General features: G+C 47.1%; 3 protein-coding genes across 5 annotated transcripts; 2 read left to right on the top strand and 1 right to left on the bottom strand.

Annotated features, from left to right (window-relative positions):
• Positions 1-30068: 30068 nt before the first annotated feature.
• On the top strand, positions 30069-40268 carry CHI3L1 (chitinase 3 like 1). 2 transcript variants are annotated; one of them, XM_055420117.2, is made up of 10 exons: positions 30069-30167; positions 30395-30424; positions 31339-31540; positions 32048-32104; positions 32851-33001; positions 34931-35052; positions 37827-37950; positions 38512-38694; positions 39328-39444; positions 39641-40268. In XM_055420117.2, the coding sequence occupies exons 1-10, from the start codon at positions 30119-30121 to the stop codon at positions 39779-39781; spliced, it is 1176 nt and encodes a 391-aa protein (XP_055276092.1). In that variant the 5' UTR covers positions 30069-30118; the 3' UTR covers positions 39782-40268. The 2 variants fall into 2 exon arrangements, with proteins under 2 accessions (XP_055276092.1, XP_055276091.1); XM_055420116.1 differs by having other exon boundaries at positions 39566-40268.
• A 2955-nt stretch (positions 40269-43223) lies between these two features.
• On the top strand, positions 43224-51572 carry MYBPH (myosin binding protein H). 2 transcript variants are annotated; one of them, XM_055420114.2, is made up of 11 exons: positions 43224-43549; positions 43659-43793; positions 44526-44693; positions 47112-47200; positions 47557-47752; positions 47909-48048; positions 48621-48780; positions 49981-50117; positions 50227-50413; positions 50736-50786; positions 51313-51572. In XM_055420114.2, exons 1-10 carry the CDS (start codon positions 43303-43305, stop codon positions 50750-50752), a joined length of 1476 nt encoding a protein of 491 aa, XP_055276089.1. In that variant the 5' UTR covers positions 43224-43302; the 3' UTR covers positions 50753-50786; positions 51313-51572. The 2 variants fall into 2 exon arrangements, with proteins under 2 accessions (XP_055276089.1, XP_055276090.1); XM_055420115.2 differs by having other exon boundaries at positions 51255-51572.
• A 1210-nt stretch (positions 51573-52782) lies between these two features.
• Positions 52783-94097, bottom strand: ADORA1 (adenosine A1 receptor). The gene is made up of 3 exons (XM_088845100.1): positions 93979-94097; positions 93235-93632; positions 52783-53932 (listed from the first exon to the last, which is right to left on the bottom strand). Exons 2-3 carry the CDS (start codon positions 93573-93575, stop codon positions 53293-53295), a joined length of 981 nt encoding a protein of 326 aa, XP_088701226.1. The 5' UTR covers positions 93576-93632; positions 93979-94097; the 3' UTR covers positions 52783-53292.
• Between the last annotated feature and the right edge of the window lie 15000 nt (positions 94098-109097).

Genomic DNA, 109097 nt, shown 5'->3' with positions numbered 1-109097 from the left:
CATGGCCCTGGATCTGACCCGTTATTCACTGGCTCAGAAGCCTTTGCAGAGAACTTTTCCTGGTAACCTCCACTCAAGTGTTATTCCCAAGATGCACACTAGATGGCAGCAGAAAAGAGCTTTTCCCTGCCTTAAAAGCTCTGCTCACGGAGAAGGCGATGGCACCCCACTCAGGTACTCTTGCCTGGAAAATCCCATGGACTGAAGAGCCTGGTAGGCTGCAGTCCATGGGGTCGCCAAGAGTCGGACACGACTGAGCGACTTCACTTTCACTCATTGGAGAAGGAAATGGCAACCCACTCCAGTGTTCTTGCCTGGAAAACCCCGGGGACGGGCGAGCCTGGTGGGCTGCAGTCTATGGGGTCGCACAGAGTTGGACACGATGGAAGCGATTTAGCGGCAGCAGCAGCAGCAGCAGCACGGTCTCCTTGCTTTAGAATGAGAATCCAGGCCCCCTGCTACTAAGCTCTTTTGCCAGATGTGTGCTCTCAGTCATGTCTGACTCTTTCTACCCTTTGGATTGTAGCCCGCCAGGCTTCTTGTTTATAGGATTTTTCAGGCAAGAATACTGGAGTGGGTTGTCATTTCCTCCCTCAGGTGATCTTCCCAACTCAGGGATCATAACCTTGTCTCCTGAGTCTCCTGCTTTGAAGGCACATTTTTTTTTTAATGCTGAGAGACTGGGAAAGTCCTAGTTGCCAGATGAGTCTGGGTCAATTGTTACCCTCGTTTTACAGATATTTAAACTGAAGACTTATTGTAACCCATGTCTGGGACCAGAACAAAGGCTTAAATTGACCAATATGGGACAGAAGGGCATGCACACACAATATGCTGAACAAATGTGTGTGCTTAGTTACTCCATGAGATTCAGTTTAGTTGTTCATTTGTGTCCGACTCTTTGTGACCCCATGGACTGCAGCACGCCAGGCTTCCCTGTCCAACATCAATTCCCATCAAGCTTGCTCAAACTCATATCCATCGAGTTGGTGATGCCACCCAACCATCTCATTCTCTGTTGTCCCCTTTTCCTTCGGCCTTCAATCTTTCCCAGGATCAGGGTCTTTTCCAGTGAATTAATTCTTTGCATCACGTGGCCAAAGTATTGGAGTTTCAACTTCAGCATCAGCCCTTCCAATGAATATTCAGGACTGATTTCCTTTAGTATTGACTGGTTGAATCTTCTTAAAGTCCAAGAAACTCTCAAGAGTGTTCTCCAACTCCACAGTTCAAAAGCATCAGTTCTTCGGTGGTCAGCTTTTTTTATAGTCCAACTCTCACGTCCATACATGGCTATTGGAAAAACCATAGCTTGACTAGATGGATATTGTTGGCAAAGTAATGTCTCTGCTTTTTAATATGCTGTCTATATTGGTCATTAACTTTTCCTCTGAGGAACAAGTGTCTTAATTTCACAGCTGTAGTTACCATCTGCAGTGAATTTGGAGCCCGCCAAAATAAAGTCTGTCACTGTTTCCATTGTTTTCCCATCTATTTGCAAGAACTGATATGACCGGATGGCATGATTTTAGTTTTCTGAATGTTGAGTTTTAAGCCACCCTTTTCACTCTCCTCTTTCACTTTCATCAAGAGGCTCTTTAGTTCTTCTTCACTTTCTGCCATAAGGGTGGTGGCATCTGCATATCTGAGGTTATTGATATTTCTCCCGCAATCTTGATTCCAGCTTGTATTTCATCCAGCCTGGTGTTTCTCATGATGTACTCTGCATATAAGTTAAATAAGCAGAGTGACAATATACAGCCTTGGCATACTCGTTTCCCAATTTGGAACCAGTCTGTTGTTCCATGTCCGGTTCTTACTGTTGTTTCTTGACCTGCATACAGGTTTCTCAGGAGGCGGGTCAGGTGGTCTGGAGTTCCCATCTATTTAATAATTTTCCACAGTTTGATGTGATCCACACAGTCAAAGGTTTGGCATGGTCAATAAAGAAGAAGTAGATGTGTTTCTGGAACTCTCTCGCTTTTTTGATAATCCAGCGAATGTTGGCAACTTGGTCTCTGGTTTCTCTGCCTTTTCTAAATCCAGGTTGAACATCTGCAAGTTCATGGTTCACATACTGTTGAAGCCTAACTTGGAGAATTTTGAGCATTACTGTGCTAAAGTGTGCTGCTGCTGCTGCTAAGTTACTTCCATCATGTCCGACTCTTAGCGACCCCATGGACTGCAGCCTACCAGGCTCCTCCACCCATGGATTTTCCAGGCAAGAGTACTGGAGTGGGTTGCCATTACCTTCTCCGGTGCTAGAGTGTGAAATGAGTGCAATTGTGTGGTAGTTTTAACATTCTTTGGCACTGCCTTTCTTAGGGATTGGAATGAAATCTGAGCTTTTCCAGTCCTGTGGCCTCTGCTGAGTTTTCCAAATTTGCTGGCATAGTGAGTGTAGCACTTTCACAGCATCATCTTTTAGGATTTGGAAAAGCTCAACTGGAATTTCATCACCTCCACTAGCTTTGTTTGTACTGATGCTTCCTAAGGCCCACTTGACTTCACATTCCAGGATGTCCGGCTCTAGGTGAGTGATCACACCATTGTTATTATCTGGGTCATGAAGATCTTTTTTTTTTTTTTTTTTTTATAGATCTTCCATATAGTCTTGCCACTTTTTCTTAATATCTTCAGCTCCTGTTAGGTCCATACCATTTCTGTCCTTTATTGAGCCCATCTTAGAATGAAATATTCCCTTGGTATCTCTAATTTTCTTGAAGAGATTTCTAGTCTTTCCCATTCTATTGTCTTCCTCTATTTCTTTGCATTAATCAGTGAAGAAGGCTTTCTTATCTCTCCTTGCTATTCTTTGAAACTCTGCATTCAGATGGGTATATCTTTCTTTTTCTCCTTTGCCTTTAGCTTCTCTTCTTTTCTCAGCTATTTGTAAAGCCTCCTCAGACAATCATTTCATATTTTTTTCCCCTTGGGGATGGTCTTGATCACTGCCTCCTGTACAATGTCATGAATCTCTGTCCATAGTTGTTCAGTACCCAGTCTATCAGATCTAACCCCTTGAATCTATTTCTCACTTCCACTGTATAATCATAAGGGTTTTGATTTAGGTCATACCTGAATGGTCTAGTGGTTTTCCCTACTTTCTTCAATTTCAGTCTGAGTTTTACAGTAAGTAGTTCATGATCTGAGCCACAGTACCTCCGGTCTTGTTTTTGCTGACTGTAGAGAGCTTCTCCATCTTCGGATGCAAAGAATATAATCAATCTGATTTCGATATTGACCATCTGGTGATGTCCATGCGTACAGTCCTCTCTTGGGTTGTTGGAAGATGGTGTTTGCTATCACCAGTGCATTCTCTTGGCAAAACTCTGTTAGCCTTTGCCCTACTTTAGTTTGTATTCCAAGGCCAAATTTGCCTGTTACTCTAGGTATCTCTTGACTTCCTATTTTTGCACTCCAGTCCCCTATGATGAAAAGGACATCTTTTTGGGTGTTAGTTCTACAAGGTCTTGTAGATCTTCATAGAGCCATTCAACTTCAGCTTCTTTGGTATTAGTGGTTGGGGCATAGACCTGGATTACTGTGATATTGAATGGTTTGCCTTGAAAATGAACAGAGATCATTCTATCATTTCTGAGATTGCATCCAAGTACTGCATTTTTGACTCTTGTTGACTATGATGGCTACTCCATTTCTTCTATGGGATTCTTGTCCACAGAGGTAGATTTAATGGCCATCTGAATAAAATTAGCCCTTTCCGGTACATTTTAGTTCATTGATTTCTAAAATGTTGATGTTCACTCTTGCCATCTCCTGTTTCAGTTCAGTTCAATTCAGTCGCTCAGTCGTGTCCGACTCTTTGCAACCCCATGAATCACAGAATGCCAGGCCTCCCTGTCCATCACCAACTCCCGGAGTTCACTCAAACTCATGTCCATAACCACTGCTAATTTACCTTGATATATGGACCAATTACCTAACATTCCAGATACCTATGCAATATTGTTCTTTATAACATCGTACTTTACTTCCATCACCAGGCACATCTACACCTGGGTGTTGTTTTTGCTTTGGCTCCATCTCTTCATTCTTTCTAGAGTTATTTCTCCATTCTTCTCCATTAGCAAACTGGGCACCAATCAGTTGTTCAGTCATGTCCAACTGAATGCCTAAGCATACGTTTTTGTCCAGGGTACTAATCCTTGAAGCTAGTTCTTGAAGCTTTGGGTTAAATCTGGGTCATTCTATTTGAATAAGATCTGCATAATCCACTTAACCTAATGGTCCATTCTGTCATGCCCTCACCCAAGGCTGTTTTGGGGGCAGGACTCAGGGAGGCAGTTAAGGATGGAGACAGGCAGGGAGAGAGGTGAGCTGACTTTTTGCACGGGTACAAGTGGCACCGGATCCCTTGAGCAGTGACTTCCCCTCTATTCTCTGCCTGTGTGCAGGACTTCTGAAATCTGCTCTTGTTCAGTCCAGAGCACAGGTCTGCTTTTGCCCATGTTCCTTCCTCTGAGGTCTCAACTGAGACTTAACTACCTGCTCAGAATGGAGTCTAGAATGGAAGTCTCCTTATGGCAGGGGAGCGCCTGGCAGAAGCAGAGCCGACTTCCTGCCCCACCACCCACTAGTCGTGTGAGTTTAGGCGAGGAAATGGGAGCTCAGTGTCCTAGTCCGTCCTCCTGTCAGGGTGGGTGAGCATTAAGTACACATTAGCTAGATCAACGTGATCAGCACCGCCTCCCACCAGTCTTCTCACTGGGCTCTCTGCTTCTTGTACCTCTCTCAGCCAGTCCAACCTCCTCACTGTGACTAGCTTGATCTTTCTAAATTAGGAATCTAATCCTGTCATCTCCCATGCCCAAGAACTACCAACAACTTCTTCCTGTCTAAAGAATAAAGTCTCTGTCAAGTGCCAAGACCTTTCATCAGGCCCTAGTCTCTTCTCCTGCTCTCACAACTATCTTCCCACTCCAGTTTGGTTGCCAGGTACCCCAGTGGTCAGTGATAACCTCAGACTTGTCAGCTTCTCATATAGGATCCCCAGATGTCTACCATCGTATGTCTATGTCTTCCTATAATCTGAGCCCCTGCTCCATAGCAAATATTGTTTTAAACATGACTGTCTCCATTGATCCACCAGTCTGCCCCACCCATCCACCCTTAATTTTATAAACTAGGTGATGCACCCTTGAGTGGAGCAGGCCTTTGAAGTCAGGTGCAAATGCTGCCTGAAATGTTAGAATTTCTTGTTTTTGAGCAACACAGTTTATATAAGAGGGAATTTGGGGTCATTTATGCTTTAGTGGCTTAGCCCATGAATTGCTGTTGGACCACTCTTGCTAACAGCAGTGACCACTCAACCCCCTAGAGGAGTTCCTCTGGTCTTCTCTGAGCACACTCTGAGCATTCACCACCATGTCTAATATGCCTGCTGGAACAGGTAAACCTTCAACCCCTACCCAACCCGGGACCCAGCTCTGGTTGGCCCACAGTATTGCCCCAACTTCATCCACTTCTGAATGTACCACACCTTACCTGGGACCATGGAAACTGAAGCACTATTGTCTTTATTTTGTTTCAATTATGAAATCTATCACATGAGCAAAAGGGTGTTTAAAATCTGAATGCTCAGTGTCTTCCAGAAATCAATCACAGGAGGTAAGGAAACAACATCACCAGGAACTTTGAAGCTGCTCATGTGCCCCTCTTTAGTACCACACTCTTCCAGCAGACATCAGTTAGTCATTCCTTCTTTTTTGTTACAGCTTTACCAACTGTGTGTGTGTTCCTAAACAAGATACTGTTTAGTCTAGCCATTTTTGAACTTTAAATAAATAGAAACCTACGTGTAGTACCTTCTATGGCCCACTGCTTATGCTTCCCAGAGCTGGAACCCAATCTTCTTCACTGCTGTGCAGTATTCCCTCACATGACTATACCACAACTTTTACATACTGCTATCAATTGACATTTTGGGTTGCTTCCAGCTTTTGGCCAGTGTGGACAATACTGGTAAGAACACTCTTGAGCATGGCTTGTGATGAGTGTGTATAGGTTGTGTCCAGGATTTGATGACAGCTTCCCTGGTGGCTCAGAGGTTAAAACGTCTGCCTCCAATGCGGGAGACCCGGGTTTGATCCCTGGGTCGGGAAGATCCCCTGGAGAAGGAGATGGTAACCCACTCCAGTATGCTTGCCTGGAGAATCCCATGGACGGAGAAGCCTGGTAGTCTACAGTCCACGGGGTTGCAGAGTCGGACACGACTGAGCGACTGAACGGAATGGAACGGAGGCATGTTGAGCATGACTTCTGATGAGTGTGTGTAGTGTGTGTCCAGGACTTCCTAGGACCTGAGGCATGCACAAGTTCATTTTTACTGGGTGCTGATGAATGTTTTTCCAATGTGATTATACAAGTTTTTCCTCCCATTGCAAAGTTTACACTGCCTTCCGTCCTTTCTACCAATCCAAGAGGTGCAAGCAGGTATCTCACTATGGTTTAAATTTGCATTTTCATGACTACTCATTATTTTACCATAGTTTCCTGTGGTTTAAGCTATTTGTGTTTGTTGTTTTGTGAATAGAGTGAGTGTCTGTTGCCCGTTTTTCTGTTGGGTTGTTTGTCTCTTTCTTATTAATTGTATGAGTTCTTTATGTATTCTGAACACAGATCCTTAAATCTTTACAAATTCGACTATATTTTCTCCCAGTTTGAGGCTTGGCTTTTCATTCTTCTTGTGTGTGCTGGTTGCTCAGTTATCCAACTCTTTTGACCCCATGGACTATATGAAACTAGTCTCTTTTGTCCACGGATTTCTCCAGGCAAGGACTGGAGTGGGTTGCCACTCCCTTCTCCAGGGTATCTTCCTGACTCAGGGGCTGAACCTGGGTCTCTTGCAGTGCACGCAGATTTTTTTAGGATCTGAGCCACCATGGAAGCTCCATATCTTGGTCCCCCATCTTGGTAGATGGGACAGTAAATCCTGTTTTCTGTTTCAAGAATGTCTTGGCTATTCTTAACTCTTTCCATGTACATATTAGAATCATTTTGCCAAATTTCATTAAAAATTCTGTTTAGGTTTTAATATGAACTACATCCACTCCAGTATTCTTGCCTGGAGAATCCCAGGGATGGGGGAGACTGGTGGGCTATCGTTTATGGGGTTGCACAGAGTCGGACATGACTGAAGGGACTTAGCAGCAGCAGCAGCAGCACATTGAATTTATGACTTGATGGACAAGAGTTTGAGTGAACTCTGGGATTTGGTGATGGACAGGGAGGCCTGGCATGCTGTGATTCATGGGGTCGCAAAGAGTCAGACACGACTGAGTGACTGAACTGAACTGAACTGAGGGAGAATTGGTATTTTTATTGTTTCCTATTCTAAAGACATGGTATACCCTTTTATTTAATCTTCTAAAATGTAGTTCAATAAAATTTTGTAATTTTCTTCATAAAAATCTTATACATTTCTTATGATACTTATTCCTAGGTTTTTAATTTTTGATAAATTTTATCCTTTTTAAAAATTAAATTTTTTTCATTAATTTTAGTGTATGATAATGTAGTGTATAAATGTCAGTGATGTTTGGATATAGATGTTGTGCTCAGATACTTTTCCAATCTTCTTGTTAATTTCAGTGATTATACTGCAGAAAGTTCTATGTAGACAATCATATGGTCTTCATGAATGTTTTGTATATTCTGAACGTTATGACCTTTGCTTAATTTTCTTTTTGTCTGCACCTCCAATACAGTGGTGAATAAAAACAGTGACAGTGGCATCTTTATTTTGTTTCTGGCTGAATAGGAGATGTTTGCAACAGTCAATATTAAGTATGCTATTTATTGTAGGGTTCTTGTAGATCCCTTTAATAAGACAAAGGGAGTTTCTTTCTATTCCTAGTTTGCCGAGAGTTTTCATAAGAAGGGCTGTGATGCAAAATAAATGAGTCACCAGTATTAAATGTACAGCGTCAATAACAACGCTGTATCTTTGTATGGTGACAAATAATAACTAGACTTATTATATGATCATTTGAAATATATGGAAACATCAAATCACTATGTAACTTAATGGGAACTAAATTAGTGTTTCAGGTCAATTATACTTGAAAAACACCCAAACAAACTCCCAGAAAAAGAGTTCAGATTTGTGGTGTGGTTTTCAGGGGCAGGGCCTTGACAAGATGGTGGAATAGAAGGTGCGCTCATCTTCTCCCGTAAGAACTCCAAAGTTACGACGCACTGCTGAATAACTATCAACAAGAGAATGTTGGATCCCACCAAAAAAGATACTCCACATCCAAGGGCAAAGGAGAAGCCCCAGCAAGATGGCATAAGGGGCAAAATCAAGTTGAGAATCAAACCTCATACCCATCAGAGATGCTCAGAGGGCTCAAACAAAACCTTGTGCTCACCAGGACCCCACAGAGACTGAGCCAGACCTGCCTTTGGTGTTTGAAAGTCTCCCGCAGAGGTACAGGTCAGCAGTGGCCTGCCACATGGGCAGGGGCTCTGGGTGTAGCAGACCTGTATCACACAGCATGTTGCACAAGCCCTCTTCAAGGAGGTCACCATTAACCCCACCATAGAGCTGCCAAGCAGACAACCCACAAACTGCAGAACAACTGTCCCAAATAAATTCTGGCACTGTTAAGAAAGTTTTAGGACACACAGCTGATTTCCCAACCTGGAGATCTGGCAAAAGGACTGAAAATCCCCAGGGAATTTGATATTGGAGGCTGGTGGGATTTGATTACAGAACTTACACAGGACTAGGGAAACAGGCTTTTGGAGGGCACAAACAAAACCTTGTGTGCACACCAGGACCCAGGAGAAAGGAGCAGTGAGCTCACAAGAGACTGACCCAGGCTTGCCTGTGAGTTTCTAGGAGTCTCCGGCAGAGACATGGGTCAGTGGTGGCCTGCTGCCAGGTCGAGGGCACTGAGTGCAGCAGTGGGTGTGTGGGACCTTTGGAAAGAGGTCACCATTATCTTCATTACCTCCACCATGGTTTGGTCTCAGGTCAAACAACAGGGAGGGAACACAGCCCCACCCATCAACAGAAAATTGGATTAAAAATTTACGGAGCATGGCCTTGTCCATCAGAACAAGACCCAGTTTTCCCCACAGTCAGTCTTTCCCATCAGGAAGCTTCCATCAGCCTCTTATTCTGATCAGAGGGTGGAGAGAATGAAAACCACAATCACAGGAAACTAATCAAACTGATCACATGGACCACAGCCTTGTCTATCTCAGTGAAATGATGAGCCATTCTGTGTAGGGCCACCCAAGACAGATGGATCATGGTGGAGAGTTCTGACAACACATGGTCCACTGAAGAAGGGAATGGTAAACTACTTCATTATTCTTGCCTTGAGAACCCCATGAAAAGGCAAAAAGATAAGACACAGAAAGATGAACTCCCCAGGTCAGTAAGTGCCCAGTATGCTACTGGAGAAGAGTGGAGATATAACTCCAGAAAGAATGAAGAGACAGGACCAAAGCAAAAAAAAAAAAAACAACTTTGTGAATGTGACTGGTGATGGAAGCAAAGTCCAATGCTGTAAAGAACAGTACTGTATGGGAACCTGGAGTGTTAGGTCTATGAATCAAGGTAAATTGGAAGTGACCAAACAAGAGATGGCAAGAGTGAACACCAACATTTTAGGAATCAGTGAGCTAACATCAACTGGAATGGGCAAATTTAATTCAGATGATCATTATACCTACTACTGTGGGCAAGAATCCCTTAGAATATGGAGTGGCCCTCATAGTCAACAAAAGAGCCCCCAAAAATGCAGTACTTGGGTGCAGTTTCAAAAATGATAGAATGGTTTCTGTTCATTTTAAAGGCAATATCACAATAATCCAAGTCTATGCCCCAACCACTAATGCCAAAGAAGCTGAAGTTGAATGGTTCTATGAAGATCTACAAGACCTTCTAGAACTAACACCCAAAAAAGATGTCCTTTTCATTATAGGACACTGGAATGCAACAGTAGGAGGTCAAGAGATACCTGGAGTAACAGGCAAATTTGGCCTTGGAGTATAAAATGAAGCAGGGCAAAGGCTAACAGAGTTTTGCAAGAGACCCCACTGATCATAGCAAATACCCGCTTCCAACAACACAAGAGAAGACTACATATGGACATAACCAGATGGTCAATACTGAAATCAGACTGATAATATTCTTTGCAGTTGAAGATGGAGAAGCTCTATACAGGCAACAAAAACAAGACCAGGAGCTGACTATGGCTTAGATCATGAACTCCATATTGTAAAATTCAGACTTAAATTGAAGAAAGTAGGGAAAACCACTAGACCACTGAGTTATAACCTAAATCAAATCCCTTATGATTATACAGTGGAAGTGAGAAATAGATTCAAGGGATTATATTTGATAGGTAGAGTGCCTGAAGAACTATGGACAGAGGTTCATGACTTTATAAAAGAGGCAGTGATTAAGACCATCCCCAGGAAAAAAATGCCAAAAGGCAAAATGGTTGTCTGAGGAGACCTTACAAATATCTGAGAAAAGAAGAGACCCTAAAGGCAAAGGAGAAAAGGAAAGATATACCCATCTGAATGCAGAGTTCCAAAGAATAGCAAGGAGAGATAAGAAAGCCTTCCTCAGTGATAAATTCTAGGAAATGTAGGAAAACTATAAAATGGGGAAGACTAGAGATCTCTTCAAGAAATTTAGAGATATCAAGGGAATATTTCATGCAAAGATGGGCACAATGAAGGACAGAAATGGTATGGACCTAACAGAAGCTGAAGATATTAAGAAAAGGTGGCAAGAATATATGGAAGATCTATACAAAAAAGATCTTCACAACCCAGATAATCACAATGGTGTGATCACTCACCTAGAGCCAGACATCCTGGAATGCAAAGTCAAGTGGGCCTTAGGAAGCATCAGTACCAACAAAGCCAGTGGAGGCGATGGAATTCCAGTTGAGCTATTTCAAATCCTAAAAGATGATGCTGTGAAATTGCTGTGCTCACTATGCCAGCAAGTTTGGAAAACTCAGCAGAGCCCACAGGACTGGAAATGGTCGGTTTTCATTCCAATCCCAAAGAAAGGCAATGCCAAAGAATGCTCAAACTACCACACAATTGCAGTCATTTTACACTCTAGCACAGTAATGCTCAAAATTCTCCAAGCCAGGGTTCAACAGTACATGAACTGTGAACTTCCAGATGTTCAAGCTGGATTTCGAAAAGGCAGAGGAACCAGAGATCAAATTACCAACGTCTGTTGGATCACCAAAAAAGCAAGAGAGTTCCAGAAAAACATCTACTTCTGCTTTATTGACTATGCCAAAGCCTTGACTGTGTGGATCACAGCAAACTGCGGAAAATTCTTAAAGAGATGGGAATCCCACACCATCTTACCTGCTTCCTGATAAATCTGTATGCAGGTCAAGAAGCAACGGTTAGAATTGGACATAGAACAACACACTGGTTCCCAATAGGGAAAAGAGTACATCAAGGCTGTATATTGTCACCCTGTTTATTTAACTTATATGCAGAGTGTATCATGGGAAATGTTCGGCTGGGTGAAGTGGGAGCTGGAATCAAAATTGCCCGGAAAAATGTCAATAACCTCAGATATGTTGATGACACCACCCTTGTGGCAGAAAGTGAAGAACTAAAGAGCCTCTTGATGAAAGTGAAAAAGTTGGCATAAAATTCAACATTCAGAAAACTAAGATCATGGCATCTGGTCCCATCACTTCTTGGCAAATAGATGGGGAAATAATACAAACAGTGACAGACTATTTTGGGGGGGGTTCCTAAATCACTTCAGATGGTGACTGAAGCCATGAAATTTAAAAACACTTGCTCCTTAGAGGAAAAATTAATGACCAACCTAGACAGCATAATAAAAAGCAGAGACATTACTTTGCTGACAAAGGTTTGTCTAGTCAAAGCTATGGTTTTTCTAGTAGTTATGTATGGATGTGAGAGCTGGACCATAAAGAAAGCTGAGTGCTGAAGAATGGATGCTTTTGAAATGTGGTGTTGGAGAAGACTCTTGAGAATCCTTTGTACTGCAAGGAGATAAAACCAGTCAATCCAAAAGGAAATCAATCCTGAATATTCATTGAAAGGATTGATGCTGAAGCTGAAACTCCAATACCTTGGCCTCCTCATGTGAAGAACTAATTCACTGGAAAAGACCCTGATGCTGGGAATGATTAAAGGCAGAAGGAGAAGGGGATGACAGAGGCTGAGTTGGTTGGATGGCATCACTGACTCGATGGGCATGAGTTTGAGTAAGCTCCGGGAATTGGTGATGGACGGTGCAGCCTAGTTGCTGCAGTCCATGGGGTCACAAAGAGTCAGACATGATGAGCGACTGAACTGAACTGAGTGAGGCAGGGATGGGGGAAGAGGGAATTAGATGAAGACAGTCTAAAAATATAAACTTCCATTTATAAGGTAAATCAGTACTGGGGATATAATGTACAACATGATAAATATATATAACACTGTTGAATGTTATATATGAAAGTTTAGAGAATAAATCCTGAGTTTATCACAAGGAAAATATTTTTTTCTGTTTCTTTAGTTTTGCACCTATATGAAGTGATATTCACTAAATTTTTGTGATAATTATTTCATAGTGTTGGTCATATCATTATGTTGTACACTTGTATACAATGCTGTATATCAATTATATCTCAAATCTCTAAGAAAAAAATCTAAGGAATAAAGCTGAAACATTGTAATATTCTAGAAAATAAGTAGAAGGGCTGTGAATTTTATCATATGGTTTTCATTTATAACAGTTTTTGCTTTTATTCTCTTAACATAGTAAATTACAGTCCTCGGTTTTCCCTATTAATTTCATCTTGCATTCCTAGGGCAAATCTGAGTATTGATAGATTACAGTTTTTGTATATTGCTGGATATGGTTAACATTGTGTCTCATGTTTATGCACTTATTTATTAATGAATAAGATGGGCCTGCACATTTTCTTTCTTACATTCTAGGATGTCCTTGCCATTTCTTGCTACCTTCTAGGCTTATAATAAACTGAATTCTGCTAAACTTATAAAATGAGTTGGGGAGGTTCTATGTTTCCACTCTCTGAGTTTTATTGAAGGACTCATCTGTTTCTTGAATGCTGGCCCCATACTTTCACAGAGGATGATTTGTAACTGCTAAGTAAATGTCTCTTTGCGTTTACAGGACTGTTGAATTTTCTAGCTTTCCTTGAGTAGATTGATGGCTGAAACTCTATTATTCTCTGGGCCGAAGTTCTTCCCTTCCTCCTCAGTGAATCTAAGGGTTGTATCTGGTGGCACTAGAGCCTGTTTCTATTTACTCAGAGTTCAGTGTCCTTGTGCTCCTGGTACAGTCTTCATTTGAGATAAAGTTGGGGAGGTTACTGGTTCTCTCTTCTTCCCATCTGTCCCTTCCAAGGGACAGCCTTGGAGAGGATTGGGTCAGGTTGCACACCCATAATCTCAGAAGTCAGTGGGGTGGACTCAGATTGTTGAAGGTCCCATGGACAGCTACAAGCCTCCTGGAAAGGCAGTTCATCTAGAGGCACCATCCTTACCTCCTCCCACTAAAGAGTTCTCAGATACCCCTAGGGATCTCCAGGGGGTTCAGGCTCAAAGAATTAGCTTCCTCTATGCCTCTCTGCCTCCTTCCTTTGCCCTGACCCCAACCCTCACCCACAAGGCAAAAGCCTCTAGATGCCTCTCTCCCTACAGTGTAAGACTCTCATCCGGGAAACACTTGCAGTTCCCTTGACCCTAGGGCCTGCTATTGCTGAGTTTGGGGATAACTGGAAGGGATTGTGGCTAAGGGATCAGCAGCATGAGAGTTATAAATGGAGAGGTATGGAAAGGCATTTTAGATAGAGCTGCCTCTAAGAGGCTAGTGGAGGGCATATCAGGAGTTGAGGGCTGCTAAAGGACCCCTGGGCACCCCTGCTATGTCATGCTGCCTGGGAATCTATTAATACAGTACTTTTGCTAAGCATCTTCACTGGATTCCACCACACAGGTCAGTGTGGAATCCCTTCTAACAAGCACTCCTGGAGTTCAGTCCACCTTTCTCTGTTGTTAAGAAAACCCATTTCCTCATCTTCAGATCTTGGTGCAAAGTGAAAATAGTCAGTCATATATTAATTAAGCCAATAATTAACTCAGTCATTCAGACAAAAAAGTGTTTTTTAAATACATTTCAAGTAGAAAAGCATAGCTTCTGAAAGCTGACTGTTCAAATTCTCTTGGGCCTTGCCTCATTTTATGTAGCACTGGGAATAGGGAGAAGAAAACATACAGACTTTCCTGGCACTCCCCCTCTCCTCCTTGGCCCCCACAATACAGCATGTGGGATCTTGTGAGTTTAGGATGGACCCAACATCATCCACTTCAGAGTGTCTTTGCTATGTCCAGCTGTTGCCCCAGCCAATAGCAGACTGACAGCTCAAAGCGGCTGGGAGCCCAGGCTCAGCTGAGGATGTCCTCCCAGTCCTCCCATCCTCTCAGCCCCTTCATTTCCTGGAGACCACACTCCAAGAAAGGACACTGAAGGGGCAACCTCAGAAGGAGAGGTGCCTGGACGAAAAGGACAGAAAGACTCAGTGCCCACAACTTCCATCGTTACTATGACTTGCCCTTGGCTTTCCTCTGAGACAAAACAGCTGTGGGACTGAGGAGCCAGACCAGTTTAAACAAGCCCAGACCACAGGCCTTGGGTCTTGTTTTCCTTAAGATCCTTCCTTGCACTAAATATGAGAGCCTGGAGCTATAGCAATAATTCATGTGACCTTATTTGGACCTCTGTAGGTCTGGAAACCTTCACCCTATTGATTTTTAAAGTAAGCCCTCAATTTGCACATGTGGCTTCTCTGTGTCCATGTGTGAGTCTTGGGCTCCCTTCCAGTGTACAACCCAAGGCTCCTTCACTCACCCTTGCCCCACTGAAAGGCAGACTTCAAATATGAGGAGCTCAGACTGTGTAACACGAGCCAGGGCAGGATTTGAAGCCAGACGTCTGGAACCCCTAAAGTCAGAGTATGGAGAGATTGTCACCCCATCTTGTTCCCACCACTGTCACCCAGACTGAAAAGTGACTTGATAAGGAAGAAAGTATACTAAGCTTTACCTCGGCCTCCCTGTGTGGCCTTGGGTAAGTCACTTCTGATCCTGAGTCATTAGCGTCTTGCTGTACAGTGGGTGGGTGAGACTTACTGGCCACAACCAGCCAGCACCACCCATTGAACACCTCTTCCCAGGAAACGGCGTGGGGAGGCCAGAACCTCCTTTTGGCTTAAATACTTTCCCCTCACCTTGTTCTCCCAACTGAAAGGCTACTTTTGATATTAGTCTTGAGCTGAATGTTGGGGACGTGCTCTGCAAATTTCTCCTACACACACACACACACACACACACACACACACACACACACACACGTGCATAGGAGATTTGTGCTTCCTTGGCCAAGGAAAGGAGCTGCAACACTAGGATGGGGATTTTCCATTACCATTCATGCCAGAATCTGTCTTAACATATTTCTCAGGGTCTCCATCTCCACTAGCAGACTTCAACCAGGCCTTCCTTGCCCTTGCCTCTGCCCTGTTCCACATCTGCAGGGGCAGCCTTAGAGCCAAAGCCAGCCAACAGCTGAGCATAATGTTCTGGCTGTGTTCCAGAGCATCCTTGGAGTGATTCTGAGGTCACTGGCCTCTGGGGGACATCCAGACCTCCACTCCCCAGTAGTGGAGAGATCTCTCAGCACACCAGTCCTCAAATGCCTTGAAACAATCTCTCTCCAAGCCTTTAATCCAGTAGGTTGGACCATTTTCTATTAAGAGACAGTGACCTCAGTGGAAGAAACAAAACATCCATGGGTCATATAATCATATAAAATTGCTTAAGTTAGGTGTGGATGCTGCTGCTGCTCCTTTTTAGCTTAAAGAGATGTATAAGCATTAAACACACCTAATTTTAAAAGGTAAACAAAGCTATACTAAATAATTAATATTTTAAAATATGTCTTTAATCCAAAGTTTGGTCAGTTGACATGATATGACTTGAAATAATGTGAAGGAAAGCACAAATAAGAAATTTGTGATGGAAGAAAAGAAAGAAAAATAAAGGGTAAGGAACAAGGTGAAGGAGTGGGAAAAGTCAGTGAGGAGGAGGGAGACGGAATTAGGAGAGAGCAGGGAAGACTTATTAGGACAACTGCTAACATGTTACCTTCTGAGCTTCATGTTCCTGGTCATCCCTAACCTTATTAAGCTTGTTTCTAAGTTACTACCTGGATTATAATTTACCATTTGTAAAGAGTCGACATGGTAGATGCTTATTTCTATCATATCATTTAATTTCACAAAAGCTCTAAAAGTGAGATCTTTTACAAATGAGGAAATTAAGACCCAGAAAATCTGTCCAAGTTCACACACCACTAATGATTAGAATAAGGACTCAGATTCATCCTTTGTTTTACAGCTCTGTATACTGCGCCGTCTTTTAGGGGCTGTCTCGCTGTCGCCTCCCTAGTGAACACTTGTTTCCCGTGACCCATCACTCTGCCCTCCCTCTGTCCTCACAGCCTTTAAACTCACTCCGTCTCTCTCCCACCTCCCTCAGTCTCGAAGCTGTGCGTCCCCTTCACGGACTGCTCTCGCTCAGCCTTTCTGTGGCCACTCGTGCTCACCCTTCAGGTCTTTCCTTAAGACCCACTTCTTCAGAGAGCCCTGTCACTCATTTCCCACTCACACTATCACATCATTCCGACTTATTTTTTATCATGGCACTTCCCACTAAGTGATATTTTCCTTGCTTATCACCTGTTTCCCTGGGTTAGAACAGAATCTGTACCTGAGTAAGAACTTACCAGTCTTATGACTCTATCTCCAGCATCTAACATTATTTCTGGCACATGGCAGATGCTTAATAATTGTTTGTTGACTGAATGGATGGGTGAATGAATGAATGGATGGGCGTTATCCCTTTATATACTGCTTTTAGCAGAGAGATGAATTTTCCCCAGAGAACCAATAAATTTAAGTCGTAGGCTGCATTTCCCACATCATTTCAAGTTTCCCCCTGCTACTTTACTCAAAACTCATCCATTCCACAAACTTTACAGGATCTCTTCTGAGACTGTGGATGGAGATAAATGAGATTTGGACCCCAGACCCAAGGCTTGATCTCCTGGAGTTTATAGAGTCTAGAAGGGGCAACACACATCCCTGAAGCATTATACTTCAAGATTAAAATGCCATAAAGAATGAAAGAGGAACAAACTAAACGTGTTCAAAGGAAAGAGAAATTTTCTTTGGTTGGGTGGTGGATGAGGGCTTTAACAGAGGTGTCGGCACTGAGACTGAGCCTTGGATGTGGGCTCAGGTCCTCCTCCGTCTCAGAGGCAAGGACTGAGTGCCAGGACCCCCAGGGCGTGGCCAGACTGACTGGGCCTGGCACACACGAAGTGGGCACACACAAGACAATGATGGAAGTGGAGACTGGGGCCAGACTGTGCAAGCTCGTGGACTGAACCTAGCCAAGGGAGAGTGAGCCACAGGGCGCCTTGACCTAGAAGCAAAGCGAGCAAGTGCAGCCAGGCTCCCTTCCCCCAGCAGTGGACAGGTAGGGAGGAGGAGGGAGGGCACAGGAGGGTCTTCCCCTGCAGTCAGGCGAGGGCTGAACTGGCTTCTCTCTGAGAGTTCTCTTTTCTTCAAGCAGTGTGAAAAACAAGCTGGCCAACACACATGATTTCTCAACAGTAGGAAATTAAGCAACAGTTTTTGAGACAACATCCTGCCTTGAGAGAGGGCAAGGCGCCAGAGTAATTTTGCTCTGTAGTCAATCCTGTTTTTGAAAGCAGTTTTCTTTGTAAGGGTGCTAGCTTGTCTGGGAAGGGGTGGAGACCTAGGGGCTGGAAACAGGGGTGGAAACTAAGAGTGATCTGTATGGAGTTGGCATGGACAGTGGGTATACTGGTGGAAGAAGACTAGGGTGTGGAGGGAAGGGGAGAGGTGAAGTTGAAGGCGAAGTTGAAGTTCAAGGAGACTTGGGAAGTCTCATGGGAGATCCACCAGATCAGGAATAATTCCAAGCCTGTGCATCCTTTCTCTTCATCTTCCAGAGGCTCACGGCCCCTCCCATAGACTCAACCATACTCCCAGTTTCAGAGACCAACAGACATTTTCAGCTCCTTCTCCTGGGTCCATCTCCGTAACTACTTCACCACATTGTACTGTAACTGCAGGCTCATACACATGCTCACACACACTGTAAGCTCCTGAGGGCAGGGGCCATGTTCTCCTGCTTTGGTGTCTCTAGCATCTGTGCAGCGAAGCCTGCAGCCTGGATAAAGTGTTTGGCTGAATGAAGCAGCTCCAGCTGCACCTTCTGGGTGCCACCATCCCTACCTGATCTCTAACCGTCATGGGGCTTGGACGGGGCTTGCTGCCTTTCCATCACCGGAAGATCTCATCCATTCTCACGGCTTTAAATAGCGTGCTTATGCTAATGACTCCCACACTTCTACACCTCTAGTCCAAGGCTCCCCTCTGAGCTCCAGACATGTACATCCATAAGCCTTCTTGTTATTTCCACTCGGAGGAAGTGTAAACAGCTCATCTTTGCCATGTCTGAAACAGAACTCTTTACTCTAAAACCCATCCTCACCCCAAGTATTCCTCACTTTAGAAAATTACCACAATCCTCTCCAAGTTGCTAGAAGTCCAAGGTGGTTCCTGATTCCTTCTTTTCCATCATCCATTTGCATGCGACTCACCGGTAAGCTTGTTAATTCCCCTCCAATAGACGTCAAGAATCTGCGTGCTTATCTGCGTTTCCCTCTCTACCATCCTGGTGCAGGCCGTGGCATCTCTCGCTTGGACCCTCTAATAGCTATTTATGTTCTTACCTCTTTCCCCTCTATGTCTATTCTTTACAGAGCAACGAGAGTGGCTTTTAAAACACAAATCCTACCCACACCTCCTTGCTTAAACATTCAGTGTCATCTGATTGCACACAGAGTAAAATCCCCCCACGGGTTACAAGGTCCCCCTGACCCAGAGTTTCCTCTCTCTCTCCACTGGGCCTCCTGCCTCTCTGCCTTTTGGCTCAGTCTACCATAGCCACGATGACTGTCTCTTTCTCTTACTTTAAAAAAAATTCCAAAGCTGTTTCTCACCCCTGGGACTTTGCATATGGTATTATTTACCTAGCTCACTTTCCCATTTCTTGGCATGGCTAATTTCCTATCCCTTAGATTTAAGCTTAAGCTCACCTCTCCAGAGAGACCTCCCTGGCCATGCACGCACTCATCACTCCTACCCACACTGCTTAGCCCAGGATTCAGCACCTAATAGGGCTCAGTAACTACTTCCTAAAAGGATGGTGGGTGCAGCCCTGGGTCCCATCTCCTGTGAGTTCTTTTCTTCCTCCTTCCATACCACCAGTGATTCAGCACTCTCCCCACATTTTTACAGTTTCTCAAACCTGCCCACACAAGCACCATATTGTAGGATTTCTTTCTCCTCCAAAATTAGCTGCAAAATTGGACAAACACTCCTTTGCTATCTGCTTCCTGGCCGTCACCTTCAGTTTCAGGTTTAAAAGCTAGTCACTGCAGGGGAACAGTGGGGAGAATGGAAAATCACCAACAGGAAGAAGTGGCTGAGTCCAGAGCCCAATGCAGTTCCCGGAGACATGCTTCTGCTCTATAGTTAGCTCCTGACTGCCTTTCTTGGCAAGATCCCGCCAGTTTTCTGGGACGGCCCTGATTTCCACCATTCTGTTCTAGTGTTTGACTATGTACCATGAGTCTTCCTACCATATGGTCATTCCAACCTTCTCTATCTGCTCTTCACCTAGACAGCAGGCTTTCTTAAACCACCCCAACTCTCAGTAGTTGAAAGGTCACAGTCTGGTCCAAGCCCTTGTTCTGCCACATAAAATCTGTGTGACTTTGGGGAAATTACTTATCCTCTTCATGTCTCAGTTTGCCCATTTGCAAAATAAGGATAAGAACAATACCTCCATTCCAGGAAATGCCAAAGCGGTGACTGGCATAATAAGTGTTGAGTATTTGGAACCCAGAAAAAAGTGCCCCCATTTCTCTCAGAATGGATAAATGGTATGACAGAATCCTAGGCTCCAGTGAACAATTTAGTGCTTTAACCAGTGTACACATGAAACTGATATGGCATTGGATGACCGGTACATTCCTGTGGGCTGGATTGTGAGCCAGGTCACGTCTATAGGGCAGGAGCTCGCTCTCCCTGAGGAGAGGAAGAAAGTGTGGGGCCTTTTTCTTCTAGGGACTCAGGTTTGCACTTTAGTGGGGAAAGGGCAAATCTTTATTAGAAATCAGAGCTCCTAAGACTGGTCTTAGGCTGACAGTAGAGGATCTCCAGTCTTTTGGGCCTGGTTCTCTTAACCCCAGCTCAGGAACAGGGGTGCGTCCCTGAAAAGTGGTTGTGAGAGGGCACCCTTCCTGCAGCATCAGCAGGAGACCATAGCTGGAAGGTCTGCCTCCTCTGGAATCCATCGTTTAGAGCGCACTTCCCTTTGACACCCGGGAGCCGCCCCTAACGTCTTAGTTGAATGCAGTGGTTCAGACCCAACTCTGCAGAGGGGAGGTGTGCCACCTCCTGGGCTAGAGTATTCATTGAGGAACAACCAGTGTCCCAAGGCCACTTTGGTGATAGCCTCTCAAGGTGGGATCACGTGGTCCATTTGCCCTTCCTGTGTATGAATTCTTCCAGCAGCAACTCAGGCAGCCCTGCCTGAACTTTGTTTTTATTAAGGGAGCTACAGTGGCCCCTTCAACATTCCAGGGGCATTCATTTCACACCATGTAGGTTTTACCTCCCAAGTCTTTGCAGGAGAACCCTCACTTTCAGGCATGGCCTCATAGTCCCTGAGCTCAGGTCTGCTTTAGGCTGTGCTTGTTGGAACAAAACTGAAGTCTGGGCTCTAGGGCAGGCCCTGTCACAGCGGATGAATGACCTGGGAATTCACCTATTCTCAGTTTCCTTGTTACTAGTTGGAGAAAACAACCTCTGTGTTAGTTTCCTACTGCTTCTGTAACAAATTACCACAAACTTTAGTGGTTTAAGGTAACACATATTTATTCTCTTACAGTTCTAGAGGTAAATTTTGTGGAGCTAAAATCAAGGTGTCAGCAAGACTGTATTCCTTCTAGAGGCTTTGGGGTAGAATCTATTTTCTTGCCTTTTTACAGTCAAGAAGCCCCTGCATTCCTGGGTCTGCAGCCCCTTCCTCCATCTTCAGAGCTGATCATTCCAACCTCTGCTTCCATCTTCACATCCCCTTCTCTGTGTTTGAAGGATTATCATGATTATATCAGGCCCACCCAGATAATCCAGAGTAATTTCCCCATTGCAAGATTCTTGACTTTGACACATCTTCAAAGCTCTTTTTGTTATGTAAGGTGCTGTATTCCCAGGTTCAAGAATCAAGACGTGGGTATCTTTGGGGAACCCATATTCTGTCTACTGCAATTGTCTTAGTGTATAAGCTATTCTTTTCAAACTTCATCTATTTCCCAGGCTCCAAAAGAGACTTTGTTATCTCAGTGTGCCTGGCTTAAGATTCTAAGAATGGAGGATCTATAGAGGTTTCTAGTTGCCTGTTTTAGTGTTGAAAGCCCTTAAAGGAACCATCTTCTGGCTATGGTATAAGAGATCCATGTAGCTCTGCATTCACTCTCTCACACAAATGGATTGAATATTATACTTGGATAAAAAAGGCTCTACAATCCTACCCCATCTTTTGATTAACCAGAACCATGTAATCTTATCATTACAGATGATAGTTTATTAATCATAATTACAAATTAGTTTTCCTTGCATCTACTAAAGGCCCCTGCTATAAGCTGAAAAATCAGAAATTCAGTCTTCTGAAAGAAATAACTAACAAAGGAACACCAATTAAAAAAAAAAACAACCTGCATCTGGTACTCTTGACTTGAACACCATAGGATATACACTCACAGGTACAGACCTCCCTAAACAAATGGACGTCCTTACCATGGACCTATCAGACTGAACCAAGTCACTCTCTAGAGTGACTTTGGTTTAGGTTTGGTCTAGGTTTGGTCTAGGGTCAGCAAACTATGACCCTCAGGACAAATCCAACTAGCTGTCTGTCTTTGTAAATAATGCTTCTTTGGAACACAGTCACTCACATTGAGGGATTTTCCTGGTAGGTCAGTGTTAAAAAAAAAAATCCCCCTACCATGCAGGAGTTACAGGAGATGCAGGTTCCATTTCTGGGTAGGGAAGATCCCCTGGAGGAGATGGCAATCCACTCCAGTATTCTTGCCTGGAAAAATCCCATGGACAGAGCAGCCTGGCAGGCTACAGTCCATGGGGTTGCAGAAGAGTCAGATAGGACTTAGTGACAAAGCAACAACATGCTCGTTGAGTCAACTATTATCTATGGCTCACTTCCCACAACAGCAGAATTCAGTGGTTACGTACAAGGTACACAACTCACCTAAAAGTATAAAACTTTGTAGAAATAGACTGCTGCTTGGGGCTAAGTCACTCAGCAGTAACCAACTCTTTGCAATCCTATGGACTGTAGCCAATGAGGGGTCCATGGGATTCTCCAGGGAAGAAAACGAGAATGGGTTGCCATTTCCTTCTCTAGAAATAGACTACCTAACCCGAGATCAATAAAATTAAAATGAATTACCTACAGTTAAATAGAATTAGTGGACTGATCACATATGATTAATGTTTATATTATTTGGAGTAAGGATAAAACCTTTCTTTTTAATCTATTTATTACCCTCAACTTAGAATATACTTAATTTTTAAAATAATATATCTTATTTAACCTTATTTAATCCATAATATTAACATTCCAACATATAATCAATGCAAACAATATTACAGATAGCTTATATTTTAAATTCTCTGTCTTCAGTTTTATTTTAAATCTAGTGTTTATTTTTATACTTTAGAGCCTACTGAATCATATTTTGAATGTCATTTTGTCCCAATTGAACTTCCAGATTTCAGAAGGAAAAAAATAATTCCTGAGTGATCTTAAAATATATTATAAGCTGATATATCATTCAGTTCAGTTCCATTCAGTTGCTCAGTCATGTCCGACTCTTTGCAACCCCATGAATTGCAGCACGCCAGGCCTCCCTGTCCATCACCAACTCCCAGAGTTCTCTCAAACTCGTGTCCATCGAGTCGGTGATGCCATCCAGTCATCTCATTCTCTGTTGTCCCCTTTTCTTCCTGCCCCCAATCCCTCCCAGCATCAGAGTCTTTTCCAGTGAGTCAACTCTTCGCGTGAGGTGGCCAAATTATTGGAGTTTCAGCTTTTTTCAGTTTCAGTCCTTCCAATGAACACCCAGGATTGATCTCCTTTAGAATGGACTGGTTGGATATCCTTGCAGTCCAAGGGACTCTCAAGAGTCTTCTCCAGCACCACAGTTCAAAAGCATCAATTCTTCAGCAATTAGCTTTCTTCACAGTCCAACTCTCACATCCATACGTAACCACTGGAAAACCATAGCCTTGAGTAGATGGACCTTTGTTGGCAAATTTAATATGCTATCTAGGTTGGTCATAACTTTCCTTCCAAGGTGTAAGCGTCTTTTAATTTCATGGCTGCAATCACCATCTGCAGTGATTTTGGAGCCCCCCAAAATAAAATCTGCCACTGTTTCCACTGTTTCTCCATCTATTTGCCATGAAGTGATGGGACCAGATGCCATGATCTTCGTTTTCTGAATGTTGAGCTTTAAGCCAACTTTTTCACTCTCCTCTTTCACTTTCATCAAGTGCTTCTTCACTTTCTGCCATAAGGGTGGTGTCATCTGCACATCTGAGGTTATTGGTATTTCTCCCGGAAATCTTGATTCCAGCTTGTGCTTCTTCCAGCCCAGCATCTCTAATGATGTACTCTGCATATAAGTTAAATAAGCAGGGTGACAATATACAACCTTGACTTATGCCTTTTCCTATTTGGAACCAGTCTGTCGTTCCATGTCCAGTTCTAACTGTTGCTTCCTGACCTGCATATAGGTTTCTCAAGAGGCAAGTCAGGTCTGGTATTTCCATCTCTTTCAGAATTTTCCACTGTTTATTGTGATCCACACAGTCAAAGGCTTTGGCATACTCAATAAATCAGAAATAGATGTTTTTCTGGAACTCTCTTGCTTTTTCGATGATCCAGCGGATGTTGGCAATTTGATCTGTGGTTCCTCTGCCTTTTTAAAACCAGCTTGAACATCTGGAAGTTCACAGTTCATGTATTGCTGAAGCCTGGCTTGGAGAATTTTGAGCATGACTTTACTAGCATGTGAGATGAGTGCAATTGTGCAGTAATTTGAACATTCTTTGCCATTGCCTTACTTTGGGATTGGAATGAAAACTGACCTTTTCCAGTCCTGTGGCCACTGCTGAGTTTTCCAAGTTTGCTGGCATATTGAGTGCAGCACTTTCACAGCATCATCTTTTAAGATTTGAAATAACTCAGCTGGAATTCCATCACCTCCACTAGCTTTGTTCATTAGCACAATTTAAAAAGAACAATTTTGTAAATTGTAATGACACGTATTGATTGGGCTTGTCTACAGAACAACGATAACACAGGTTAAATAGTATGGAAAGTGCCTTTACTGATTTCCTATATTTTTCATGGCCAGATTCCATATTTTATAAGTTTGAGGCAATGTAACCAAACTGATATAGCTTATTTACCTTTAGAGAGTAAATACTACTTGTGATCATGTAGATTATTTATATAGAATAAGAATCTATCCAATCTATCCATTTTTCCTACCAGAATATAACTGAATATTGACTATGCCAAAAATTCCACTTCATTAGGTGTGATAAGCCCTTTTTAAAGGAACAAAGATTACATTTTACATGTAAGGATGACATCTATGAAGTCTTCTCAGGAAAACTTTTCTGGAACAGCTTTATGATTTGTGAAATTCCAAAATTTCATTTACTGGCAGACATATTAACAAAGATGGGAATTTAAGATAAAATAGTGCCAATAAGGATGGTAAAATTTCTCTGACACATAAAAGTAATTCCCAGCCTAGGAGTTTCACAAGCCTCCAGACAGAAGTTCATAATATGGAGATAAATCAAAAACAACAGGCTATTCTGACTGGTTTCAGACTCCAAAATAATAAATTCTGACTATTTCTCATAAATATGGACTTTTGGACAAAAACTATTTTCTCTTTGATTTTTACATGCTAACAAGTGAAGATAAACTGAATACGATGGACGTGTGAGAACGCTGCTGATTTTTCCTATGAACATGGGAGCCTTAGTCATCTTTTTTCACTTTTTAAATACTTGTTGCAATTTGTATTTAACAAAGCTTTCTTTCTGAAGCTACTTTTGTAATTGTTTATTGTCCAAATGTTTCTGTCTCTGAGTCTTTGACAGCATTTACTATGTGCTGACACTAACACCGTTCTGGAGCTGAGGATTTGGAAATGCATTTGAGGAAGAGGCCTGCCTGTGAATAAAGAACTTCCCCTCAGATATTTGATAGGATGTTAACATCAACTTCATTTGTTCTGACGCTCCATGCAAAAGGAAAGGATCCTCAAAACAGTTATGCCTGAGAGGCTATCCCTGGGATCCAGAAAGTTGTCCTCTGACATGGTTCTGTCTGCCCACAGCCTCCTGATCCAGCCTTATCTGTGCCTCCCTTGCCCTATTTTGTTCTTCAAAGTGAAAGAACGAAAGTGAAAGCTGTTCAGTAGTGTCCTACCCTTTGTGACCTCATGGACTGTAGCCTGCCAGGCTCCTCTGTCCCTGGAATTCTCTGGGCAAGAATACTGGAGTTGCTATGTTAGCCAACACTTTCTCCATGGGGTCTTTCTGTCCCAGGGATCAAACCTAGTTCTCCTGCGTTGCAGGCAGATTTTTTACTGTCTGGGCCACCAAGGTGCCTCCCTTACCCTACTTCGTGCTTCAACCTATTAAATCCATCCAGGTCCTGGAACATAGCAGCCTCTTCCCACCATGGGCTTTTTCTGTTTCTCCTGCCTCATATGTTTTTGCCAGGTTAGCACCTGTTCTTCCCCTTTCGACTGAAACATCATTTCCCAAGGAACACTTTCCTGACCAACCACAGCACTTATAAACTCTCCTAACCCTCAGAAGTACTTTGTTGAACTTGTCACAGTTGTAACAAACTACTGATTTATATGAGCCGTTGTTTAATGCCCATATTCTTTGCCAGACCACATACGTCATGAGGACAGGCACTGGTTCTCTGTTTTCACTGTTTTCTGCCTCCACCGCCTCCTCCAGTACAAGGCAACTGTAAGTGTTCAATCAGCACTGGCTGAATGAGTAAATGCATGATAAGAGCAGACGGTTAGGACGATTGGATCAGGGGAAGACTGTCAGGGTGCTTTCTTTGGGTTTTCATTGTACCTCCCGAGTTGGTTATTCACAAGGCGATATAACCATTGAAAAAGATGAAATTTCTAGCACCTCAGGTTTCAAACTCAAAGCAGAAGAGTTTGGAGTTTTATACCATCCTGAGATCATTTTTTCATTTATTCAGTCACTTAGTAAATACTTTATTAAGCATCTACTATGTGTCAGGCACTAGTGATGAACACAAAGGTGAATAGAACAGGACCCCGTCTTTGCCTTTACTGAGTTTATAGACTAGTGAGGGAGGCAGACATTAATGACATCCACACTCACACACAAGATGTAAAGTTTCAACAGAGTCATGTGCTAGGAAGAGAGGTACAAAGTGCTCTGATAACCCCATAGGGATCTTCCGAGTGGAGTCTGCCTTTTCTGAAGATGCTCGCTGAGTTGCAGTATGAAGGATGGATAAGTGTGTTAAGTTGAGAATATGCAAGTTATTACCTGCGGACTGAAGAGGCACAAGCCATACACACAGGGTGGGCTCCTTCACTATCAGCTTCAACTTTGGGGAAATGAAAACCCTGGGGCTGTTTTGATTGAAGGCACAGTTTCAATACACAAAGAAAGTGAAGTGGCAGGATTACTTATAGATTCCAGAAACAGAGGAGGGAGGCGTGCAATGACCTGGGGGTAGGAACTGTGTTCTGTCCTAGGTCACAAGCCAGCAGGAGACAGAGAGTAAGAACCTTTTACTTATAAGGTGGTTGAGGAACACCACTTACTTTTCGAGGGCTCAACGTTAAAATTTTATTTTAAAAGGTGCCTGGGGAAATGCAAAGCAGGACCTTGTGGCTGTAATCCTAAACTCAGGTTCTTATCTAAATTGCCAGATTCTGGGTGTGAGTAGAGTTGTCATACTGTAAAATGCTTAGGCATCCACTCAAAATAGCTGCCTCATCACCAGAAACAATGCAAACATGAAGTTCATGCTGCTTGTTGTGACATGAAAAGTCCTTTGTCTCTGCCCTAAGGTTCTGTGTCTTCTGCTGGAATCCATGAGACTGTGGCTGTCTATCTCAATAGCTTGAAGTAGTATAAAATCTCAGGCCCTTCATAGTTACTGACAGGCAAGTAGATGGCATATACAAAAGCCGTGTGGTGGAAGAAAGCAGAGCAAATATAAAAAAATGCAAGAAAGAAGGCGTTAGGACTTCCCTGGCCATCCAGTGGTGAAAATTCTGTGCTTCCACTGGTTTCAAACCCTGGTTGGGGAACTAAGAGCCCACACACCATATGGTGCAGACAAAAAGTAAAAAAGAGAGATGGAACGAATGGGTGGGTTACGGGGGTGCAGGGGGCAGGACATGAGATGAGGTTGGGAGGTGCCCTCAGTCAGTCAGGCTAGGGCAGCCCCAGGGAATGTCTTGGCCACTTTTTACAATGGCCACTTTCATGCAGGACATGTGGAACTAATGAACTGGGTTTAGGGGAGCACAGGATAAAGCTTGGGCCAATCTAAGCCTATGAAATAATTTTTAACAAAGGAAGAGGGTGAAAGTAGGTGTTTTCTTAACATCCTGCACCCTGTTATGAAAAATTTTAAATACCTGCCACTGTAATATTTCTATTAGACATTCAGTTCAGTTCAGTTCAGTCACTCAGTCTTGTCCGACTCTTCGCGACCTCATGAACCACAGCACGCCAGGCCTCCCTGTCCATCACCAACTCCAGGAGTTCACTCAAACTCATGTCCACAGAGTCGGTGATGCCATCCAGCCATCTCATTCTCTGTCATCCCCGTCTCCTCCTACCCCCAATCCCTCCCAGCATCAGACTCTTTTCCAGTGAGTCAACGCGTTGCATGAGGTGGCCAAAGTACTGGAGTTTCAGCTTTAGCATAAGTCCTTCCAATGAACATCCAGGATTGATCTCCTCTAGAATGGACTGGTTGGATCTCCTTGCAGTCCAAGGGATTCTCAAGAGTCTTCTCCAGCACCACAGTTCAAAAGCATCAATTCTTCGGCGATCAGCTTTCTTCACAGTCCAACTCTCACATCCATACATGACCACGGGAAAAACCATAGCCTTGACTAGACGGACCTTGGTTGGCAAAGTAATGTCTCTGCTTTTTAATATGCTATCTAGGCTGGTCCTAACTTTCCTTCCAAGGAGTAAGCGTCTTTTAATTTCATGGCTGCAATCAGCATCTGCAGTGATTTTGGAGCCCAAAAAAATGAAGTCTGACACTGTGTCCACTGTTTCCCCATCTATTTCCCATGACATTCAGTCAGTTCAGTTCAGTTCAGTCGCTCAGTCGTGTCCGACTCTCCGCGACCCCATGAATCACAGCACGCCAGCTAGAAGAAGTCTATTTCCCAGTGCCCCAAACAAAGAAAGGTTATTATGAACTATCATTTCTGTCAATTGTCTAGGGTACAAAAGAAGACTACTTGCTTTAAAAAGGTGAAGCAATGACCCTTTAGTATTCATGAGTATGACTCTGGACAAACTGCTCTCTGACCGTTTCTTTCAGTGAAGAGTTGTTTCAGTTTTACATGGAGAGGAAGGACGAGAAGGGCACAGAGGGATAGACCTCGCCAAGAGAGGGCTGTGAAACCAGTGTGGCTAACATCGGATTAGTACATAAAGTTAGTGTAAAAGTAAAGGTATCTATTGAGAAGCACTGTGACCTATTCCAGCAACTGGAGTTCTGAATTTTTCACTCCCTGACAATTAATTTATAGCCTATGAAGAATGGAGTTGTCCAGGATCTTTGGCTCAAAATGCATCCACAAATAGGACACATCATGCAGAGCCTTGTTAAGAAGTTTTGTTCTTATCTGAAGAGTGATCCCCCGCAAAAAAAGAGTCACGAAGGGATCTAGATAGGGGTGGTATCATTACATTTGGGTTTCAAAAGAGAGGAGCTGAGGGAATGGAGGTAATTGATCTTCTGAGATTATCTGCTCCTGGGGGAAATGGAGTTGTCTGCATTTTTACTTCTTGGTACTTCACCAAAGCCCCAGACTTGCCAAATTCTTTCTCATCCATTGTAACTGGCATTTCAAAAGGAAGGAAAGCAGCAGCAGATATCAGAGTGCCACTCAGCAACTTCCCACTCCTCTCTAGCTTTTCTTGTTAAACAATCAGCAAGTCAGTTGCTGATAGACTCTCTGGTCCTCACCTTGACCTTCAGGCTGCTATGGGAAACAGGCTGGGAGAGGAGGAGAGGAGGTCAGGAAGTGTGATGCTGGGGTCAGGGAGAGAAGAAATGACAGCCTTGTTTGGAGGTGCTGCGGGTTGCAGAATTCAATTGTGCCCAGTTTCAGCCTGGCCAAAGGCCTGGACAGAGGGCTGGAGAGGCAAAGGTAGGGGTTGCCAGAAAAGCTGGGGAACTGCTGACTTTTGGGAGTGAGTGGGAGGCTGAGTCACTGGCCCCAGGAGCCCCCAGATAATCCCTCTAATGGCTGTTCTACTGGCAGATGCCTCAGGAAGACCTGGCCCAAGTTTTCAAGACTCTCCAGGGTTTCCCAATCCGCCTCCAGTGGCCCACAGTGCTCCTCCCCCGCCACTTCACAGTCTGCCAGTTCCTTCACTGACACACAGCTCGGTTCCTGTAAAGGGAGGATTGCGGTGCAGGGGAGTGGAGAAGAGGAGGTATAAGAGGAAGCTGGAGGCTCAGGAATCGTCCTGCTCAGGTAGCTGGGCGCCGGGAACCTGAAGGCAGAGGAAGAGGCTGCGCCATGTCCTCCTCTGCTGCAGCCAGGATGGGGCTGAGGGCGGCTCGGACAGGTCTCTGGGTCAGCCGCAGAGATACTGCCTGCAGAGGCTGGCCTCTTACCTGCTGTGGGGAGAGGCAGTGGGTGGGAGAAGGGGCGGAGCAGAGCCAGGGGAGAGAGAGGAGGTGCCTGGTGTGAGGAGGCCCTGGATTCCGTGGCGGTGGCGGCAGGGCGGGCACAGGGAGCAGAAGGGAGGGCCAGAGGTGCTTGCAGGGGGTCTCATCCTGGATTTCCCTCCAGGTTTTGTGGTCCTGGTGCTGCTCCAGAGCTGTAAGTAACCACCTTTTAAGTCATGGGAGGTGGGGGTGTGGTGAGGGCTGTGTGGAAGGGACCTTGGCACTTTTTCCCAGTTTCTTCTGTGATTCAAATGGCTCAGAAATATTAGCATTTGCTAAACCAAGGTGATAATATATAGATGTTTATTATACTGCTCTTTACTTTTCTGTATATTTAAAATTTTTCAAAATTAAAAACTTCCAAAGACTCAGGTTCAGTGAAGGCTTCAACCAATAGCCTAGAGGGACCCACTAACAGGAACACAGGAACAGTGTGGATGAGTGATGCCCACTCTTCTTCCCCCACAATCAAGAAGGCAGAAAAGGCCTGCTCTGCAGCAGCAGAAATTAGAAAGAGAAGAGAGTGGGAAATTTCTGGTCCACTGGGTTATTGTGTCCTGGCTAGGGGGATGGACTGAGGGGCCCAGAGATGGCCATTCTGGGTGGGTTACAAGTCAGGGGTACCTCCCCCATGAAGGCAGAGAAGAGACAGGCCAGAGCCTCTCAGATCAAGGACTCCTGAAAGCAAAGGTCTTCTAACACTGGCTGTTTGGTGCTAGGCCACTCCTCTCCTTCAAAGCCTCCAGGAAACCTTCCTTACTTGCAACAAGTCCCATCTCATCTTTATTCATCAGAGCCCCCTCACTCCACACAGTGTTCTGTTCATAGTCTGCAGTATATTTATCTACCATGTTTGGTCTTTCCTAAGCATTTTCAAACTAGGTTTTATTTTCACCAGGCAGAGAACTCCCTTGAGCCAGTTCCTTTCACTGAGAATTTTAACTTTGCTCACAATTCTACCCATCCATCCCGCCCCTCCCCAAAACCCCACTGGTGCTCAGCTCGGGGCTCAGTCAGAGGGTCCCTGGCTCAACCGTGGCCCAGGGCCCACCCTAACCTTCTGCTCAGGTGCTGCATACAAGCTGATCTGCTACTACACCAGCTGGTCCCAGTACCGGGAGCTGGATGGGAGCTGCTTCCCAGATGCCATCGACCCCTTCCTGTGCAGCCACGTCATCTACAGCTTTGCCAACATAAGCAACAATGAGATCGACACCTGGGAGTGGAATGACGTGACGCTCTATGACACACTGAACACACTCAAGAACAGGTTGGACCGCTGACTAGCTAGGGCAGGAGAAAGATGGAGGGTTAGGAGAGCTGGTTTCAGGGTAAAGTATGCCTGCTCAAGGGGATGGTCAAGGTCCCTGGGACTCACTTCTGGGTGGGGAATTGGAAGGCCTTGGCTCAAATGGGAGGAAGTGATGAGGGCAGAGGTCAGGGTATAGAAGATTCTGCAGAAAAGTCATAGCTGAACTCCCCTGGGAGAAGGAATTTTCTCTGTCCCCTGAAGGTGCCTCTCCACAGAGAAAATGTTCATGGTTCTACTTTGCCATATTGTGGCTTCCCCTCTGGAGGGGAAACACATCTCAGAATAAGTGCCACAAATACTTAGAAAATCTTAGAATAGTGAATTTCAAGGTTGGAAGGGCCTTGGAGGCCTGATTCAGCCTTTACCCAAAGCTAGAAGCCTACTACAGCTTCCTAAACATGGGGCCACCCCATGTCACAGCAACTTCACTCAACCCCAGCCTTCCTGCCTCTCTGTGCCCCACAGGAACCCCAAACTGAAGACCCTCCTATCTGTTGGAGGATGGAACTTCGGTCCTCAAAGGTAGGATGCATTCCCCAGAGGATGATGGGATAAGAGGAAGTATAGGTTTCTCTACACCCATGGGATGAAGGTCACAGGGATCCCAGAATGTCAGGCACAGGGACGTGAATGGTTGTCAGGAGTTTGCATCATGTGCAATCATGAAACCAGAGCCCAGAAAGGGGAAGGAATTTGCCAAGAGACACATAGCAAAATGGCAGTCAAAGTTCTGATTTCTTGCCAATGCTCTTTTTTACTACTTCTCAGACATGAAAACAAAGACATTTGAAGGGATACTGTCCTAAGGGTTGGAAGGAGCAAGATGGAATGAATGGGAATTTGGGAGTGGAGACCCTGGGTTGGAGCAGCTTTAAAAAGAGTTAAGGTAATGGCTATAACAACTCTCATTTATTGAGTGGTTACTATGTGTCAGGCATCCTGTCCAACTACTATCACATGTAATCCTCATAATAGCACTGTGAGATATTACATTTATGCCTGTTTAACAGAGGAGGAGACTGAGGCTCAGGTTATAATCTGCTCAAACTGGCTTGGCTACTAGGTGGTAGAGCCAGGGATATCTGATTATAATGCACATGTTCTTTCTATTAATAAGATGATTAGAAGTGGATCCTGTCCCAACCATGCCTTCCTATAGCTGTGTGGGTTCAGGCTCCCAGCTGCACATGCCCCAGAGACCCCTCCAAAGGGCCAAGGCACCCAGCATTTTGGTGCTGAGCACTCTACTGTGGTGATTTTGGTTCTAGATTTTCCAAAACAGCTTCCAAGACCCAGAGTCGCAGGACTTTCATCAAGTCAGTGCCACCATTTCTGCGGACCCATGGCTTTGATGGACTGGACATAGCATGGCTCTACCCCGGGTGGAGAGACAAGCGACATCTCACCGCTCTGGTCAAGGTGCTGGTCGGGTTGGGGAAAGGGCCAGGGAGCACCAAGGAGTGGGGAGGGCAGAAGCTATCTTCGGGCATGTTCTTCTGAGGCAGGCAAAGGGAGACTAAAGCCTCCTTGCTGCAGAGTCCTGCGATCTGGACCAAAGGTAAGACAGACAGGCCTGTGTCCTGAGGTCTGACACAGCAGGGAAGACATCCTCTGAAAACAGTGGGAGGTGCTGGGGTTCTAAGAGGCAGCATTCACTAACCAGAGCACCTGCTCCTCACTGCACGTAGTCGAGCATCACTGTCCTCTATTCATTCTCAAACTGACTCTGCGCACTCCCAAGCATGCACTAAGTCAGGGATACTCAACTCCATCTGGGGGCAGCCCGAGCATCTCTAGTTACCTTATGGGCAGAGCAATCAAACAGATTGTTCACAGTATCACTAACATTCGCTGGATCATAGAGAAAGCAAGGGAATTCCAGAAAAACATCTACTTCTTTTTCATTGACTACAATAAAGCCTTCCACTGTGTGAATCATAACAAACTGTGGAAAACTCTTAAAGAGATGGGAATACCAGACCATCTTACCTGTCTCTTGAGAAACTATGTGGGTCAATAAGCAACAGTTAGAATCTGAACAACTGACTGGTACAAAATTGAGAAATGAGTATGACAAGGCTGTATATCACCCTGTTTGTTTCACTTATATGCAGAGCACATCATGCAAAATGCTGGGCTGGGTGAATTACAAACTGGAATCAAGATTGCCGGGAGAAATATCAACAACCTCAGATACGCAGATGATACCACTCTAATGGCAGTAAGCAAAGAGGAACCAAAGAGCCTCTCGATGAGGGTGAAAGAGGAGAGTGAAAAAGCTGGCTTAAAACTCAGTATTAAAAAAACTACGATCAGAGCATCCAGCCCCGTCACTTAATGGCAAATAGAAGGTGAAAAGGTGGAAGCGGTGAAAGATTTCCTCTTCCTGAGCTCTAAAATCACTGTGGATGGTGACTGCAGCTATGAGATTAGAAGATGGTTGCTTCTTGGGAGGAAAGCTATGACAAACCTAGACAGTGTATTAAAAAGCAAAGACATCACTTTGCCGACAAAGGTGCATATAATTAAAATTTTGGTCTTTCCAGTAGTCATGTACAAATGTGAGAGTTGGACCAGAAAGAGGGCAGAGCACTGAAGAATTGATGCTTCAAACTGTGGTGCTGGAGAAGACTCTTGAGAGTCCCTTGGCTGCAAGGAGATCAAACCAGTCCATCCTAAAGGATATTGATCCTAAATATTCATTAGACTTACTGACACTGAAGCTGAAGCTCCAATACTTTGGCCACCTGATGTGAAGAGCCGACTCATTGGAAAAGACCCTATGCTGGGAAAGATTGAAGCAGAAGGAGAAGGGGGTGACAGGGGATGAGATGGATGGATGGCATCACTGATTCAATAGACATGAACTTGGGCAAACTCCAAGAGATGGTGGGGGACAGAGAAGCCTGGCGTGCAGCAGTCCATGGGGTCGCAAACAGTCAGACACAACTTGGCGACTGAACAGAGCAGAACAACAGATCGAACAACAATCAGTATAAATCACTTTAATTTCGTGTCCTCATTTACTAGCTTAAACAAAGCACAGACCAACAGGCAAATGTCTTCCAGCTCTATCTGTGGACTAAGTGGGATCACTCTTTATTCTCATGGTCCCTCCAGGATAAAGAAAAATTGAATACTGATGAGTATGCATGGGGTGTAGGGATGAGATCGGCCCAAATTTTTTTTTAGGAAGAGGATGGGTGAGCCTGTGGATGGGACCACTTTATCATTCCCACTAAACTCCAGTCTGGTTGGAGATTACAGCAGACAGGGAAGGCCAATGACATGCTCAAAGATCTTTCTCCACAAGGCTTGCTGTCACTCACCTGCTTCTCTCCCAACCAGGAAATGAAGGCTGAGTTTGTAAGGGAAGCCCAAGCAGGCACAGAGCGGCTCCTGCTCAGCGCAGCAGTGCCTGCAGGGAAGACTGCTATTGACAGAGGCTATGACATCGCCCAGATATCCCAGTGAGTCTCCTGACCTACTCTGCCTTAGCAGTCTATGTACAATCAGAAGACTGGGCTTTTGGTCCAAATTTCTCCAGAGATGTGTGACTTTGAGCAAGTCATATCACCTTTCTGTGCCTCAGCCTTCCCATCTGTCAGAAGGGGTGTAATAATCCCTATCTTTCCTTTTCACTTGGGATATTGTGCTGACCAATTGAGAAAATTGTTATGAAAGTATGTTTGTGGGAAAAGAAGTAGAGAAAGTTAAACAAATGAGTCAGTCACTAGTCTCTGGAAGGGCACAGCAGCAGTTCATAATGCCTTTCGTTTCTAGGCCGCTGGAGAGTCCTCAAGGGACTCTGTCTTTCAGAGACTCCCCTTTCTTCTCTACCTGTCCCTTTTCCTCAGCTTGCCTCCTCATGCATGTGGCGATGAGCAATCTCCAGCCAAGCATCTTGATGTCTTGGTGGAACAAGACATGGATCTTAGGAAACCCAAGAGTAAGAAACAAAGACTCTTCACTCTGACTAGAATCTTCTTTAGGATCTCAGGCACATGTAGGCTCATTGCTTTAATTGACCACTTCAGTTCGGTTGCTCAGTCATGTCTGACTTTTTGCAACCCCATTGACTGCAGCATGCCAGGCTTCCCTGTCCATTACCGAACTCAGGTCCATCAAGTCAGTGATGCCACACAACCATCTTATCTTCTGTCATCCCCTTTTCCTCCTGACTTCAATTATTCCCAGCATCAGGGTCTTTTCAGATGAGTCAGTTCTTCCCATCAGGTGGCCAAAGTATTGGAGCTTCAGCTTCAGCATCAGTCCTTCCAATGAATATTCAGGACTGATTCCCTTTAGTATGGACTGATTGGAACTCCTTGTAGTCCAAGGGACTCTCAAGAGTCTTCTCCAACACCACAGTTCAAAAGCATCAATACTTCAGCACTCAGCTTTCCTTATAGTCCAACTCTGACATCCATACATGACTACTGGAAAAAAACATAGCTTTGACTAGATGGACCTTTGTTGGCAAAGTAATGTCTCTGCTTTTTAATATGCTATCCAGGATTGGTGATAGCTTTACTTCCAAGGAGCAAGTATCTTTTAATTTCATGACTGCAGTCACCATCTGTGGTGATTTTGTAGCCCAAAATATAGTCTCTCACTGTTTCCATTGTTTCCCCATCTATTAGCCATGAAGTGATGGGACTGGATGCTATGATCTTAGTTTTTTGAATTTTGAGTTTTAAGCCAACTTTTTCACTCTCCTCTTTCACTTTCATCAAGAAGTTCCTTATTCCTTCTTCACGGGTGGTGTCATCTACATATCTGAGGTTGTTGATATTTCTCAGTGCAGTCTTGATTCCAGCTTGTGCTTCATCCAGCCCAGCATTTCATGTGATGTATTCTGCATATAAGTTAAATAAGCAGGGTGACAATATAGAACCTGACATACTCCTTTCCCTATTTGGAACCAGTCTGTTATTTCATGTCTGGTTCTATTACTTCTTGACCTGCATATAGATTTCTCAGGAATCAGGTAAGGTGGTTTGGTATTCCCACCTCTTTAAGTATTTTCCATTTTGTTGTGATCCACACAGTCAAAGGCTTTGGCATAGTCAATAAAGCAGAAATAGATGTGTTTCTGGAACTCGCTTGTTTTTTAATGATCTAACAGATGTTGGCAATTTGATCTCTGGTTCCTCTGCCTTGTCTAAATCCAGCTTGAACATCTGGAAGTTCACAGTTCATGTACTGTTGAAGTCTGGCTTGGAGAATTTTGAGCATTACTGTGTTAGCGTGTGGAATGAGTGCAATTGTGCAGTAGTTTGAGCATTCTTTGGCATTGCCTTTCTTTGGGATTGGAATGAAAACTGACCTTTTCCAGTCCTGTGGCCACTCCTGAGTTTTCCAAATTTGCTGGCATATTGAGTGCAGCACTTTCACAGTATCATCTTTTAGGATTTGACATAGCTCAACTGGAATTCCATCACCTCCACTAGCTTTGTTCATAGTGATGCTTCCTAAGGCCCACTTGACTTTGCACTCCAGGATGTCTGTCTCTATGTGAGTGATCACACCATTGTGGTTATCTGGGTCATGGAGATCTTTTTTGTATAGATCTTCTGTGTATTCTTGCCACCTCTTCTTAATATCTTCAACTTCTATTAGGTCCATACAATTTCTGTCCTTTATTGTGCCCATCTTTGCATGAAATGTTCCCTTGGTATCTCTAATTTTCTTGAAGAGATCTCTAGTCCTTCCCATTCTATTGTTTTCCTCTATTTCTTTGCATTGATCACAGGGTGGTCAAGTGATCATTGATCACTTAGAGGGTGGGAATGAGGCAGCTCTCAATCATTTGCCCCAAATACCTAAAGCTCATATTCATGCAATCCACCTGGAGACTCCTAATCTGTGTGTGTAGAAACCTTACTCCCTATGCCAAGGAAACATAGTTTCAGGCCATCCTTTGGTCCTGCTCTTTCCCCACAAGGCTAGTTACTGATGATATTAATCTGCTTTCTCAAAGATGAATGTGGTTGGAGACTAGGGATTGAGATGTGCTGGAGGGCAGCTCCCAGTTGTGTCCTGGGAGCAGATAGGAAGAGCCCTGTTCTTACTTTGAATGCTCCTGTGGGACCCTGAGCGGGAGCCTAGGTCCAGCAGCCTAGTCTGGTCACTGGGTTCTATCGGATTTTGGATTAACGGCTGCCTGTTTTTCTTGCTCACATCCTGTTGGGGTGGTGTGCTTTTAAACTTTTCTTTTTGCCCTGCATCCACCCTTCTATAGACACTTGGACTTCATCAGCCTTTTGACCTATGACTTTCATGGAGCCTGGCGCCAGACAGTAGGACATCACAGCCCCCTGTTTCGAGGCCAGGAAGATGCAAGTTCTGACAGATTCAGTAACGCTGTGAGTGTCCCAAAGGAGGGAAGGCTGAGAGGGGGTCACAAAGACCTGCTGCCTGCAGGAGCTCACACGCTGACCTCTCCACTCCTTGGTAATCCTGTGAGGGAGGGGCTCGGGGACCACTTCACAGATGAGGAATCTGAGGCGCAAAGTTCATGCATTCTCCACGGCTCTGGGAACTGAGGAGGTGATACTTACATAAAGAATCAAGATATCTCCTGACGGGCCTATAGGGTGAAGGCACAGAGCAGATGGGAAAGAGCAAAAGAGGGCTGGGGGCTGAGAAGCCAAGAGTCTAGTCTAGCCCTGCCACTTGTGCTGTGAAACCTGAGCCAGTCACCTGATTTCTGCAACCACCAAACAGCATCTCTTCCTATACCTAAGAGGATTTCTTTGAGATGGACACTGTACAGTGTTTTTTAGACTGACATTATAAGTTCCCAGAAGGAAGGGAATTCCAGATGCATCTAGATCTGGAACGCCTTTCAAGGCAGCAGTGGGAATTGCACGACCTTTTCCCTCCTAGACTAACTGCTGAAACTGTTCTGCTCTTCCCACACCCAGGACTACGCTGTGAGCTACATGCTGAGGCTGGGGGCTCCAGCCAATAAGCTGGTGATGGGTATCCCCACTTTTGGGAGGAGCTTCACTCTGGCATCTTCCAAGACAGATGTGGGAGCCCCCATCTCAGGGCCGGGAATACCAGGCCAGTTCACCAAGGAGAAAGGGATCCTTGCCTATTATGAGGTATGAGCTAGGAAGAAGGTAAGATTTCCCACAGCATCAGCATCCCTGGGGAAGGTGACCCTCCAAATCACCACCACTTTACTCCTTTGAAAATTAAAAAAAAAAAAAAAAATTCCAGCAGACCTAGCACTGTGGAGAAGGGGGAGGAGAAGGGCAGGCACATCACGTCTTCATCGCCTCTGGCCACCAAGTTGGGGCCTTCCTTTTAGTCCAGGAAAAAGCAACCGCCAAGAGGTAGGTTCTTTTGTTTTGACCCAACCTCTGTTGCTCTGAGTTGCCTTGGCCAGTCCTCAGTGTCATTGCAGAGCAGCCACAGAACCCCGGGATATTTGCATCTGTTTTAAGTAAAGTTCCCTGAAACCTGCAGGCAATGGCAACCCACTCTAGTACTCTTGCCTGGAGAATCCCAGGGACAGAGGAGCCTGTTGGGCTGCCATCTATGGGGCTGCACAGAGTCGGACACGACTGATGCGACTTAGCAGCAGCAGCCTGAAACCTGCAGGTTCTAGGGGCAGGTACAACTTGCAGGATGAAGCAAGGGGCTGCAATAGATTTGGGGGGTAGCATTCCCCCCAGTGACTGGCAACGTCTCAGCACAGCTCCCCAGCCATCCCTGCCCTGTTCTCTGCTCAGATCTGTGACTTCCTCCACGGAGCCACCGCCCATAGACTCCGTGACCAGCAGGTCCCCTATGCCACCAAGGGCAACCAGTGGGTGGCGTATGACGACCAGGAAAGCGTCAAAAACAAGGTATGTTCACAAGTCCACACCCCCCAGATGAAAAGCCAGAGGGACGCCCCCTGCACTGAGGGTGGGGCTTGGGTGCAGGGGCGTTTCAGTCCAGTGTCTGCTTTTCTCTCCCCTGCGGAAGCTTCTAGATAGCATGCCCCCATGTGCACCCTGGCACAGGGAACCCAGCCACGCCCGCCTTGGGTCTCCCCACCAGGCACGGTACCTGAGGAACAGGCAGCTGGCTGGCGCCATGGTGTGGGCCCTGGACTTGGATGACTTCCGGGGCACCTTCTGTGGGCAGAACCTGCCCTTTCCTCTCACGAGTGCCGTCAAGGATGTGCTTGCTGGGGTGTAGCCTACTGCCCTTGGGCTCACAGTAGGGCAGAGATGCCGCTCACCCTTGGCCCTGACTGACCAGAAGCCTGATCTCCTGTCCTGCTGGGGACCTGCTGAGCCTCAGCCTCCCTTCCTTGGGCCCATGTGAGGGCCACAGCTCTGCAGCCTGAGCTCAGCTCTGGTTGGGGGGCAGGCCGGGGTGGGGCTGCGGGGCGAGCACAGCGCACGGCTCAGGGTCAGCACATACCTGCTGACAATCGAGAATGCTCAGCAGCGCAAAGCCCGACACCAGGAGATTTCTTCCCCTTGCTTACTCCCGGGGTCTGACGCCTAAGGACGCCATTTTGGCAAGCTCTGCTGCCACACAGCCTTACAAGAAGCAGCAACCACACTAATTACACCATCTGCAAAGCCTAGCTTGAAACCTTTTCCCGGGAACATAACGGCGTCCCCGTCCCACTTCCCCTTGCTGGTTCTGCACCTGCTCAATAAAGCACCAGGGCTCACCCGTTGTTGTCGCTTGCTTCAGTATCTGTGGCCCCACTGGGCTCACCTTCCGCCTCTCTTTTGGATTCCTTTCTCTCAGACTTGGGAGCCCTGAGGTGCAGAAAGTGAGACCACCCTGTCCTCTGCTGCCTCCAGGGCATCCCCCAAAGCGGCAGGCATCACCAGATCCATCGGTTGTGGACTTAACCCAAGAGTGCTGGAAGCCTACTAGATCTTAAAGTCATTGTTATCCAGACTTCTCTATACGGTTCTTTGTTGAAAGAAGCCTTTTCTGTTTCCAGGGACTAGCAGGCACTAGGAAGGAAACCCTTTAATCCTAGCCCTTCATCTCTTCTCACCCTGGGGAGGGGTAGGAGCCAATACAGGGCCAAGTTAGAGAAAGTCCTGACCCTGGACTCAGAGTTAGAAGGAGACACCAATGTTACCTCACATATTGTTCCCACAATCCCAGGTCTAGAGTCTGCAGACCTTGAGAGCTGGCCTTCCAAGTTCCCCTAACACTCTCAGTGACCAGTTGCTCATCACCTTAGAAGAGCCGTTTTCATTGCTGGGCTGAAATTGGTCAGATGTCATAGGGCTGTAGCCTAGCCCTCTGTCTCTCCCCTCTCAGGACACACTCAGTCCTCAGCCCATGCAGAAATCAAGGCTCCTTGGCCCAGCCTGGGACACAAGGTGGGGGCCAGATGAGACAGTGTGGGTCACACAGGACGAGCTCAGAAGGTCAGCCAGGCTTCCAGCCTTCATGAAGCAGAGATGTTCTTAACAGTTCCTGCACACTCCAAGAGCCTCAGACAAGCTTTTTCTCCAAAGAGAGTTCATCTGCATGCTCCAAAATCAAAGAGAATTTATTTGTGGATTCCCGGATGTTTGAATTATCTGTGACTTGACCCAGTGGTTTGTGGCACTAGTTTGAGGTGTGGGGAAAGGAAATATTTATCGGCCTCCCTGAAATCTGAACTAGCTGGAGCAGGGCAGAAGCAACTAATCCCAAGGTCACTGCCAAGCTAAAGGCAAAGAGAGTGAGAACTTGGCCAGAGCTTCAAGGTTGCCTGGCATTTCACTGCTGGCCAGTGGGCCCAGCATTCCCAATCCGTGCCCATGGCCCTCCCACCACACGGGGGTCTTTAAAATCCCAGGAGCTGTGAGTTCTCCAGTGCAACTAACCCACTCCTCACCTCCCCCAGCCACCCTTCCCCCATCCTGGGACAGGCTCTGCAGGGCTGACTCAGGGTCCCGCAGAGTTAGTCACATTCACTTATAGCTGCAGAGTCAGAGGCCAGGGATGGGGATCGGGTCTCCAGGACATGCATCCTGCCCGGCAGGACTCTGACTCACCCAGCAGAGGGCCTGGGCACCCAAGCAGGGCAGGATTGAGAGGCTCCTGAGGCCCTCCACTGCCCTTCCCAAAAAGGACAGTCACCGTGGGACGTGGCCACACTCCTGTGCCCCCAGCCCTGGGGAAGGGGCAGAGTGTGAACGTGACTGATGGCTTGAAATAAATTACACGGGCATTGATTTTAAAATGGTAGGATATATCATACATGCTGAAGAGCGCACAATATATATATATATATATATATTAGGAATTACTATATAGTGAAAGCCTATATAACTACTACCCAGGACAGGAAACAAGACCTCATTCGTGCCTCTGAAACTCCATATCTCTGTCCCTCCACCCAGAGGCAAGCATTATCCTAATCTTCTTTGCCTTCTTTTGTGGTCTTGTCACCTAAAGATGCCCCTTGAAGAAGAGAGCCGGTGCTGCCCGTGTCTGAATGGGGTATGATTGGGGTCGCATCACTCCCTGTGCCCAGCTTCTTTCGCTCCCTGTTATGTCTGTCAGATCAACCGTGGAGCTGAAGTTTGCTCATTTTTTTCCATTTTTGGTTTATAGGTGCACATACACGCCACTTGTTTATGCATTCCTCTGTTGAGGCAGAGCTGTGTTCTCCAAGTTCAGTGTTATAAACAATGCTGCTGTGAATGTTTACATGCCTGTTTCCGGGACTGTAACTGCTGGCTCACACATTTTCAATTTGACTAGATACCATCTTACTTTTTTCAAAGAGATTGCTCCCATCTACACTCCCACCAGCAACACACCTTAATGTTTTATTGGATGAATGACTCAGTGACTAGAAATTTGTCCATAACTGCCTCATTTCCCCCATGGCACGCAAATGTCCATGCCATGTTGCGCTTCGAGGCCTCTAGAAGTCTCTGAGTGCTGTCCTCCTCCAAGATCTCTTCCAGATCTGTCTTACGACTTGATTTCACCCCAAGGGCTAGGGCACTGTCATAATGCCCTCTGTAACAGACGGGAAACTGAGGTCCAGAACAGGAATTTGAGAGGCTGGGAAACCTGGGGCCTTGGACTCCCTTCCTGGGGTCCCATTGTTAGAAGACTCCCTGCAATGCAGCCCACTTTGGGCATCTCAGTTCCCTCCCTCTCTAGGCCCTCAGCCTCATACAGCCCAAGTGAAAATTTCCAGAGAACGTGAGGACTAGGGGAGTGTGGGACCCCAGGAACAAATTTGGGAGTGCTCTAAGAGAAGACTGCTTCAGGTTGTGTGCACCTAAGCTGAGAAGCCCTGAGCACAAGTGGCCCCACAGAGGCCAAACACACAGAGCCTGACCTGAGTTCATTATCCAGAAGGAAGCTCTTGTTCCCAATGCCCTGACCCCTGGCACAGGCTCCTGGCAACGTCCCATCTCACTGATCTGTGCCCTCCTCCCATCTGGGCACAAGAACCCTGTCTCTAAGATTCAATCGGGATGATGGAGGAGGTTGTGCGCTCCTCAAGGGACCCTTGCAGTTCCTCCCCGAGAGCTATTCCTGGCCTAGGCGCCTCCCTCTCCCTTCAGTCCCCCTGCCTGACCTGACCCCACAGCTGGGAACATTTGCTTGGGGGTGGGGCAGCCCCCTGACTATATAAGACTGGACCTAGGTAGTCCCAGGCACCCTGGAAGCACAGCTCCTCCAGTGCTAATCCCTGCACCCTCCAGCTTGACCCTCCAGCAGGCACTGCAATGACAGAAAAAGCCACCTCAGAGGCCCCTGCCTGTGGTCTGGAGGAGACCGCCTCTGAGTCTGCACATGTGCCCCCTACAGAGCCTTCTGGAGACACGGCAGCTCCGCAGGCTCCTGGGGGGGAGCAGGCTCCCGGGGGACAGCAGGCTTCCGAGCCACAGGAGTCTTCCCATCAGCCTCCTGATCCCGCAGCCTCTGCAGCCCCCGCAGCCCCTGCAGCCACTGACCCTGCACTTCCACGTGAAGGTGATGAGAGCTGGGGCGGGCGGAGCGGGGAGGCAGTCATGGCAGGGAGCGGTGGGGTGGGCGAGGTCTCGGCTGCAAACCCCTTCACCGCCCCCTGCTTCTCCCTCAGATGTTCCCAGTGCCCCGCTGCTGCTGGCCGTGGAGGATGTGAGTGACAGCTCGGTGACTGTGAGCTGGGAGCCTCCAGAGAGGCTGGGGAGGCTGGGGCTCCAGGGCTATGTGCTGGAACTCCGTCGAGAGGGAGGTGAGCTCCGGGTTAAGCCCTCATATACGGAGGGGAGGTGGGCCTGGGCGGGCAGCAGGGATAAGCCCCCAGACTCTGCAGTTGAGTCAGTCCAGAGGGAGACGCAGAGAGGGAGTGGAGGCAGTCTGCTTAAGCCTCACGGACTGTGTCTTGCTCACCTACACAGCTCTGAAAGCAGGAGGGTATCCAAAGGACCTCAGCAGGTGCCTTGGCCTCCAGCTCCAGGAAGCCTCTGAGTAACAAGGATAAAAGTGTGGGTGACACTGGGGTTCTCCTCTGTAAGAATTAAGGAGGTGCTGAGATTCAGCGGGCCCTGCTTGTAGAGATGCTGATGGAGAGGCCTAAGTTAGAACAAGAGACGGTGAGGAGAAACAGCGGGCCTGTGGCCAACGCCTCAGGCTGCCATCTTGTCCGCCATCTTGTCCACCTCCGCTGCGGCCGAGTTCAGTCTGGCGCCTGCCCTTGCCCCTACCTTGCTGTGTGGCTTGCCGAGCGTGTCCAAGCCGCTCTGGGCTTCAGCAATCCCATCTCTGGCCACCCTCAAGAGTTCTGACACAAGGTGGCTTTGATGCCATTTTACACATGAGAAGTCAGGGAGGGAGAGCAAAAGGAAAATAAGGCCCGGAAAGGAAGGCCAGCTTCCTCAGACCATCAGTGAGAAGGGGAGCCCCACTGAGAAAGGGTGCCCGGGGCCATGGGGTCAGGGCCTTGTACTGTCTTCATTTCTCTCAGCCTTGGACTGGGTGCCTGTGAATGCCCGGCCCATGATGGTGACCCAGCAGACCGTGCGGAACCTGGCTGTAGGTGACAAGTTCTTCGTGCGTGTGGCTGCAGTGAGCTCTGCAGGGGCTGGCCCACCAGCGGTGCTGGAGCAGCTCGTCCACATCCAGGAGACCATCGGTAAAGCCCATCCCTGCTCCCCAGCCCTTCCCAGGCACCTTAGCTAATGGACGGAGAAAAGGAGGCCAATGGGTAGAGTTGCTTCCCCACACTCACGTGCACAAGCCACCTGCTAGCACCATCTTAAGAAAGTTCCAGGTTCCTCAGCAGCAAGGAGTCTCTGGAGGTCAAAGAGGCCAATTTTCTGGGTGGTCCGGCTCGGAAGCATTGGAGGAAGGGCTTCCCTTCCCCCAGAAACGAAAGCTCATGCTGCCCCAGTCACCTGCCTCCGAGTCCCAAGCTTAGAGTCATTTCATTCTTCCTATCTAATCATAATCCTTTCAGCAGCCATAGAAGCTCATTTTCTGCTCATTTCATATGACCTGGGTTCCAGATTCTCCCAAAGGTTTTGGAACAGAGAAAACTCTTTGTTTGCCTCTTACTGTATCACATCCCTAGTGGAAAGAAGACGAACACCCTGCAAAAGACCTGTGAAAGTTTCTCCATCCCCAGAAGCCAGTGCTGAACTGGAAACCTGGGAGGCCAGCTGCTGTCTCCTTGCTAAGATTTCTATTTGTAGGGTGCATTAGCCTCAAGCCTACCCTTGCTCCCCTCCCAAGGCTGATCGGGTTTCAGTCTGTTAATGGCAGTGAGTCATTTGGTCTGATCCAAGGTCTCTGGGGACAGCCCAGAGCCCCAGAGTGACAAGAGACATGGGCCAGCAGGTGGCCCGAGGCCTCCTCCACCTTCCTGCTTGTCCTCCCCTCCTCTCTCCCAGAGGCAGAGGGGCACCCTGCAGTTCCAGACAAGGCCTCCAGAAAGAGGGGGCTTCATGGCCACAGAAGGGAGTCAAGTTTGGATTCAAGGAAATACTTTTCAACTTTAAGGCCTGAGAGATGTGGGAACCACAGGGCTAGGCAATATAGAATTATAGACTGTTGTGGCTGGTCCATCCAAGCCAAGGCACCCCAGGACTCTGTTGAGGTCACCCAGACTATTAGTGGAAGTTCCAGAACTGACTCCCACACAGGACCATTCCTGTCCCACCAGGTGGCAAGCAATCTTTTCTGGTGAATTTCAGAATGAGAGGACATGTCCATCCTTTGAGTCTGGGTGAGACATGGTCCCACCTGGCAGCTCAGTATGATTCTAGCCTGGAAGTGGCAGGGAGCCCTCCTGATTGGGAAGGGGACATTGGACCCTCCCTGATGTCACAGAGAACTCGGACTCTGAGAGCCTGTGGGGGCCAGGACCCTCGACCTCAAGGCCTAACATTGGAGGAGTCAGCTAGACTCAGCACCCACTACTCCATTAAAATTCCTCTGGCAGAAAAGAAGGGGATTTCCTGGAGAGAAGAGGGCAGGAGGAGGTCTTGAATAAACAGGGAGTATCCAGGCCCTTCTCAGGGGCAGGGCAGGGTGGGGACCCTGTCTAGAGTCCTCAGCTGCTCAGCTGTCCCTCTTCAGCCACCTGGAGCTGCCAAGCATTCCTGGCCCCCTGCAGCTGCCTCTGGAACATTCCACCCCTGGTGCTCCCAGGGCCAAATGCCTGCACAGCTAATCCTCAGAGACACCGTGTTCCTTCTCACTGTCTCCTCCCTCTCCACCCTGCACGGCACTAACCAACTGCTGCCACCTGTTTGCCACTGAGGGGCCTCAACCACCCCCACCCCAACCCCGACTAGGCAGAGAGTTGCCAGGGTGTTACAGCTTCCTGTGGAACGCCCAACAGCTTCAGTGGTTGCACCCGATGAGGTGATGGTCAGGAAGGTTGTTCTCCACCAGAGCACGGGTCGGAAGTAAGGTGTCAGGAAGGACCTCCCAACCGCAGACTGAAAGGTAGTGGGAGGGAAAAGAGAAGGAAGGGGGTATGCCTGCTCTGGCTCCCTTTAGGGGGCAAAGACCCCAGTCCTCTCACCTGGCTTGGGGACAGAGCAATGCGCAAATGGATCTCACAGGGGCGTCTCTGAAGGCCTGCGCTGGTGCAAGGCAGAAGGGCAGAGGCCTTAGAAAGGAGACAGAGTTGGCCTCCCTTCCTGGGAACTCAGGCAACAGGTGCACTCGCAGTCCCCACTAGGGGGAGCCAGGGAGCCAGCAGGGCCCATCTGGAGTCCAGGAATGCCAGGGCTGCAGGGCAAATCCCAGCCTGGCAGGGTTGGGGCACCAAGGGCGTGCCTAGGATGCCTACCAGTTCACACCGTGGAGGCCCTGCCCTCCTGGAACCTCCTGTCTCTCAACTCCCCAAGGGCCTCAGGGGATTCTGGCCCCTGGATCTGGGGAGTGAGCTTTGCCCTGCCCACAAGGAGGCAGTCTCAGAGCATCCCAGGAGCCCTCCTGCGGGGCGCAGCCTCACTGTTTGTCCCGTCCCCTGCCACAGAAGCCTCTCAGCTGCCCCCCTGCTGTGCTAAGCCTAGACTCTGGTTCTACTGTTCTAATGCAGAGGTCCCCAAGATCCGTGTTCCCCGCCACCTTCGTCAGACCTACATTCGCCAGGTGGGAGAGTCGATTAACCTGCAAATCCCCTTCCAGGTGGGTATGCCTCCCTCCCAGGGTAGGAGCTTGGGTGGAAATACAGGGCCCCACCTGAGGTGTATTGGAGGAGCCCAGAAAATGTCAGGGTTCCTTTGGAGGTCTGCTGAGACCCACCCATCAAGATGTACATGACTCAGTTAATTCTCCAGCCGGTGAATAGGACAGGTGGCCCCGGGGTCAGCTGGACAACCGGACGATGAGGCTCTATGAAGCACCTGTGGCTCTAGCCGCTGCTGCCCTTCCTAGGCAAGGCTAGTGCGTCCAGCTTCCTTGAGCACAGCTCCAGAGAACCCTGAACCGGTGGTGGGGGCCTGGCACCTTCTGCTCCCACTCAAAGAGTTCCTCCCTCCCAGGGGAACCCCAAGCCTCAGGTTTTGTGGACCCACAACGGTCATGCCCTGGACAGCCAGCGGGTGAGCGTGCGCACTGGGGACCAGGACTCCATCCTCTTCATCCGCTCAGCCCAGCGCGCCGACTCAGGCTGCTATGAGCTCACTGTGCAACTGAAAGGCCTGGAGGCCAAGGCAGCCATCAACATCCTGGTGATTGGTATGGGACCAGGGGAGGCAAGGGCTGAGGGTCCTCCCGCCCCAGGACTGATGATCGGGGGGGGGGTCAGGCCAAGAGAGAGCGATAGGAGCCCAATCATGTTGGGGGTGGGGTTGATGCGAGCCCAGCCCTGCTCCTTACTCTCTGGTCCTGCAGAGAAACCTGGACCCCCCAGCAGCATCAGACTGCTGGATGTCTGGAACTGCAACGCTGCCCTCGAGTGGACACCGCCCCAAGACACAGGCAACACAGAGCTCCTGGGCTACACAGTGCAGAAAGCAGACAAAAAGACAGGGGTGAGGCCTGCTTGACAAGGGTGGCGGGGGGAGGAGAGTCTGACTAGAGGTTGGTCTGGGAGGTGGTGGGGAAGGCCTGTCCACAGAGAGTACAGGGACCGAGGACTTCTGGTCTGCCCACTGCCAACCTGACTCACTGTGTGAGTTTTGGCAAGTCTCTTTTATCTCTGGACTTCAGTTTCCTTCTGAAGACTGCAAGGACGATTCTCTGGGGCCCTTCAAGCTCTAAAGCAGTGCTTCTGAAAATGTAATGTACATGTGAATTACCTGGGAATTTTGCTAAAATGCAGGTCTTAATTCAGTGGGTCTGAGGTGGTGACTGAGATCCTGCACTTCTCTGGAGGTCCCAGGTGATTCTTAACTTTGCAGGTCATCTGGCCTCACTTGGACCAGTAAGGTTCTAGAATTCTCTGAGGTCCCCAGAGAGGTCGTCTTCTCCCAGGAGTTACTTCTCCGCATTCCAAGTCCCAGGGATGGGACATGGAGCAAGCCCCTCAGAGGAGGAGGCCCCAGGGGGTGCCAGGAGGATGAGAGTATGGGGAGGTGAGGATGACAGGGCCGGGCTCTTGCAGCAATGGTTCACAGTGCTGGAGCGCTACCACCCGACCACCTGCACTGTCTCCGACCTCATCGTGGGCAACTCGTACTCCTTCCGAGTTTTCTCAGAAAACCTGTGTGGACTCAGCGCCTCAGCAGCTGTCACCAAAGAGCTCGCCCACATCATAAAGACAGGTGGGTCTGGGTCCAAGACCAGAAACCAAGCCAGGCATCGCCATGCTGACACTTAAATCTGTCTCCTTCTTTCCCTTGGAGTGTCAGCACCCCTCCCTGTGTACGTCTCACAGGAGTCCACTTGCCAGAACTTTTGCTGCTTCTCCGCACCCAGGCCGCCGCTACGTGCACACACACATTCACAGAGTGACTGTAAAAGATGGACGTGCTTGATTGGTCGCAACAAACACATCAGAGTAAACCACGCAAATGAGCAGCACCCCTTGGGAGACTGCACTTAATACCAAAGACGCCACGTGGCTGCCAGCATCATAGCAGTCACTGGGTCTCATGCACAGCGTCCCAAGAGAACCATTCTGAAGGACAGTGTGTGTGGTTAGGTAGACTGGTGAGCTTGCTAAAAGCAAACTCGCAACCCTAATATAGCACCACATAGATGGACAACAGAGATACGGGTATTTGCTGTTTCTACACAGACACACGGTCCTCTTGCGTCAACTGTGAAAGTCCCAGTCCTTTCTCCCTGTCACCTTGTGTGCCATTTGGACGTTGGGCCTAAGGGCCCCACATAGTCCAGGTGGGCCACAGAAAGCACACTCTTTTAAACACCAACCCAAGCTGCACAGAATTAGGAAAAAGTTTTTGTTTAAAAATAGAAAGCCAGTAAAGTCTCCAAAGAAAAAGAGAAATAAACTGTGGGCTCGCTGGGCTTTTAGTCTTCCCCCTCCCTGCCTCCCTGTGACTCACCCAGCCATGGTTTTGGCTTTCCTCTGCCTCTCTGAGATACTCTAAGCTCCTGCATGTTGGCTGTGCCCGGCTTCCCAAAGATCTCAGGAGCCTGGGGTCCTGCCATGGGGCTCTAGAGGTGGGGGCAGGGATGAAGTGGTTGTCCCCCGCCCTCAATCTTCCTCCAGACCACCAGCTCTCTGCTCAAAGAACCATGATCATCATGTGACCTTCCACTTCTTAAGCCACAATCTCACTATGTGAGATTGGCAAGTCCCTCATCCATGAAGGGTTTTAGTTTTCCATCTGTTCGCTGGGGTGTTAAACGTACCCATCCAAAGGAATGCTGTGTAGATTAAATGGGATACCTAGCTGTAAGCTATAGTGATTATTTCAGGAAAACAGATGAGGTCAGTCTTAAAAGGTCTCCTCTTGTAACCTCAAATTCATCCCCTCTTTCTCCCCTGAAACCAGATATTGTTGCCAAACCTAAAAGCTTTGTTGAACGAGACTTCTCAGAAGCCCCCTCGTTCACTCAGCCCCTGGCTGACCACACCTCCACCCCCGGCTACAGCACACAGCTCTCCTGCAGTGTCCGAGCTTCACCCAAGGTGAGGTGAAGAATCTTTCCAGACAACTCTGCCTAAGCCTGAGGGTGGCCTTCGAGGGCTTCATCCTGGCCCACACCCTTCCCAGCTCTCTCTGACCTTGCTCCCCCAGCCCAAGATCATCTGGATGAAAAACAAGATGGACATTCAGGGTGATCCCAAATACCGAGCTCTCTCCGAGCAAGGTGTCTGCACCCTAGAGATCCGGAAACCCAGCCCCTTTGACTCCGGAGTTTACACCTGCAAGGCCATCAATGTGCTGGGGGAGGCGTCTGTGGACTGCCGGCTGGAGGTGAAGGGTGAGGACTGAGAGAGGTTGCTGTTTAGGAACCTTCTGATGCTGGGAGGCCAGGAGAAGCCATTGTTTCTCCTGTTGGACTAGATGAGACTGAGCGCTGAAAATCAAGGCAAAACGAAGGTAGTAAAGATAGAGGGCAGGCTCTCAGGAGGACTTTCCAAGAGGGAGGGTGGTCCAGTGAGGGAAAAGGAGGGCTGGAGTCTGCCTCGAAGACACATAGCTCACTGGGTGAAGGCGTGAGACTCACTACCTCCCACCCTGCACTTGGGTCCCCAGCAGACACCTACCCCCTCCCTGAGCTCTAACTTTCAGGTCTCTCCCAGCCTCAGCCACACACTGAGGAGCCTCTGGTGGAAGCTGTGAAGAGGAGAAAGGTAAGTCACTGCATGCACCCTCTGTCCTGCTTCTGGGGGTGGAGGCCGGAGCAGGGGTGTGTTTAAGAATGGAGGGTGGCAGTCAGCTCTGAGTATAAATCTGCAGCCACAGGCAAGGTACCCGCGCAGTCCCGGTGGTGCTCCGGAGACCCAGCATGGTAGGGTGATGCTGGCAAGGCCTGGAAGGCGTGGGCATCCAGGGGACAGGCACAGGATAGAGTCTAGTCCCAACTGGATGACCTTAGGCTAAGGCATCCCCATGGGATAATTTCCTCAGCCAGAAAAGTAGCAGAAACAACCGTGTCCTGACTGCCCTTCCCAGGTGGATCTGAGGTTCTGGATGGGTGAGGGTGTATCCTAGAGCTGCTGGGGGGGTGGGGGAGAGAGCTGGAGCCCAGGCTGTGGGTGTAGGGCCTGAGGGGAGGGGGGCTGGGAAGGGAGGCCTTCTCCCCCATATCACCTCTTCAGCAGGTGCACGTCACCCAGCTCTGCCTACCAGTGGGGCTCGTGAAATGTTCTCTGCCAGGTGCCGCAGGCCCGAGGGGTCAGGGCCTCCAGGCCCAGAATCAAGCGCCTCAGAGGCCCGAGGTCTTCACCCCGTAGCGACAGCTGATGGCTTTGCTCCTTGGTACCTGTCTCACCTCGGTCCCTCCTCTGGAAGCGGGCCTAGCAGCCCCTTGGTCAGGCTTCCTAGACACCAGGAGCCCTGGAAGGTGCAAAGATCGGCGCCCTCCCGCAGAGTCGTATGCTGGGCGGGAAGCACTTGAATAAAGGTGTTTGGTGTTACGCTGCGGCGCCTCTGTGACAGTGCACGGCAGTGTGGTGGGCACTGTGTCTCCAGGAGGGTGGGCTGAATGTGTCCCCATGACGGAGGCTCCACCTCTGACACCAAGAGGAAGGTCCAGTGGGAGGGGACTCGTGATCTCATGGGGGTTTTCCAGATGTGAGATCTTTTAGGAACTTGTTTCACATTCAGAGTTTGCTGCCCTTAAGGAATAACGACAGGAACAGACACACCCTTCTCTGGAACCCTCCCTGCTCCAAACGCCTCCATGCCCTCCCCATTCCTTTCATTTCTCCCCAGACACCACCACTGATTTCTGTCTGTTGCACACAGAGTCGGACACGACTGAAGTGACTTAGCAGCAGCAGCAGCAGCCCTCAGTGGTGGAGTGCATTCTCCATGAGGGTTGACAATCTTTTATTAGTCAAGTGACCCTCCCTGGGAGCCAGGAGACATTCCACCTGAGAGAGGGAAGGGCCTGGAATCAGCCCTGGAGTTGCTGTTCACACTTAGAACCTGGCCCCTCACTCCTCTGTATCAGGAGCTCTGGTTTGGGCCAGGAGTAGACAATTCCTGAACGGTCTAGTCTAAAGGCCTAGACTCTGCAAGAGCCTCAAAGCCCATGAATATAGTTCTAAGTGCCAGGGGTGCTGAGGGTACTTAAAATCCGGTAAGACCTTCCTGTCCACACATTCCGGAGGGGCGTCTCCTCTGGCCTGAGCAGCCTGTCACACTCATCCCATGGTGCCCATGGCAGCCCACTTTCCCTTGTTCGCCTCCTCCCCAGGCAGGCAGCATGTCCCCAAGAGTTGACAGGGCTGGAGTTCCCCTCTCTATTTGGCCCAAAAGCAGCAAAGAGGGCTGTCACCTAGGAGGGTGCCCAGCACAGAGGACTGGTGGAGCTGGTAGAGTTGGTGGCCCAGATGACAAGCCGTCACACTTCATTCTCTTACTTGGGATGCTCAGGGCAAGAATCAGGGCTCAATGCTTCTGCCTTGTGGTTGTTTGAGGCCCACACCTCCCATTCCACACTAGTTCCAGGGAGCATGGAGCGCCCACTCAGGGCCCAAGGGCTAGTGGAAAATAAAGCAAATACTGGAAATTATTTCTGGATCCGTTCTTTCTGCCTCTCGCAAGTATAACCTTGGAATCCCTGGGGCGAGGAGAGCAGGCACCCTGGCAAGCATCATGGCCAGGAACACAGGGTTGTGAGAGGTGGGGACTAAACGCTCCTTGATTCCTGCCTGTCAGTGGCTCTGCTCACCTTCTCCTGCAGAACAGGAGAGAAAACAAGGCCAGGACATCCACTTTCTCTCCTTCTCTCTGTCTTGGCGGGGAGCTTCTCTCCTTAAGCTGGGTCCCAGGGCTGCAACCCCAGCACCTAAGTCAGACAAGCTGCTGTCCTGCCTGCTGTGGGAGCTGAGCTTGCTCTTCTGGCCTATGTGGTCCCACGGCAGTCTCAGGCCCACTCAGGCTGCAGCACTGGGCTGCCTTGGGTTGATCAGGCAGATGGGGAGGCCCAAGCCACTTTCCTCTTTCCCTCGGTTACCTGGTTCTCTCCCCGTGGACTGACCTCCCAACCCTCCCCCAGGACCGTGAGGCGCGGGTCACAGCCACAGCCCATAGCAGGGAGAGACAAGGGAGACGAGTAGGATAGCGGGGAGGGGAGCCCCGGGCTGAGATGCCCCAGATATGGGCAAAGTGGGGGGCGGGAGGCAGAGTCTAGTCATCGGGCCTCTCTGCTGGGGGATCTTCATCAACGGGGGGCGCGGGCTGGCAGCGGAAGTGGTCATTCCAGATCTTAAGGAAGGTCACTCGAAACTTCTGGATGCGGAAGGCGTAGACGATGGGGTTCATGGCCGAGTTGCCGTGCGAGAGGAAGATGGCGATGTATATGAAGATCCTGGGCATGCGGCAGGAAGGGCAGAAGAGGGTGACACAGTTGAGGATGTGCAAGGGCAGCCAGCTGAGGGCAAAGAGGAAGAGGATGAGGGCCAGAGACTTGGCGATCTTCAGCTCCTTCCCGTAGTACTTCTGCGGGTCTCCGGAGGAGGCCGACACCTTCTTGTTGAGCTGCTTGCGGATCAGATAGAAGACCTCCATGTAGATGAGGACCATGAGCAGCAGCGGGGGCAGCACCCACACGAAGAAGTTGAAGTAGACCATGTACTCCATGCTGATGACCTTCTCGAACTGGCACTCAATCACAGGCTCGCCCACGCTGCCGTTGGCCAGCCAGTCCCGCTCCACCGCGCTCAGGTTGTTCCAGCCGAACATGGGCGTCAGGCCCACCACAAAGGAGAGAATCCAGCAGCCAGCGATGGCCACCACAGCCCTTCGAGGAGTCACCACTGTCTTGTACCTGAGGGAGAGGAGGGCAGAGTGTGAGGGCTCCTCCTCGGTTTACCCAGCCCCGGGGGTCTCTAAGAGGAGCTCCTTGCTCAGCCAGGGCCCAGTAAGTGGGGAGGTGCCTGTCTTTGGCTAGAGGGCAATGTCTTTGGGATCTAAAATTTAGGCCAGAATTTGTAATGCACTGTCTCATGTCACCTGCTGAGGGTGGGAAAAATCTAGAAGAAAATAACAGATGAACTCCTTTAGGAGTTTTACTAAAATTACCAAAGTAAAAATTGTTCATATGCACTTGGCACACCCCCACTGGTGACCTTATCATTGCTTCATGACAGTCCCCATGTGGTAGAAAAGCACCATCAGAATGAGGGCCCATTTGACAGCTGAGAAGACTGACGTTCAAGGTAGTCAAGTGTTCTTCCAGAGGCCACATGGAGGGTGCAGGCTATCCTGTGCTTCCCAGCTGACCACACAACAGAATGATTAACAAACAAACCACCCCTCCCTGTGGGCCAGCTGACTCACTGTCATACAAAGCTCCCCCACGCCCGCCTCCCGGGGCTCCGTCCCGTCTCCCCACCTCCATCTGTACCTCCCCTCCATTTTCAGTCATTGTCCAATGCTTATCTCCTGAAGGGCTCATCTCAAGAACCAGCTCTCCTCCCCCAAACTAATTGGGAATTATTCTCAAGAAAAAACTGACGGTCACTGAGGACTACATGCAAGGCACTCCAATTTAGGCATGCATGCCTGGGTGCTTTCATTCGTTTTTTGAGTGCTTTCTGTGCTAGGCATTGGTCTCTGTGCTGGGAGTAAGATAAAGAATCCCTTCCTCTACACAGCTCACATAGTGACGAAATAGAAAACATAAAAGTGAGAAATAAATAATACAGCTACAGGTTGTGATGTGTCCTTTGAAGAAAATAAACAGGACCATGTTAAGGGGCAGAGCCCCCAACCCTTTTCAGGCCATAACACACACAGATATGAAACCATTAGGAGGGCACAGAGATGGACGACACCTCTGCCTGTGGGCCACACCTCTCTCTGCCGCTGTCCCCAGGGTTGAGGAGATGCAGTCTAGAGGGGCTCCCCGCTTCCCTTTAAACCAATTCAGCCAGCAGCCGGCATGTCCTTGGCCCGCGCACTGGCCTTGGAATGAGTGCCAAGGGCCAGGGCCTGCCTGGCTCTGGGCCAGCAGCTTGCCCAGTTATTTTCCGATGCAGCTTCTGAGCATGTAAACAGCTACTGAGGCCCACGGGTGTGAAGGCAGAGGCCTCCTTCTAGCTCTGTTTTCTTCTGTCCTGTGCCTGGAGAATCTGCAGCTTTCTCCTCCACAGCAGTATTTACTTTACTGGAGTGGAAAGGGGAATGATTTGGGGGATGAGAAGCTGGACCCACTCCCACCCCATCTAAAAACTGAGCTCTAGAAGGGACCTTGGGAAACTCATTTCCAATCTCATCATTCCAGTGGGGAAACTGAGGCCCTTAGAAGACTCCAACACCACAGCGTGATACCCCTCACTTACTCTGTAACCTTGTGTCCCCAGAGCTCCAAGGACTCTTGAAAGCTGCCCAGATTGCTTGTGCCTATCTGAAGCTATGGTTTTTCCAGTAGTCATATATGGATATGAGAAAGGACTTGGACTAGAAAGAAACCTGAGCACCGAAGAATTGATGCTTTTGAACTGTGGTGTTGGAGAAGACTCTTGAGAGTCCCTTGGACTGCAAGGAGATCCTACCAGTCCATCCTAAAGGAAATCAGTTCTGAATATTCACTGGAAGGACTGACACTGAGGCTGAAACTCCAATACTTTGTGGCCACCTGATGGGAAGAACGACTCATTTGAAAAGACCCTGATGCCGGGAAGGATTGAAGGTGGGAGGGGAAGGGGACGACAGAGGATGAGATAGCTGGATGGCATCAGAGACTCAATGGACACGAGTTTGAGCAAGCTCCCGGAGTTGGTGATGGACAGGGAAGCCTGGAGTGCTGCAGTCCATGGGGTCAAAAAGAGTCGGACACGACTGAGCAACCGAACTGAATTGAATCCTTGCATTCTTGATGTAACTAAAGCCTATTTCTGCCTCTTGAATCCCCAGCAGAATAGCAAGCCTGGTGCATACTTGGGAGTCAGAGATCCATATCTGAGTCCCAGGTCTGCAACCTACTAGGTCAATTCTTCCTCTGTAAAATGAGTCTATGGGACCTACTTCAGATGAGTTAATATATGTGAAATGCTCTGTAAGCACCCCACCAACATCCCTGTGCCTGAGCTCCTACCCCTCCAAAGCCCCTGAAAACACACACAGCTGGGAAACCCTCTGTCTCTAGATGTCCAGCAAACGTAGCCCAGTGTGTCTGCAGTCATCTGGCTCAGGATTTGTTTCTGACAAGCTCCGGTTGCTTTCCCATGTGTCCCACGGAGAAAGAAGTTCTAGGAGAGTCTAGGGGGTGTGACTAAAGGAGTGCAGATCACTCTACAAAAGAGAAAGGCACTCTGTCACAGCTGTCACAAGCAGAGGGCAGGGCCCTGGGGTGAGACTCAGCAGGGCCAAACGGGGCTGCAGCTGCAGAAGGAAGGAAGGAGGCAGGCACCCCCTGTCACAGTCTGTGTTCACATCATGTGAATCCTTTATAAAGTGCTTTCACATTCATGTCTCAGGTTATCCCCACAACCCCTCTGCAGGCTGACTGTGGGTTGTTTAGTTGTGGATGATAAGCAGATTCGGAATATTCCTTTCTGACAAGCTTTAAAACGGGAATGCCTACACCCTGTCCACAGGCGGTCCTACCCGGAGAAAAAAGGGTAGACGTTGAGCTCTGGTATTGCCACCCAGCCTGAGGACTGGAGGAGGCGGGGCCTCGCCCAGGACTCGCATCTGGCCGATGCTGACCCACCGAGAGAGGAGGTGCATTCTGACAGTGTCCCAGCTGGGAGGCAAGGAGGAGGCAGCTTCTGGCTAAACAGGTGCCCCCCTTGTTTCCTCCCCGCACCCTTCTCAACTGCCTGGAGCCCTGAGGTTAAAGCTTTCCTGGGGCTCCTCCAGGACCAGGTCCCAGCAGACCCTTCAGCTTAGGGTATCAGTTCTCATCTGTTTTTCTTGCTATTTTTTCCATAGTGGGAAAGGGTTAGACTCAGAACCTTGGTGGGGCAGGGGCAGGCACTCACAGGAAGGGCTACCTCATAGGGCTGGGAGAAAAACTCACCTCTCCTTACATGTGGGAAAGAGCAGCAGAGGCTGCAAGTTCTGGGGAGCACATGGGGTGGGGCATGTTCTATAGGACAACTGCTTGTCTCCCCAAGTCATGGTCTGAGGTCTCATCACTGCTGGGGCTGTGCCGAGACGTCGTCAGAGAGATGACTGACCCAGACAAATGGGAAGCAATGGTATGGAGGCACCAAAACAACATGAGGAGCCCTGCCGCAGGCAAGCGGGGCAGGCAGCCCTTCAAAGATGTCACTGAAAGAACCAGGGAGAGCCCTGCCCACCTCTGGAGCCGGGTGAGGGCAAGGCACAGGGCAGGGCAGTCAGAACTGTGGTCTGGGGCGGCCCCCTGGGCTGGGCAGGTCACATGAAAGATTTCAAGGCTTTGTTCTTGTGCAGGGAAAGCCGTTGTAAGCAAAGGAGGAATATAATGCAATTTCTGTTTTTAAAAGATACCTCGGGTTGTGGTGTGGAGTGCGCTTTGTGCAGGGGGGAAAGCAAGAACACCACAGGGAGCCTATTTCAGCTGTCCAGGCAAGAGGCAGGGATTCCCTGTTCCGCGGTGGCTCAGTGGTAAAGAACTCACCTGCCAATGTAGGCGACACAAGAGACATGGTTTCAATCCCTGGGTCAGGAAGATCCCTTAGAGGGCATGGAACCTACTCCAGTATTCTTGACTGGAGAACCCCATGGACAGAGGAGCCTGGCGGGCTACAGTCCATGGGGTCACAAAGAGTCAGACACGACTGAAGTGACCTATATGCACGAAGGCAAGAGGCGAGGTGGTGACCTCGGGTGGGTGGCAGTGGGGGCTGGGGAGGAGCTCCCGGCTGTCAGAGGTGTTGGGAGCAGAGCCCACAGGACCTGCTGCTGCGTTTGGATGTCCAAGTGGGAGAGAGCACCGCCAGGCTGAGGCTCAGTTTCTGATCCCAACCACTGAGGGGACAGTGGCACCCTCCTTGAGCCTGACCCCTCTCTCACCAGAGGCCCTTCTCCTCTCCCAATCCCTCAACATGAATATATACACGTAAAAATGGACACATGAATCCATATATCCATTTATTCAATATTCGTGATTGATGCAATGGCAACCACATTTTATTCAGCGATAAATAAAAACGACTTATTTGACCATTCATGATTGATTGAGGACGAGGGCCTCTTCTGAGCGTTATGAGTGAGTGCCACCAGGCCACTGGCCAGGCTCCAACGTGCACACAGCAGCCCTGCTCCCAACACACAGTGAGGCCAGCAGAGGATTCCCCAGCCAGAACCAGTCTCCCCAGGGTCTCCCAGAGCAGAAGCATTTCCATCTCAAGCTAAACCCCTGCAGGAGCTATGAGAATGCCTGAGCTCTGCATTGGCCTTTTGCATTATGAATATGCCCTCTTCATGGGTTGGAGACCTGAATACAGAGCGGGCTGGCCTCTGCCTGCCTACAGCGTCATGGGACGGTTCTTCAGGGATACCGCTGTGGACTTATTTTTAGGCGGACTCTGAGACCATAAACAATAAGCTCCTTAGAACAGGAAAAGCTCAGAATGCCACCAGGTGATAAAGAGACCCGGGGACCTAGGCAGGAAAGATGCACTGGACAAACAAAAGAGAAGGGAGGGAAACAGATCCTCAAAAACTCTTTGGTGGACAAGGAACTGGCCAACAGAGCAAGGTGCTCAGAGAAGCTGATCCATCCCTGCACAGATAAGACTGGGGTGTGCTGGTCCTCAAGCTGGACACCCTACCAGCCCGCCCTCCACCCTGCCCTGCTCTGAGTCACAGGGGATGGGAGCTAACTCCCGTAGCCTGCATCTCCCGAGGTCCTGGGTCACTGGGTTCGTGGAAGGCTGCTGGAGGGAGGAGACGGAAGGATGTTTCCACCCACCTCTCTGTCACAGGCGGGTCTCAGGCAGTGGTTAAATCTCTTCCTTGGCTCTACCTCCCACTAGCAGGCCCACTGTCATTCCAGTTTCCACTAACCACCCGCAGTCCCTGGGTTTTGGGACCACCTCCTTCTTTTGTCCTTCAGCCTAGGGGTAGCTTCTTGTTGTTGCTATTGTCTGAGTTACCTCACTATCCCCTCTTTGACTTTTCAGATGCTTCATGACCTATGCTACCAGTTCCTAATGAGGGCATTAAAAGCCCTCAGTTGTAAACACCTAATAATTTCTGTGTTCCGGGCTAGATCCCAATGGTTCAGGAGTGAAGCTGGAGCAGGACCAATTGAGTGTAGTTATCACAAAGAACTCCCTGCTAGAGAGATGAGAGACCTGACCAGACTTTTAATAAATATGTGTTAACTCAAAAGAAGAGAGATAACCCAAAGAATGAGTGTGGAAAAGGCTACACATGGTTCTGTTTGGAGGCAGGGGTGACGAAGTGTCCTGTGAAATGCTGAGACCAGGGCAGGGTCCGCAGGCCTGGCCACACCTGTTCACTGCCACCTGCTTCTCACCGAGGCCCTGGGCATGCAGACTGAGTAGGGGACTGGAAGGGGTCCGCACCTTTCTGCAACATGCAGTTTGGATAGTCTGAGACTGAGTCCTCCATCTTCCCTTCCTTTTCTTGCCGTCTGAGAAGGAGTGATATTCCATAGCTCGGGTTACCTCCTTCCTTGCCTCCCTTCTTATCATAGATCTCAGCTACTTATAAATGGAAACTTGGATCTCAAGATCAAGGATGTAAGACTTTCAGACTATTAAACTACTTCCTGCAGAGAAATTCTCCCTTTCAAAGGAAACAGGAAACTGTATACAATCGAAAGCACACTCCAGAGGCAAAATATTTAATAGTAACATTCCCCATGGGAGTCTGGATCAGAAGCTCTGTGGAAGGACCAGGATGTCTCGGTCCTAATTATCCTGCCTTGAATATTGCTTGCTTCAGGCCCTGTGGCATTACCCACCACCTCTGAATATCAGTGTCACCAATCCCCAAAAGGAAAATCCATCTGATACTCTCAGGGCTACTTTGCAGAGCTACAGACAGTGGGGGAAGACACTAAACTCCTTGGAAGAACAGAGCTGGATAAATTAATTATGCTAGTAGTGTAATGGACCTTGGAAATAGCTCCTGGTCATGTTCTGAGGACAAACAATTCAACAGACTGGTAGGAAAAACAATTATATCTATGTATGTGACCCAGTAACGTCCTCTATTCTGAAACAACTTCCTCCACTCTCTCTGCTTCAGATTCAGAGCTTCCCTGAATCTGGGAATGAGTGGAAGACACGTGCTATTCTCTGCCCCAAGGGAACTCCCTTCTGACAGGGGAGGTATAGCTCCTGAGTCTCTGATGGAAGAGCAGTCCAGGCTAAATGAAACATACAAGGCCAAAGTTCCTGGCCTCAACCCCAGACTCAAAAGTAGTCCAGGTAACTGACATCACCAGCTCCTCTGGAGGCCTATGAGCCTGTGACAAAGCCCCTCGCCTCTCTGGCTGTGTCCTCTCATCCTTACGAAGGGGGTTGGGATTTGTTCAGAGCATCTGATGCGGAGGATGCTGCAGGGGGTAGGATGTAGGCAGGGAGGTTCGCAGATGCAGGGAAGGCATGATCTCAAAGTATGAAAGTGTTAGTCACTAAGTCGTATCCTACTCTTTGCGATCCCACGAACTGTTGCCCGCCAGGCTCCTCTCCACGGGATTCTCCAGGCAAGAATACTGGAGTGGGTTGCCATTCTCTTCTCCAGGGGAATCTTCCTGACACAGGGATTGAACCTGGGTCTCCTGCAGTGCAGGCAGATTCTCTACTGTCTGAGCCCCCAGGGAAGCCCCAACCTTGCCTACATCCCCAACCCTTTCCTGCAGTCCCAGGCATATCAGAACGTCCCCACACAGACAACAGGAGACCCGGGACTGTGCTCTGACACAGTCCCCTGGGTGACTTGGAGATGCCGTCACTTCCTCCCCAGCCCAGCACTCTGACTCCTGAGACCAGTGAAGCCCCGCATCCCAGGAACAGGGTGGTCTTCAGGGAGGAGAATATCTCACCTGAACTGCAAACTCAGGAAAACAGGACCCAGACCTCTGCATTCCTGGTCATTTTCTGCTCTCAGATTTGATTCTCTCCAGTTCTTGGGGTAAGGCCAGGATGGTGAAAACACCAAGGCCAAATAACCCCACCTGCTGTGGGAGACTTTCTGACTCATTCGGTGGCATGGAAAAAACAAAAAACAAAACATCCTGTCTGCATATAGATTTAATGACCTATGAGTGGTTGGCACAGTGAGGCCTTCCTGGTTTGACCACGGTGGTAAAAGGTGTCAAATTCCTTTCCAACAGAGTGGAAAGACCTGACGTTATAGGAAAACGGAGCTGAGTTCTGGTCCAGGCTTTGCAGGAGAGAGTGAGCTTGAGTGAAACTCTTCTCCAATGAATGTAGACTGCTATGGAGTCAGATCTGAGTTTAAGCTTTGGCTCTACCAGTTAACAGTCTGTGCCCTTGGCAAAGTAACAATTCCTTGAGCCTTGCTTTGTCCTCCGCTCATTGGCACGAGAGGACCTACTTGGCAAGCTCACTGTGACCACAAGGCCCCTCTGTGAATAGTAGCAACTGGTGCCTCCTGTTATCACCACCCTTCTCCCAAGGACAACCCTGGCTCCACCAGAAAACACAGTCAGCTCCTGAAGAGAAACAAAACAGGTTGCAGCAACTCAGAGAAACAAAAAGTTACTTGTTTCACTTCAGCTCCCCTCCTGAATTCAGCCTTGGTACAGAACTAGTCTGTGTCCCCTGATCTGACTAGTGTCTGAGTCTTTGGGTGGGGAGCGGACTGGCATGGGGAGCTTGCTGAGCCCAGCACTACACCCCACACAGGGCCCTGGAGAAACCTTACTTCCTGGCTAAGTCCAGTAAAGCTCTTGTGAGTAAGTGGCCAGAGTGGAGATGGGGAGACAGTCTCGGGGGGCTCTGGAGCTGTCTCCCACCCCCCTCTGCTCATCTTCTAGTCTGTCTGGAACTGTAGAGTACTCAACATCTGCCCGAACGCCTGTTTCCCTCAAGGGGCCATGACCCACTTTGGGTAGAGAGACTGTGAGCAGAGTCCAGAGCAGCCTGAAGGCCGCAGCCCACTAAGACCAGAGCATGAGTCACAGGGGCACCCCCAGGCCTCCCCTGGCCTGGGGGTGGTGCTCGCCCTGCCGAGGCCACTGTTCCCAGAGGACTCGGGTCCTTACTCTGCTTTAGCCGCCTGGGCCTCGTTGGTGTTGTTTAGTTGTTTAGTCATTAAGTCTTGTCCAGCTCTTTTGCGACCCCATGGACTGTAGCCCACTAGGATCCTCTGTTCATGGGATTTCCTGGGCAAAAATACTGGAGTGGGTTGCCATTTCCTTCTCCAGAGGATCTTGCCGACCCAGGGACCGAACTCAAGTCTCCTGCAGTGCAGGCGATTCTTTACCAGTGAACCACAAAGAAAGCCTCTTGGGCTTTCAGGTTTCCCTAAAGTCACAGCATCAGCCCTCTACTCTAGAAAAGATGCAACAGACGTGGGAGGAGGACAGGAAAAGAGGGAGACCCCTCCTCTGTGGAAATCTTCCAAAGAGAGGGCCCATCTCACCTGCAGGCCTCTATTCCATAGCTGGTACTTTTACACCAGAAAGTCCTACCCAGGGTCTATCTTCAGTCCCTCCTGCTGTATCCCAAACCAAGGAAGTACTGCTCTCGGGACCTGGAAGAAGCTGCAGTCGTATTTTCCCAGGTCCTGTCCTTGCTCCCACCTCACGTTCAGGTTGGTGGAAATTTGGAGCCCAGTTACAGTGGTAAGAATTCCAGCAGCGCGCAGCTTCCCATAGTCCCTCCTTCGTGCCTCTTCATGCTTCCTTTGTCTGGAGTCCCACTACAGGCCTACTCACTGGTCCCCACAGTGTGCAGGACATTCACACGAAGCTGCAGGCCAGGCTCAGTCCAGGAGCCAGTGTCTCCACCCAGGCAGCAGCACACGGAAACGTTCAGCAGGGGCTGTGAGCCCTGAGCCCCGCCTCACACTGCCCTTCTGACTGCTGGGATTTGAGGCTTTTCTCCTCTTTTCTGCAGTACCTCCGGAGATGGGCTGGGGAGAAGGAGGGTCCTGATGCAGTGAGAGATGGGGAAGCACCCAGCACTGCCCAGGTAGGTGCAAGTTAAACATAGAGTCCCCTTCCCAGGCCTTCTCGCAGCCGGCTCACCTGGATCAAGGTGGAGGCTGATACCCTCCTCTCCCTGCACTGGACAATCAGTAAAACTACGCTTTCCTCCCTGAGCATACAACTTCAAGTTCCCCAATGACGGGAGTCAGGTCTGGCTCAATGTTGTATTCCTAGCACCTGCCATGATACCTGGTACACAGTAGGCACACAATAAGATGTTTAGAAAAGAAAATAGAGTCACATAAAATGCTCAGTTAAAACCAGAGAAGTCAGAAAAAGAGAAGGTGGGAGAGAAAAAACAAATCCAATGAATAGAAAATGGTCACTAACATGGTAGATGGTCAGTGATATCACTGACCATTTTGAATGGGAATAAAGCAGGACGGAGAGGAAGAGGAAGATGCTCTGAGGCTTTCTGCTTCTCACCACAACATCCCTCCTGGAAGGAGAAGAAGAGAACATGCACCCAGCCCACCAGTTGAGGAACCTCCCATAGACTCCTTGAGATTTCCATTCCTAAGTTTCTGCCCCAGTTACCCAGCCCACTTTCCATTCTAAGTCATCCAGCTTAATTAAGCTACCCCACTCCAGTACTCTTGCCTGGAAAATCCCATGGACAGAGAAGCCTGGTAGGCTGCAGTCCATGGGGTTGCTAAGAGTTGGACACAACTAAGCAACTTCACTTTTACTTTTCACTTTCAGGCATTGGAGCAGGAAATGGCAACCCACTCCAGTGTTCTTGCCTGGAGAATCCCAGGGACAGGGAAGCCTGGTGGGCTTCCGTCTATGGGGTCGCACAGAGTCGGACACGACTGAAGCAACTTAGCAGCAGCAGCAGCCTATTTAGAGTCTAACTACACTTCCTCCTGCTGTAAGACTAGACTTTCTCCTCACAGCTGCTCCTGGGTGGAAGTAGGGGACAGTCTGTTCTCAGCGAGCTGGCCTACATCCCTGTGACTTGCATCAGGATAACGGAGCAGCATGGAGCCACTGGCAGCATCCCAGAGCAGGGACCTGGTGAGGCAGTTTCTCAGAGCCTTCATCAATGACCTCATTTTCAGTCACTCTGCCGCTTCTGCAAAGCCTAATAATTCACTCACATCTGCCGCAACCCTGGATGAGGGAATCTCACATTATGATGCATGTGGGAGAGGAGGAAGCTTATTAAAAATCAAAGCCCTTTTTCCCATTTACCATTCACAAAAACTTCAAAGTGCTTTGCTCAGAGCCGCAAAATGTAAAGGCAGATTGTGGGCAATAATGCACCCTGGGGATACAACCAGGCAAGAATTAGGTAGGAAAGGCATACCAGGCACGTGGTGGCAACATCAGAGTGGCTTTCCTCTCCCAGCTGATATTAATATCAACAATCTGGGCCATTTGGAAGGTCCAACTCAAGCGCCCCCAAATTTCAAATCCCACAAAGGGATCTGACCACCCACCACTCCCCCTCTCCTGGGGGAGCCGGTACCAGTATCTGCAACAGAGTCACACCAGTTGGCCAGGGAAGCAAGAAGCTCAAGATAACAAAGCACTGGAAGGCATGTGACAGGCATCAGAGGGCCTGGGTTCGAATCAGACTCAAACTTGCTGTGTTAGCAGATTGCATCACCTCTCAGAATCTTAGCGAGGCAGCTATCAAACGGAGCTCCGTTTGATAGCTGCCTCGCCCACCTTTCAGTGTTTCCATAGTAACCACTTGGCACTGAGCCTTCCGTGCAGTCTCTCCTTTCCTCTTTTCACAATCCTTCTGGGAAGAAGAAGGCAGCGTCTCCGCAGATGAGACTGGGTAACTCTCTCAGAGTCATACAGCTGGTGGTCAGAACTGGGATTTCAACTCAGGTCAGCTCCCTCAAAAGACCAGGGTTTGTTGTTTCACACAGTAATATCCCCGTGAGGCAGTGTGGACCCTGAGAGCAGGGACTGTAGCCTTACGTCCCCAATGTCCCTCACTGTCTAAGCTTCTCAGACTTCAGTGTGTGTTGAAGGAGCAAGGCCCAGTGGCATTCAGCCAAATGATTGGCACAAAAGTAACCCTTCCTACCTTTGTTTGCGCAAAAGCCTGTCTGAGGAGCCCAGGAAAAAGAAAGGCATTGTCTTGGATCCTGTAGAAAACAGGAACTCAAATCCATGCCAAGTCCCCTGCAAACCGCCTGTGTGACTCGCTTCTCTTTATGGAGAGCCACCTCCACCATATGGAGGAAGGAAAGGCAGGGAGCCAGAATGGGAGAAAGAAGGGCAAGAGGCTTCCACCTCAGCGAAGTGACAGTGGGCAGGAACCTTTCTCCTCACAAAGCACTTCCAACCAAGGATCCTCCCCGTTGCACACATTATCTTGCCTGACAGAAAGGACAGCTTTTGTTGTTGACATTTCATAGGTAGGGAAACTGAGGCCTAAGAGGGTTCAGCCATACAAGGCTGGTGTAAACATCATTTCAACAAATAAAGACTTAACCAGGTTCCTCTGACTGTGGCCCAGTGCTCTTCGCAGGGTGTCTGCTACTAGCGGGTGGCAGAGAAAGTCTCCCAGAATCTCTCACAACACTAAGCCCTAGGACCAAGCCCAGCATCTGCAGGGCTGCCTCTTTAGCCCATCTCCTCCATTATCACTTCCACAGACCTCACTGGACAATTTCTACTGCCATGAGGCTAGCAACACCCCCTGATTTAGCTTCCTTGACTTGTGATTGAAGTAGCTGTGCAGATGAGTGCATGCAGGCTCTGGAAACTGAGAGAAGCAGACAGGGACTAAAGGAAACCAGATGGCGGGTCAGACCAGGCCTGTGCCCACTGCTAGCAGCCCCTGTCCCAGAAGTCTCAGCCCTCTGAGCCAGTTTCTCTTATCTGAAAAATCTTGTGTGTTCTAGCTCCGTCTCAGCCTAGAAGCTCTCTGACGACAGGGACTGCGATTCCCCTGGAAATCCCTGAGGACAGTGGCTGGGTGAGTAGGTGTATCACAAACAGCATTCACTTTGGTGTCTGGCAGGCAGGTGCTCAAGCTCCACTTTTGCTAATTACTGGTTGGATAACAAGTTTCAGGTTCCTTTACCTCCTTGGTTCTCTATGTTTTATTTGTGAAATGATGTTTATACCAGCTTTGCGCAGCTAAATAAAATTAAATATGCTGCCAAAGGAGTCACTCCGTGCTGTTCCTGACATTGGGGAGACACTTAGCACACAGCTGCCTCCACTCCCCTCAAGACCACATGCAGCCTTCCTCAGGACCCTTTGTCAGACAGCCTTGGGGCTCATGCAGGAGCTTAAGGCAGAGGGAGGAGCCCCGGGCACTGTACCTGGGACAGTGACAGAGAGCCACCTCACACTCAGCGCGCCTCCCAGCCTGCCGCAGCCACCTCCCCAAGGCAAACACGGCAAGCTTGTGACGGAGCCCTCAAGACACAGTGGTGTAGGTGTCTGTTAACTGTCCACCCCGTTTGCAACAGAGACAGACAGACAGACACACACACATACATGCTGCTATTCATCTATTCTCCTCCCTTCCATGAAACAGCAGAAAAAGGGAAGAACAAGCCCTGTGGTACCAGAGAAAGATGGTGGGTTTACATTATTTTCACGTGTAATCCTCTCAACTCAATGGACTTGAGTTTGAGTGAACTCTGGGAGTTGGTGATGGACAGGGAGGCCTGGTGTGCTGTGATTCTTGGGGTCGCAAAAAGTCGGACATGACTGAGTGACTGAACTGAACTGAATCCTCTCAATAGTTCAGTGAGGTAGATATCCTTATGTTCATTTTTCAGATGTAGGAACTGAGGCTCAGAGAGTTCTGCCAAGATCCCAGAACAAGTGAGCCACAGAGTCAGGATGGGGTAACCAGCCCTGCCAGCCTGACTCCTGAGACACGCAGTTTGAGCCCCTCAGACTGTCTCCCTTCTTCAGACTCAGCACACGCGCTGCCCCCTGAATCCCTGCAGCCACTCTGAGAGGTCGGTAGGGGCTGCGAGTCCCTGCTCCGGGTGGGGATGTGGGGCCAGAGAAGAGGGGTGGCTTGTCCAGATGGTGCAGTCTGATGGTGCAATCTGATGGTGCAGTCTGATGATGGGTGCTGTCTGATGGTGCAGTCTGATGGGTACAGTCTGGTGGTGCAGTCTAATGGTGCAGTCTGATGGGTGCTGTCTGATGGTGCAGTCTGATGGTGGGTGCAGTCTGATGATGGGTGCTGTCTGATGGGTGCAGTCTGAGTTCCAGCCTCAGGGCTGCTGGCTCCCAGCCTCTCTCTGCTCTGGGAAAATGAGGGGATCAAGTCTCCTTGGTTGGGAAGGGGTTCCTCTGTTCTTGATTCTCCTCCCAAGTGTTTCCCTTCTTTTCTTCAAATCAGCAGTAGATTGAGCTCAGACTCAGGCCATGTTCTGACCAGAAGACAGGGGCCTAAAAAGTGTCCCCTTCTTGCCTTTGTGGACGTCAGCAGTGGGAGGTGACAGCCACTCCTGTGCAGAGCCTTGAGGCCCTAGAGCTGCTCAACACTGAGGACTTCAAGCTCAACGCTAGCCTGCATGTCCAGTGACTGAGTTCCCCCCACCAGCCCCCAGGGGCCCGCTGACCTCGTGTGGTCAGGGAGTTGTTGGTGTGGAGTCCACCGTGCTGGAGGTGTATGGCCCTCTCCCAGCAGCCAGAATCTGTGTCCGCTCTAGGGAGGGGGAGACAGCACGGCAGGACACCTGAGAGGGAAGAGATGATTTTTCTGAACGTTGGCTCCAGAGACACGCGAGGCCTCAGGCTGGCGCGCGGTGGTACCCGCCTCCTGCCTTCTCGCCTCCCAGCGGCAGTGCATCAGCTTCGCGCATTCCTGTCCCCTCGCACAGCCATTGCCCTGCCGCCAGCGTTAGCTCCTCTGCCCCTTCTGTGCGCCCGGCCGCCCAGCTCGCGGGTCTTCCTCTACGCTGCAGCCAGAGGACAGGTGGGGTGGAGCACTGGGGGTCCTGCCTCCCCCAGACACACCCAGAGCCAGCTGACCCTTGAGCAAGGAGCCTTGTCCTCTTCTGAGAGCACCGTCTTACAGACAGCTCTCTGCAGTATGGTTAGCAATTGTTGCACCCATTCTATAAATGTTGGAACTGAAACCCAAAGAGGTAAGTGGTTTATCCAAAGCCACCCAGCACTAAAGGTGGGGTCAAGGCTCAAAGACAAGTCTTTTCATTCATCTGTTCAGTTGCTCATTCAACAACCCCAGATACACTTTGCTGCTGTGCGACTAATATCAAGCTGCTTAACCTCTCTGAGCCTCAGCTTCCTCAGAAAATGAGGAAAAGAGCAACATATTATAACTATTACTATAAAATACTATTAGCTCCTTGTCATAAAATTGTGTAAGGATTTAAATAAGAGAATCCATACAAAGCATTTAGCACAGGGCCTAGCAAATATTAGATGTTCAAGAGTCACTTGCTACTATTCAGTTCAGTTCAGTTCAGTTCAGTCGCTCAGTCGTGTACGACTCTTTGCAACCCCATGAATCACAGCACGCCAGGCCTCCCTGTCCATCACCAACTCCCGGAGTTCACTCAAACTCATGTCCACAGAGTTGGTGATGCCATCCAGCCATCTCATTCTCTGTCGTCCCCTTCTCCTCCCGCCCCCGACCTTTCCCAGCATCAGTCTTTTCCAGTGAGTCAACTCGTCGCATGAGGTGGCCAAAGTACTGCAGTTTCAGCTTTAGCATCAGTCCTTCCAATGAACACCCAGGATTGAGCTCCTTAGAATGGACTGGTTGGATCTTCTTGCAGTACAAGGGACTCTCAAGAGTCTTCTCCAAAACCACAGTTCAAAAGCATCAATTCTTCAGCGATCAGCTTTCTTCACAGTCCAACTCTCACATCCATACATGACCATGGGAAAAACCATAGCCTTGACTAGATGGACCTTTGTTGGCAAAGTAATGTCTCTGCTTTTTAATATATTATCAAGGTTGGTCATAACCTTCCTTCCAAGGAGTAAGCGTCTTTTAATTTCATGGCTGCAATCAGCATCTGCAGTGATTTTGGAGCCCCCAAAAATAAAGTCTGACACTGTTTCCACTGTTTTCCCATCTATTTCCCATGAAGTGATGGGACCAGATGGCAAGATCTTTGTTTTCTGAATGTTGAGCTTCAAGCCAACTTTTTCACTCTCCTCTTTCACTTTCATCAAGAGGCTTTTGAGTTCCTCTTCACTTTCTGCCATAAGGTAGTGTCATCTGCATATCTCAGGTTATTGATATTTCTCCCATCAATCTTGATTCCATCTTGTGCTTCTTCCAGCCCAGCATTCCTCATGATGTACTCTGCATATAAGTTAAATAAGCAAGGTGACAATATACAGCCTTGACGTACTCCTTTACCTATTTGAAACCAGTCTGTTGTTCCATGTCCAGTTCTGACTGACAGTTTATTGTGATCCACACAGTCAAAGGCTTTGGCATAGTCAATGAAGCAGAAATAGATGTTTTTCTGGAACTCTCTTGCTTTTTCCATGATCCAGCAGATGTTGGCAGTTTGATCTCTGCTGCCTCTGCCTTTTCTAAAACCTGCTTGAACATCTGGGTGTTCACGGTTCACATATTGCTGAAGCCTGGCTTGGAGAATTTTGAGAATGACTTTACTAGTGTGTGAGATGAGTGCAATTATGCGGTAGTTTGAGCATTCTTTGGCATTGCCTTTCTTTGGGATTGGAATGAAGACTGACCTTTTCCAGTCCTGTGGCCACTGCTGAGTTCCATTCATTTATTGATCAGGCACTGGATACCAAAAATGGGCAGAAACTATGCTGGACACTGTGAAGGAGAGATGAATAGGCTTGGACTCCACCCTCACATTGCTCACTGGCCAATTAAGGAGGTTACCTCAGTGCAATCTGACAAGAACTGTGTAACAGGGGAGCATGGGGAGCTGTAAACATGACAAAACAAGGAAGGCTTCCTGGAGGAGGTGTCATCTGAAGTGACTATTAAGGAATGAGCAGGAATTAGAAAAGAGAAGGGAATAGTTTTCTGAGGGGTGTGTGTATTTGTTTAAGACATGTTCTAATATGTTAAAAACCCATTTATATTTCTCCTCAACTCCAAGGCTTGGACAGATTAAGCTGTAACTGGCTAGGAGGCAAAGAAAGTGAGTTTTGAGCATAGGTAAAAAGAGGAATGGGGCTGGGTGTCCTTGGCTGGGGGAGTGACCTTGGCCCTGTGTGCGTGTGTGAACCAGTCTGCTCAGGCCTCCTGGTGTGTGCAACTAGTAAGCTGCCAGTCTCACCCATGTGCCCTTGAGGGCAGGACTTGTGTTGTCAGAAAACATTTCTTGACTTGAACACATTGTATTTCCACATCAGGAAGGTGGGGGTGAGGCATGAGGGTTGGGTGGGGGCACAAACAGGAAAGAGATTAGCTTGCTGGACCTCTTCCCTAGGCCTTGAATGAAGGACTGGAATCGGAAGGAGCAGGGGTGAACAAGGAGAATTGAATGAAAAGGCTGCAAATCCAGAATATAATTTCTTGACCTCAAAAAATAAAAAGCTATAGCTCCCTACACACACACACACACTCACAAACACATCACTAAGAGCCTAAAACCACCGGGGCCTCCTGTCATGACTAATGGTGATGATGGCAGGGGTGTCATGCCTTCACACCCCTCGCTGGCGTGCTGGCTGCTCCCAGACTGTCAGCCCCGGGGCCTGAGTGGTGACTGCATCTCTCCCCATCTCCTGCTGGACCATCCACATCGAGGCGGCACCAGCAGCCCGTAACATGGGGTGCAGGGTTGTATTTACTTCGCAAAGGATAGGGAGCCACATCAGGTGCATCTGCTGAGCACAGTGGGCCTCTAACATACTGAATGTTTTCCTCCCCAGAGAGGACTTATGGACCTGCCAGCCTCCAGGGGAGCCCTCGCTGCAGCTCCCACAGAGGCCAGCCCTCCAGAAAGGGAAGGGTGAGGCCGTGGGAAGGTAAATGGAGCTCAGGAGGGACTCTTCACATGCTTTCCTCATAGAAACAGGAGCACGGAGACCAGCGCAAGCTGAGCTGGGGGTCAGGAGGCCAGAGTACCCCCCCAACTTGCCAGATGAGCTTAATGAGACCCTTTACTCCTCTGATCTCCTGGGGATGTTCTAATAAAATAGCACTTCACTCTCTAGTACTTGTATTTGCACTCTGCAGGTGAATATAAAATATCCAACTGACTTCAAAATCTAGCTACTCAGTCCGCCCCACTAACGCTTCCTTCCCCCACCAAACACTGATTCAGCCACCTACTAAGTGCCGGTCAGGCATGCGTTGTTAGGTCTTGTTAGGTCCTGAAATAGTTAGTGAGGCAGGTGAAGAGAACCACATCCTTCTCTCACAGAGCAGGCAACATGTCTCAGCAAGAGCTTCCTCCCTGTGGGACCACAGTGGCCACAGAAGAGCAAGTGGTAAGTGAAACCAAGTTTGGGTTATTCGACAATAGTAACAGCCACCATTGATCAGAAAGGTTGAGTAGTTAACCTTAATTAACCTTAAAGTTAAGAAACCTGAATCAGACAGGTTAAGTGGCTACTCCAGGATGACTAGTTTTAAGTACCTGAACTATCTGTCTGGGGATACTGCTCTTGCCCCGCATTCTACTCGTGTACCTCCATAAAGCAGAACCAGAGAGATGCTTCTCTGAAAAGGTGATCATCAAAAATATCTGGGATAGAAGCTGTGGTACATATGTACAATGGCATAGTACTCAGCCATAAAAGGAATGCATTTGAGTCCATTCTGAGGTAGATGAACCTGGAGCCTATTACACAGAGTGAAGTCAGAAAGAGGAAAACAAATGTCATAAATTAACGTGCACATATGGAATCTAGAAGGACGGTGCCGATGAACCTATTTGCAGGGAAGCAGTGGAGATGCAGACATGGAGAACAGACTTATGGACATGTGGCGGGCAGGGGAGGGGAGTGGGACGAGTGGAGAGAGAAACATGGAAACACACACACTTCCATCCATAAAATAGCCAGTGGGAGTTTGCTATCTGACTTAAGGGACTCAACCCGGGGCTCTGTAACAACCTAGAGGTGCGGGATGGGGCGGGAGGCAGGAGGGAGATTCAAGAGGGAGGGGATACACGTATACTTACAGCTGACTCATGTTTCTATATGGCAGAAACCAACACTATTGTAAAACAATCATCCTCCAATTAAAAATAAATAAAATTTAAAACAACACAATATTATAAAGCAATTATCCTTCAATTAAAAATAAACAAAAATTTTAAATATCTGGGGTAAAATAAGTCATGGGAATGTAATATACAACATCAATAATAGTGTAATAATTTTTTATGGTAAAAAATCAACTAGACTTATCCTGGTGATTGTTTTATAATGTATAAAAATATCAAATACTATGCTGTACACCTGAAACTAATATAATATTGTAAATCAATTATACTTCAATAAAAAATGAAATATATCTGGGCTAAGAGACTCTTTTCCAAGAGACCTTTCCCTCTGGTGCCCCCAAGAGAATCAAGGCCTGATACTTTCCCATTCTAACTGGGTGGGTATGCATCAGAGCACTTGGTTCCACTGGGCTAGAAAAACAAGGACTAAGAAGTAACTCTGGCCCTCCTGTAGTCTTTGTCCCTGCTTTCCCAGGGGTGGGAGGCAGAGAACCGGAAGCCTGTGGACTCTAAGAACAAGTGCATGGTGCCCTCAGGGCTGGCAGCAACCCCACAAACTGTACTGCAAAGCTTTCTCTGCTACACAAGGCTAAAGGAGATTGTTTCTGCATAGAAGAATTGACAGTGCTCCACCAAGCAGTCCATGGTGACAGAGACCCTGCCCCTGTGTGACCTATGCCAGCCTTGGGGTTTCCCCAGCCCTTCTGCTCTGCCCATCAGGGCTAGTCAGGAGCTGATAACTGCCTCCTTACTGGTTGACCATCTTCTTTACTGCGTTAGCTAAAACCAGGCCCCCAGTACCCAATATAGCAGCTGTGAGAGGACCCTGCTGTGGAGTAGGAGAGGAACAACCGTTGTGCAGAGCATTAACACAATACACAGTGCCAGACCTGGAGAATAAAATGGAAACCCACTCCAGTATGCTTGCCTAGAGAATCCCATGAACAGAGGAGCCTGGTGGGCTACAGTCCACGGGGTCGAAAAGAGTTGGACACGACTGAAGTGACTGAGCAGCAGCAGCACAGTGCCAGGTCACTGGCGGGTTCCAGCGATGAGGGTGGGAAATGAGGCCTTGCAGGCACACAGTATCCACAGAGAGCGCCCGCCTGACTGAGGATGGATAGAGACTCGAGGTGGCCTTCGCTGTCACAGAAGCCACTGTGCCTCATTCTAAATAAAGCCTGGCAAGAAGGACAAACCCCCAACTCTGCCGTCTCCTTCTGGAAGCTTTAGGGAGTCCAAAGTTGCATGTCCTTATTTCTGGGGTTTCAGCCTAAGAAAGCCAATCTCCCCCTGAGAAGTGAGGTGGGAGCAATAGATGCAGCAGCTGGAGGTGCCCAGGAAGCTTGCCCGATGTTTGAGGGACTCCTTGAAGAAGGCTGTTTGAGGCCAAAAGGCTGTTTGTTGGACCACATGAAAAGGACAGAAGTTGGTGAATCAGCAAGAGAGAGACCACCGATAGACCTGCCATTGCATCAATTCCACTTGAATACCTACTAGGATCTGAATCGCCCCCTCCCCAATTCCTCCCTTCCTCACCATCCCCTGTCTCCAGAAATGGCACCACCATCCACCCCGTGGCTTCAGCCTTCATCTTGGGGAGTCACACTAGATCCTTCTCCCACTTTGCACATCCAGTTCTTTACCAGTTGGTTCTAACGCTAGCATGGCTGCAGTCTCTGCAGTTCTCTCCATCGCCACTGCCTCCTTGGCTACCTGCCTGCCCCAACCCCCGCCTGAGCCATATTCTCTTACTGTCTCCTCTTATCCGCTCTAAGCCGTCCTCTACACACCAGGCAGAGTGACCCTACATTAATGTGGTAAAGATATTCATTTTTGTCAGATGTTAAACCATACCTACATACTTGGGATAAAACCTGTTTGGTTGTGATATATTACCCTTTTTATGTATCACTGGATTTGATTTGCTTCTCTTTTGTTAAGGACTTGACATTGTAAAAATGTAATCTGGATTATGTCATTCCCTGCCCAAAGCACTCAAAGGCTTCACTGTGTACCTAGAATCCAAAACAAACTCTTGACCATGAACCACCTGGAGCCTACAAGATCCTGCCGTAGTCCTTGGGCCCCAAGCGAGCTGGACGGACACAAAGTCTGCAGAAGCCTAAGTCAAGTGCCAGCTACAGTGAATTCCAGGATGGTTTCCTTCCTCAAATTCTTTTCAAGTTGCAATTGTAGCTACCTTCTTGGTTTTGCTTTTTAAATTTTTTATTGGTGTATAATTGCTTTACAATGTTGTATTAGTTTCTGCTGTACAACAAAGTGAATCAGCTGTGCAAGTGCAAGTCGCTCAGGCATGTCCAACTCTTTGTGACCCCATGGACTATACAGTCCATGGAATCCTCCAGGCCAGAATACTGGGGTGGGTAGCCTTTCCCTTCTCCAGGGGGTCTTCCCAACCCAGGGATCGAACCCAGGTCTCCCGCATTGCAGGCGGATTCTTTACCAGCTGAGCCACAAGGGAAGCCCCAAAATACTGGAGTGGGTAGCCTATCCCTTCTCCAGAGGATCTTCCCAACCCGGGAATCGAACCAGGGTCTTCTGCATTGCAGGTGGATTCATTACCAACTTAGCTACCAGGAAAGCCGAATCAGCTATATGTATACATATATCCGCCCTTGGATCTTCCTCTCACCCGACCCCTCTAGTCCGTCATGGAGCACCGCGCTGAGCTTCCTGTGTCATACCGCAGCTTCCCACTAGCTATCTAGTTTACACATGGTGGTATATATATGTCAATGCTCCTCCTCATTCATCCCACCCTCTCCTTCCCCCACCCACACCCCGTGTCCACAAGTCTGTTCTATACATCTGTGTCTCTATTCCTGCCCTGCAAATAGGTTCATCTGTACCATTTTTCTAGATTCAATATATAGGCATTAATACTATCTGGGTTTTGGTTCACTCCTACTAGTCTCTAAATTCCACAAGGGCAGGGATCAGGGCTGATGTCTTGGCCATTGTAAGATACACAATGCCCGGCAAGGAATCTAGCACTTCTGATTAAGTGAAAGAATGAATTATTCGCCTGCTCTATGCCTTTACCCATTCAGCTGAACACTCAAATTGATCACCATGAACTTCAGGTGGTCCCTTAACGCTGCCTCAAGTTGTACTAGACTTTCTGAATATAGCCATTTTCCCATTTCCTGAAGAATTATTTCACACTTTCTACTCTCTCCATCACCTCCTCCCTCTCAGCTGATAACTTTTCTTCCCACTGCACTAAGAAAACCGAAACACTCAGAAGATAACTTCACCTACCAGCACCCACACACTGCCTTCCTGCCTGTTAGATGACCTCCATGCTCCTCTAAAGCCAACGCCTCTGAGTTTACCCAGGTCCCAGCTCTGCTCGCCTAAACAACATCAATCCAGAAATTCTCTTCTTTGTCCTATTGTTAGTTTTGCACTCTCTACTAAATTGTCTCAGTAAGTACACAGACATACCAATGCCCCTCCTTAGCAAAAACAGAGCAAAACGCCTCACTCCCATTTCCCCTGGCAGCTCCTGCCTCCTACCTTTGTGCTCTGCAACAAAATTCCTCAAAGGAGTAATCTATGCCAGCTGCCTTCGATTCCGTTCGTCTTCTCTCCTGAGTCCTCTTCGACTAGAAAATTTTCTCCCACCGTCTATTAACACTGCTCCTGCTAATGGTAATTCTCAGTCTTTGCCTCCCTTGCCACAATGGCAGCATGTGGCAGCCAGCCTCCTGGTCCCCCTTCACCTGCTGTCTCCAGGTGGCCTTTGGGACACCACGCTAGGGACTCGGGGTTTCTTCCTATATCTGTGGTTCTCCTTTTTTAGTCTCTGTTGCTGGTGTCTCATCTCCCCAACCTCTTAATGCTCAGTCCTTGGTCCTTTCCTCTTCTTTTTTAAATTAAAAAATATATATATTTATACAATTTTGAAAGGTTGCTTTCTATTTACAGTTATTACAAAATATTGGCTATATTTCCCATGCTGTGGAATACACCTTTAAGCCTATCTTATACCCAATAGTTTGTACATCCCACTGCCCCACCCTTATGTTGCCCTCACCCCTCCTGCTTCCCACACTAGAAACCACTAGTTTGTTTCCTGTATCTATGAGTCTGCTTCTTTTTTGTCATATTCACTAGTTTGTTGTATTTTTTAGATTCCACATATAAGTGATATACAGTATTTGACTTTCTCTGTCTGATTTATTTCACTTAGCATAATGCCTTCCAAATCCATCTATGTTGCTGCAAATGGCAAAGTTTTGTTTCTCTTTTATGCTTCAGTAGTAGTCTATTGGGTTTCCCTGGTGGCTCAGACAAAAGAATCTGCCTGTGATGCAGGAGACCCAGGTTTGATCCCTGAGTCAGGAGGTTGCCCTAGAGAAGTAAATGGCAACCCACTCCAGTATTCTTCTCTGGAGAATTCCATGGACAGAGGAGCCTGTTGGGCTACAGTCCATGGGGTCACAAAGAGTCAGACATAACACTTTCACTTTCAGTATTCCATTATATATATATATACACACACACACATTACATCTTTATCCATATCTGTTAATGGACAATTAGGTTATTTCCATATCTTGGCAATTATAAATAATTCTTCTATGAACATTGGGATGCATGTATCTTTTTGAATTAGTGTTTTTGTTTTTTTCAGATATATACTCAGTAGTAAAATTGCTGGTTCAAATGGTAGTTCTATTTTTAGTTTTTTAAGAAACCTCCATATTGTTTTCCACAGTGGTTTCACCAACTTACCTTCCTACCAAAATGTAGGAGGATTCTCTTTTCTTCACATCCTTTCCAACATGTGAAAATCCAACATCAACAATGGCTTTTTTGATGAAATCCATTCTTACAGGGAGGCTTGGTATGCTGTGATTCATGGGGTTGCAAAGAGTCGGACATGACTGAGCGACTGAACTGAACTAAACTGAACTGATTCTTACAGGCAAACGAGTCAACATCACAGTAATCCAAGTCTATGCTCCAAGCACTAATGCCAAAGAAGCTGAAGTTGAATGGTTCTATGAAGACCTACAAGACCTTCTAGAACTAATACCAAAAAAGATATCCTTCTCATTATAGGGGACTAAAATGTAAAATTAGGAAGTCCAGACATATCTGGAATAACAGGAAAGTTTGGCCTTGGAGTACAAAATGAAGCAGGACAAAGCTAACAGAGTTTGCCAAGAGAATGCACTAATCATAGCAAACGTGCTCTTCCAACAACAAAAGAGATGACTCTACATTTGGACATCACCAGACAGTCAATACCAAAATCAGATTGATTATAGTCTTTGCAGCCAAAGATGCAACCTGACTGGCTCAGATTATCCACTCCTTATTGGAAAATTCAGGTTTAAAATGAAAAAAGTAGTGAAAACCATAAAATCATTCAGGTATGACCTAAATCAAATCCCTTATGATGATACAGTGGAGGTGATGAATAGACTGAAGGGATTAGAAATGGTAGACAGAGAGCCTGAAGAACTATGGATGAAGGTTTGTAACACTGTACAAGAGGTGGTGACCAAAACCATCCCTAAGAAAAAGAAATGGAAGAAGGCAAAATGGTTGTCTGAGGAGGCCTTACAAATAGTTGAGAAAAGAAGAGAAACCAAAGGCAAAGGAGAAAAGGAAAGATATATCCATTTGAATGCAGAGTTCCAGAGAATAGCAAGGAGAGATAAGAAAGCCTTTGTCACTGATCAATGCAAAGAAATAGAGGAAAACAAGAGAGTGGGAAAGACTAGAGAGCACTTCAAGAAAATTAGAGATACCAAGGGAACATTTCATGCAACTATGGGCTTAGTAAGGATATAAATGCTATGGACCTGACAGCAGCAGAAGATATTAAGAAAAGGTGACAAGAATACATAGAATAACTGTACAAAAAAGATCTTCATGACCCAGATAATCACAATGGTGTGATCACTCACCTAGAGCCAGACGTCCTGGAATATGATGTCAAGTGGGCAACTTCAAATCCTAAAAGGTGATGCTGTGAAAGTGCTGCACTCAATCTGCCAGCAAATTTGGAAAACCCAGCAGTGGCTACAGGACTGGAAAAGGTCTGTTTTCATTCCAATCCCAAAGAAAGGCAATGCCAAAGAATGTTCAAATTACTGCACAACTGCGATCATTTCACATGGTGGCAAACTCAAAATACTTCAAGCTAGGCTTCAACAGTACATGAACAGAGAACTTCCAGATGTACAAGATGCATTTAGAAAAGGCAGAGGAAACAAAGATAAAATTGCCAACATCCACTGGATCATAGAAAAAGCAAGGGAATTCTATAAAAATATTTACTTCTCCTTCATTGACTACATTAAAGCCTTTGACTGTGTGGATCACAGCAAACTGTATATAATTCTTAAAGAGACTGGGAATACCAGACCACCTTACCTGTTTCCTGAAAAACCTGTATGCAGGGCAAGAAGCAACATTTAGAACCAGACTTGGAAAAATGTACTGGTTCAAAATTGGGAAAGGAATACAACAAGCTGTATATTGTCACCCTGTTTATTTAACTAATATGCAGAGTACATCATGTGAAATATCAGTCTGGATGAATCACAAGCTGGAATCAAGACTGCTGGGAGAAATATTAACCACCTCAGATATGCAGGTGATACCACTCTAATGGCAGAAGATGAAGAGGAACTAAAGAGCCTCTTGATGAGGGTGAAACAGGAGAGTGAAAAAGTTGGCTTAAAACTCAACATTCAAAAAACGAAGATCATGGCCTCCAGTTCCATCACTTCATGGAAAATAGATGTGGAAAAAGTGAAAACAGTAACTCATTTTATTTTCTTAGGCTCCAAAATCACTGTGGAAGGTGACTGAAGCCACAAAATTAAAAGACACTTGCTCCTTGGAAGTAAAGATATGACAAACCTAGACAGCATATTAAAAAGCAGATACATCACTTTGCTGACAAAGGTCTGTATAGTCAAAGCTATGGTTTTTCCAGTAGTCATGTATGGATGTGACAGCGGTACCATAAAGAAGGCTGAGCAGCAAAGAATTGATGCTTTTAAATTGCTGTGCTGGAGAAGACTCTTGAGAGTCTCTTGGACAACTGGAGATTAAAACCAGTCAATCCTAGAAAATCAACCCTGAATATCCATTGGAGGGACTAATGCTGAAGCTGAAACTCCAATACTTTGGCTATCTGTTGCAAAGAGCTGACTCATTGGAAAAGACCCTGCTGCTGCGAGAGCCTGAAGCCAGGAGGAGAATGAGCAACAGATGATGGGGTGGTTGGACGGCATCACTGACTCAGTGGACATGAATTTAAACAAATTCCAGGCAACAGTGAAGGACAAGGAAACCTGGCCCGCTGCAGGACATGGGGTCGCAAAGAGTCAGACTTGACTTAGCAACTGAAAAACAACAACAACATTCTGACAGGTGTGAGTTGCTGTGTCATTGTGGTTTTGATTTGCACTTCTGATAATTAGTGATGTTGAGCATCTTTTTATGTGCCTTTTGGGCATCTGCATTTCCTCTCTGGAAAAATGTGTATTCAGTTCTTCTGCCAACTTTTTAACCTTTTTTTTTAACGTTGAGTTGTGTGAGCTGTTTATATATGTGGAATATTAATCCCATATTGTTTATAAATATTTTCTCCCATTCAGTAGGTTGCTTTTTCATTTTGTCTATGGTTTCCTTTACTGTGCAAAAGACTTTAAGTTTAATTAGGTCCCACTTGTTGTTTTTATTTTTATTTCCATTACGCTAGGAGATGGATCCAAAAAAATATTGCTGCGATTTATGTCAAAGAGTGTTCTGCCTGTTTTTCATCTAGCAGTTTCATAGTATCCAGTCTTACATTTAGGTTTTTAATCCATTTTGACTTTATTTTTGTATGCAGTATTAGAGAATGTTGTAATTTCAGTCTTTAACATGGAATTGTCCAGTTTTCCCAGCACCACTTGTGAAAAGATCATCTTTTCTCCATTGTGTACTCTTGCCTACTTTGTCACAGATAAACTGACCATACATGCATGGGTTTATTTCTCAGATCTCTGTCTTGTTCCGTGGATCCGTGTGTCTGTTTTTGTGCGAGTACCAAAATGTTTTGATTACATAAGGTAAGGAATGTTATTCCTCTAGCTCTGTTCTTCTTTCTCAAGATTGTGTCAAGATTATGTTCTGTGTCTTTTGTCTTTCCATACAAATGTGAAAAGTGACATTGGTATTTTGACAGGGATTGCACTGAATTTGTAGATTGCCTTGGGTAGTATAGTCATTTAAACAATATCAATTCTTCTAATCCAAGAACATGGTGTATCTTTCCATCTGTTTGTGTCATCTTCAGTTTCTTTCATAGATGTCTTATAGTTTTCAGACTACAGCTCTTTTGTCTTTTAGGTAGGTTTATCCCCAGGTATTGTATTCTTTTGGGTGCAATGGTAAATGAGATTGTTTTCTTAATTTCTCTTTTTCTGTATATTAATTTTGTATGTTACAACTTTACCAAGTTCATTGATGAACTCTGGTAGTTTTCTGATGGTGTCTTTAGAATTTTCTATGCATAGTGTCATATCATCTGCATCCTCTTCTTTATTTCCACTTTCTCTCTTGGTGATCTCATCTAGCCTTATGGATTTAAACACTATCCACATGTCAATGGCTCTCACATTTGCATCCCCAGTCCAGACCTCTATCCTGAACTCCATCCTTGTATATGCATCCAGCTGTCTGCTCAACATTCCACTGAGGTATTTAATAGATACAGACAATTCAACATGTCTAAATTTGAACTCCTTTTATTGCTCCCACAACTTGTATCACCTATAGCTTTTCCCACCTTGGATAATGCACATTCCATACTTCCAGTTGCTTAGAACTAAAATCTTGGTCATTCGCGACTCTTCTTTCTCTCACACTCCACATTCAATGTATAAACAAATTTTTCTTTCTTCTAAATATATCCAGAATTTAAACAGATCATGGCATATTCATTCAATGGAATTCTAATAACAATGGGAAAAAAAAACAAGCAAAACCTACTACTTCATTCAATAGTACAGATAAATGTCAGACATAATTTTAAGCTTCAGAAGCCAGACAGAAAGGAGGATATAGTACTCAATTCCGTTTATGAAAGTTCAAGAACAGGCAACATCAATCTATGGGGATAAAAGTCAGAACAGTGATTATCTTTTGGAAAGTACCTTTAGGGTGCTGAAATTGTTCCAGATATTGATCTGGGTGGTAGTTACATAGATACATCCATATGTGAAAAAGTTTATTGAGCTGTACACGTAAGACTATGTACTTTATTGTGTGGATATTTTATCCCAATATAAAGGATGTGCTTAGTTGCTCAGTCATGTCTGACTCTGCGACTGTATGGACTGCAGCCCACCAGGCTCCTCTGTCCATAGGGATTCTCTAGACAAGAGTACTGAAGTGGATTGCCATGCCCTCCTCCAGGAGATCTTCCCAACCCAGGACTTGAACCCAGGTCTCCCCCATTGCAGGCAGATTCTTTACCATCTCAGCCAACCAGGGAAGAATACAGTAAAAACAATATAAAAAGTTAAAATTTGAAAGTGCACACCCAGAATTAATCACTTCTTACCATCTCCTCTGCTTGCTATTTTATCATTCTGATTCAAGTCACTTCCCTCTTCTCTTGCCTGAATTTCCGCTTTCCACTCTATTTCCATGCATCAGTCAGAGTGAGCGTTGAAAACCTAGTCATTAATATCATGTCACTTCCTTGTTCTAAACCTGCAATGGCTTCCCATTTCCCTCAGAGTAAAAGCCAATGTCCTAGTGGCTTCCAAGCCAGCAGTTTAGAAACTTTTCAGCCTTATCTTCAACCACTCTCTCTTTTTATCTCAGCTGCACAGACTTCCTTGCTACCACTTTGGGTACATTTCTTCCCCAGAAACTTTGCTCTAATTATTTCCTCAACATGGATTATTCTCCCAATATCGGCATGGCAGAGTTCCTCATCCCCAAGTTTGTGCTCAAATAGCACCTTCTCAAGAAAGCCTCAATTATCATTCCATTTATAATTGCAAAACTAACACCCCCCCATGCCCCGCCTCCGCCACCGACTCCTATCCTGGCATTTCCAGTTCCATTTGCCCTGCTCAATCCCCGCCCCCGCCGCCCCCTACCCTGGCATTTCCAGTTCCATTTGCCTGCTCTTTTTTTCTTTTTTAATTGGAGGAACATTGCTTTACAGTGTTGCGTTGGTTTCTGCTGCACAGCAGTGCGAGTCAGCCATAATTCTAGACACACCCCCTCCCTCTTGAGCCTCCCTCTCTCACCCCATCCCACCCCTCTATGTTGTGACAGAGTGCCAGGCTGGACTCCCTGGGGTTTACTTTCTAACACTCTACATATTAGGTTTTTGTTTATTATTTAGCTTCTGTCCACCAACCCAACTAGCCTGCAAGCGCCATGAAAATCTTTGTTCTCTTAATGAATGTATTTCAAGTGTCCATAACAATGCCTGGCAGATAGGATGCCTCCGATGAATGAATGAACAGATATCTGTAAATTAGGGTCCTGTGTGGAGACAAATTAGGGTTAGACAAATCAGTTACCCTCCTCTCCCAAAGAACAGAGTTCTGAAAGCAGGTGGTAGGAAGATAGTTACAAAGGCCATCTCTACCATGACCAGGGCTGCGGAGAGTGGATGTGGAGTCAGGGCCAGACACAAAGCCCAAGCACTGCAAGGGGTCAGGGTGGATTCCAGCTCTCCAGCCACCCCTGCTCCGACCACAGACAGGTTGGGGTTTTCTACTTGGCCACCTTGGTGTATAGGAATCCACAGCTTCAGTAGTGTCTGAGCACCCCAGACAGAGATAGAGACCAAACTAACCTGCCCATCTCTGTGTCCCCAGGGCCCACAGTACCCAATAAATGGTCAGTGCAAAAAAGTATGTTTATGAAATAGATAAATGGATATAACCAGCTCCCTAACTGAACAGTTCCCTGAGATCCTGCTAAAGAAAAAAATTCCAAGGTGAAGAATATTGCAAGATAAGATGTCTGATCTCCTTTTTGGGGGGAAGGGGTCAGGGAACCCATTGCCAGCTTCCCCACTCTCTCTTCCCCCTCCCAGGCCAGTATTTCCAAGGAGATATGAATACCAAGGCCCACCTACCTGTCTCTCCTCTGTATCCCACCCCTCCTTCAGCTGTTAGCCTTTTCTTCCTTCTGCAGCAGCTGGTAGCCTCCTCTGGGCTTGAGGTAAGAGACTGAGGCTGAAGAGGTGATTCATGCAGTTCATGGAGTCAGGTATCCTTCTTCCTCTCTGTCCTGTGCCCACCCTGCCAGATGAGGCCAACCAGGAAGTACCATACTCCAAGCCCCTCTACTCTAGGGGTTGCTCTCCTCTCACCAAGACACAGAGAAACAGAATGCCCAGGCCTCAGGGAATAGAGGACTAGGCAATGTGGACTAGACTTGGGGCCTAGTCATTCCTGCCCTACCTAGCCCAGAAGGGCAAATGAGCAGAGAAATGCCAGATGAAGCTATGGAAATTTGCGGTTTTCATGAAACTGGGCAGGAGGAGCAGGGAGAGTAGGAGGACAAGGACCTGGGGGATATTTAAACTTGTAAAAACTCTTACAGATAGAAGCTGTGCCATTTACTGGGAGGCACAATCCAGAGTTCTAGGCTTGGCCCTGATCCTACAAACAATGTGAACTGTGGCTATCACTGCAGTGTCATTTGTAAAAATTTAAAAATCAGTAATAATCTAAAGAGTCAAAATTATAAGAATGAATCAGTAAAATGTGATAACAATTTATTAAAAAATGTTTACAGCATGTCTACTCCATGCCAGGCATGGGATAGACATCAGCATGTGAGCATATGTGTTCCTGCCCTTTTGGTGCTTACTAATGTCACTAACCTCCGTCCAGAGTTCATCAGGCACTCTATCAATCAGATCTAGTCCCTTAAATCTATTTCTCACTTCCACTGTATAATCATAAGGGATTTGATTGAGGTCATATCTGAATGGTCTAGTGGTTTTCCCTACTTTCTTCAATTTAAGTCTGAATTTCGCAATAAGGAGTTCATGATCTGAGCCACAGTCAGCTCCTGGTCTTGTTTTCGCTAACTGTATACAGCTTCTCCATCTTTGGTTGCAAAGAATATAATCAATCTGATTTCGGTGTTGACCATCGGGTGATGTCCATGTGTAGAGTCTTCTCTTGTGTTGTTGGAAGAGGGTGTTTGCTATGACCAGTGCATTCTCTTGGCAAAACTCTATTAGCCTTTGCCCTGCTTCATTACGTGCTCCAAGGCCAAATTTGCCTGTTACTCCAGGTGTTTCTTGACTTCCTACTTTTGCATTCCAGTCCCCTATAATGAAAAGGACATCTTTTTTGGGTGTTAGTTCTAAAAGGTCTTGTAGGTCTTCATGGAAGTGAGAAATAGATTTAAGGGACTAGATCTGATTGATAGAGTGCCTGATGAACTCTGGACGGAGGTTCATGACATTGTACAGGAGACAGGGACCAAGACCATCCCCATGGAAAAGAAATGCAGAAGAGCGAAATGGCTGTCTGAGGAGGCCTTACAAATAGCTGTGAAAAGAAGAGAGGCGAAAAGCAAAGGAGGAAAGGAAAGATATAAGCATCTGAATGCAGAGTTCCAAAGAATAGCAAGGAGAGATAAGAAAGACTTCCTCAGTGATCAATGCAAAGAAATAGAGGAAAACAACAGAATAGGAAAAACAAGAGACCTCTTCAAGAAAATTAGAGATTCCAAGGGAACATTTCATGCAAAGATGGGCTCGATAAAGGACAGAAATGGTATGGACCTAACAGAAGCAGAAGATATTAAGAAGAGGTGGCAGGAATACACAGAAGAACTGTACAAAAAAGATCTTCACGACCAAGACAGTCACGATAACATGATCACTGACCTAGAGCCAGACATCTTGGAATGTGAAGTCAAGTGGGCCTTAGAAAGCATCACTACGAACAAAGCTAGTGGAGGTGATGGAATTCCAGTGGAGCTATTTCAAGTCTTGAAAGATGATGCTGTGAAAGTGCTGCACTCAATATGCCAGGAGATTTGGAAAACTCAGCAGTGGCCACAGGACTGGAAGAGGTCAGTCTTCATTCCAATCCCAAAGAAAGGCAATGCCAAAGAATGCTCAAACTACCGCACAATTGCACTCATCTCACACGCTAGTAAAGTCATGTTCAAAATTCTCCAAGCCAGGCTTCAGCAGTATGTAAACCGTGAACTCCCAGATGTTCAAGCAGGTTTTAGAAAAGGCAGAGGCACCAGAGATCAAATTGCCAACATCTGCTGGATCATGGAGAAAGCAAGAGGGTTTCAGAAAAACATCTATTTCTGCTTCATTGACTATGCCAAAGCCTTTGACTGTGTGGATCACAATAAACTGTGGAACATTCTGAAAGAGATGGGAATCCCAGACCACCTGACCTGCCTCTTGAGAAACCTGTATGCAGGTCAGGAAGCAAGAGTCAGAACTGGACATGGAACAACAGACTGGTTCCAAATAGGAAAAGGTGTACGTCAAGGTTGTATATTGTCACCTTGCTTATTTAACTTATATGCAGAGTACATCATGAGGAACGCTGGGCTGGAAGAAGCACAAGCTGGAATCAAGATTGCTGGGAGAAATATCAATAACCTCAGATATGCAGATGACACTACCCTTATGGCAGAAAGTGAAGAGGAACTCAAAAGCCTCTTGATGAAAGTGAAAGAGGAGAGTGAAAAGGTTGGCTTGAAGCTCAACATTCAGAAAACAAAGATCATGGCATCTGGTCCCATCACTTCATGGGAAATAGATGGAAAAACAGTGGAAACAGTGTCAGACTTTATTTTTTTGGGCTCCAAAATCACTGCAGATACTGATTGCAGCCATGAAATTAAAAGACGCTTGCTCCTTGGAAGGAAAGTTATGACCAACCTTAATAGTATATTAAAAAGCAGAGACATTACTTTGCCAACAAAGGTCCGTCTAGTCAAGGCAATGGTTTTTCCCGTGGTCATGTATGGATGTGAGAGTTGGACTGTAAAGAAAGCTGATCGCCAAAGAATCGATGCTTTTGAACTATGGTGTTGGAGAAGACTCTTGAGAGTCCCTTATACTGCAAGGAGATCCAACCAGTCTATTCTAAAGGAGATCAATCCTGGATGTTCATTGGAAGGACTGATGCTAAAGCTGAAACTGCAATACTTTGGCCACCTCATGCGACGAGTTGACTCACTGGAAAAGACTCTGATGCTGGGAAAGGTTGGGGGCAGGAGGAGAAGGGGTCGACGGAGAATGAGATGGCTGGATGGCATCACCGACTCTGTGGACATGAGTTTGAGTGAACTCCGAGAGTTGGTGATGGACAGGGAGGCCTGGCGTGCTGTGATTCATGGGGTCGCAGAGAGTCGGACACGACTGAGAGACTGAACTGAACTGAACTGAACTGAAGTCCAGAAAGAACTACCTGGGCAAGGAGAGATGGGAAGGAGAAATATATCCAACCTGAGTAAATAGCAAAGGAAATGAAACTGGTTTAGCTGAGGAGGGGGTCAGAGAAGTCCTCTCTATGAAGGTGCTGTTTTAGCTAAGACCTAAAAGATGAATAAAAAGCCAATTCAATATTATATCATTGTAAAAATCCTTAGAAAATATTTTTATTGATGGGGAAATGCTTATAACATTAAGTGAATAAAATAAGATATAAAAATCACTGATGTAGTCAACTACATACAAATAATTACCTATCTATCCATCTATCATCTACCTGAGAAAATTTTCTGGAACACCAGAAAGTTAACAGTAGTGATGTTCAGGTGGCAGAATTACTGGTGATTTTGGAGACCCAAGTGGCTCAGATGGTAAAGAATCTGTCCACAATGTGGGAGACCCAGGTTTGATCCTTGGGTTAGGAAGATCCCCTGGAGGAGGGAATGGTTACGCACTCCAGTATCTTTGCCCGGAGAACTCCATGGACAGGGAGCCTGGTGGGCTACAGTCACAGAGTCAGACATGACTGAGCTACTCACACTTTATCATCTCTATTCTTTTCTATATTTCTCAACATTTTTACAATAAATATGGATTGCTTTTATGCTTGGAAATAAATATAAAATGTCAGGGCACAGCCTCTAAAACTCTACCCCATGATCTCTGGGTAGAGGGGTTCTCCAGAAGGCATCTTGGCTGTTCCCTTGGTTCCAAACAGCACTTCCCCCAGGGTATCTTGCTCCTGAAGCACTTGGAGGCTTCCTAGATGCCGTTCCAATGCCAGCTAGCGGACGCTTTCACCACTGAATCTAATCCAGGGTGCTTAGCAAGCTCTTGAACATAACCCATCTGAAGGCTATCCCTAGTTCAAACAGAGAAACTACTTTTTAATCACAAAGCTCACATCTCTCCATCACTTTTCCCTTCTAGACCCACCATTAATTTGCTGACAAGCTGTAGAGGCTGAATTTCTCTGTTCTATTCCTTTATAGGATGATTGCCTTTTACATCAGAGGCTGGGGAGCAACAGTCAGAATTAGGAGGAGAAAAGAGCCTGTGGATGAGTGACCTTGAAAACGCTGGAATTCTGTGCTTCTGTTGCCTCTTCTTCAAATGTGAGGGAGTTGGGCTTCAGGGCTTGCTATCACTCCTCTTCTGTCTCAGACACTCTAAGCCAAGGACTAATCTATGCTTAGACAGAGGAGCTAGAGGTGACCTACGTCTACTGAAAGTAGATGGCACCACTAAAGAGCAATTATTCTGGGACCCTGAGGCCACAGATGAGTGCCTGCTGGTACAAAACAGGAGGCACTTAACCTGCCCAGAAAAGCCCAGGGTAGCTGGAGAGTTGGGGTTGCCTAAATTGATGCCTAAGAGCAAACATACCTTACTCTATCAAATTTCTTTCCCTGTCAGAGCTCTGGTCCGGTAATCTAGCCTCACCCACACTCTGCTGTACTTCCCTGGTCAGAGCCCAGTTGGGCAGGCCTCCAGCTTGAACAGAGGCAGGGCTGCCAGGGGCTCAACTGCCCACTGGAGAGAAGGTGAGGAGGGAGAGGGAGGCATCAAGCATGGGCTGGAGCAGAGTGTAGAGTCCATAGCGAAAATGAGAAAAATCACCCCACTGACAGCCTTGAGGCAACTCCTCCATAAATCCTACAGCTTCTTGAGGCTGATTCAAAATACACATGGGCTCATTAGTTAAGGGATTCCCCGGTAGTGCTAGTGGTAAAGAATTGGCCTGCTAATGAAGGAGATATAACAGACAAAAGTTGGATCGCTGGGTCAGGAAGATCCCCTAGAGGAGGAAATGGCAAGACACTCCAGTATTCTTGCCTGGAGAATCCCATGGACAGAGGAGCCTGGTGGGCTACAGTCCATATGCTCACAAAGAGTTGGACACGACTGAAGCAACTTTCCATGCATGCATGCATGCACTAGACCTGGATTCAAATCCTTTCTCTGCTCCTGATAAGATATTTGGGCAAATTACTGAAAGGTTCTGAGCTTTAGACTTCAGTTTATCTATAGAAGTATCTAGAATGGGGATAATAATCTCTACCAGCAAGAAACTATGAGCATTATGCTTTATCTCATTAAAAAAAAAAAAAATGACTACTTCACAGGGGGCCAGGGGTAAAGAATCTGCCTGCCAATGCAGGAGATGCAGGTTCAATCCTTGGGTTGGGAAGATCCCTTGGAGGGGAAAATGGCAACCTGCTGCAGTATTCTTGCCTGAAAAAATCCCATGGACAGAGGAGCCAGGCAGGCCACAGTCCACGGGGTAGCAAAGAGTAGGACATGACTGAGTGGTTGAGCGTGTGCACACACACACACACGCATAAAAATATGGCATTGTGTCTAGCTCATCACCACTAGGAGCTAAAAAACACAACACATGCTTCCTAGGATTTCAACACAGTATTGGCAGGCGTCATGATAAGAAATAACCATAAAAAGTTAGAGGTGAAAGGAACCTCAGAGAGCTCAAATCCAGAAAGCAGGTAGCAGGGAGCAGGGTGGCAAAGAGGAGGCTCAGAGAGATCAAATAGCACATTAAAGGTTGCACAGCTCGTTTGTAACAGAGCAAGGTTCAAACTCATGTATTTCTTACTCCCAAATACCCATCACCTCTTCCACCTACACCAACCCATCTGATGACAGACAGAGCATGCTCACATCCCCTTTCCACAGAGAGGGCTTTGGTGGTTGGGGAGTGGCACTCCTCACCATAACAAGCCCCTGGTGTAGGTATCAAGATGACGCAGTGCCACCAAGAAAACCCTGGGGTTCCCTAGAAGCAGGAGATGAGGGGGATAGGGTATCCATTGCCAAGCATGTGGAGGTACTACGCAAATAACCTGTAAAATACATGTAAATAACCACAGGATATTGATGAATCAACAATTTAAACTTTTCTAAATTGTGGTTACTTCCAAATGGAAGGGAATAAAAGTTGTGGTTGACCGGTTCAATCATGCCTTGCTTAGTGAGGGGTCCAGCTAACTCCTGTCACTGAATACCCTATACATGCTTCACCAATGCTTGGGCAATGCTACTCCCTGGCTCCCAGGGCCCCATCTGCCTCAGAATGCCTTGTCAGGGCAAGGAATCAGGCACCTGGGGGCCTCTGGCTGAGAGGTGTTCTCCCAGCGCAGTAGCCTGTTGACTCTAGCTGCCCAGAGTGGAGCCGCGCATGCTGTTCCTCCTGCAGGAGGGACCCAGGCAGTGACCAGCAAGGACCTGGAGGGGTCTGTCACCTCAGCCCAGCCTCTGGGATCCCAGCTTTGGAAGCCAGGCCAGGCAGTCTTTCTCTAAGTCAGCAGGCTTTCTCTCGCAGACACTATCGATACGTGGCTCAGAAGCAGCTGCCTGAGCTTATATGGGCAGCTGGGGTCCTGACCCTGAGGTAGAAAGCCGGGAAGACAGGCAACAGCAGGATGGTTAGAGGTCAGACCCCTGGAAGGCCTACTTGAGGCTTCACCGTGTGACTCTGAACACTCATACAATTCAATCGACTTTTACTGAGTAGACATTTGCTATGTGCCAGACACTATGCTAGGCATTTTAGAGAATCTGTAAGAATTAACAAAATGTGGTTACTGCTAGGTTGCCGCCCTTGAGGGATGACAGTCTAGCAAGGGAGAAGAAACATGTATAAATATAATTTCATAGTAGTTTGACACCTCCCGGGGAATGTGGTGTGTTGTGTGTGCAGATGTGTGTATGGGCATATGTGTTATTATATAAGAGCATGAGTGTGTTGGGGGTGGGAGTACAGGGCTTGACTATTCAGACCCATATGTTAATAATGACAATAAAGCAACAAAATAAACCTACCACTTAAGGACTGCATAATAATGCTAAGTGTATAATACAGTAGTAAGTGCTTTATATGTAGGAATTTATTATATTCTTCCAAGTACCCTAGAAAGAAGGTACTATTATTAATGTCTCCTTTTATTGACACGGAAATTAAAAATGAAGGAGGCGAATAAGTGACTTTCTTAAAGTCATAAAGCTAGGAATTCATAGCAAGGATTTGAACCCAGGCCTGCAGTCTTAGCCTCTACGCCAAAGCCTCTGCTCTGGCCCTCCAAGGATAGCTCCTAAAGACCAGGCCCCACCACCCTGCCGCCTCAAGTCTGAAGCAAGGAGCGACAGAAGCTGCCTTCTGCAGGAATGAGCCTGCAGTTCCTGCCAGCACAGCCATCCCCACCCCCACAGGACAAGTCGGGCACATTCTGTGAGTCTGTGATCACTGTTACATCATGGCCAGGCCTTTGTCTCACCTTGGCACCCACTCAGTAGACCACATTTCTTAAGCAGCTTTCCTATATTCACAAATCTGCATGACTTTCCGATTGTGGCAACACTTTGTTGTAATGGCCAGGCTCAAAGGCCCAGCCCACTCTAATGGACTGAAACCAGGTTCGTCAGCACAGGCCAGCCGTGACCTGGAGCCAATAACAGCATGATGGCCCCTCAGCTCACAGGCTTTCTGGGCTGCCTTCCCTTCCTCCTTGAGCAGCAGTCTTCACCTTCCCTGGGAAACTTGGATGTTGTGAGGGGGGTAAACAGGGCAGAGAGACCCCATGGAGGGGCTAGGACACGGGGGAATCAGGAAGGAAGGGAAGCTGTGGGATTAAGGCTGTGTTCCCAGCCAGCCTCAGGAGATTCTCTGGATCTGTTTCCCCTTGACCAGGTTCCACTTCACCTCCCTTACAGAATCATGTTGAAAAGAGGGGAAAAAATGGTGCATTAAAGAAGCTTTGAAAAATTAAATGTACAAACAGGACAAATGTGGGTGCCTAGGCTTGCTTGCATCCATGAAATTAAAAGACGCTCCTTGGAAGGAAAGTTATGACCAACCTAGATAGCATATTCAAAAGCAGAGACATTACTTTGCCAACCAAGGTCCATCTAGTCAAGGCTATGGTTTTTCCTGTGGTCATGTATGGATGTGAGAGTTGGACTGTGAAGAAAGCTGAGCGCCGAAGAATTGATGCTTTTGAACTGTGGTGTTGGAGAAGATGCTTGAGAGTCCCTTGGACTGCAAGGAGATCCAACCAGCGCATTCTAAAGGAGATCAATCCTGGGTGTTCATTGGAAGGACTAATGCTGAAGCTGAAACTGCAATACTTTGGCCACCTCATGCGAAGAGTTGACTCACTGGAAAAGACTCTGATGCTGGGAGGGATTGGAAGCAGGAAGAGAAGGGGACAACAGAGGATGAGATGGCTGGATGGCATCACTGACTCGATGGACATGAGTTTGGGTGAACTCCGGGAGTTGTGATGGACAGGGAGGCCTGGCGTGCTGCGATTCATGGGGTCGCAAAGAGTCGGACATGACTGAGCAACTGAACTGAACTGAACATAGGCTTGCTTGGGCAAATTATCAAGTGAGGCCAGGGGCCCCATGTCCCAGGTATGGCTGGTGACAAAGATGTATGGAACTTCAGAGTAGAGAGGGAATCTCGCACTGAGAAGATTTAAAGAGGAGGCAAGTGAGCCTCACAAGAATGTCCCAGCAAGGCAGCACTGGCAGTGTGCCTAGGCATTTGCTGGCACTTGGTGGCCCAGGCACTGCCTGGTGATGAGCCTATGGTCTGGCAGGCCCAGGGAAGGTACCCCAGTGTGGGCTTGACACCTGCATGAGAAGATGGCCGTTATTGGGCCACCCACTCTGGTGCTGCCTGGACACAGCATAAGGACCTCTGCTGTGATTGGAGAAACACCAATTTCAGAACAGAATGGGATCATTAAGAGCCTGTCTCCTCCTGCCTGCAACAGAGATTCCGTAAGTGGGAGTTGGGCAGAGGTAATCAGACTGATTGGGTTCAACAGGACAGCCCTGGAGCTCAGAGCTGGCTAGTGCATGGGGAATCTGGAGAACAGGAGAGCTATGGAGTGTCTTTAGGAAGCCTTCCCAGGTCTGGCTAGAGAAGCAGCACCCCTGTCTGTGGTGCATTATCCTCAGCCCACCTGAGCAACCTGCTCTGCTCTTTCAACTTGCCTCAAACCGGTGGAGCTCAGTTCCACCATGCAGCCCCTCCCCACCACTGCCTCCGCAGGCTGGACAGGCAGCCTCAGGTGCCTTGGCCGGATCAGGAAAGCAGCAGCAGCTTCAGCTCTGGGGGCCCAAGCTCTACTAGGTTTACATTCTTCCAACCACCCAGCCCCTTCCTGCTTCAACTTCAGTTCAGCTTGGTGCTAAAGAGTGAGGGCAGGGGCATAACGGCCCAGGGAAAGTCCGGCTCACGTGGGGTTTTATGTTCTACCTTTTATCCTCTTCAGATGGCCCTCGAGCCTCCCGGCATGGGGTATCTGCAGCTGCTCTAGACTCACCTGAGTGGGATCTTGACACGGAGGTAGCGGTCAACAGCAATTGCCAGCAGGGCCAGGATGGAGCTCTGAGTGAGGATGAGGACAGGGCAGGCGACCTTGAGGCAGGTGTGGAAGTAGGTCCGCGGCCCAATGTTGATGAGGATGGCGAGCGGGATGACCAGCGCGCCCACCGCCACATCAGCCACTGCCAGTGACACGATGAAGCAGAAGGTGGCATCCCGCAAGGCCTGATTTACCTTCACCGCCCAGATCACCAGCACGTTCCCAGGCACAGAGACCAGGGCGATGAGCACCTCGATGCCAATATACGCGGCCTGGAAGGCCGAGATGGAGGGCGGCATGGTGGGCACAGGCTGGGCACATCAGCAGACAGGCGCCAAGGGGCAGGAGGCAAGCACCTGTGGTCACGGAAGCCTAGGGTGGGAAGGCCTGCCTGAGGGGGGAGGGGAACCAGGCAGCTCTGGAGCTCCAGTTGCCCTTTGGAGATGTGCCCCACTTGGCACATCTAGTGCCTACCCAAGCTGAAGGGAGACACTAACCCTTTCTCTGCCTAATCTCTGTCCCTCCCCTTGCCAACCCCAGAGGATCCATTCAACAACTTAAAATAGCAGCACTCCCTCCTCCACTGGCTTATTTTTTTTTTTATCAGGTGTGAGGCAGTTCCCAGCACACACTCAACCCACAGGGCTCCCGGTGCCTGGCTCTTCCTACCCATGCTCACAGAACAGGGCGCAGGGAGCTCACCATCCTGTCTGCCGGTGGCCAGCGAGTCCCAGAGGCGGTGCCCAAAGTTCTGGGCACCTGGTGCCGCCCGAGGCTAGAGGCTGCGCCAGGCAGGGCTGGGCTCTGGGCTCCGAGCAGCGGCTCACCATCCTCCAGGCTCCCAGCCCTGCCTTTCAAGCAATCACATGGTGCAGCAGAGGCTCAGACTGGACGCTTTTAAAGAGGTAGCGCCCCAGTTTCGCACCTGGGACTGGCCTGGCAGACCAGGGTCTAGAAGGCTGAGCCCAGCAGCGGCCAGGGTGCGGGGACCCCCGTCTCCCGCCTTGCAGCGCAAGCATGCCGTACGCCCACCCACCTGAGACGCGGCTGGCTCCTGCTTCCTAGCAGTCCCCAATTCCGTCCGGCTCTGCCAGGGACGCTAGTAAACACTCGGTCCCGGGGGCGATTCTAGCAGTCCCTGTCAGACCTTTCCTCCATCCCCAGTGGGGATGACCGGCAGGCGAACGAGGTACAGACTTACCAAAGCTGGCAGAGCTCCGAGCCACCTGAACGGTTCTGTCCAAGCGCGCTCCTAGCTCCAGCCGTGCGCAGTCGCTCGCTCCAGGGATGCTTGAAGAATCCAGAGGGAGAGTGACTGGCTGAGACTCAACTCTGGCGCCCGGCGCCTCGGTCGCCCCGGCGCGGGGGTGAGGCCGCCAGGCTGCTCACAGCCTGAGCGGCGGGGGCGGCCCCGGCCCCTCCCCCCGGTGCCTCTGTCTCCTCCCTCATCCCCTCCTCTAAACAAAGGCTGTGATTCTTGGTGAGAGAAGCTGGGAGATGTGACCTTTCTGTAGGGTCTGACGTGCGAGTCGAGGTCACAGCAGGGCATCGCACCTGCGAGTCTCTAGGACGCCCCTTCTCCATTTCCTGCAACAGTCAGTTGGAAGCCCTGGCACACTCTCCTACCTCGCAGCCCTGAAACCCTCCTTTCCCATGAAACCAGCCCCCTGCATTTTCTTGGGCGCTAATGTTCTTCCAGCACACGTTGCTTTGAAGGCTCTATCCTGAGTCAACACGTTCTCTTTACCTCTGTCTTTCAGAACACCTCTTAATCTATTAGCAATTCCCATTTTTCAGATGAAGGCACTGAGACTCAGGGAAGTGACCTGGCTTCATAAGGTCATTTCCATCAGGGCCACCGCCTCTTGTGTCCCCTTTCTCTTCTCTGTCCCCCCTTCATAGCACAGTACGTAAGCCACGGGTATCCAGTCCAATGTCCACGTGCAATTGATAAAGAAGCCGGCCCAGGGAAGGAAGAGACTTTCCTAAGTTACCATAGCAAGTCCTAATAGAACCGGAGCAAGAAGCCAGGCTGCTGACTCTCTGCACAGAGCTCTCTCCGCTGTCCTCCATCCTGACCCCTCTCTTGGCAATCTCCTGCCACAGTTTCAGTTTAGGTGGGCCACTGGTACTGCTTCAGGACCACCCCAAGGAAGATGCTCACTCAGACCGGGTGCCTTACAAAGATCCCAACCTGAGAAGTCCTTGCTCATAGATATTGGAAAAGAGCTCTGGAAGGGCAAAGAGTCAAGTGGGGGGAGCCCAATGCCACCTGGCCACACCCCAGTCCCTGAGGTCACTGTACTCTTGTTGGGTTGCAGGATGTCAAGAGAGGGGTTCTGTTGCGAGGTGGGTGCCTATTAAAACTGCCATTTGCCATCTACCTCTACGAGAGTTAGGTCACTAGCCACTGCAGTCACTGACTTTCAACACAGGAGTTCAGGGCAGAGACCAAGAACAAGGCGCTCTAATGAGTTTTATATTGTAATACTTGATTCATAGCTAAGTGTTTGGAGAAGGCAATGGCAAACCACTCCAGTACTATTGCCTAGAAAATCCCATGGATGGAGGAGCCTGGTAGGCTGCAGTCCGTGGGTCGCTAAGGGTCGGACATGACTGAGCGACTTCACTTTCACTTTTCACTTTCAGGCATTGGAGAAGGAAATGGCAACCCACTCCAGTGTTCTTGCCTGGAGAATCCCAGGGAGGGGGGAGCCTGGTGGGCTTCCGTCTATGGGGTCACACAGACTCAGACACGACTGAAGTGACTTAGCAGCAGTAGCAGCAGCTGCTAAGTGTTAAAATGAAGTGATTAGATCTCTGGTTGTATCTGTCTATATGTCTGTTAATATCATCTAACTTTGGATGATATTAGCTCTACTTAATTGACTTAAAGAAAATTAAGAGCTTATATAAATTTCTCAGAATAAAAAACTTGCCAGAATGAATTTTGTATTCACATGAACTGGGAAATGAGCCACTAGGGAAGCCCAAGAATACTGGAGTAGATAGCCTATCCCTTCTCCAGGGAATCTTCCAGACCCAGGAATCCAACCGGGCTCTCCTGCATTGTAGGCAGATTTTTTACCAGCTGAGTTACCTTGTATTAAATTAATACTATCCAAAATCACTGCAGATGATGGCTTCAGCCATGAAATTAAAAGATGCTTGCTCCTTGGAAGAAAAACTGTGACCAGCCTAGGCAGATTATTAAAAAGCAGAGACATGACTTTGCTGACAAGGGTCTGTCTAGTCAAAGCCATGGTTTTCCCAGTAGTCATGTATGGATGTGAGAGCTGGAGAATAGAAAAAGGCTGAGTGCCAAAGAATTGATGCTTTTGAACTGAGGTGTCGGAGAAGACTCTTGAGAGTCACTTGGACAGCAAGGAGATCAAACCAGTCAATCCTAAAGGAAATAAGCCCTGAATAGTTATTAGAATGACTGATGCTGAAGCTGAAGCTCCAATACCTTGGCCACCTGATGTAAAGAGCCAACTCATTGGAAAAGACCCTGATGCTGGGAACGGAGGCGGGAGGAGAAGGAGATGACAGAGGGTGAGATGGTTGGATGGCATCACTAACTCGATGGACAGGAACTTGAGGAAATTCTGAGAGATGATGAGGGACAGGGAGGCCAGGTATGCTGCAGTCCATGAGTTTGCAAAGAGTCTGACATGACTGAGTGAATGAACAACAATAAAGCTTGTTGATTTAATTAATATGGACATGTCTTTAAAGACATCAATATTTTAGTGTAATACTTATATTATACCTAGGCTTAACAGAAGTCAAATAAGATCTTAACATCTATTGCAAATTTGTCAGCAAGAGAAATAACTTGGTATGATGAAATTTTTATAAGTAGAATATAAACAAGATAAGAGATTTTGGGTGAACTCTTTAGGAGTAATTATATTTTAGGACTACCTGTGCATGTGTGTGTGTGTTCAGTCATGTCATGACTGTAGTCTGTTAGGCTCCTCTGGAATTTTCCAATACTGGAGGAGGTTGCCATTTCCTTCTCTAAGGGATCCAGGGATCGCCCACAACTCTTGCATCTTCTGCATTGGCAGGCAGGTTCTTTAGCAGCTGAGCACCAGAAAAGCCCCCCTAGGAATGTTTACTTAAAAATAAATCTCTCCAGATATTTGGTAACTTAAAATTTTAGAGTTGTGCTAAGTTAAATGATAGAAGTTTATCATTCTCAAATAAAATAAGATACTGAAACTTTAATTAGTAAACATTGGCCTCCTTTCACAGAGAAACCAAAGTTATTCAGTACTATTAATACATATATTTGGTGCCATACTGAGATAGTTGATATTAAAAAGTACGTATTTTAGCAATTGTTATCAGTATTTATGCTTTCCAGTCTACAGAATGCTAATGTAGTAGACAGTTCACAATTGCTTACTTTTTAGTTTTCACTAGAAATTAAGGTTTTTAAGAGTTGAAGATTCTAATTTAAATGTCATTAAAGCTACTGGAAATAATAAAAGTTTCAGTATGCAGTAAGAAAGTAGGATGTATGTTTTCAATAAAAGAAGATATGAGGAATGGAATTGCATTTCATTAAGGGAAAGAAATTTTGTCCTAGAGTTGGTTGTTTCTGGATGGAGAAAATTAGGGACAAACCAATATGGATATAGAAAGTGATGGATAAGGAGCCCTGAGAAGAGATTTGTGCATGGTTAGGATTGACTAAATTTTGAATTAATTTGAGTAAATCAATTTTAAAAGTAAACTGTTGAAATTTAAATTTGGCTTTTCTCTCTGTTAAGAGAACCAAGTTTTCTTAAAATGTTGATCTGCGTTGATAGCAGATTTTAAGTTTCTTTATCTTTTAAGTGATTTGCTTCTGATATATTTTGTTGTCACATTGGTTAAGTGAATAAGTATTTTTTCACAGTGACCTATGATCCTATTTGACCAAGAGTTTTAAAACTTCTTTGATATTTTTTGACAGACTCCCCAAATAAAATTCTAATGAAGTTTATTTAACATCTAGCTTACTTTGGGATGCTTTAAGGGGCCCTGAAACATCCCAAAGAAAGATATTAAACTAATTAGGTTCATTGGATATGTTAATTAATGGGAAGTATTGTCAAATGGGTAATAAATCTTCTTAAGTTATATTGTATGGGTAATCCTTTTTTAATGAGGGAAACCACATCTTTTAAAAAATTTATTTATTTTATTTTTGGCTGTGCTGAGTCTTTGTTGCAGCACATGGACTTTCTCTAGCTGTGAGTGAGAGTTACTGTCTAATTGCGTTTCAAGGGCTTCTCGTTGTGGTGGCTTCTCTTGTGGAACATAGGCTCTGGAAGAACGGGCTCAGTAGATCTGGCACACGGGCCTAGTTGCCTCCAGCATGTGGAGTCCTCCTGGACAAAGGATCAAATCCAGGTCCTGTGAATGGACAGGCAGTTTCTCAACTGGTGGACTACCAGGGAAGTCCTGGGTTACTGTTTTTAATCCAGATATTTTAAAAATTATATGGAATTTCTAAAAATATGGTATGTTCTGATAAATTATTATCAGTCGTAAATCTAGTTATTATCTTAAAACATTGTATGTCACAGCAGTAACCAAGTTTCTTTGTCAATGGCATTGTATAATCAGGCACTTAACTGTGCCTTCTTAACTTTTTTTGTCATTCATAGATAGTCATTGTTTTACAGTTATGCCTTTGCAAAAATATTTCCTCTTCAAGAAGACTCATAGCAATAACTTTTTAAAATATTTATCTATTTCTTTATTGACTGCATCAGGTCTTAGTGTGGCATGTGGGATATTAGTCCCCTGGGTTAGAAGGTGGATTCTTAACCACTGACCACCAGGGAAGTCCCTAGCAAGAGCTTTTTGACAAGTACCAGCAAAACCAAATTTTTAAAAAGCCTATATGATCAATTATATAAGTGATCAGGCCAAGTTTATTGAAACCAGACTTATTTTGCAAACAAATTAGTCAATTTTCCAGTATTTGTTAGAAATGAGGGTAATTCTAGAGAGAGAAAAATGGTGTTTCAGTCGATGTTACATTCTAAATTTGTTAATTCAGGTCTGTATTTACTGCCTAAGACTCACTTCACACACAGCTCTTTGCTATTAGGTTATATTCTTGTAAAGTTTAATTAAATTATTAAAAGGACACTCTAGGTTTGTTTCTGAAGGTTATCTCATTAATCTATCTTTGGATTAAGATCAGAGGCCCTGTGACGTGAAACTAGGGGAGTATGCACACTTGAAAAGATGTCCTTTAAAAGACCATCTCCAATCTAGATGGAAGGACCCTTATCAGGTACTCTTAACTAGCTCATACACAGGAAACTGAAGAGAATTGACTCTAGGATTACTCTTTCCTCTTAGAAAGTGCCCCTGCATTGGACTGGCCTATGGAGAGGACTCCTGATCTTAAAATTACCTTAAATCAATGTTCATACACAGAAGAAACTACCAGACCAGGATAAGAGGAAGACAACATCTGAAGTAGACAGCCGACCCAAGATGCTGGACCAGGCCTGTATACCAATTACTTTGATAATTTCACACACCCTTACTTATGAACCAAATGTCTATCACAGTCTTATGCAGAGTTAAAGATCATCCAATTATTAGGAGATTTCCTGAAAAACATCTATTTCTGTTTCATTGACTATGCCAAAGCCTTTGACTGTGTGGATCACAATAAACTGTGGAACATTCTGAAAGAGATGGGAATCCCAGACCACCTGACCTGCCTCTGGAGAAACCTGTATGCAGGTCAGGAAGCAATAGTTAGAACTGGACATGGAACAACAGACTGGTTCCAAATAGGAAAAGGAGTACGTCAAGGCTGTATATTGTCACCTTGCTTATTTAACTTATATGCAGAGTACATCACGAGGAACGCTGGGCTGGAAAAAACACAGGCTGGAATCAAGATTGCTGGGAGAAATATCAATAACCTCAGATATGCAGATGACACCATCCTTATGGCAGAAAGTGAAGAGGAACTAAAAGGCCTCTTGATGAAAGTGAAAGAGGAGAGTGAAAAGGTTGGCTTGAAGCTCAACATTGAGAAAATGAAGATCATGGCATCTGGTTCCATCACTTCATGGGAAATAGATGGAAAAGCAGTGGAAACAGTGGCAGACTTTATTTTGGGGGGCTCCAAAATCACTGCGGATGCTGATTGCAGCCATGAAATTAAAAGACGCTTACTCCTTGGAAGGAAAGTTATGATCAACCGAGACAGCATATTCAAAAGCAGAGACATTACTTTGCCAACCAAGGTCCATCTAGTCAAGGCTATGGTTTTTCTAGTGGTCATGTGTGGATGTGAGAGTTGGATTGTGAAGAAAGCTGATCACCGAAGTATTGATGCTTTTGAACTGTGGTGTTGGAGAAGACTCTTGAGAGTCCCTTGGACTGCAAGGAGATCCAACCAGTCCATTCTAAAGGAGGCCAATCCTGGGTGTTCATTGGAAGGACTGATGCTGAAGCTGAAACTCCAATACTTTGGCCACCTCATGCAATGAGTTGACTCACTGGAAAAGACTCTGATGCTGGGAAGGATTGGAGGCAGGAGGAGAAGGGGATGACAGAAAATGAGATGGCTGGATGACATCACCAACTCGATGGACGTGAGTTTGAATGTACTCTGGGAGTTGGTGATAGACAGGGAGGTCTGGTGTGCTGTGATTCATGGAGTCGCAAAGAATCAGACACGACTGAGCAACTGAACTGAAGGATAAAAGTGAAGAAGAACTAAAAAGCCTCTTGATGAAAGTGAAAGAAGAGAGTGAAAAAGTTGGCTTAAAGCTCAACATTCAGAAAACTAAGATCATGGCATCCAGTCCCATGACTTCATGGGAAATAGATGGGGAAACAGTGTCTGACTTTATTTTTCTGGGCTCCAGAATCACTTTGGATGGTGATTGCAGCCATGAAATTAAAAGACACTTACCCCTGGAAGGAAAGGTATGACTAACCTAGACAGCATATTAAAAAGCAGAGACATTACTTTGCCAACAAAGGTCTGTCTAGTCAAGGCTATGGTTTTTCCAGTAGTCATGTATGGATGTGAGAGTTGGACTATAAAGAAAGCTGAGCACAGAGGAATTGATGCTTTTGAACTGTGGTGTTGGAGAAGACTCTTGAGAGTCCCTTGGACTGAAAGGAGTTCCAATCAGTCTATCCTAAAGGAGATCAGTCATGGGTGTTCATTGAAGGGACTGATGTTGAGGCTTAAACTCCAATACTTTGGCCACCTGATGTGGAGAGCTGACTAATTTGAAAAGACCCTGATGCTGGGAGATATTGAGGGCAGGAAGAGAAGGGGACGACAGAGGATGAGATGGTTGGATGGCATCACTGACTAATGGACATGGGTTTGGGTAGATTCCAGGAGTTGGTGGTGAACAGGGCGGCCTGGAATTCTGGGGTTCATGGGGTCACAAAGAGTCGGACACGACTGAGTGACTGAGTGAAGGATTCAAAAGTATAATAACAGTAGGACATTGGGTTGGGTGCCTTATGAATAATGACAATACATAATTTCTGTTAAAGATCCAATTGGTACAGAGTAGAATAAGTCAGATGACCTAGGGATATACTGGGTCACACCTAATGGAAGTTCTTGGCATTTGTATTTTGCCTGATTTACAAAATTGTCATTTCTTGCACTACCAGATGTATGACTGAGACTCTGATAAAATAATAAGTAGATGACTTGAAGCAGTTGACCATTTATGTAATAATATATGAATGATTGTACTAGTGTAACTTTAATATGGAAAAAAAGCAATAGGGAATCGGTTCCTGGACCATAACAGACTAGTAAGACAAATTGTCCAGATATTTTTGGCTACCATTAATAAGGTCTCAGTTCAGTTCTGTCGTTCAGTCATGTCCAATTCTTTGTGACCACATTGATTGCAGCGTGCCAGGCCTCCCTGTCCATCACCAACTCCTGGAGCTTGCTCATACACATGTCTATCCAGTCAGTGATGCCATCCAACCATCTCATCCTCTGTCAACCCCTTCTCCTCCTGCCTTCAATCTTTCCCAACATCAGGGTCTTTTCCAATGAGTCAGTTCTTCACATCAGGTGACCAAAATTGGAGTTTCAGCTTCAGCATCAGTCCTTGCACTGAATTTTCAGGACTGATCTCCTTTAGGATGGACTGGTTGGAGCTCTCAAGCGTCTTCTCCAACACCACAGTTTAAAAGCATCAACTCTTCGGCGCTCAGCTTTTTCTATGGTTCAACTCTCACATCTGTATATGATTACTGGAAAAACCATAGCTTTGACTAGACAGAGTTTGTCGGCTAAGTAATGTCTCTGCTTTTTAATATGCTGTCTAGGTTGGTTATAATTTTTCTTCCAAGGAGTAAGCATCTTTTAATTTCATGGCTGCAGTCACCATCTGCAGTGATTTTGGAGTCCAAGAAAATGAAGTCTTTCACTGTTTCCACTGTCTCCCCATCTATTTGCCATGAAGTGATGGAACCAGATGCCATAATTTTAGTTTTTTTGAATGTTGAGTTTTAAGCTAGCTTTTTCACTCTCCTCTCTCACTTTCATCAAGAGGATCTTTAGTTCTTCTCTTTCTGTCTTAAGGGCTTCCCTGGGGGCTCAGATTGTAAAGCGTCTGCCTGCAATGTGGTAGACCTGGGTTCAGGCTCTGGTTCTGGAAGATCCCCTGAAGAAGGAAATGGCAACGCATTCCAGTACTCTTGCCTGGAAAATTCCATGGACTGAGGAGCTTGGTAAGCTGCAGTCCATGAAGTCGCAAATAGTCAGACACAACTGTGACTTCATTTTCACTTTCACTCTTTTCTGTCATAAGCGTGGTGTCGTCTGTGTATCTGAGGTAATTGATATTTCTCCTGGAGATCTTGATTCCAGCTTGTGCTTCATCCAGCCCAGCATTTCATATGATGTACTCTTCATATGTTAAATGAGCAGGGTGATCATATACAGCCGTGACGTACTCCTTTCCCGAATGGAACAGTTTGTTGTTCCATGTCGAGTCCTAACTGTTGCTTCTTGACCTGCATCCAGATTTCTCAGGAGGCAGGTGAGATCTGGCATACCTATCTCTTCAAGAATTTTCCATAGTTTGTTGTGATCCACACACTCAAAAGTTTTCCTAGTCAATAAAGCAGAAATAGATGTTTTTCTGGAACTCTCTTGCTTTTTCGATGTTCCAGCAGATGGTGGCAACTTGATCTCTGGTTCCTCTTCCTTTTCTATATCCAGCTTGAACATCTGCAAGTTCACAGTTCAGGTACTGTTGAGGCTTGGCTTGGAGAATTTTGAGCATAACTTTACTAGCGTGTGAGATGAGTGCAATTGTGCGGTAGTTTGAGCTTTATTTGGCATTGCCTTTCTTTAGGATTGGAATGAAAACTGACCTTTTCCAGTTCTGTGGCCACTGTTGAGTTTTCCAAATTTTCTGGCATATTGAGTGCAGCACTTTCACAGCATCATCTTTTAGGATTTGAAATAGCTCAACTGGAATTCCATCACCTCCACTATCTTTGTTTGTAATGATGCTTCCTAAGGCCCACTTGACTTCACAATCTGGGATGTCTGGCTCTAGGTGAGTGATCACACCATCATAGTTATCGGGGTCATTAAGATCTTTTTTGTATAGTTCTTCCGTGTATTCTTGCCACCTCTTCTTAATATCTTTTGCTTCTGTTAGGTCCATACCATTTCTGTCCTTTATTGTGCCCATCTTGGCGTGAAATATTCCCTTGGTAGCTCTAATTTTCATGAAGAGATCTCTAGTCTTTCCCATTCTATTGCTTTCCTCTATTTTTTTGCATTGATCACTGAGGATATCTTTCTTATCTCTCCATGCTGTTCTTTAGAACTTTGCATTCAGATGGGTGTATCTTTCCTTTCCTCGTTTGCCTTTAACTTTTCTTCTTTTCTCAGCTATTTGTAAGGCCTCCTCAGACAACCATTTTACCTTTTTGAATTTCTTTCTCTTGGGGATGGCCTTGATCACTTCCTCCTATACAATGTTACGAACCTGTGTCCATAATTCTTGAGGCACTCTATCAGATTGAATCCCTTGAATCCATTTGTTACTTCCACTGTATAATTGTAAGGGATTTGATTTAGGTCATACTGGAATGATCTAGTGGTTTTCCCTACTTTCTTCAGTTTAAGTCTGAATTTTACAATAAGGAGTTCATGGTCTGAGCCACAGTCAGCTCCTGGTTTATTTTTTGCTGACTGTATAGAGCTTCTCCATCTTTGGCTATAAAGAATATAATCAATCTGATTTCAATATTGACCATCTGTTGATGTCCATGTGTAGAGTTGTTTCTCGTGTTGTTGGAAGAGAGTGTTTGCTATGACCAGTAAGTCCTCTTGACAAAACTCTGTTAGCCTTTTCCCTGCTTCATTCTGTACTCCAAGTCCAAACTTGCCTGTTACTCCAGGTATTTCTTGATTTCCTACTCTTACATTCCAGTTTCCTATGGTGAAAAGGACATCTTTTTGGGGTATTAGTTCTAGAAGGTCTTATAGATCTTTATAGAGCCATTCAACTTCAGCTTCTTTGGCATTAGTGATTGGGGCATAGACTTGGATTACTGTGATACTGAATGGTTTGCCTTGGAAAGAAACAGAGATCATTCTGTCATTTTTGAGATTGCACCGAAGAACTGCGTTTTGGATTCTTTTGTTGACTATGAGGGCTACTCCATTTCTTTTAAGGGATTTTTGCCCACAGTAGTAAATATAATGGTCATTTGAATTAAATTTGCCCATTCCAGTCCATTTTAGTTCACTGATTCCTAAAATGTTATTGTTCATTCTTGCCATCTGCTATTTGACCACTTCCAATTTACCTTGATTTATGGACATAACATTCCAGGTTCCTATGCAATATTGTTCTTTACAGAATCATACTTTACTTCCATCGCCCATCACATCTACACCTGGGTGTTGTTTTTGCTTTGGTTCCATCTCTTCATTCTTTCTGGAGTTATTTTTCCACACTTCTCCAGTAGCATATTGGGCACCAGTCAGTTGCTCAGTGATGTCCAACTGAATGACTAAGCATACACAATTTTCCAGGATACTAATCCTTGAAGCTAGTTCTTGAAGCTTTATGTTGAATCTTAGTCATTCTATTTGAAGAAAATCTGTGTAATACACTTAACTTAATGGCCCATCTTGCCTTGCTCTCACCCAAGGCTGTTTTTCGAGCAGGACTCAGAGATGCAGTCAAGGATGGAGATAGGTAAGGAGAGAGATGAGTTGACTCCTTGCATGGGTACAAGCATGCAAGCAAGGGTACAAGTCATTAAGATATTTTTTGTATAGTTCTTCTGTGTAGTCTTTCCACCTCTTCTTAATATCTTCTATTTCTGTTGAAAAGTGAAAGTGAAGTCACTCAGTCATGTCCGACTCTTTGCAACCCCGTGGTCTGTAGCCTACCAGGCTCCTCCTTCCATGGGATTCTCCAGGCAAGAATACTAGAGTGGGTTGCCATTTCCTTCTCCAAGGGATTGTCCCAACCCAGGTATCAAATCTGGGTCTCCTGCATTGCAGGCAGACACTTTACCCTCTGAGCCACCAGGGAAGCCCTACTGTTAGCTCCATACAATTTCTGTCCATTATAGTCCAGTAATATCACATTGAGTGGCCGATCAATGAAGTCCTCACCTGACCTAGCACCATGGGACAAAATGGTCGTGAAAAGCCTCCAAAAATCATGGCTGAATTTATAAACGTGAGGGAGTCCCTGTCAACTAAAAATTGTCACTTGCCATCTGCCTCTACAAATATTAGGTCACTAGGACTGATGCTAATGCTGAAACTCCAATACTTTGGTCACCTCATGTGATGAGTTGACTCACTGGAAAAGACTCTGATGCTGGGAAGGATTGGGCGCAGGAGGAGACTGGGACGACAGAGAATGAGATGGCTGGATGGCATCACCAGCTCGATGGACATGAGTTTGAGTGAACTCTGGGAGTTGATGGACAGGGAGGCCTGGCGTTCTTTGATTCATGGGGTCGCAAAGAGTCGAACACGACTGAGAGACTGAACTGAACTGAACTGAACTGAACCACTCAGGAGCTCGGGCAGAGATCAGGAATGAAGTACTCTGTGCTCTGGGAAAAACTGGTCAAACAGCCCTTCAGATAGTCAGATATTTTCAGAAGAAGATTCTATGAGCCCAATTTCTTGCATCTTCTCATATCTAGAAAATCACTAAAATCATTAATGGAGACATTTGCTCCTTATAACTACAGCAACCCTCTCCTAAAATGTGTGCTTGTTTACACATATCCCTCTTCACCAAAATCACATATATACTGACTTCCCCCCACCCACCTCTTTGAAGCAGTTCCTCAGAGCTATCTGAGAAGCTGTTTCCCAGGCTGTGGTCCTCTTTTTGCCCCAAATAAAACATAACACACAACTTTCATGCTGTACATTTTTTCAGTTAACAAGCATGAGCCCACAGCTGCTGCTGGAATTCTGTGCTGAATCACAGTAAGGCCTGAGGTGGGGCTAGAACCTGAGTAGTTTGGAGGAGAAGGGTAAGGGTGGATTGAATCTCCCCGGAGGAGGAGGAAGCCCAGCATGGGGGAAGTTAACTTCCATTTCTCCCTTCAAGGGGAGCAAGGAATCTATGCCTCAAGAGCAAAATTGCAATATTTCCCTAGGACATAGCTGGAGAAACTGGAACATGTCAACTTTCCTACCCGCATCCCCCTCCATGTCTCCTACAGATTTTCTTCACATTCCTGAAGGTCTGCTTACTCCCCATGCCCTGTGAACATACAAGCCTTGTGTCCATACATCTGTCTCTCAGCCCTTTCCTTGACTCAAATTTTTTTGATTCAAGGTTTTCTCTTAATTTTCACTCAGCTTCCTAATTTTCATTAATCTAGCTGTCATAAAAACCTGCAAAACCCTAGCTGGGTTGGCCTAGTTTGGGGTGGAAGGTTGGGTCATCCTATTGAGACTCCAGCAGCCGCTTCAGTCCTGGAGGTAACTGAGCTCCCCTGCCCCCCACCCCCACCATCTGCAGTTCTTCTCACCTCACCATGGATTTTTGACATGTAATAGATACATTTACATAATGCCTGTAGGTAATTTGTTCTTCAGCTCTGGGTGAAATAAACCAAAATAATTTTCCCTTCTTTCCTCCCCCTATCCCTCCCTCCCTCCTTCTACTGCCTGTTTCCAGGGTCAAGCATCCTGGGGGAATAGACTGGCCTCTTTGAGAACAGAGCTGATTCAGTTAGGGTCCATCCTGGAGAACTCTGGGAAAAGCACACGATCTCCTCAGAGTCTCCTGGGTGGGAGATGTTGGGGGTGTCAGTGGTGAACTGTCTTTGGCAGCAGGTCCCTTTGGTAACCTGAAAAGAGCACTTGAGAGTTAGCAGAGCTGGAAGCTGGCTTCTAGACCACACTCTGCATGCACTGGCTATGTGGCCTCAGCCAAGTTACTTTTCCTCTCCTGGCTTCAGTTTATCCATCAGTCATCTCAGACGATTGACACCTACCTTCCTGTCCTGCTCTGACAACTGGTGAGTACATTCCAAGATGGAAAAGACACCAAGATGGATACGGAACCCATGGGCACATGGATTTTCCATCTAAGTGAAAGTGAAAGTGGCTCAGTCGTGTCCAACTCTTTGTGACCCTATGGACTATACAGCCAATGGAATTCTCCAGGCCAGAATACTGAAGTGGGTAACCATTCCCTTCTCCAGGGGGTCTTCCCAACCCAAGATCAAACCTTCACCAGCCGAGCCACCAGGGAAGCCCATTTTCCATCTAGAAAACTTCTAAATCCAAGCTACTTAATCTGAGGCAGATTTCAGGGCTGAGAGGAGGGGAGGTTTGTGGTGGGAGAAGTAGAAAAAGGGGACAGAGGTCTATAGTGGGCAGAGGACAGTGTAGAGAGGTGTTAGCCAAGCAAGTGAAACCAAGGTGTCTGGAGTTTACACTGAGCCCAAAACTCTGGCTTTCACAGTATGTCCAGGGCACCCTGACTAGATGAACATCCCTATGGCCAGGGTCTACTTATGCTTTGCAGACCTCCAAAGCATAAAGACTTACACCAGTCTTAAACAGCTTAGCCTTGGTTTCCTTATCCATAAAACTGGCATAGGAATACCATCTCATTGCATGGTTATGAAGGTTTAAAGAGCTGACTTGCAGAGTGTCTAGCACAGATATTTTATCAACAAGACAAGAGTAGATAGCAACAAGCAGGTGGAGTAGTGGGGGTAGAAAGAGTAGAGAAGTGAACAATTCTGGAATCTGCTCTATACAGCCAGTCATGCTAAAGTTCCACAGGTACCACCTTTGGGAGTCCTTAAAATACCCTATGAAAAACTTATATTTGGCATGTGGTTCTGGGAGCAAGATAATATTGCCATGGGTCTACAGGTCCCAGGGCCTGGTGCTCACCCACTTTGTCTCTTGGTCCTGCTTCTGTCCTCCCAAGGCCCCTGTCCTGGGTTTCTCCCTGACCCTTCACCCCCAGTCTCAGCAGTGGGGGCAAGGGTAGATAGAGGAGTGGGAGGGCTGAGGTGGAAGCACTCCTGAGGGCAGCTCTGCGTGTCTTCCTTCCTGGAGTTTTCCAGACTGGGTTAGACATGCCAAGTCAGGAAGGGCCCCCCAGGGAGGCTGAAGCCATCCCAGTTACCCCTACACCAGGACACCAGCAGGGAGGGGGCTGTCAAGGCTCTGTTTCACTCTGAGGGGACTGGGTGGGCAGATGAGGTTTCAGGATTCTCCTCTTCCCAACAGCAGGAGGTTATTTCCGTTCTTGCCTTATTTTTTAGGA

The sequence above is a fragment of the Moschus berezovskii genome, chromosome 17 (genome assembly GCF_049115385.1).
Source record: "Moschus berezovskii isolate FMDL1 chromosome 17, NW_MosBer_1.0, whole genome shotgun sequence".
Classification (NCBI taxonomy): domain Eukaryota; kingdom Metazoa; phylum Chordata; class Mammalia; order Artiodactyla; family Moschidae; genus Moschus; species Moschus berezovskii.
Note: the sequence above shows the minus strand (reverse complement) of the source record. Positions and strands in the feature narration are given on the sequence as shown.

Coding starts and splice junctions, on each gene's coding strand:
- CHI3L1 (XM_055420116.1), top strand. CDS start 30,119: ATGTCCTCCTCTGCTGCAGCCAGGATGGGGCTGAGGGCGGCTCGGACA. Junction 35,053..37,826: donor GACATCGCCCAGATATCCCA/GTGAGTCTCCTG, acceptor ACCCTTCTATAG/ACACTTGGACTTCATCAGCC. Junction 37,951..38,511: donor CTGACAGATTCAGTAACGCT/GTGAGTGTCCCA, acceptor TCCCACACCCAG/GACTACGCTGTGAGCTACAT.
- MYBPH (XM_055420114.2), top strand. CDS start 43,303: ATGACAGAAAAAGCCACCTCAGAGGCCCCTGCCTGTGGTCTGGAGGAG. Junction 43,550..43,658: donor CCCTGCACTTCCACGTGAAG/GTGATGAGAGCT, acceptor CTTCTCCCTCAG/ATGTTCCCAGTGCCCCGCTG. Junction 48,049..48,620: donor AAGCAGACAAAAAGACAGGG/GTGAGGCCTGCT, acceptor GGGCTCTTGCAG/CAATGGTTCACAGTGCTGGA.
- ADORA1 (XM_088845100.1), bottom strand. CDS start 93,575: ATGCCGCCCTCCATCTCGGCCTTCCAGGCCGCGTATATTGGCATCGAG. Junction 53,933..93,234: donor CGTGTCAAGATCCCACTCAG/GTGAGTCTAGAG, acceptor CCTCTCCCTCAG/GTACAAGACAGTGGTGACTC.